Here is a 123,820-nt window from a genome sequence, read left to right as displayed (position 1 = left end):
AATAAACACTAATTGAAAGTTAATTTCCCCAAACATCCACAAAAACAATGAAGCATAGAGACCTTATATCAAAATGTCTTTATTTGTGCGTGTGTCTATTTAAGCAAGACCAGCTGTTCAATTAGAAATATGCATCACACATGTCAGTGTACATATAAGGTAATCACGTTTTCAAAACAAATGAAAATGACCCACTATAAATAAATAAATACATATTCAAGTACAGCTCTTGTATTTATGTGTACAAATCAATAACCCTTTCAAACAATACATTGCAAACTACAATTATGGATCTGAAGATTTGATTATGTACCATATTTACCATAATGTATACACAGTCATTGTTAGTGAGCAACCTTTAAACATTTAACGTAAGAGCTTGTATTGGGACAAAGAGGCATTTTCTCTCAATAGCATCTGTGTATATAATGCTGCATCTTGTTATACTCTGAATGACATTATCAGTTTGAAGGTAACCGGGTCGGTGTAGTTTAATCTAATTGTAACACTTTTTTAAAGCAGAAATGGAAACTTCAACTAAAACCATTAGCTCACTTTTGTTGAATCGTATGATACCCTCATGACAGACACTTTTAACAGACCTTGCCTACACTCACAGTCTCTTTTGACCACACTGCATTTTTTCCTCACCGTAGGCGGTTGAGATACTTGGCATGTAGTGCCTTGGGAACATACCCTTCCTGTGGGAGCCCTGGGGAAGGGACCTGTGTGATAACATGACATGTGAACCAGGACTGTATGGCCACGATAAGGAATCATCAGATACCAGAGTCTACCAAACAGACAGGGGAAGTGGTGATAAGAGGGCGGCATTGCGTTTGATCCACTTATTTGGTGATGGCGAGGTTTGGAGTAAGACTAGCAGATTCCCATTAGACTTCCCGTTGTGTCATTTCTCAGTGGCATACATTCAGCCTCGAGATCCACTTACCATGAAGGATGTCAGAATAAATGTTTGACTCACACAGGGCATTTTTGTGAGCTTTTAGAAAACCTCCCAAAATTGTGTTGTGTTTGGTTTTAGATACTTGCTTTTATACTTTTAATAAAACGTTAAAAAGTCGTTTTTTCGTGGACTGGTGGGACAATTAATGGATTTCTGGTTTTGTTGAATGTAGTTCATATGAATTATAAACGATGATCTTGATCAGCTGAAAAACTTTCCAAGAATCACTCTACTGTGCAGTGTAGAGTTTGAGAGTGAATATAATTAGCAGTATGTGCAGGGATGCTTGTGAGATTGCTGTCTCACTGGAATCATATGGGTTTCTGAGGATGAATGTGGGAGGTAATCATTGCTTGTGATTTATTTGGTCAATACTCTGCTTCAATTGCATTCTGAGGGAAGTATTAGAAGAAAACAAGACAGGGTATTTTAGAGCGTTAAGAATAGATTTCTGCATGTGTGTTAAGACCTGTAATCTAAATATGCTAAACACAGTGCTTGTCCACAGTTGAAAATAGATAACATATTTGAATGATTTTCTAATGCTTGCCACATCCGGTTAAAATGTGTTAGAAGGAATTGGTTATTTCTGAAGGCAATTTAGTGTGAGGCACTGACTCTTTGTGGAGTTGACATGCTGTGAATGACTGTATGTGTTAGCATCATAAACTAAGAGAAGATATCCTCCTTTTTTGGAACAATCCACTAGATGGCAGTAGTACACAATCTGCTTCTTTAGCATCAACTGAGTCACGTTTCAACTAAAGACTGATTTGGAGAATATATCTGTGTTGATGCATGATTAAGCTGCAGGTAAATCGTGTAGCTGGGCTCCTAATAACTTCCTGTTCAGCCCTTTCCCTGTGCACTGCAGTATATCTGTTAAACAATATTGCTTTTTGATAATTAAATTAAATTAGTTTCATCTTGTAAGTACATTTTTGTTAAATGTTAGATTTCGACAGGGCCTCAAAATCAGGTAGCAGGACACACATTAGGCCTTACGGTGGGATTCTTGTGCCAGTGAATATGAGCCCTATATTCCCTTTCCCGTTGCCACACTCAAGACAATATTCTACTGAAGGTAACCCTGCTGAATTTGCTTGTATAATAAACATGTATACAACATCCCTACAATTATGGTAACAAATGTAAATAACAACATTGCATAATTGGCCTAACTGTAGGCTACCTGGTCAAATGCAGTTCCTATTCTCTAACACTTGTCTGTGCTGATGTACTGTCACACATACACAAGCAGCCCATGGCATCATAGTGTTATGAACCTTTAATGATACACATTAAAGAGTAAATCTGTCCTAGTGGGCAACCAACAAGAGAGCGCCTTTGGACATTTTTGTCATTCTGTTTATGACACCTATTTCTCATCCATTAATATGTATAAAGAGAGATAACAACTCTAAAAGCTACAATAAATGCCTCAGTTCTGACTAAAAATGTTTTAAAACAACCATTATCTAGGCAGGATATCTTATTTGATAAGATATGCCCTGCCCTGCCGTGGTGCCCTTGAGCAAGGTACCAGAAACCCCCCACCCCCCTCACTCCCATTGCTCCCCGGGCGCTGTACAATAGCCACTGCTCTTAGACTCCTAGTACTAAGATGGGTTAAAAGCAGAGGCCAAATGTCACTGTGTGTGCTGTGTGCTCTGCATGTGTGATCATTATAGAGGGTTTCATCCCTCCCAATTCAATTCAATTCAATGAATAATGTTCACTCAGTGAGTCATCCCAAATAATCCTATTCCTTTAAGGGAAATGTAAATTCCAAGAATCAAACATCTGTATGTCTCCCTGGTGTAGATGCGTTCTTTGCACAAGTGAAAAACAATCCATTTGTCTTTTGGAACCGGAGATGTTGAAGACAAAACAACAATTTCCAATCCCTTTGGTAGAGTGCACCTATATCAGATTAGTGACTGCGATTATTACTCCGATTACATCTTACATTGCACTTCTGCTCTACACTGAAGGGGAGTAATGGTGAGAAGGATATGCTATCTAGATGTCAGACAAACACTTGATGTACCACTCACAGAAACAGTCTCTGCGTCAGAGTATTTCCTCTCTGCCTCTCACATTTCCACTCAGCATGATCCTTCAAACATTATTGGCCACAAGGTATTGATTTTTCATTCTTCTCAATATCCCATTGCCGTTAATATAATTTACACCAGACTATCAAGGAGGCCTCCCCTCCCTTTACAGTACAGCCAGTATCTTCTAACCCACACAGTGAGCCACTCGACACTTGCCCTCCATTAGCTGCAGTTCTGAGTTTCTACCTGAGAGAAAAGACGTGGAAATTGACATTACATGCATAAGGGAGATTTGTGTTAGCGGCAGTTTGGACAGAAAACAAGAGCAGCAGAGGTGAGTTTGAGGCATTTTTATGTCTTTATTTCCCACAATTTGTAACATTTTTGACATCGGAGCATTTCAATCATAAGGGGTTTGTAATATGTTAGGGCCCACACCCATCTTTGATTACATTTGAAAGGAATGTGCATATCAAATTGAATCTATAACTGCAAGTTTGAGTGTAAAATCAATTTAAGTGAAAGTTGAAAGAGATTGTGTGACATTTGAAAAGAGAGTAGTTTGTTTAGGACTGAGGTATGAAAAAGGTAACTCTAACTATGTCTACAAAAAACTGTTACAAATAAATAATCTAAGTTTCTTTTAGACTATTTTTCACAGTCCAAAAATACACAAAGTCATTATGTGAAGTGGTAGCTATGATAGTTTGCATCAGTGTTAATAGATGATGGAAATCTGCAATAATATGTCAGTCAACCGTGATAACATGCAAATAACAATTATCTTCCATATCGTTAGGCTAATAATTATCCTAATCCGTGGCATTATAAATGAAGCTTGTTCTCACTGATGCTGGCTGATAGGCTTGGAGCCCAGCCTGCAGCAACACAGTGTTTCTGATTCAAGTGACAACGTCTGCTTGGTGACCTTAGCAGCTTTCCATGGGCACATTGATTTTTGTCCCACATTACAGATAATTGCTGGATGCTGTGAAATCTATCCTCCCAGGCCAGCAGGGAGGAGCTACTGCAGTGTTGACACGAGAGTAGCTATCTGATTTGAGGAATGTGATATCCTGCAATCTCATTGACTGCCATTGACTTATGTGTACTTCCTGTCTATGGTATGACTATATTTAACAGCTTATCAGGATACTTGTTTTCATGCCTGTTAGTGTTCTATTTTCTTACAGGCCGACCAATAAATTATAATGATAAACGATATGCTAAAAAGAGTTTCATTAAATAGTGCACTTTTATGTTAATTTTGTATTTAAACAGAAAGAACACCTTCAATGAGAACAGTGGCTGTGTCCAACTCCTTTTAACGGCTTTCCAACTTGCCTAATTAATTCAGATTAATGACGCATTGGCATATATTCTGTGGCAAAAAAGATAATTACCATGATTGTCTCCAAATATTATAAATCACATTAGTGGAATGAATGAATAAAACTGTTACCTTAAGGGAGGGCTAAGTTGTAGCTCTTATTATATTGATATGACTTTTCCTGTTCTGCATGGAGCAACTCTCATCATTTTATGCAAATGACTGCATCTACTGTTTGTTTTGCTCCATAAAGTAATGAAAAAGTGGCGTCCTTCCTGTTGTTATGTGAGGCACATATTTGCTTTGATGGACTGAAAATGATCTCGTATCTTTAGCATGCGGAAGTAACTGCATCGTTTCCTTTTGGTTGTTTGCTCAGCATTTATTTAACATTTGTATTCATTATTTATTCGAGAGCTTTGGGAGGTTTTTGTTACATGTGCCCTTAAGTGTGTTTTACTAATTTATCACAAAATTCAGCAGTGCATGTTGCGATCGTATAAGGTGTCAGAGCAAATTGTTAAGAAGTAGCAAAACATTGTTCTTAGTGAAACAAATAAGCCATCCACCCATGCACAGTGCACACGGTCAATCAGGCTGAGTCTCAAAACACACACTGCCTATCATCACTAATCATCGCTGCTTTGACCCCAAGACAACATGCTAAATGTGTTTCTTATCCATGCACTGTGTAGGGCTATTGCACTGTGAGCATCCCCTGTGCCCACTAAGTGGTGCGACCTGTGTGTCACGGAAAGCAGGCCACTGATGCAGCGCTGTGGCCCAGGGGCGAATGTTAGACCACATGATTGGATGGCTCCATGTGCAGTATTTATCTCTCAGAAAGGTCTGCGTTTGTCTGCTTTAACCTCACACAGCGCTCCATTGTGACTATATGACCATGCTCATCTACGGTATTTGCATAAAGAGGAACTATGCAATTTACGTTTAAAATTACTGTAAGGAAATTACTGTGAGGAAAAACACTGTCTTTGTTGTTATATAGGAAGCTGAACTTTCAGTTGTCTGCTGTGTGTACATGGCATGGGATGCGTTATGCAAGCAGTTCTTTTTGCTTGCAGAAGCAAAGACACACGTGCCTCTGTTCATAACTAATCACGCATCAGAGATTCTGCATGGTATAATCCAGCATGAACATCATAATGTTAAAATGCCATGGCTTTATGGAAATAAAAAAAACAAAAGAATTACTTGATAAAAAATATTCAATTTACGGGGTATGTATTATGTCAAAAACGCATTGCATTATATGATAGATGTTTGCAAACTACATTAGGAAATACATGTATAACCCTAACCCATTTAGGTTAAGGTCTAATTCTGTGGTTTATATAGGATTAAGGTTTGCTTCTGTTGGGGGACAGTTGGCAGACAGATAGTGATAGAGTTGGGATTATGGTTGAAGCTTAATATTTAAGCTCTCAAGGATGATAAAACACATGGCATTCCAAATGCATCGAGCAGGGATCCGATTAATATTTCAGATACTATTTGGTTGTTTTGTAAATGTTGTAAATAATACCATCAAAATAAAACTGATGTTTTTCTCAGCTGTTGGAAAATGTGTTTTGTCTCTCCTGCCACGAAATGTAACAACGTCACAGGTGAATTTCATCCAAACCGAATATATTTTCCATGGGAGGCTCGCGCATTGAGGCAGCTTTAACCAGTACAGCACCCCATTGCAGTCCAGCTGTTCAGCATTGATCCCTCTGTGTTTTCTGATGCACTGGCCCGGAATGTGATGTTATTTCATTACTGAGGCAGAGGCGACAAGCTCGGTCTCCTCCCCCAGGGCACCGGCCACTCACTTGGACAGGGGCACTGTATGTAATCATAACTGAACGGCTTAGTCAGACGAGCTCAGTTGCCTATGGGAAGTTCAAATTAAGCGGGGAGAAAGTTTAGAGTCAGGAGAAAAGTCGGGAACACACATCAGTGAAAGAGAATTGAAAGGCCTGGACAGGAAAAACAGAACCAAGCACTGCATTAAAGACCTGTCAGCAGCAATGGACTCAGACGACAATGAACTCGGTGTCTTCACTGTCATTCAGTGAGTAGTAGCTGTGGATTGTTCTGTACTAACTTTATAATTCAGTCAGAGCTGATTAGTCACAACTGTTATTTCGCTGATGATAGTTGATGATAGTTATCACACTAAAAGTTGTGTTTGTTGACGATAATAGAGGGTAATTTGAATGAGCATTGACTTAATCAAATAATGCTTATGAATAGATTTTGTGTTTGACGAGGAATGCAGACTGACAACCGTTAAGTTATTCTTTACCACTGCATCTGACTAATCATGTATTGTATGTTTTGTGGAATTTGCAAAGTTTTTCTGTGAGATTCGCAGCCTTCTTTAAATAATCAGTGTTTAAGAACTTTCACAATAACTTTTTTTTGTATACCTGCATCTTGAGTGACGGTAGTCTAACTACTGTATGGTTAAGTTATGTTCAGAGCCACATTTGTGACATGTTAAAGTTGGAAAAGCAAAATGCATTACCTTTGATGGCTACCTTCAATTTAGATGTGTAACTTTAAGAATCTTCATCTAGGATGTCACACACTGGCTCAACTTACTTAAATGTAAAAGGCAATTAATAACCATTTTAACACCTGTGTTTCATTTGCTTTAAGAAGTCAAAAATGGTTTACATTTGATCAGATTAGTAAGACATATAGCAAGATATTAGGGTTGGATACATAGAGTCTAAGATAGGATTTTCCCGAATATATTACAGAAGCAATCCTGAGAAACGTTTACAAATCTTATTTTACTTCAACTTTTATGCAAGTTATTTAGCTACAAACACTACTTTGTTATCCTCATTAAAACATACTGAATTGTAGAGTTACCAACACCTGATGTTATTTTTGGGAAGATGTAGCCTGTATCAACTAATTAACACATCGTTGCTTCGTTGGGGTCGGCCATAACCCTCTCACTCAATAAGCTCCGCCTCTTTACATTTAGTTTGTGTAAAAGCAATACAAAAGCAGCTGTACAGATAAGACAAGTAATAGTTAGGACAGCACAGCAATTATCCTACACTTTTCCTATCTTAAGTTATGATAGGAACATAAACAAAGGAATAATTCATCTGTAATGGCTTTTTTCATAAATCCGGTCTTAACCTTAATTACCTTGGTTACTAAAAATATCTGCAAGTTAAGAAATGTCTCTTTAAAGGTCACAGGAATAATGATAAAGGGAATTTGAATAAACAAAATGAGAACAGCTTTGATAGACTGGCTAATGTCCATGGTGGTCCGGCCTCCTGCCCAATGCATGCTGGGAGAAGCATCTTTCTGTAGCTACCCTGTGAAGGATAAGCGGATGTAGGAGTCAAATAGATAGAGGAAGTTACCAAATGTGACCTGCCATTGACCCGCATGTTTGATAACGTGCATGTTCACCAGAAACACAGCACATGTACTATAGGTGTCCAGCATTTTGTCAGTAACTTTTTACCACTCAACACTAAAAAATGTATTCCTTTGAACTTTATCAGCAGGTTTAGTGAAACTGGCAAACCAAATCCATGGTCTTTTCAAAGCGTAGCATAACGGCTGGTAACAGTTCACTTCTTATCCCAATTAATCACACCACTGAATATTCATGGAAGCAGATCTTCAAATTCCCTACTAAAAGGTGTATAAATCACCCAAAAAATTAACACAATGGTCCTGCACTAACAGATCGAGAAAGATACTGAGGTGGTTCATATATGAGGCGGATGCATGTTTACAAATTCCCCAAATAAGACAAAATGCTGCTGATGACAAAATTAAGTGTGGTTGCACTCTGAGGGCAGTTGGCATGCTGTGGACGCTGACACACATCTGGTTGAGGTCCAATGCCCACTAATGCTAAGTTGGGATCAGAGGGCGGTAATAGCTAAGTCACATTACCATACTGCAGAGTGTAGTATTAAATGCTGCTCAATCTGCAACACTAAACATGAACAATCCCTGAAAAATCGACTGTTTTTATGATTCAAAGTATAGATGTCTGCCTTGCTATCCAGCATGCTAAGCAATTCAAACACTGCTTATTTGAGTTTTAAAAGGCAACAAGCAATGAGATCCAAAGGCAGGACTTGCAGAATGTGAGCCCGGTTTTAGGGGCCAAGTGTGCCAGAATGACTGAAATCAGCTGTTTTAAAAGACTCAGAGAGAGGGGAGAGTCAGGGATGAGCATGGGTTTTATCGGTCAAAGCTTCAGCCATAGTCTCCTCAGATCACCATTCTGTCTGACCCTAATATTCTCTGCCACTAATGTTGGCCTCTGTGCCGCAAGCCCAAATGGAGAAAAATAACAGACTGAAATAGGCTGCGTCTCTCCACCCCCCACAGGACACCAAGGTTGTGTTTTAAGCAAATCGTCAGACATTTGCTCCTCGCTCATTCATGCATTTTCGATCTCTTGGGTTTACTCCACCAAATAAAAACGGCCTGACCCCTCCCAGGGATGTATCATCAGCTAAACTGTTTGGTTTGAGAATGAGATAACGTGATGATTCACTCCATTTTCTCTCTTTAAAAAAAATTGATAGATTCTCTCAGGTTCAGACTTTAAGTAAAACATTCAAATCTCTCAGAGACAATAGTGAGATTCACCGTTTCCCATCTAGTTGTATCTTTTCTATGGAAGCAAACAAATGTGAGCCTGAGTGGAAATGACAACATTCTTTATTGCATGTATCACTCTCAGCAAAGGCACATTGACTCACCCTGCAGAGGCTTATAAGTTGTGGCATTTTAATATAGCATGTTTGCTACTCGGCTGTGGAAGCTGTAACAAATCGTAGCTTGACATTTATATTCTATGTATTTATATTTATTTATCCATTACTACCTGCCACTTTTATTGATTGGAGTGTTTATTTATTGTTATGTTGAGGCCACAGCAGAGATTCACTTTGAATATTCATTTCATTTCAAACCTTTATTTAACCAGATTGGTCCCATTGAGATCATAGATCTCTTTTTCAAGGGAGACCTGCAATATAAATATAAATAGTTAGGGAAATATCTCATTGTATCCCTTTTTAAGTTGTATTATTTTGACTATACTGTTTTATGAATGAACAAGAGCAATGTGTTTGTGTCCTCAGTGTATTGACATGTTGAGCATTATTTATTGATAGTAGTAAATATCTGTATTCTAACAGCTTTGTCTGTTTCCTGTAGGCGCATCACAGATCAGGATATTGTCTGAATTCCCATTGTAGAAGATTCCTTTTATCAAAACTGTCTCAGCTACGTGAAGAAGTGTGGATCAGAGACAAGGCTAATTGGGTCTTGGTGGATTTTGACAGTGGTGCCTCATCTGTGCTGTTTGATTTATGAAGGTAGATCCTTCCTCTTTGTGGATGGCAGACACGTGGTGATTCTTCATCTGGAGATGGGGCTGAAATCGGGAGTAACACTTAGCCGAATAATATGTGGTTTAAATGTTCAGGACTCTGCTCATTCATCAGTTTACCGGCATTTGTAATCTTGGCATGCTAATAGGAACTCTCAAACACATTGAAATTGCCCTTCATCTTGAACTGGATGAGAAAACGTATATTAAAATGGATGGAGATTCTATTAAAAAATATCACAGAGGAAATGAGATTAGCAGGCGAATCACAACAGCCCTTGATTTCGCCCGTCATTAATTAATCACACAAATATTATTATCTAATACATCTCCATTCTGCATACGGCGATCGCACAATCCTGATGTTCTGTTGACACCAGTGAAACAGCTCGGTGCTTGTTTGTTTTGGGTGGAATGCTAAAATGTTTGGAGGCCTCTCATGAATAGCCTCATTGAGAGAAAGCATTTAGCAGCTGAACTGTTTTTGAAAGGTCAAAACAAATGCAGTGTACAGTAGGGGCATCCTAATGTGCAGCTGTGAGGCAGAGACCCCAGCTGGGGAGGGGGGACACATTAGGACTTCCTGTCTCCCGAGCTGCTCATCTGTTGCTTTGTGCACTCTCTGTACGAGCACATCATGCCGTGTGTCTCCCGCATGTCATCTCTCATCATTTAACCTTTTCCTGCTTGCTGGAAACACACCGCATGTCTGAGGATTGATGAGGCTCGCCTTTGGGGAATTCTTGAAAGCTGTCTGTATCCTTTAGTAGTAATCCTCATGGCCCTTGCTTCCATAAACACACTCACCATCCTCTCACATTCCTCATTTTCTCTCTCTTCCACTCTCATCTCCCACGACCATCGCCCCCCCTGTCCCTCCCTCCATCTCTCTGCTCCTGACTCTCTCTGCCTCTCTCCAAAGCTGTTGTTACTGTATGGCTCCCGCACATCATTCCACCGCGATGGAAATTAAATGAAGGTGGCTTAACGCAGCTAACAGAGGCATGCTTTGAAGGATGTAACCGGGGGAAGCTGCTCTGCCAGATCCTTTTGCATGAGCTGTGGATTTGCGCTGCTGAGGCGAGGACACAGCAATCACTCAGCCATGCAGAAGCCCAGACAACAGGACTAATCTCTGCACCTGACTTGTAGAAGCTCCACTTTTTTTTCCTGAATTATTTATTCCTCGCTGCCAAAGACAGTGTCGGACAATGGAGTGAAGTACATGGTTAATGTGTAGCTTTGACTGCAGTCTGCAGCGCACATGGATGTGTTCAGCTTTGTGAAGATGCCAAAGCTGTCAGGGTGAGTCCGACGGATGCTTCTGTTCGTTCTCTAGCAGGTGGTGTTTCGTGTCTTCGTATGGGCTTGATTTATATACGACACAAGAATCACATGTGGAACGAGGGGATTCAATATGCTGAGTTATTGATTGCTCAAGGGAGCAAGTTGTGCAGTCATGTATGATGTAGTGAAGTAGACAGGAGTGGGGTGGATGCAGAGGGTGATGCAGTTCTTTTATGTAAACTGTGTGGATATAAGTTCGTAAATGTCTTGGACTGCGGATAATAGTCATGGTTTGTTGCTTCATGTGGTGTCATCAAACCATACGTTCTGAAACACTACGAGGATGATGTGTGGCTGTTTCAAATTGAAATCACTTCAGGCCAAAGATAATGATTACCAATTCATGTCATAAGTAATTTTCAACCTTTTTTTTGTTTACAATTGACTGTTCCTGGTCTTTAGACTCATACTGTACATATGTGTGGTCATTTAATATGATTGGTCAAGTTCACATTCCATTGCCCAGAGCAGGAGGATGAACACTAAGAGATGACTGACAGTGGTTAAAGGCTTGCTGTTGCACAATGCAAACAATACATAGGAGGAAACAAACCCACCACATTTAGAGTCTTATTGTAACTCTTCAATTTTTAACATGAATGTGATGGTAAATATGTGGCATGTGAATGTTGGACTAAAAGTCTGGAGGAATGTATTCGTTGTCAGGGTGACACCTCACCTCATGCACCCATGGGTCTGCTAGATTGAGTTGATGTGCCCCAGTGGACACTAATCCTCCTCTGGGATTTGGCTCCATCAGAAACACCACAGACCACTGGTGGGGGAACAGCTGATCATAAATGGGAATTATTCAATCAGATACTGTTTGTGTCACAAGAATGCTCGCTCAGAGCATTTCGCTTATGAGTCATCAACAGACTGCACTGGTATTTTTCTCATTAGTTTAAAAAAAAGAAAGACAAACAATAACAGCAACCCACTGCAGTGAGGAAGGATAGTAATGCTTGAGATGTTTTTTTCTGCGTAGAATGAACATTTCCTTTCTTTACCATTCCTAGAGGAAAGCAGGCTTCAGATTAAAGGGCCGTTGTTTTCCAGTTAGTATCCCTCGGCGGCAGCATTTCTGATGCTGCTCCCAGTGGACCACCAAGGTCACTGCACCCTGTCACTGTTAATAAGCCACACAATGCTATCCCTGATTATGAGTTACCACTGCTACACTGGCGTTTTGTGTTTGTTTTCTCTCTCTCAGCTGCCAGAAAGCATTTAGATCAGCATGACTCTATTTTGCTAAGACTACAGAGAAACCCACTGTATGTACTTATAGATGTACCAGTAAGGGAACATTCTCTCCTACTTCTGCCTTACAACGCCCCCAGATGTGACTGCCTCAGAAACAAAGGGATGCTCTTTCTTACATTTTCCTTCATTGTTTTTCGTGTTTCAATCTAACACTTTCACATGGTTGATGTTCTTTTGTTGGAGGAGTGATTGCTAGATTTCACCCCCATGTTTTAAAAAGAAAGTTGGCAGCGTTTAACTAAAGTTTTGAAAAACTCCATCATTTGATCTTTCCATGTTGAACATTGGCTTGATTTTACTTAGGGTATGTCAATTTGAGAAACCGGCTCGAGATCGCTAGAATTTGAAAATACCCATGGAAAATACACGGCCCATCCTCCAACACACACGAACGCGCACATGACCAATGAAGGCACAAGATTAGTTTGTGCACAGATGGAAGGCTGACAGGCAGGTAGGCCATCCAGTTACTTTAGCCGGGCCGGCTAAAATGATTGATCGTGCTTTTTACAGTACTACGGCTTCCACAGATGACATTTTTTATGGATTTTTTGTCAGCACTTCAGATATTTATTGCTATCGGGATGTTAAGAGTATTCCATGGAATATAACAAAAAGTGTATCTCGAGCCGGTTTCTCAAACTTACATACCCTAACTTTAAGTGTTGTTAAACTTTTAATATATATCCTGTGCTTGTTAGAAAGGCAACATTACTGTGAAGATTATGAGCCTTAACATTGCACATCTATGGACAAAGCTTTAATTATCACAGTGACTTCCTAACTCAATATTGGTGCTGACATTTGTGTGTAAGGAATTGTTTGCATTTCCGCATTGCATGGATAGAATATTTTGTTGTTGTGCAATAGTGCAAAGTCGTGTAAAAGATACATGTTTGCATGAAATGTATGAGTGGAATTTTTTTCTACATTCCATCAAGATTAATTATATGGAACATCAGTAAAAGATAATTTACTTCAATCAATCAATCAATCAATCAATCAATCAATCAATCAATGTTTATTTATATAGCCCAATATCACAAATGTTACATTTGTCTCAGTGGTCTTCACAGTGTGTACAGAATATCAGTATGACAATACGACACCCTCTGTCCTTAGACCCTCACATCGTACAAGGAAAAACTTGCGAAGAAAACCCACAGTTTAAAGGGAAAAATGGGAGAAACCTCAGGGAGAGCAACAGAGGAGGGATCCCTCTCCCAGGACGGACAGACGTGCAATAGATGCCGTGTGTAAATTGAAAAGATAATACATTTGCAACATAGGTAGTCCAAATGTTTGGAAATGCATGTGTGTATAATAGGAAGATGAATCCACGAGGATATCCATCCAGGACCGATGATCCCGGACCACAGCCACGACTCACGATCCAGGGCTCGCGATCCAGGACACAGGACCGCAGGATCATCCATGACTCCGGATCCCGGCGTATATAGCAACACATCCTCACTCCCAGGTCGGCCTATGTTGACGTTATGTCAAGTCCCCTGCCGGCTTTTTCCAACGCAAGGGGGGGGGCCTTAGCGTCCATTTTCAACGCAAGGGGGGGGGCCTTAGCGTCCATTTTCAACGCAAGGGGGGGGGGCCTTAGCGTCCATTTTCAGCTTTCCGGGATGTCCATGTGCTTCTATGGACGCTCATGGAAGCACGACATTCATTTGTGTCGACTGCCCTTAAAGGCAATGTGAGCGTCCATTCTCATTGGATAGCGGAGAATTGTACACCCGGAAGTAAATATTCCCCTTACTGACGATTGATTTTACAGTGATATCTGCACTACTCATCGACTAAAAAACACCAGATTATCCTTGTTAATTACACAACATTGATTGGTTTAAATTGTGTGCAATGCTTTTGTATTTTTCCCCTTCGATTCGGAGAAACAAATCTTTTTTCGGAGTAAATGATGGCAGAAGACACTACACTACCCAGAATCCCCAGCTATCATTTCTCCCTGCAGAAAAAGAAAACATGGCCGAACTTCGTTTTATTCTGGGTGTAAAATGCCTATTTTAAAGTTAGTTTGGCTATTAAAATGCGTTTTGATGTCATTTGATGCGAGAAATATGAGTTGTTATTTCAGATTATGTGTGCAGTGGATGTAGGCTACATGATCTTTAGTTTGCTAGTTATTACGAAGATTACTTCAGGAAATTGCGTCCAACGTTTTCATTGTTACCAAGGTGGTTGCTAGGGACGCTGCTATCGATATTATTTCTGTTATGTTGTGTAACTGTTTAATGGTGTTATCTTTATTGCTACCCCCTTCCCCGTCAATGTATAGTGTTGGTCCACAGCGCAAACATATTAGTTAACAAAATCCGCATCTAAAGATACGTTATTTCCCCCTGTGCAATTCCAGTCTCACATCTCACAGCACATCGTCATTAACAAATACCGGAAACAGACCGAAAACGTTTAAAGAAAATAAAATAATACCTTATTCCGAGTGTGCTTGCTTTTCTCTTTGAAAGTCATCACATAACGGCATTGTAATACACGGTTCGGCTGCATTAAATATTACATATCTGCCGTAGTTCTGTATTTATAGAGCCCTGATGAGAAGACAAACATGAGGAACTGAAAACGTGACGTGGATCATAAATATATCAGCCATTAAACAACATCTTACATTTCTTTTCACACAATACGTCTCTTTGCCGTATCAACACTAATTCGGCTCACTTTTATATTTGATCCAATTGGTAGATAGGCTGTATTTACACCATAAAGGTGCACAGATGATATAAAGAGACACCTGGTGGTTAAAGCATGTTATTGAATTTCATTATTTTTATTATTAGATATTAATAGGATCCCTATAAAGTATATTCATTACTCGTTATTCTCTACTAATAGTTAATTAAAGACTGTATATAATGACTATTTTGCACATCCCGTTCAAGATTTCAAGATTTTCTAAGGTTTATTGACAGATCATATAGGCCTACACAACTATGGTGTAGTTCTGCACTGAATGAAAAACTTGGGTCGCAGGTTCCTCAATAGTGCATTACAAGACATCTATCAATATTTGTGCATACCTCCAGCAATGTTAACTATGTTGAAGCACTTATTTTAACTGATATTATACATAATGTATTATGCTCTTATAAGATGTATGCAGATATTTCATCTCCGGCCTTGTCAGGTATTGAACAATCAATAAATAAAGAACACAGAATTGTTAAATATAAAACACAGAATTTGTGTGATTATACTAAATGATTTTCAAATAAACACCACTGCAGATTTAACTGTTACACATGCTGATGTAACGCAAATGTTCCAACTTGGGATCAATAAAGTATATCTTATCTTAAGCTGATCGATGGCTACTGCCATATTTGCAAAATGTGCCTATGAACCTTGACAAGTGCATGTTTCAGGCTTATCAATTAATGTAATGTAATGTAATGTTATCAATTAACAACAGGAGGGGTCACAAACATAAGTCCAGCTGTTAAATAAAACTCTTCTGACCTTAGCTGGCGTGTGGGTATATATATTAATACTGCCCATTATGGGCACCAGCAATTTTCACCCATTTATTAATTATATGTTTTAAATGTGAGTGTTTCCTGTCCCCTAAACCTCCAGGGATGTACACAGTTTAATACTGGCAAATTCTTATTATGGGAAATACGAAAACGTCTTTTAAAACTACAACTCCCAGTAGAGACGTGCCATAGAGAACATGTTGCGAAACAGAATAGCCAGCATGTGTAGTTCTGGGGACGGGGTGGGGGAGGGGGGGACGACGCGGTGGACCCGTTCAAATCCAGTTTTGAACAGTCTGCCGTGGTTCCATCCCATTTCAAGTGCTGTTCGAGGCTCGGTAACCCTCGGAGCACACTCTCCAATCACAGAGCTTGAGGACTATCACGGGGTTTGTCAAACAGAGCACATGGTGTAGTCCAAACGATAGCTGGGGATTCTGGGTAGTGTAGTGTCTTCATTGCCTTTAAGGGCAGTTGACACAAACGAATGCCGTGCTTCCATGAGCGTCCATAGAAGCACATGGACATGTGGCTGAATCTAATCAGCCCTAACTATAAGCTTTATCAAAAAGGAAGGTCACCACTTGTTTTGCATGACTTCACTCATGGCTGGGATTTTCTTAAAAAATCTATTATGTTCGACATGTTTTGACTGCAAACTTTTTGCACAGGAAATCACTGGTCTGGACACAAATTGATTAGCCTAATTGTTCATCAGAGTACACAGCGAGCAACAGATCTGTCATTGTTAGCTGTTCTCGTCAGAAGCTCTCAGGGAAGGGTATCAGAAATGGCTTTTGGTCAGAGATGGGAGCCAGCTGGCTGGTGCACGAGGTCCCAGGCAACCATTTATTTAGTTCTCTCCTTTAAAGCTTTTAGCATAAAAGCAGTGAGTCGCACAATAAGGTGAATCCACGTCTAGTTCAGTGCCCACGGGCTAAATTCACCACTATGTTTGCTTGATGTTTTACATAACGCACTGCGAAGCAAAGGAGGCTTTGGGGAAATGCAGGGTATAAATGAAATAATAATGAAAAGATAGATGTCTATGCTTCATTCAAATGAGAAAATGTGTTGTGCGTGTGCAACCATGCACATTGAAATCTGCAAGTACAGTATAGGTGCTGCAGCAGGCTCTGTTGTGTATCCAGGTTTCATAGCTGTTTAGTAAGATAATAGTGTTTGCTGTTGAACAGGTATGCAGGGGGGCTGTGAGGTTTTACTCACTGTAACAGAGCAGGAGGATCATAGCGTGTGGCCTGTTTCCCAGATGCTATTTTATTCCCACCCAGAGGAGATTAACTAACCAAAAACCTTTTCTATATGGAGGCACCACAGAGCTGCTCAGGATAGTGCAGTTGCCCATGGCAACAATATCAGGGCTTCCAAAGACAAACACAGAAATACAATATTCAGTGGGTTTAATGGGGGGGATATAGACTCATATTCTCAAGTCTGTGTTAGAAATTCCCTCATGTGATCTGATTTAGTTGGGAAAGTGGTTTCGTGTAAATGAGGGATATATAAAAAAAACACTGTTTGATTCTCTGATGTCAAATAAAAACAATAAGTAGACAAAAACAATGAGGTAAAAATCCCAGAATGATGGGCAAGAATAGTACGATGACATTAAGCAATGTTGTGGTGCTCTTGTCGGCAATATTTTTTAATACTCTAACCGTCAATTTAGAAAAATGGCATGTTCTTTTGCCGTATTCAACACAAGATTAGAATGAAGCAGAGGGCCGATGTTCCTGAAACAAAAGCAGTGCGTTTGTCTCCTCGACAGTATGGAGGTAGTCTGAAAAGGAGAAGTGGAATAAGGCCTATAATCAGTGCGGTTCCTCTCTGTCTGAACCACTTATCTGCTCCTCCCAGGAGATGGTCATCTCATCTGCTGTCTCTTCACAGATTTCATATCCAAACAAAATCACATTAGCAGTCTGTCTCTGCATAAATGTCTCTGTTTAGCACCGAGAAGCAGCGTCACAGACTCCTTAATGTGTTTCTTCCCTCACTGTCACAAAAAGTGACCAACAAATATGGATATTTTTATTTTTTCGATTAAAAAAAGCTGGGTATGTGTGCAGTGTTAAATGTAGACAGGCATTACAATTGTAATATAAATTCACGATCCAAAGAAATCCAATTCTATCTATTAGTTTAAGTCTATTGGGAATACATTTGTGATGATGTGTTTGCATTCAGTATTTAGTTATTTTCGATTGAAAAAAGTTGGGTATGTGTGATCAGTGATAATAACAATTGTCATGGATGCCTGATCCAAAGAAGTCCAATTATATCTATTAGTTTAAGTCCTTTAAAACTACTGGTAATGCATTACAGATGGTGTGTTTCCATTCAGTGTTTACCTGTGTGTGTATTTATCAAGCTGCAACTGTTCTGAATGTTGCTCTGACATAATGAAATAGTTTGTTAATAATACATAAGATCCTATTGGACAGGATCTTTAAAAATCACACACTCTACCGGCTTCACTGTAAGAAAAGTACGTGCTGTTTAAGTAATGGTGATGTAGCTAAGTAATATTGATATTAATGTGGCCCTCTAAACTCTTCCGGAATAATTCCCTGACTCCCCCCAAGTGCATGCTGGGAAAGCTCTAAGAGCCAATAAGTAAATGCAGAGATTTGCCCTTTGGCGATGAGCACGTTCATGTCAGTTAACAAGTTGCAAATGGGGACTTTGACACAAACTCTACTTCGAGAAAATACCTCTCTGAATTCCTGTTTGAAAATGAACAAATCTTTATATCCAATATGTGTAATGGCCGGCATGTGGCAACAGAGTGTGGTTTGCTATAGCCAAGCCTCATGGAGATTATCCATGTCAATTATTTAACTAACTTGAGTGTCTCTGTTGGAATGTGCTCTTCTTAGCTGCGGCTTGTCCATAATGCATAGTAACTCCCTACATTAACAGGATTGCAACCTTCATAACGCACCATAACACTCCTCGGTAAGGTGACTGGCTTGTATTTAGAATAATGAAAGGGAAAGTGAACTACTGTGATAAAGCAAGGATCACATTGTTCATGCAGTTTTTATGAAGGACTGAAAACTGATCTTTCCCATCCCAGAGGCAGTACAATTAAACTCACATGTTGAAAATGATAGTGGCCGATCATGAATGACATATTCTTGCCACATTCATCTGAACAAAGATATTAAGATATGATCAAAATGAAGCATTTGAATTTGTATGGTACAACCTTGATGCTAGTTGCTGTGGTAACAAAGGATTAGACCTTCTTGCAACTCTATTGATTTTATGAACTATGAGTCATTTTTCATTTCCCTCTTTTTGTTAATGATGGTTATAGATTATGCTTTGGTTGCTCCTGGGAGGTTAACTTTGCACAATTACAACAAGAATGAGTCACTATGTATTTTTTGCAGTTTTTGTGCAATTCGTCTTAAAATAATATACATTTGTTTGCAACCTCTTGTTGCCATTGTCCTCCCTTTGACTCTTGGGTAACTATTCATGAATTGTGCAGCATGGCTTGCCCACTTGGCGCTCAATTACTTAGTCCGATGTGACCGTGCAGCCATCATTTATTTATGCTATCGCCGAGGAAGATCAGTTTCACTGTCCACCAGTTGGTGAACCTTTTCAGCCTCTCTGTAAACTGGAGTGCTGCGACTCAATGGAATAATGCACCTCCCGCCTGTAGACGAAATAAATCAAAGATCACAGCGTCTATGACTGTGTCGTTAATACAGACAACTTGTGGCTGAGGGACAGAACATGGATTATGGCATACAATTTTTAAGTTCAGAAACATATTTTAAAGGCACAGCGTCTAAAACTGTAAGTACATTATGCTTTATTACGTAGTAGACCTTTGGAAAATGTCATTTCCAAAGGTGTAATCCTTCAGAAATACCATCGTCAAAGAATACTATTCTTATGCTGTAATTCTTTGATCTTTTATACATTACATCTCTTGACCTAAATGTGTACATTTGCGACATTGAACACTGCTAGTGTTAACGTGGCTGTTAGCTTTGTCCCGGAGGCTGAAATGGATGGTATAAGTAGGACTCATCAATGAGGTGAACTTGGCTCCAAGAGTGTCACACAGCATCTAGTTTGTCCACACACAGCATACGTGCCGCAGGAAATGTGTTCTAAATATACACCATCGAGGCCTGCTCCCAGCTAATTTACTGCGGGTCAAATAAATCCATATCCATGTGGAAACGCTATTATCACCCAAGAAAGAAAGATTGCTTCCTGTATTCAGAGCCCGACTTTAAATCTAACGCACTCAAAGACAGCATTTTCAGCACACGTCCTTTTATGAATTAGTTATAATTTAATGCATTCAGTTGCACTTAGGTGTGTTTGTTGATTTTGTTAGAATAACCCCAAAATACTTTGGCGTAGGGTGCATTATTTTTGAAGTGGCTAACTTTTGCTCGGAACAGCTTTGGAATATGTTGTACCTTTTTCTCCCAGTTTATATGTTGTGTTGATGAGTTGGCAATGTTTAATTCATACCTCATGAAGTGGGCACGTGCGCCCACACAAACAGACGTTAGCGGGCACACCCACACAAACACACACTCTCATGCAGATACAAGCACCCTGCACACACTTTATTATCATCGGTACAGTAACTGGGGAAACATTTAGAGGGGAAGAAAGAGGAGCTTTGAATAATGAATGCAAAGAGCCCTGTTACACGGCAGACATGCCTTTGAAGTGACATAACTTACTGCCATAGCTTTCATAGCATCACCAGTGTGCAGACACAAAGGCAGAGATAAAGGGAAGGCACGGAGGGGGTGCGGACAAAAACACATTCTAACCAATTCTGCTGAAAACCTGTACCCTGCCAACTTGTGGCACAGGGGAAAGGCTAAAAGGAATTGTGCCTATTCTGATGGTAGAATCAGAAAATCTTATTTCATCTCCATCTTAGAACGAGGCAGTATTTCATAGATGGCAATAATTGTTTTGTGAATGGTTGGTTCTTTTCTTTGATACACTTTATCAAATTGTCTTGGCATTGAGCAAATCAAAGACACTCCTCTGAGCTCCTTTTATAAATGATGTGCTGACATCTAGAAATATAAGCAATGTTATGCCTTTCAAAGCACAAGAGTGAGGCATGACAACTCCGCCTGTGTGTCTAGCTTACGTAATTAATTAGATTTGTATTCACTGAGTGAACCGTGGCTCTGTGGAACATTGTTTATCACGCTGGAATCATCTCTTATCACTTGGGTCGAAACGCTTCATGTCAGCCCCCGGTTATAATTGAACAAACTCTATTACAATTATTATTTAAAAATGATTTCGGATATAAACTGACTCTATCGTATAAGCCTGGAGCTTGTTATGCATGTTTAATGAAGACGCACATTATGATATGAATTTCGGCTTCGTTTCTCATCTTTTTCTTCTTCTGCAGCCACAGGACCAAATCCTCAGGCTGGCCGCCCCCTTCAGGGACCTGGAGTCATTCCCAGGGACCCCCCAATGGATGGGACATGGGCACCAATAGAGAGGGGCGTGACTGCTACATCAAGTAAGTGCCCTGTGTTTAAAGACACAGTGTGGGGGCGTTCTTTGTCCCAGATGTTTCTTACGCTTTGCCAACCTGTGATTATTGTCCGGGCCACGTCACTGCCTCCATACTGTCTCCATCTGTGCGTTCAGACTCCTGATTCTCTGTTCCCTCTGCGCACACTCTGCCCCTGCCCACTCTCACTCTCTCTCACACACCCACAACACTCCTCATGCAGTCTCCCAAATGCAGAAGAGGGCTTTTGAGAGTGTGTGTGTGTGTGTGTGCACTGCCGCTGAGGAGGACACTCACCTATGCAGGGACTTGTTTTGATCTGAGAGTCTTGAGTGTTCCCCCGAGGATGCTGGGTTACAGTGGCATCGGCGTAATCGATCCTTCCTAATTGGCACTTCTGGATATCTGTACAGGCAGGTAAAATGAAACTGCACAGTTTTTGTCATGCTTGTGTGCATATTTTAAAATGTAACTCATTAGTTTTCGCTTGTTTCATTACTAAGGCAGAGACATATCCTCAAATTTGCTAAAAGCATTCATAGATACTAGATTTGGACTGTTTTAGCTAAATATTTGCTCCTTTTCTTTTATCACGAGACTGTTACTTCTGCTCATTTAACAATTATTATAATATTATAATGCATCCACATGCACATGTTTTTTGTCCTAGATTAATCTCTGCAATGTGAATACAATCTGTGTATTTGCATGCTATAGTGAATAGGAGGTGAGCACTTGTCACACTCGGGTTAAAGCACGAGCAGCGTGATGTCAGAGGAGTTATATAAGAAGTAAGGAGCAGGGAAAATGCTGGCTGCAGAGAGGCAGATCATGGAAGCTGTTCTAGCTCCAGCTTTCTAAATTTGAGGCAGACTCATGAATTATCAAATGTCCCTTTATGTGACTGTCTGTAGTCATCGGGGTTTGTCAAGGCTCCAGGGTGTTTGTAATAAATTGTTGTTTTTCTCAGTGGAACACATGTCTGATCTGCGTGACTAGAGCCCATGAATAAAGCAGTATCTGTTTCATATTTACACTGTGACATAGGGTATTTAAAGTAGCTGTAATGGAATTTAGAGACAGCTGTGACAATAGTCGGGAGGATTGCTAAAAAGAGTAAATAAATATAATTGGGAACATGACAGAGTTTACAGAGAATTGTTCTTTGTTTAGACTCAGCTTGAGATGGCAGGATGGCCATTTCTTTTCACAGTTACACAAAGACGCCAAAGTAAAATGAACAGTGTTTCCGTCAGTACTTAAATTGACTTGAATAAGCGTCATTTTATTGACAATTTCCTCTTGGGAGGTCACATTAGCCAGTCCCTCAAAAGGAGGAGTGACACAGCAAAAAAAATATGCCAATACAAACTGGCTATGATTGCATAATTTAAGAGAAAGAAAAAAAAGGTTGTGTTCCCGGCAGGACAAATATAACCGCCTCAGCAATAACAAGTCGTGAGTCGTGTCTAAACACTAAACAGCCTTTCAGAACAAGAGTTTGGATATTGCTTTTGGTAATGAGCTAACTCCACTTTGTCCACGATATGCTTTAAGAAAACAAGTAAAAACAGTCTTTATACGCCGTCAGCCAGCATTTCTTGCCCTTTAAGTTCATCTTGTTAACTGTATGGCTCACGGGGTAGAGTGTTGTGGAGCTACGCTAGCAGCTAATGAGTATGATTAGGAACCATTAGATGCATGGCTGTCTGCACAATGGGAATGCAGCCATGTTTAGCAGGTGGCAGTGCAGGGGAGGAGACGGCACTCTTCCTGAATGCACAGGTCCATATGGTTTTGATTTGTTCGCAATCTCTTGATTTTGTTATTTCAGACATAAAAACGGCATATTAATTCCAGGTAATTTGTCTAATGAGCAACTTCAGAAATGTAAAGGGATTTAGTTCACTGTGAGGTAATTATTGTTATGACTTGTCATGTAATGACTGGCAGGCTGAGGATAAATGTGTTATTTTAATAGGCATTATAATCAACTGTGGGCTATGCTTTTTAAAGAAATGAATTGGAAACAGAGAGAAGATGAACACTTTCTGTCTCTTCTGTATGTATAGTGGCTTGGGTGTTCTCCTGAAATGCTTATTTAATGTTAATCAGATATTTACCTGACACACTTAGAAAACACAGTTCAAATCGATGTTGCATTCAAATGATGCAATGAAAAGCTATTTGTAAAAGTATTTACTACACCAAATAATAATCCATTTGTAATTCTGGCCTTGCACTTGAACGCCACACTGCTGTGTGTTGTCATGTTCATGCTACCACTAGCAGGGTGTGTAAATGCTGATGGGGGTGTGTCATGAATTTGTGCCCACTCAACACCAATATTATCTTGAAAGCCTTGGGATCCCTTTGACTGACATGGTTTGAGAGAAATATCAAATAGAGATAGGGGAAAATTAATCAGGGCCTGAAATAATGAAGTATTTGTAATTATTTATCTTTATTATTATTGAGTCTTAACATCTAAATGGTAATTTCCTTATGCTATTCTGTTCACAAATACAACACATCCCCTGAGGCTTTCATGCCAGTTATAACATATTTCAGGACCTATTGTTAAACGCATTGAAAACAAATTAATTAAAAAGCTGCAAACTTTTTGGAGCTTATTTGACACATTCTCTTTATTTTAGGATAACAGAATGAGGGTTTTTCTCCTTCGACGACCTCAGGGCCAACCCACTCAGCTCATTATTTTCAATTAGCTCCACCTTTTTAGTCTCGGTGCCGCAGGCTTTGCACCGCCGCTGCCTCTCTCTGCCTGACCGTCCTGCTGCACAACACCGCCGTGAAACCACAGGCTTCGGTGTTAATTTCAACAATTAGTCCGTTCATTTTCAAATGGATGTGCAAAATAGTTTTTTAAACGGCTTTGGAGTATAACTTTTTGTTTCTCCATGTTATTGATATGCCTCGCTTTTTACATACCTAATCGTTTCTACTCTGTATTGTCAATACATCTGGGGGTGTTGCTCTGCAATAGATTGTCAACCCTCATTTTGATTGAGGCACAATGTGTAATGAACATGTATTTAAATCAGTCAAACTGGTGTGTGAGGTCATGTGAACATTTTGTGATTTTTGAATATAGATGATGGGATTCAAACATTTGAAAGAATATAACTACAAGGTTAATGTGTTTTGCCTTTAGGTAAAAGCTCTTTAAATGATTTTACAGTGCAAAGAAGTAACAACTGCATTATTATGAACAATGTCAATTTACTACATTTCTTTGTTGGATTAATTTAATACTTTTTTTCCCTTGTTTTTTAATTCTTAACCACTTTATTTCTTTTAAAGAAAATGTGGTTCTTAAAAAAGGTTTGCCAAAAATAGTTTTATAAACAGTATAGAGTCCAATATATCTACGAAAAAAGACAGCCTTAACCACCCAACATGTGTGTGCATGAAAGAGAAGAGATGCTCTTTTATCTTTTAATTACACCTTAATGCGGATGTGTTAGAAACCAACCAATGGATAACTTCAGGCTATGTCATTTTAATTGAATCAAACAGGATTATATCTTAATTGCAAATACATGTAATGTGGCCTCTGCATAATACTGATGCAGTTCATATTGAAAAATTCAAATTAAATTATTATATTGAATTAGCTTGCATGTATTATCGTTTAAATCGAATCAGTAGCATTACTTTTGAGGCATTTGTTTAATTAACATAAAAACAAGGTCCATGTGCAGGCGGGTCGGATATTACACAATACCTGCTGGATTCTTTACTGCATAGCTTTATCGTGAATTTTAATTTTTACGTAATAAACAACCCTAAGTATAGTTCTCTTTTTTCTTCGTTCTGCTTTTTCCTTGGGTACATCATGGGACGAAAATATAGTCCTTGTGACAAGAAAGCAGAAGGACTTATGCAATTATGTCTTACATTTAAGAAACCTTCAAGGAGGCTGTGCAATAAAAGCTCCTGAAATTAAGAAAAATTGCAGCACTCAAACTATTGTTGTCTTCAGCTGGAGGAGATGGCAAATCACGTTGTTTAATATCCTATAAATGATTGCAGCTCAGTTTATCAGATCTTGTTCAGCTTCAATAGAAAGAGGAGACAATTTGTTTATTTAAGATAATTATTTTACAGTTCAACATACATTTAAAGTATTTTCTCCACTGTAGCTATGTGCTGTTTGACCTGTTAACCCCACTCCAAATAATAAATGCTGAATTTTCATAGAATTGGCTATTAAAGGCGGGGTAAGTTTGAGAAACCGGCTCGAGATACACTTTTGTTATATTCCATGGAATGCTCTTAACATCCCGATAGCAATGAATATCTTAAGTGCTTTGACAACAAATCCATAAAAAAGGTCATCTGTGGAAGCCGTACTGTAAAAAGCACGACCAATCATTTTAGCCGGCCCGGCTAAAATAACTGGATGGCCGACCTGCCTGTCAGCCTTCCATCTGTGCACAAACTTATCTCGTGTCCTCATTGGTCATGTGCGCGTTCGTGTGTGTTGGAGGAGGGGCTCTATAAGGAAGTGGCTTTTTTCCGGCTGTGTATTTTCAAATTCTAGCGCACTCGAGCTGGTTTCTCCAAAATTACCTACCCCACCTTTAAAGTCAATGTTAACAAACTGTTTGTACTATTTATCTTATTTCGTGTTCATATTATCTTTCTTGTGGATAAGGGTAACTTAAGGGTTGACGTTTTTTTAACATTAAAAGTCTATTTAATTTGAAGTCTTAGCTCTCTAAGTCATAACAGTCCTCAGGTTCACTTCAAGTTCAGGACTGATATTACGACTAGCAAATAGAAGTTGAAAACCTTGTGTCAGCATTCCTTCCTCTTCCTTTCTTTTTATGTTATCTTTAGCTGCATTATACTTCAAATAACAGATCACACATTCACCATGTTAACATGTATAGCTCTGGGAGATAATTGTTGAATCATCCTCTAAAATGTCAGTTGATAGTCACTTAGCTTTGAACATCTTGCTGAACATGTTTTTTGGTGGAATCAGGATTGTGGTTGACAGATCTCTCCGTGGCTTTGTGCTTCGGAAGATTAATTGTTAGTATTTAGTGGTGAGCAGTATACATGTGTCAGGAATAACTGTGAATTACACACTGTCTGCCCACGGCTTTAATTAACCAAGATTGTTGGCACCATAAGGAGCTGCTGCTGCTTCTTCTTCTGCAGCCAAGAGAAAGTGAAGAAACACTGTAAGAACTCTGAGAATATGTGAAAGCTACAACCAGTCTCTGCTTTAAAGCTCGAGAAGAGAATAACCGGATAGCAAGGGGCAAATAAAAATATATAGACCAGGGTACGTGAAGGAAATGGTTAAATAGATTCAGGACAGTCTTGTTTGTGAGTTCTTATCGGCAGGATTCTCCTCCACCATCATATCAGTCATAATGAGGTTTCAACATCATGACACTCCACATCATACCTGCATCTTAATCAGTGTGACAAAGTGAAAGGCCTAACAAATAACAACGTGCTACAGAGAACTCTGACTGCTCCTTGGTAAAGCACAGAGTGGATCTCTGCAATGTGACACAAACATTGGAGCTGATTACCATCGCCCACATGTTCTATTCCTGCAGCATCGGACCACTTTCTTATTCCCCGAAAAATATATTTTCTGTCTTTAAAAATGTGGGGATGGAGAGACAAGGTAACAAATATTTTTTGTACAAATAAGAAACCCACTCTCAACCCGTCTGATGTTATAAACATGGAGTGAGCGGAAGGAGGAACCTATTGCGGTGAGCACGTTGTAACTTCCGGTTGTTGTTGTTTTCATCTCCGGGTATCCCGTGTGCCTGTTCTGTTGCTGATAGCTTATTAACTTAAACTTAATCGATCGTTTTAAAACTCTTGATCACGGCAACTGCCTGACGTTGTAATCACACGTTACTACAGCTTAAGCACTCACAACTCTCCTTCTCTTAGCGACTGTAACTCCACAGTTGCCTACACTCTTTTCGGGTTTGCTAACGGTAGCTACTTTAGCTTGATAGCTAGCCATGGCTCTTTCCCCACCTTCTGGTGCTATTTCCTGCTCTTCCTGTCTCATGTTTGGTTACTTCCCGGCCTCCCTTACTGGTAAGGATACATGTGTTAAATGTAGTATAGTTGTTAGGTTGGAGGCGGGAATCATAGCCATAGAAGCCCGGCTCCGCATCTTAGAAAGTAACTCAGTTAAAGTAAAGCCCATGTTAGCATGTGCGGACCGGCAAAATGTAGCTCCTCTTAGCCGTCCCCCGGCAACTCCCGAGCAGCAGGGAGGCTGGGTGACTGTTCAGAAGGGGCATAACGCGAAACCCGCAGGTCCCCACCAACCCGTTCACGTATCTAACAGATATTCCCCACTCAGCGAGACACCCGCTGAGAAGCCAACTCTGGTTATTGGTAGCTCTATTATGAGACACGTGAATTTAGAGACCGAAGCCTCCACAGTCACATGCATTCCGGGGGCCAGAGCGGGCGACGTTGAGGCGCATCTTAAACTGCTGGCTAAAGATACACGTAAATACAGTAGGATTGTTATTCACGTCGGTGGTAATGATGTTCGTTTACGCCAATCAGAATGCACAAAACTTAATGTGGAGTCGGTGTGTAGTTATGCTAAAACAATGTCGGACACCGTAATCTTCTCTGGTCCCCTCCCCAATCTGATCAATGATGACATGTATAGCCGCATGTCATCATTTCAGCGCTGGTTGTCTTGGTGGTGCCCAGCAAACAATGTGGGCTTCGTAAATAATTGGACAGCCTTCTGGGGAAAACCTGGTCTGATTAAGAGAGACGGCATTCACCCTACTTTGAAAGGTGCAGATCTCATTTCGGCAAACATTTCAGGGCTTTGTGGACGTAATCCATGACAAACTGGAGTTGAGACCAGGAGGCAGAGTCGCAGTCTTACACGCTTCTCTGCGCTCTCTCCTAGGCAGTCACCCATAGGAATCCCGAACCCAATAAAATACCCAATATTAGCGGTGTGTGTGTCTGCCCAAGGACAATTTAATGTAAAACCTAATAGAGGTGTCATACATAATAACCTAATAAAAGTAAATGTAACAACTACTACAGTGCAACAAAACAGGAAGATTAAATGTGGTCTCTTAAACATAAGATCTCTAGCATCTAAAGCAATATTGGTAAATGATTTAATATCAGATTATAATATTGATATATGCTGTCTCACTGAAACTTGGTTGAGACATGAAGAATATGTCAGCATAAATGAGGCCACTCCACCCAGCCATGTCAACACTCATATTGCTCGAGGCACGGGCCGAGGAGGTGGAGTTGCAGCAATCTTTGACTCAAGTTTACTTATCAATACTAAACCAAAATGTAATTATACCTCTTTTGAAAGCCTCGTTTTTAGTCTTACGCATCCGACCTGGAAAACTTTGCAGCCAATCTTATTTGTTACAGTGTATCGTGCACCAGGTCCTTATTCAGAATTCTTATCAGAATTCTCTGAGTTTTTATCAACTTTGGTTCTTAAAACAGACAAAGTAATTATCGTAGGTGACTTTAATATTCATGTTGACGATGATAAAAATAGCCTTACTGTTGCATTTAACTCTATATTAGATTCTGTTGGTTTCTGTCAGAGTGTAAATAAACCAACCCACTGTTATAATCACACTCTCGACCTTGTTCTGACTTATGGTATTGAAATTGAGCAACTATTAGTCGAACCGCATAATCCTGCTTTATCCGACCATTTCTTAGTAACTTTTGAAGTACTGTTACTAGACTACAAAGCATTAGTCAAAAGCTCTTGCAGCAGAAACCTATCTGTTAGTGCTATAGCCACATTTAAGGAAGAGATTCAACCAATACTTAACTCGATAGCATGTCTGCATGTAGGGGAGGAAACTTATACAAAATGTACACCACCCCAAATTGATCATGTTGTTGATAGTGCTATAGATGCGCTGCGAATAAAATTAGATTATGTTGCTCCTTTGAAAAAGAAGAAAATAAAACAACATAGATTAGCTCCATGGCATAATGCCGAAACCCGCAAAATAAAGCAAAAGTCTAGACAACTTGAAAGGATATGGCGTTCCACTAAACTTGAAGAATCTCGTTTAATTTGGCATATTACTCTCAATGAATATAAGAAAGCACTGCGTAAAGCGAGAGCAGCCTACTACTCTTCATTAATAGATGAGAATAAGAATAATGCAAGATTTCTTTTCAGCACTGTAGCCAGGCTGACAGAGAGCCACAGCTCGATTGAGCCTTCTATTCCCTTAGCACTCAGTAGTAATGATTTTATGTGCTTTTTTAACGATAAAATTGTTACTCTTAGAAACAAAATTAATGACCTCTTGCCTTCGACCAGTATAGTGTTATCAACAGCTCCCGGAATCGTAAGTTCTAATATTACACTAGATAGTAAACTAGAATGCTTTTCAGCCATTAACCTTGAACAATTACATTCAATGATTCTCTCTTCTAAACCATCAACGTGTATGTTAGACCCAATTCCAACTAAGCTGTTGAAGGAAGTTTTTCCATTAATTAGCACTTCTTTATTAAATATTATGAATATGTCTTTATTATCAGGCTATGTTCCACAATCATTCAAAGTAGCAGTGATAAAACCGCTTCTTAAAAAGCACAACCTCGATCCAGAGGTTTTAGCCAACTATAGACCTATTTCTAATCTTCCGTTCCTCTCAAAAATTCTTGAGAAAGCGGTCGCAAAACAGTTGTGTGATTACTTAAAAAACAATGATTTATTTGAAGATTTTCAGTCTGGCTTTAGAACACATCATAGCACAGAGACAGCTCTGGTTAAAGTCACAAATGATATTCTAATAGCCTCAGACAAGGGACTTGTCTCTATTCTTGTTTTGCTCGATCTTAGTGCTGCATTTGATACTATCGACCATGATATCCTATTGCAAAGACTAGAGCACTTAGTTGGCATACAGGGAACTGCTTTAGGCTGGTTTAGGTCCTATCTATCTGAACGCTCTCAGTTTGTACGTGTTAACGATGAATCTTCCACGCAAACCAAAGTTAGCCATGGAGTGCCACAGGGCTCAGTGCTCGGACCTATTTTGTTCACATTATATATGCTTCCGTTAGGCAATATTATAAGGAATCATTCTGTAAACTTTCATTGTTATGCGGATGATACTCAACTATATTTATCAATCAAGCCTGATGAAATTAATCATCTAAATAAAATTCAAGACTGCCTTAAGGACTTAAAAACGTGGATGACCTTAAACTTTTTGATGTTAAACACGACCAAAACTGAAGTTATTGTACTTGGCCCGAAGAATCTACGAAACAAATTATCTAAAGACATACTAACTATGGATGGCATTAATTTGGCCTCCAGTGAGACTGTAAGGAATCTTGGTGTTATATTTGATCAGGATTTATCCTTTAACGCCCACATAAAATCAATTTCAAGGACCGCCTACTTCCATCTACGTAACATTGCAAAAATCAGGCATATCTTGCCTCAAAACGATGCAGAGAAACTAGTCCATGCATTTGTTACTTCTAGGCTGGATTATTGTAACTCTTTATTATCAGGGAGTACCAAGAAGTCAATCAAGTCGCTTCAGCTGATTCAAAATGCTGCGGCTCGTGTACTAACCAGAGTTAGGAAAAGGGACCACATTACTCCTGTTCTGGCTGCCTTACACTGGCTCCCTATAGAACACAGGATAGAATTTAAAATTCTTCTTCTCGCCTACAAAGCCCTTAATGGGCAGGCGCCATCTTACCTTAAAGAACTCATTATACCCTACTGTCCTACTAGGGCATTGCGTTCCAAGAATGCAGGGTTGTTGGTTGTTCCTAGAATCTTTAAAAGTACAATGGGAGCCAGAGCCTTTTCTTATCAAGCTCCACATTTGTGGAATCAGCTTCCAGTTTGTGTTCGGGCGGCAGACACCCTATCCATTTTTAAGAGTGCGCTTAAGACCTTCCTTTTTGATAAAGCTTATAGTTAGGGCTGATTAGATTCAGCCCCTAGTTTTGCTGATATAGGCTTAGTTTGTCGGGGGACATCTTACTTCTTCCTTCTCTCTGTCTATACCCGTGTACACTCATGTTCCGATTAACCCAGCTTCCCCAAATGTCTTTCTTTTTGGTGTCTATATACGCTGGGATCCGGAGTCATGGATGATCCTGCGGTCCTGTGTCCTGGATCGCGAGCGCTGGATCTTGAGTCGTGGCTGTGGTCCTGGATCATAGGTCCTGGATGGATATCCTCGTGGATTCATCTTCCTATTATACACACATGCATTTCCAAACATTTGGACTACCTATGTTGCAAATGTATTATCTTTTCAATTTACACACGGCATCTATTGCACGTCTGTCCGTCCTGGGAGAGGGATCCCTCCTCTGTTGCTCTCCCTGAGGTTTCTCCCATTTTTCCCTTTAAACTGGGTTTTCTTTGGAAGTTTTTCCTTGTACGATGTGAGGGTCTAAGGACAGAGGGTGTCGTATTGTCATACTGATATTCTGTACACACTGTGAAGACCACTGAGACAAATGTAACATTTGTGATATTGGGCTATATAAATAAACATTGATTGATTGATTGATAAACTACAGGCCTGTCTCTCTCCTCCCGTTCCTGTCTAAAACACTTGAACAGTTGAACTTCAAGGTTGTGTCTTCCAGGTTGAATGTACTTATTGTAAGTCGCTTTGGTTAAAAGCGCCAGCTACATGCAATGTAATGAAATAAGCAGTTAGATTACATTGTTAACATCTTTCTCTGTTCTGACTTTTGATTGTTTCTCTGTAGGGAATTCTCTTAAGTGTTCAGCAATCATATCTTTAAATTAGACCTTTAACTACATTAGTTTTAAGTGATTCATTTGCCCATTATTCTCTGGGATGGTTAAACCTGATGTTGCCTTACATAATGGATCACACTAACTTCCACAGTCAGGCATTTACTTGATTAATTAAAAACCCTGCATCGGTAATGAAACTGATGAAGTCAGACCGGTGTGTCCTTAGTTTGTCCAAACAACAGTCCCAAACACTTAGAAACAATATGTTATAAAGCTATGCAAATCCTTGCAGCAAAAAAGCTTTTACCAGAGAATGATTGGAGTTTTAAATTACGTTTTCGGTCAATCGATTAATTAACTAATTACTACAGCCAACCTTTGTGCCGATACAAGGCCCCAAATACTTAAAACTCAAATCCAGTTGTTCCTTGTGTATCCCAAACATGTTAACTTATTATTATCAAGATCCAAAATCAAATCGCTTTACTTTTGTGTAATGCCCAAATACATTTAAATACAGAAAACATGAAGATCATCCATTTTCATTCCTGCATTGAGGACGTCTTCAGTGTTACAGCAGCAACAAGGATAGTGTCAAGAAGATTGTTTAAATATTAGCAATGGCATTTTTGAATTCTTATATTATACACATTTATGAAAGAGTACAATTTCTGTTCTCTTTCATATACTAACATTGGCTTCACAACACTGCATACAAAGCAGTGCTTTACAAAGTGTACAACCCATAGTGATGACTAATAATGAAGCTTTATTTATAAAGCACTTTTCATACAACAGAGTGCAGCTCAAAGTGCTTTTACAAAATGACACATCACAAGTTAAAAACAAACAGCAAGAAATTCCCCTCAGATTATGTGTTACAGGTAAATGCAGCAAAATATAACATTTGATCAGGTTAATAGACACAAGGATATAAATAATGGTTTCTCTCTGACAGATAAGACACAAGACAACTGAGTCGATGCAACAATATAAAACCCCATCAAATAGGAAATATCCTTTGGCTTCTGTCCGCAGCCACCTCTCCCAGAGCTGCTCCCTGGATGAGGTCCGTCTGGACGGGGACCGGTTTGTGCCGCCAGCGCCCCGGAAGGTGGAGATGAGACGGGACCCAGTGCTGGGCTTTGGATTTGTGGCAGGCAGTGAGAAACCTGTGGTGGTCCGCTCAGTCACACCAGGTAAAGAGCCCCGACAGTCTAGTACAGCAATGACTCACCCTATCCATGGATAATATCAACACAATCCCCAAAGCAGATGAAATCCTGAAACTACAAAGTAGAGAGGAAAACCCACTCAGTCTGTAGTTCACGCGGATGATTCATTGATTTGAACAGCACTCGGTGAATAAGCATTCATTAGAGCCCTAAGCCACGAGACAGGAAACAAAGAAAAATGGCATGACTGTGCACTTTGTACCACTTAACCGTTGTGTGGTGTGTGTTGGCAGGGGGTCCATCAGAAGGCAGGCTGGTCCCAGGAGACGAGATCATCATGATCAACGATGAGCCGGTCAGCTCAGCGCCCAGGGAGAGGGTTATTGACCTTGTCAGGTATGACCACACACTGAGGTGAGATGTCATTTCACCTGTTGATGATTATACAGTATAACCAATACAAATGAGTCACTCTACTTGGAAGTTTTTAGGTTTCATTGTATTACAACGAAAAATCTAAGTATATACAGTAATGACTCAATGAAAAAGTAATATATACAAAGTGTACATGATTAATAACTTTGCATTAGTATTTAGATACAATATTTGGGGTTAAAAAGTCACATTAAATCCCTTATGAAAAAACATTGAAACTTAAAAATGTCCAAGGCACTGTTGTTCACATTTTTAAACTTTAGAAACAACCAAACTACTTTTAACAGTTTACCTTTTATGGACATATTGCCACAGGTTTTCAAAAGTAGCCCAACTTTCTATAAGACTTTTTGTAATGTAATGAAACCAAAGGACATATATGGCAGATATGGCACAGCATGAACCACCTGCTCTTCTCACCATGATGTGGCCTTTTGCTGGTGTCAATGCTCGTTCGTGCGTCTCATTAATTTAATATCACTGACACAGCTGAGTGGCTGGCTGTGAGCGCTGGTCCTCGTACGACCTGTGCAGCGGTCTGTAAACAGAACATTAGTCCAGGGAGAAGTGCCCAAGTGGCCACTCCTTCACTGCTGCTGTGGCCTTGAATGGACTCTGCAGTAAAACTGTGAATGCAGGACATGCTGCAGGACCATCACTGGGACACAGTGTTCCTTGTGATACCATCCGCCATGATGTCCAAAAAATAACAGTAACAAAAAATGAAATATTTCCAGATTTCCTTACATTTGTTTTATTTGAACCTTTATCAAAATGTCTTCTCTTTTTTGTGTGTCTTGCAGGAGCTGCAAGGAGTCCATATTGTTGAGCGTTATTCAGCCGTACCCAGTAAGTTTCTCCATCCTCTCTGAATGAAATGGAGTAGGTTCCAATAAGCTGTTTTAGCGCTTAAAGATCCCCTATTATGCTGTTTTTCATCAATATATTATAGGTCTCAGATATATACATGTCTCTGAAGTGTTTGGCTCCAAACACCAAACAGATCATTGTAGCATCCCATAATCCCCTCTGTTTCAGCCCTGTTTCAAAAGTGCTGATTCTCTGTCTGTTACTTAAAATAAGGAGCCCCTCCCCACGCCCCTCTGAGAGATATTTGGTTAAAAAGAACTCAATGGTGCTCTAGGAGGAGATTCAGGTGATAAGGGGGGGGGGGGGGGGTGTTGCCTTGGTTGGTGATTGGCTAATGGTTACACATCCAAAAAAAATCGTTATGACATCATAAAGTGGCCAAAATCTGATCAGCTCATTTTCAGACAGGTTTTTATATAAACAAAATGTGAGCGAATCTTTTTTCCTGAAAGTCTCAGAATCTCTTTACACAGAGGGGACACATGTTTATGTATAAAAGACATCAACATGTGGATTTTGCATAATAGGTGACCTTTAAAGCAGGTTTGATTTATTTTGATTTATTGATTTATTTGAATCAATAAACGCAATCCATTAATCATGCCATATGTCTGTTCTGGCACTACTAAGGCGGCGTGTAACAGTCCCACTTACTCAAAGGAGTCCAATTGCAGCAGCGTTTCCAAGTCTTCTCATGGTGTAGCGTCAGATCCTTGAAAGACCTCGACTGAACCTGCCACTTTAACATTTACCCCAGTCATGAGGCACCAGATGGTTGAGAACACTGTGCCAGAAGCGTATAGTTGACCTTTATTTATTCTGCACATAATAAGTCAGTGGAAATGTACATTATGCTTGAATAACCTCAACAAATAGACCAAATCATGTGTGAGTGCTCACAGAAAAGATATGGTGTTTCTAGAGTGGTGCCATCTTTTAATTCCCTGTACACTGTAACATAATAATGGTGTTTTATGATGTAAAATCTTTCCCCTTAACTTCAAAAATGTAATATCTACATACATACATACATGCATTCTGAATGTGTGTGTTTCAGAGGCTTATCATGATGAGTGTAGTGTCATCGCAAAACAGCCACTTAACAACCTGAAAAGGATTTGATTTTGCAAAGAAAACATGGATGTAGTATTCCAGAATAATCAGAGGAGCAAGCAGCTCTTATAATACACCCTGTAATTGCATCTGTTTACCAGCCGTTTCTTTGCAGCCAGCAGATAGCGAGGGGACCCTCCCTCTTGTGTCCTACACACAGCCTCCCGTATTGCATCAGCATCAGAGTGGAGACATGGGATGTTGTCATGTTTCCAGAAGCAAACATGTCCTTGGATTTTGTGGAGCTGAAAAAAGGAAATGACTAATCCCTTAAAAGGAACTAATTGTCCTTTCAATCTGTTTTTTCTTCTTCCCCTTCAAAAGTCACCCAAATCGGCATTCATCAGCGCAGCCAAAAAGGCCAAGTTAAAGACTAATCCTGTTAAAGTCCGCTTCGCTGAGGAGGTCATCATCAATGGCCAGGTCCCCGTAAGTCACACTGGACATGATTCACTCTGTACACATCGAGGATCTGAACAGGAGGCGACAGCGGGCAGAGTTTCACTGTGAAAGCAGGCAGGAAGGAGAGGGAAATATCAAAATCACTAATGGTAAAATACAGACCCGCATGAGAAAGGCACCTGCTCCTCATCGCTGGAACGAAATAGAGAGCATGTGGTAATGATTGGCAGAAATAGGAAGGCACTCTCACAGAGCCTCCATGATTTTTCAGAATTGTCCAACACAATGCAGACATTTCTTAGAGAGTAACGACAAAGTAAGAAGACCTACCTAAACAACAAATACCTAGTTAGTATTAGTGAGCAAAAAGAACAGCATCATTCATAAAACCAGAAATAATTTAGGAACTACAATGCATTAGTGTGTAACAAGTACTACTCTCACTACAAAACGAGTGTACATTGGAAAACATACATGTTTTCTTCTGGATGAGAAAATCGATATCACTCTCATACAGTAGGCTTATATGTATCTGTTGAATATGAAGTTACAGTCAGAAGAGTAAACCTGCAATAATCTGGCTAGCAACACCTTTTATAGCTCACTAATATGTTATATATTAGATGTTTAATCCATACAAATATGTGTTAAAAGAAAACCTTGTGGTATAACAGGTTTTAACCCTGACTATTTTTGGATGGGCTCCTGTAATAATAACTATTTAAGTATGGGAGTGTATCAACTCTGTCATTATAGCAAGAAAACACATTAGTCTAGATATATTTTTTTCATTTTCCTTTAAACCTTCAAATCACTTGCTTATTAAGTTCTTGAATGTGCAATCATTTTCTCACAGGAGGCTTTCAATAACACAATTCTCCTCATGCACTTTCACTAAAGTATATAATCTTCTTTCATTTAGAGATTTGTTGAACAAATGATTATTTTTCCATCTTTAGGAAACGGTGAAGGACAACTCCCTTCTCTTTATGCCAAATGTTCTGAAGGTGTACCTGGAGAACGGGCAGACTAAATCGTTTAAATTTGACAACAGCACATCCATCAAGGTAGGTGCAGGAAAGAACCTGGCTTTACTGTGACATGCAGTTGCATAATCTTAATTGATGTTCCGTCTAAATGTTGAATGTTATTCTGAGTTGCTCTGCACAATATAAAGTGCAATCTCCTCTTCACTGTGGCCTTCAGAACTTTATCTGAATGGAAATTATAGTTGAAACAAAGATAACTTTTGAACCCAATTAAATGTGCGGCAGCCTGGAGATCTTGGTCAGCAATTAGCATTTCCATCATTTTCCCTTTTGTCAGTTAAAAGGCTCAAAGTATGTTCAGTTGTTTTTGTGTGAGCTCAGCCATAAACTCAATTATGGTGTTGGCGATGGGCTGAGCATGCTGCTGCATCTGCACACTTCGTATATTGTATCAACGATGACTTTGTGTGTGTGAAAGGACGTCATCATGACCCTGCAAGAGAAGCTCTCCATTAGGAGCATCGAGCACTTCTCTCTGATGCTGGAGCAGAGAGCCGAGGGCTCTGCCAGCAAACTAATGCTCCTGCATGAGCAGGAGATGCTAACTCAGGTGAGACAGCTCTCTGTGGTGGTGCTGCTAAACAGGAGAGACACAGTTAAATAATAGACAACCACCCTTGACTTTAGTATGCAGTCATATGTTTGCGTATTCAGGCTGTAGAAAACCCGGAGCAAACCTGCAGTCTATCTCAGTCTGACTGCTTATATTTGAAAGATGTTAAAAGCAAAGGTTTGACATTTTGTGAAATATGCTAAATCACTCGTCTGTCAGAGAAGCTGAATGAAATATTTCCTCATGAACACCACTACTTCTTATTTTGACATTTGAATGGATCCAATAAAAGACAAAAATAAACATTGATGTGATTTGTTTAACCTTTGGGACAACGTTAGTCTTGCTGTTTCCATCTGTTTCTATTTTATAAGCTAAGCGTAGCTAAGCTAACCATTTCCTGACTCCAGCCATGAGAGAGCTACCAGTCTTCCCATCTAACGTTTGGCAAGAAAGCAAACAAGCTTATTTCCAAAACCATTCCTTGAATCCCTGTCAAAATGGTATATTAATCCTGACGGACTACAAGCATTTAGTTAAGATCTACTGTTGCCTAATGGGACCATCTTTATCTTTCGACTCATGCCATAGGTGACACAGAGGCCAGGGTCGCACAAGATGAAATGCTTTTTTCGCATCACTTTTGTCCCGAAGGATCCTGTGGACCTGCTCAGGAGAGATGCGGTAGCATTTGAGTACCTCTATGTTCAGGTGAATATCAGCAGATGTGGATAACACATACAGGCACATTTAATGGCAACGTTTAAGGACTCACAGTATGCTATTCTGACTCCTCGGATTTAGTGGAGAATTGAGTGTTTGCTAACGGCATTAGCTAACATGTGGGTGCTGTAGGTGTGTTGTCTTCTTGCATTTCATGATAATCAAGGTAATTGAAGTGTAACCTCCCCCTGTCCTCTCCCTCTACGCCTCCTCCAGAGCTGTAATGATGTGGTATTGGAGAGATTTGGGTCAGAGCTGAAATACGACACGGCCCTCCATCTGGCTGCACTGCAAATGTATATTCTAACCATCAACGCCAAGCAGTCCCAGAAAGTTTCCCTCAAGTACATTGAGTAAGTAGATTTCACACTGCAACATGTAACCATTGAGTATTGTGTTGTTTGCCTACCAAGTCTAGAAGGCTTTCTTACAACAAAACAATGATCTCACTGTCACCATCCTTCTGTAATGCATGATGATACATCACTGCTGGTTAGGTAATGATTCTGACTGTACCCTGTCAGATAATCAATGCACCACCTCGGAGGAAGTAGATCGATCAGCAGTCAAGAATAATGACTATTTGACATAGTGATTGAGTGACCTTCTCTAATCTTTATGAATTGTGCGTCCACAGGAAAGAGTGGGGTCTGGCATTGTTCCTGCCGCCTGCAGTGCTGTCGAGCATGAAAGAGAAGAACATCAAAAAAGCCCTCACCCACATCCTCAAAACCAACCAGAACCTGGTGCCGCCTGGTAAAAAGGTAGGGTACACCTTCCCCTTTTCTCTATTCCTCCCTCTTTATCTGCATCCCCATCTCTGTCTTTGGAAAGACTCTTTACTACCATCTGGTGGGGGGCTTCATTAAAACAATTAGTGCTGCGTGGTTGCTTGAATAGATATTGTTGCAACTTTTTTCTTTTGTGTTACCCATTTCAGCTTTTAACCCAACCTATATGTCTTGTGTCCTTCCCCATTCCAGCTGACTGCCTTGCAAGCAAAGGTGCATTATCTGAAGTATCTCAGCGATTTGAGGCTGTACGGAGGACGGGTTTTTAAATCCACACTAGTTGTGAGTGAGGCCATTTTATCACATTGTGTGCAGCCACACAGTGTGTCACACGCTGTTCATTTGCATGCAGAAAGTGATACTGAATCTCTCATCCCTTTCACAGCAAGGCGAGAAGCACACAGAAGTGACATTGCTGGTGGGGCCCAAATATGGCATCAGCCATGTGATCAACACCAAAACAAACCTGGTGGCTCTTCTGGCCGATTTCAGTCATGTGAACCGCATTGAGATGTATACAGAGGACGAGAACAGGGTCAGAGTGGATCTACATGTTCTGGACGTAAAGGTTAACAAATCCTCTTTTCAAAATATAGAAATGTGTGCGCTGTCTGGTTGTGTGAATATTTTCTAGGGCTTTGATCTTAACAACACCAAGTCCTTATAACAGAACTCCCACTTTCCCATTTATTTTGTGCTTATCATCATCTGCTTATCTGTCTCTTTCACAGCCCATCACTCTCATAATGGAGTCTGTTGATGCGATGAATCTGGCCTGTTTGACTGCTGGCTACTACAGATTACTGGTGGACTCTCGGCGCTCCATCTTCAATGTGGCCAAAAACACAGAAACAAGTATGTTTGAAATGCCCACAGCATGACTCATCAGAACGTTTTTAAATAGACCTGTTTTCATGCTCTGGTTCCTCTTTGCAGGCCAAGCAGCGAGAGTAAAGCAGACCTACCAGGCCATCGAGTGTACATACAGCACGCCCCATAAAGGATTTGAGGACAGAAACAACCAGAGGTGCAACCAAGATTATTCTGAGCAGGATAGTGAATACCTGGATCACGGGAGATTTGAAGGCCAGCCAGTGTACATAACGGAGATCCACCAGGCCCAGCACCCGGGGCACACTGTCGAGAGAGCCGAGTGCTGCAGAATCCCATGCTCCCAAACTTACCTCAACATCCCCAGGCCCAAACCCCAGGACTCCACCAGGAGTGCAAAGGTCTCCTTCATATTTGGAGATCCTCCCTTAGAATGTGTTAACCCCCAAAATATGGGCTACCAGAGACTGATGGATGAGGGCCCAGAGATTCTAGACAATCACAGCCACATGTACCGGCGTCTCGAGGAGGACTATAAGATGATGGATGCCATAGAGGACGGGTATCAGTACTCCACCAAAATCTTCGGTCCCACGGAATGCATCGAGGAGCCGCTGCTGCACGATATCTGCTACGCGGAGACGACCGATGACGCAGAGGACGAGGACGACATCAGTTGTGAGGAGGACATGATGATGAGTGACATAGACAAACCCATGTTGCTCTCGCTCTCGGGGTCCAGCGATGACATCATTGACTTGACCTCCCTCCCTCCCCCTCCGGAGGGTAATGACGAGGAGGACAGTGACGTTCTGCTGCACTCGCTCAACCTAGCCATCGCTGCTCCTCCCCCCGGCTTTAGGGACAGCTCTGACGAGGAGGAGCAGCAGCAGCAGGGGGCCGGGACTCGTTCCCACGGGGCCCGCAACGATATCCCAGTGTCTCTCATAGATTCAGTGCCCACCCTCGGAGCAGAGGGCCACGGGGAGCCTCTGAACGATGCAGTGGTTTCCACCTTACAGGCACTAGAGGCCCTCGCTGCGTCTGAGGAACAGAGTCCGGCTCAGTCCGAGAGTAGCACAGGTTCTCCTTACACTATTGTAACGTTCATCCATTAACATCACACGTTTTCCAGCCATTCACTTTTGATTTGTCATTGTTGATTTTGTTCAATAAAGCCCATTTTGTTCTATGTTTCCCTTTGTGCGAGCATTTTTTCATTCATTTCAGCATTTGTGTCAATTTCAGTATCATTTTCTCAACATTTTATTATTTCATGAACCATTTTATAATGTTTACATACTGCACGATAGCATGCTAATATTCAAATAGATCCGTATTTTGATTGTATCTTAAAGTAGTTATTCTTTATTGATGTACTATTTTCTGTGTTATTCCAAGGTTATCATTAACTCCTTTTCTCCCTCACATGTTGAATCACATTGTCATCACCATTAATCATGTTTTACTCGTTCCCCTTATCTGTGATATTTGTCGAGTGCCCCAGATGAATTCATTAATGAAGTGTTTGTCTTTCTGTGATACACAGGTGTAGAAATATCACGGGCATTTAGTCCCGACTCCTCCGATTCTGGCAACGAGACAAATTCCTCCGAGATGACAGAGAGCTCAGAGCTGGCCACTGCTCAAAGACACTCAGAGAACCACCTGAGGATGCACATGGCCATGGCAGAAGGATACCCAGCCGTGAACGAGGAGAAGACAGAGTCCGCTTTAGCCAGCGTTGGTGGAGCGGGAGCTTTGCAGTACCACCCACAGGAGCATCAGGATGAGGAGGCGAAATCATCTGCTGTCGCCTCCTCCCAGATTTTTCACTCAGATGGCGGTGAGATGGAGCCAGAGACAATGGAAATAAAATCAGTCAGTGAATACTTCACTAAGCTGCACATGGGCTCAGTAATGAGCAGGCAGAGAGGAAAACAGAGGGAGGCAGAGAGCAGAGTCCAAGGAGAAACCTGCGAATCCTCGGACAGAGGTCACATGACCTCTCACGACTCGGCTAGAGACGAGCCCGCACATCTTGTTGGGAAGTACAACGCCTTCACTGTGAGAGATGCCTACTACATGAATCAACTGGATCTGGGGCGAACACACTTTCAAGACAGAAATCAAAAATGGCAGCCCGGAAACAAGATGGCAGAAAATCTTTCTCCAGAAAGTGTGAATGACTCACAGGCTTCCCACGCAGACAGGTTGGCAGTAAAGGGAGACAAACGGGACTTAGATGAAAGAAGCCAACAGTCAAATGTCCACTCACCCTCGAAAGGACCCGGTCTTGCAGAAGGAGAAGCAGCCTCACAGGACAATGAGCAGCCGCACGCTTTTTCACGCGAATACCACGTGAACAAGCGCATGTCCTCCATTCAGAGTGAAGGCGTCCATTCTCTGCAGAGCTCCCAGTGTTCCTCTATAGACGCTGGCTGTAGCCCAGGCAGCAGCAGCTGTGCCACTCCCATGGACTCTCCTCTCTGTGCCACAGACAATATGCATGTACTCTCAGAGTCCTCGCTGAAGGGGCTGGGTTACACACCTGGTGATGAAAAAGCTTACGGGCCCCCAGGTCAGGGGAGGGCCGGCCATCCCATAGACCCCACCCTGCTGAGGAAGATCCACGCAGCGACCAGTGCGGAGCCGGGATTCGGGATCACACGGGAAGGCAGCCACCGAATGCCCAAGATAAAAGAAACCACAGGTAAAACTACACAGGAGGATGCTCTCTCTTATCTAGCTAAATAGAAAGACTGAAAAACAATGTTAGCAGCTCTCTGATGCCGTACAGAAGTGCTTTAAACTTAATGCCATTGCAAGCATGTGGAAATACTCCAGGTGATTTCTATTTTATTTGAGCATCTATTTTAGCATTATAATTCTGTTGCGCACAAGTCTCCTCCTTTGAATTTTCTCTTAAATTAAACATTTAAAAATACCTTCTCCACTTCAAGCCTCTCGTTTTTAATTTAAAATAATCTGTGTTTCAAGTAAGGCATTTTAAATGTTTTTCTACCTATATTTAGGTATCTGTTTGAACCTTAATTAGTTATGATATCATTTTAACAAGTTTTGCAAATTATCATATTTTCCTGAAGTTTGAAAATAGTTGATTACACAGATGAATGTGTGCGGTCAGGGAGATGCTTAACAATGCTTTTTGTTTCCCTTGTACCCCTAGTGTAGCTTGCACACAGCTGGAGAAGGTTGGGGAAGAGTCATCTTTAGCTCTCTGTATTGAGAGCAGTACCACCACCACAACCACGTCACCTTCATCTTTAAGAAGTAGCACAGAGCTCGGCGGGCTAACACAGGCCAGCCCCGAGCCCGACCCACAAGCCCTGGCTTTCTCTTCAAGCGGACCTTCATGTGACACTCAAACAAGCAGCCTCAGGAAGCCACACAGGGACCGGATGCTCAGGAGGAGCTGGAGCGCCATAATGCCAGCTTCCAGGAGCCTAGAAGCGCTGCTAGAGAAGACAAGAGCCACACTTACAAGGAAGGGTGGCAGTCAGAACTTCCAGTCTCAAGATCCCCCAAAAGTAAAGAGGATATTCTCTGCCAAAACGTTGCCCAAGAGCTGGTCCCTGGGTTCAGTCGCCTCTAATCCATCTGGTAGAAGGCAGATGTGTTCAGAGTCCACAGCTCAGAGGCTGGGCACGGGGACGTGGAGGTGCCGTGGGCCGTTCAGTCACTGCTTCCTGCGGAGAAAGAAAAACACTGACTGTGATGACGAAGACAAAAAGATGTCTCTGTTCTCCGTCAGCTCTCTTTCTTTCAATCGCGAGGAAAACGCTGTGTTGAAAGCTGACTCTAAAGCTATGAAAGACATGAGCCTTGAAGCCAGGCTGGCTCGTGTCAATTCAATGAAGGGAAAAACATACAGCCTTCACACAGGGTTCGCACTCGCACGTGAGGATGCCTTAGTGATGGTCGGCGTGTTGCGTTCCAGCGTCGGCCGTTTGTCCAGACGTGGGAACCGCGAGGTCAGCGAGGCCGACGCGGATACGTCCTCAGAGCTGCTCCTCACGCAGGCCAAAGTGCTGAGCAGCGCCTGCAGTCAGATGGCTGTGGAGTACAGCAGCCCAGAGGAGTTGCTGCTCACGCTGACTCACAGCTTCCACACACTCTGCTGTCTGACGCAGGCCTGCCTGTCACTGGTGGACGAGCTGAGCGAGAGCGAGCGGCGGGAGGTGGTGGCGAAGGTGGAGGAGGTGGTCATGAACTACGTGCGTCTGCTGAAATCTGCCGAGGCAGCGTCGGGAAGATCCCCCGGTGACCAAAGTGTGAATGCATTGACACATCACTCTGCCACCATGTCTGTTATTCTAAACGCACTAAGTCACTCACTGAAAACACTGCTCAACAAATAAACTGTCGTTATTCCGTCCTGATTATTGATTTTAAAAGCCATACATGAGAGACATGGGTTTGACAACCAATGTGAACTGCTGTGATGAAAAAAACTTGCCTTGTGTATACGATATTTTATTATCGAAAATAAATTATATAAATCATTAAAGTTTTAAATATATTACATTAAGGCCTCTATGAAGAAGAATATGACACTCCTCTCAAGTATATTATCAGATATTATATGATAGGGATTATTTTTATGATTTATTGGTTACAGTAGGGTTTTACCATTTAGATTATCTCAACCTTATAAGTACCTTGTTTATAAATTGTAAGAATATATATTATGTTAAAGAAATGCATACACAATATAAAGCTATAGACAAATAATTGCACAGGACAAGACGTGAATAATCATTTAAATGCATATTACTTCTTTTTTTGCTGGAGTCACCTTAATTTATTGAGCAGTTTACACGTTGGAAACTGAGTACTTATCTGTTATTATTTGTCAACATCATTAAAAAGATGAAAGTCTTTTCAAATGATTTTTGTCTGTTTTTATTCTAATAACTAGAGTGTGGTTTTGTTTATGACCGCCCTCTCATATAGTACCAATTGTGTTATTTAAGTGCTTCTCAATTTGCATTATTAATAAATAAAAGAAGCTTGACCCATGTTTAGTTTTACTATGTTTAAAAATTCATGATTTCACCATATTCTCAATCCTGAGTGGTGGTAATGCTTTTTGCATTAATCATGATGATGGCCCCTTTCACTCAGGCTAGAGCGTTTGCTTACTGTTGTGATCACCCTTTTAGTTCAGCTTGTTAGCATGCTAACCTTCGCTAATCAGCACAAAACACACAGTACAGATGAGGCTGATGGAACTCTCATTAGTTCTGCAGGTAATTTTTCGCTAACAAAAGTATAGACATTTTTTTCAGTGCAGTCAATTGTATGGCTGCTATAAAATTCAGTCTGGACTACAGAGGTAGATCGATAGCAGCTAGCATGGCTAAAGAGCCACTTTGGCATCAACTCTTTAAACTGAAGTACGGTCAGGTGGATGTTTTTTCAAAAATTGCAGTATCTATTCCTGCATTGGGTTTTGGGACAGACAAATACTGTCTGGATGAATCACGTTACTAAGCCATAGAACTACTAAGTAAAAGGAAAACTATTCTGCTTTGTGCTAGAATAGCATGTTTACCATGTAAGTGGTCAACCTTAACATGTGCACAGGTTTCACTTTCCCCTGCAAGCTCACCTGAAATGAAACAACTCTTTCCCATCTCACTGAATCACCCACAAATCCTCCAGCTGTTATACTGTCATACAGTATAAGAGCAAGACACAGTCAACCTTGATCTCTTTTTTTTTTTAAGAAACCCCTTCATAGTAATATTTGCATGAAGCCAGTTTACACCATTAACAGACACAATCAGTCAACTGTCTTCAAAGACATTGTAAATGATGGACTTGCATGTGTGCGGTTTATGACAAAAGGGAAGTGATGCTGGTTAATAATACACACGATGGATTAACCCAGCCACCTGTTACTTTCATCCCTTCACCTTCGAGCTCATCCTCATGTCACACTTTGTTTGGACTCCATCCAACCTGACAACAGCACTCGTAGAAGGACCTCTTTAAAAATCTCTCATGTGAACAATGTTCTTCCACCTGGTGAGTACCAGTAATATTTGTTCATATACTGTGTTGATTTATAATTGTATGCATTAGTGAAATGACAGGTTGTGTTGATAAGAAGGGCTGTAAATAACAGAGGAAAATGAACCTCTAGCTTGTGCCGGTTGTGTTTTAAAATGGCATCTCGATACCTTACTCAAAGGGTTGATTTGTATGTGCATTACATGTGTTTTATTTAATGATGTGACTGTATCAGCTTTCCACCTACACACTTTCCTCAGTGAACAAATGTGTTTTTTGTACAGATAAGTGTGGCACTGCTGAGCCTGTGGTGCTGCCCCATCATACTGAAAGCTAGCATTTCTTACCCAAAGACTCTGCCATGTGATGTGAGCGAGGCGAGCGACGGGAGCGTGGTGACGGTTGACTGCACTGAGAGGAACCTCAAAGATATCCCCCCGGGCATCCCCAGAGACACGACCAATCTGACGCTCACCATCAACCATATTCCTAAATTAAACTCCACCTCCTTTCACGGTCTGGAGAACCTGACTGAGATTGACATGAGGTGCAACTGTGTGCCCATCAAGATCGGGCCCAAGGACCGCATGTGCAACAAGAGTGTGATGATCGAGGAAAACACCTTTACCGACCTGAAGAACCTGCGAGCCCTGTATCTGGATGGGAATCAGCTCGACAGTATACCTAAAGGCCTCCCTGCAAACCTGATCCTCCTGAGTTTGGAAGTGAATCATATTTTTTATATTTCTAAAGCCAACCTCTCTGAGATTAGAAACATTGAGATTCTCTACCTCGGTCAAAACTGTTATTTCCGTAACCCATGTAACGTTTCCTATGGCATAGAGGAAGGGGCATTTTCCCAGCTTAACAATTTAACATTGTTGAGTCTTAAGTCAAACAACTTATCCGTTATTCCAAATCTACTGCCCACGAGTCTGAAGGAGTTGTACCTCTACAACAACAACATTCAAAAATTCACTGACGAAGATTTCAAAAACTTAACTAACCTTGAGATTCTAGATATTAGCGGAAACTGTCCTCGCTGTTACAACGCTCCTTTCCCATGCAACCCCTGCCCAGGTAACTCAGCCCTCAATATCAGCGAGACGGCTTTTAAAATGTTGACAAAGCTAAAGACACTGCGCCTGCACAGTAACTCTCTGAAATATGTGTCATCCGAGTGGTTTGCCAGCACAACAGAGCTGAGAGTGCTTGATCTCTCATCAAACTTTTTAGCAAGAGAGATAGGAGTCACACACTTCCCTCATCACCTTGGGAAACTTGAAGAACTGGACCTCTCTTTTAACTACGAGCTTCAGAGGTACCCTGAAACACTGACGCTGAGCTGCAGTTTCTCCTCCTTCAAATCCCTCCGGATCCTCAGGCTGAAGGGCTTTGTGTTCCAGCAGCTCAAGTCAGAGAGCATTGCTCCGTTAAAACATCTCACAAACTTGGAGGTTATAGATTTGGGAACAAACTTTATTAAAATCACTAACCTTAGTATTCTGATGGAATTAAAAAGCTTTAAAATAATCAGTCTGTCTGACAATAAAATATCTTCCCCCTCTGACGGCCAAGATTCTGTGGGGTTCTCCGGGGGGGAGCCCCAGTACTGGACCCCCATGTCCCCTGCAGCTCAGTACAAAAGTAAGGAAGTGAGAGAGATTCATTACTTCAGATATGATGAATATGCACGCAGCTGCAAATACAAAGATAAAGAACTCGGCACGGTTGCATCCTTTGTCAACACGAATTGCAGTCAGTTCGGCAAAACCCTAGATGTGAGCAGAAACAACATTTTTTTCTTGCATCCCAGATTTCTAAATCTCAGAGAGCTGAGATGCCTCAATCTGTCGGGGAATGCATTGAGCCAAAGTCTTAATGGCACTGAATTTAGCAATTTGATTAATTTACAATATTTAGACTTCTCCTCAAATCGCCTCGACCTGCTCTACCCCACAGCCTTTCAGGAGCTCAAAAATCTGGTCATCTTGGATATAAGTCGCAACAACCATTACTTTGAGTCCGAGGGCTTAACTCACATGCTTAATTTTACCAAACATTTGAAAAATCTCAAGGTATTGCTCATGAACCACAACAAGATCTCTACTTCTACTAACACAGAGCTGGAGAGTGAATCTCTAGAGAGGTTAGAGTTCATAGATAACCGGTTAGACATGTTGTGGAGGGACGGGGACAACCGGTATTTTAATTATTTTAAGAAACTAGCTAATCTGATTGTTCTCGACATCTCGCATAACAACCTCCCCTTCATTCCTCAAGAAGTGTTCAGTGGTTTTCCGGACAAACTGTCGGAGCTCTACATCAAAAATAACAGACTAAAAGACAAATCTTTTTATTGGGAGAAACTAAACCTTCTACCCTCTCTTCACGTCTTAGATCTCAGTGGAAACAGCTTCACCACTGTTCCAGCCATGCTGTCACTCTGTACCAAATCTCTAAAGAAGCTCCTTTTACATAAAAACCAAATCCTGAAACTCACGCCAGATTTCCTCAAGGGCGCCCACAACTTAAAATATCTGGACCTAAGCTTTAATTACCTACAGCACATTGAGAAATCCAGCTTCCCAGATGATGTCGTTAATAACATGGACATGCTGCTTCTGCACAAAAACAGATTTCTATGCAGCTGCAACGCCACTTGGTTCATCACGTGGCTCAACGCGACCACGGTGAAGATCCCCAGGCTGGCCACGGAGGTTACGTGCGCCAGCCCGGGGGCTCAAAGAGGTCACCCTGTGATCTCAGTGGACCTGCTAGCCTGCCAGCACAACTACCTGTCAATCATGCTGTACACCCTCATGACTTCCCTTGTCCTCAGCTTCCTCACCCTGTCAATCTCCAGCCACCTCTTCCTGTGGGACGTCTGGTACATCTACCACTTCTGCCGGGCAAAGCTCAAAGGTTACGGCCGCCTGTACTCCCAGACCTCTGCCTATGATGCCTTTGTAATATATGACAAGGAGGATACGGCCGTGACGGAGTGGGTGCTGAAGGAAATGTGCACTCATCTGGAGGAACACGGGGACCGCCGCCTGGCGCTGTGTCTGGAGGAGAGGGACTGGATGCCCGGGTGTCCTCTGATCGACAACCTCTCACAGAGCATCCACAACAGCAAGAGGACCGTGTTCGTGCTCACCAACAAATACATCAAAAGTGGCAACTTCAAGACAGCGTTCTACATGGCCCACCAGAGGCTAATGGATGAAAAAAATGACGTTATCGTACTGATCCTCTTGGAGAAAGTACCATGCAATTCAAAGTACCTGAGGCTGAGGAAGAGGCTCTTTAAGCGCTCGGTGCTGGAGTGGCCCACTAACCCTCAGGCCCAGTTGTACTTCTGGTTCAGTCTGAGAAGTGTGTTAGCCACTGAAAGTCACAAACAATACAACAACCTCTTTAAGGAGACACTGTAAGACAATGAACTTTCATTCTTAGTTCCTCCTTTTATTTCATAATTGTACTTCTGTATATAAATAATGACTTTTGAATGCCAAGCAACCCCGTTTTTAAATGCATTTCTGTTATATGAATGAACATTTGTGTGCAGTCCCTTAATAGAGAACTTTCTGCTTCTCTTTGGCATCACCACAGATAAATAAAAAAAAATGTCTTTGTCTGGGATACGAACATACTTCCACCATACAAGAAAAGAGGAAGTGAAAGAGAAGCACTTCTTCGGTCCCAGAACCAGAGTTTAGTTTTACTTCAGCAACCGGTGGATTTGATGTCTGCTGTTTATTCTTGATTAACATTAAAAAGATTAACTCGTAGTGACTTCAGGCAAGGTCACGTGTTTTTTAAGGCTGTATTTCAAGAAACATAAAGGATCAATACGCTGCATACACGATGGTGAGTTTATTTGATACACATTTCTGTATATTCTTAAGGTTTGCTCTATAGATGTATCTACTGAACTGTAGCTTACAACTTCATTCATCGGCGTGTGTTATGGATTTAGATTGAATTCTTCTTTAATGTAATCTGTTTTGATTTTGTGTTTCTGCAATTATCTTTACGGCACTATATATTCCTGTGTATACATTTACTTGACTCATTGAAAACTGTTATTTTATAATGTGTTGTTCTACATTTCATATGGAACATTAAAGTTTACTCACAACTGTGTTGAAAAAACAATTCCTGTCACCTTATTCAATCAGTATCGATCTCAATTATTAGAGTAACAGTAAACCCATTACCAAGCAGTGATCGGTGGACTAGAGATTACAAACATTATTCATTCATATTTATTATTATCAATATTTCACTAACTCAATGCTTTTGTTTAGAGTTGGAACAGGTTGATAAAGAATACAATGTGAGGCTGTCTCTGTTAAAGTCTCTCTACAACCTTAGGCAACCTACTGTTTAAGGAACTACACTTACGGTTTGTCAAAGTGAGAATGTGTAGCTTTTAGAGGAAGTGCTAAAATAATAATATGGTAGAAATCATATGCAATAATACACCAGTTCAGTGACCTCAGGAGTTTTGCTGCTAAAGCTGGGTGTGACTGGTATAGTCTGGTACGACTCATATCTTATGGGGACTAATGTTGGTTACAAATAGTTGTTTATCTGACATTTCTGAGTCAATAAACTACCTTTTGGCCTTTTTTCTACACTTGTTTTGGTACTAAATAGCCATTGTTGAGCAAAAGGTTAATTATTTATAGCTGTAAGGCAAACTATGTTTCATTGAGGGCCACATACAGAAAAACATACGAAGGTCTGGGCCACTCGCTAGAGGTGAGGTACATTGCCTCATAAGTTAAGTTATAAGTTAGCAAAATTAATGTAGGTAAATTATGCTTGATACTAAGAAAAGAAACCTACATCACAGCTTTCCATAGGGTTTCATTTATTTTGTTAGAAGCCTTAAAACAGAAGCCTCAGATTGCTTTTAATACGGGGAAATATGAAGGGTATATTTCAAGCTTGTCATGTAGATAAGTTATTGGGCTTTTTTATTAACTAAGATTTGTTAGGAAATGCTTTCAACCATAATTGCCTGCATTTTTTGGAAAAGTGGGCTTATTAACACATGAATACTGTATAATATATTTGTACATATATATTTAAGAAGTACAATATAAGACAAGCACAAGTTTCAGGTGTGGGCCATATTCCATTATACTTTTAGAATCTGCTGAGGGCCGATTAAAAATGGACCACGGGCCGCATTTGGCCCCCGGGCCTCAGTTTGGACAAGGTGTTAATATAATTAATTATTCAAAATAGTGAGAGTGCTGCCACCTGCTGGATACAAATGGTGCCATTCATAAATACCATTTGTCAAATATGACAAAGGTCCCCAATATTGATATTGAAACAGGTTTGCTTGATGAATAAACCATGTTTCATAATGTATAATGTACTTGATGATATACAATCTGTTTATACATGTTTGTGGATAACTGACTATACCTCGCTGCATTCCACTAACTCTGTTGTTCATCCACAGACGGTCGCAGTTTGGATGCACTTGCTGCTGTCCTATCTGTGTTGCCAATATAAGATCCAGCCCGCTGAAAGCAAACCTGAGTGGATGAGACTGCAGTTCCCTTGTGATGTCACAGCCGACAATAACTCTAATGTCCTATTTGACTGTGGAGGCCGTGGACTGAAAGAAGTACCTGATGGGATAACCAACAATGCAACTTATCTCAACTTATCAGACAATTTCATTTGGCATATTTTTAATGACTCATTATCCAACTTGCTGAATCTGACCCAACTTGATCTCAGCAGAGCAAACAATGACAACACGGTGAACATCACTGTGAATGCTTTCAAAGATCTGACAAAACTGCGTGAACTGAGCCTGAGTGGCACTGGTCTGGAGGAAATTCCTGCTAATCTTCCTCCCAGTTTGGAAATCATCGAGCTGAACAGTAACAACATTACGTTGTTGAACGGGAGCTTTGATTGCTTAGCAAATATTACACAGTTAGTGTTAGCCAGAAACTGCTACTACAGCAATCCTTGTAAGACATCTGTTAACATGGAAAACCGTTTGGAAGTAATGAGCAAACTGAAGCATTTGGACTTGTCCTATAACAACTTAACTGAAGTTCCCAAAGGATTCCCACAGTCATTAGGCGTGTTACATCTGGATCATAACAGAATAAATCACATCCGTGATGGTTTTCTTATGCTTCCAAATTTAACAGTCCTGAGATTAGAAGGGAACTGTCCAAGATGTGAAACACCTCCACATCCCTGTGTCACCTGTCCAAAAAAGTCTCTTGATATTGATCCTAATGCATTTCAATATCTAACCCAGCTGGAGATACTGAATATGGGAGGAAACTCACTGAAACACCTGGATCCTTCCTGGTTTAAGAGTCTGAACAAACTTAAACAATTGTTCCTGGTATTTAACCTCTTATTTAAGGCAATTACTGAGGAGGCAACATTTCTGAGACATCTTCCTAAGCTAGAGAGACTTGATATCTCTTTCAACTATGGTATCAAGTTATACCCTAAACAATTGCATCTCTCAGAAGAGTTTTCAAATCTTAAGTCCCTTCAAATTTTTCATTTGCAGGGATTGGTCTTCCAGAGTATTGGACCGGAGACGCTCAGACCTCTGTACCAACTCAAAAATCTCTCTATCATGAACTTAGGGACAAACTTTATTATCCACTCCGATTCCACTGTATTTCACAAATTCTACAACCTGAAAGTGATGTACCTCGCAGAAAACAAGCTTTTTCCCACTCCAGATAGAAATCTGCTTGATTCATCATGCGGTGGTTACAATCAGAAGTCCCAACTTTCTATTCCTCCGCTCACAATTCCCCATCCGAGTGATTTTGTTTATGAGCACGTGAATAACCTTGTCAAGGAAGAGTGTTTTAACTCTGGACGAGTGCTATCTCTCAGCTCAAATAATATGTTCTTCATTTCTCCAAAGCAGTTTGTTGGCTATGAAGACATTGCATGTCTTAACCTCTCAAAAAATGGATTTTCAGCAGCACCTAATGGTACAGAGTTTTCACTACTGCATAATCTAACATACCTGGACCTGTCATTCAATAAGATTGATTTGGCCTATAACGAAGCCTTCAAAGAACTAAAGAAACTACAAGTGCTAGACCTTAGTTACAATGGACACTACTTTGAAGCGTACGGGGTAACACTTAATTTAAATTTCACACAAAATCTTCCTGCTCTGAGGGTGCTGAATATGAGTCATAACTCCATTTCCATTTTAACCACCAAACAGATGTTCAGCCGTTCATTAACAGAACTTCAGTTTACAGATAATCTTCTGGGGACCCTTTGGAAAGAAACAGATCACTCATACGAGAGCATTTTTACTAATCTTATTAATTTGACAATTTTAGACATATCTAGCAACCACATTTTAACGCTTCCAGACTATGTTTATGATTATTTGCCACCTAACCTCACAATACTACGCATAAGTCACAACTTGCTTACTGATTTTAAATGGGACGGACTCAAGTTTTTCCATCAACTTCAGATTTTGGACCTGAGCTTCAATTCTCTACCTAATGTGACAGTTATAAACTCAAACGTAACCCGCACTTTGACTTTCCTTGACCTGAGTCATAATGACATTTTCCACTTGGACAGTGGATTTGTAAATGGTGCAAAACAGCTTACAGCTCTTAGTCTAAGCTACAACAAACTGACTATTATCAATCAATCCACCTTCCCATTGAGCCCTGAATCTCAGTTTCACACTTTGTTCTTGCAAGGCAACCCGTTCCAATGTACCTGCGATGCACTTGATTTCATTATTTGGATGGAAAAAAGTAATGTAAAGATTCCTAGACTAATCACTGATGTGACATGTGACACACCAGCACATTACAAAGATATACCTCTGATCAAATTTGACATTAGGGAGTGTATAGATGACAATCAGGCGTTCTTGATTTACATTCTCACAAGTTCATTAATTATTGTTTTTATGTTTGTGGCAACAGTTTTCCACTTTTTTTACTGGGATGCTTCCTACGTGATGCACTATATGAAAGCTAAGATAAAAGGATACAGAGCCTTTAACTCACCAGGCGCCATTTATGATGTCTTTGTGACTTACGACACCACAGATCCACATGTCACTGAATGGGTGATGAGGAATCTGCGAGTGAAACTGGAAGAGGAAGGAGAGAATCATCTTCCTCTGTGTCTTGAGGAGAGGGATTGGACCCCCGGCGCCCCCCTGGTAAATAACCTCACTCAGAGCATCCAGTACAGCCGCAAGACCCTGTTCGTCTTGACAGAGGGCTACGTTAAGACCGGGGTTTTCAAACTGGCAATGTATCTGGCCCACCAAAGACTGCTTGATGAGAACCTGGATGTGATTGTGCTGCTGATGCTGGAGCCCGTCCTGCAGCACTCTCACTTCCTGCGCCTGAGGAGGAGGCTGTGTGAGAAAAGTGTTGTGGAGTGGCCGAGAACAGCTGCTGCTGAGCCCTGGTTTTGGCAAAACCTGAGGAATGTGGTCAGAGTGGACAACAAGTTGATGTACAACAAGAACTATTCAAAATACTTCACCAGCAAGTGAGCCAATGACTGGGACAGATCTGTATAAATGTGGACAATTATATTGGGAATATGTTCAACTGTTGCTCTGATAACATGGACCTTCACAACTGTTACCACTCTCCTTGGGCCTCAAATGAAGAATACCTTTGATATTTTTAATCTGTATTTAAAATGATACTTCATGTCTTGCTATTACCCTGTGTAAATAAATAGTTGTGCCTGTCTGTTATCTGGTCTCTATCTAACTTAAACAAATATGTCTAAGATCAACCATAAAAAAGGGCAAAAATGTACTGCATTATATCCTCTTTTTAGGTTATTGGTCATTGGTCTAGCCTCCAGAGACAAAAACCTCAGAAACTCAAAACAAAAATTGCTGAATTGTGCTTAACCAAAACTCAAAATGGTATGAATTGTAAATTCACATTGGACGTTTGTCTGATACCGTTATACTATGGATGCATATTGATTTATTTAAACAATATGTAAATATAGCAGATACACATATACCTGCAGGTCCTCATATACACTTCCTGGTTTTCACTTTGTTTGTCCGCAAGGTGTCGCCGCTTGATAACTTCTCTGCATGCATGTTAGGCTGTAATAGTGCGCTTTATGCACGTTAAACCTAAACGAGTAAACCCATTGTCTCATTCATCACTTGTTTAACTACATTTTATTCGCTTTGTGGCAGAAATTAACACCTGTATGCTATGACGCCTTCTTTAATGACAGGAGAAACCCGATGGGTGATTTCATTCCCCTAATCTGATGCAGTGTTTCCTCAAATATATTCACGCACGTGACTGATTTAAAATAAAGTTTCAGCCTATGGATAGGTTTGGTACTTTTGTTTGTTAAATAAAAATCATATTAGTAAAAAGCAGGTTTAAGAGACAGTGGACGTGACGTCAGAAGATGATTTGCATACTGCGCAGTATTTATAGTGGGATTGACGCTACAGCCGTTCACTACGCTCCTGCGCCACCCAGACGAGTATCTAACTGTATCTCTGACTAAAACTAAGGTGAGTGTTCATGTTCTTATATTCACGTTTTCTTTAAAGCCTCTTTCTCTTTTAGCCTGTCTATTGAATGATTTGGTCACCGTTGTTTTGATTATATTACGTTTCTCCTTCTCCCACAATGTCCTATCTCATTATCAGACAGCGTTACACTCGCGTATGTGTTCAAAGCTCCAGGAAATAATCAGAACATTCAAAACTCTTTACCGTTTTCCACAAAAACGGCACAAAATTACATGTAATCAAGTCTATGGATCCAATCAAGTGCTACATGCTTTGTTTCAGTAACCTATGCCTTTTAACCTGAGATTCAGTGCATGCTCAGCCTTTTTGAGTGAGTTATATTGTTCACTGGGGTCTGCTATAGTTGATGCAGTCTGCTCCTCTAGATTGCATTAAAGGGTGGGGTCCCATCATCTGCCCGTGTGGACTAACTGACACAAAGCCTGTATCAAGTCTGGCGCTGATAAAACAGCACATGCAGTGTCTGCATCAGCCCTAGATGTTACTTATAGTTGAGTAATTTCAATTACCCTACACGTTGTTAATTGTGACCTTAATCTGTTCACATGCCCAGGTGCGTTCTGATTAAACTCTATTGAAGCAAAGCTGATCTAAGGTTTCTTATCTGTTTTAGAGCCTCTGCAGATATGGCTGACAAAGCGGATGTATCAGGAGTAACAACCTTCGACAAGTCCAAGCTGAAGAAGACGGAGACCGCTGAGAAAAACACCCTGCCAACCAAAGAAAGTATGTGCAGTACCTTAAGATCTACATCTACAACATGAATTGCTATGGTCAAACCCTTTGTACTAATCACACAAACTCTATTTGTATCCCTCTTGCAGCCATCGATCAGGAGAGGTCAACATAATGAAGACTAGTCCTCAGTACATTTCACAAGCCTTGCCTTTCTTCTGTAAAAAAAATGGGTAGATGTCCCTCTGTACAGCAAGGAAGCGTGGCCTGGCGTCGGCATGGGTTCCTGATCATCTGTTGTGGATAAGTGCAGAAGTGTCATGAAACAACTGAGGGACCTACACTTTCTGATTTGTAACCCTTGTCTTCCCACTTGTAAATGCTCTTGAAGCAAGCTGTGTGTTTTTTGGTAACAAAATCTGAATGCACATGTTTGTTAAATATGCAAAATAAAAAATGTTAACTGACTTTAATGTGTCCTTGTGGTTTTAATTGTGTTTTTAGTACCACGCCACTTTAGAGCAACACTTTGGTCACAAACGCAACACAAAATGAATATGGCTTTTTCCACTTAAAATCATTGGTGTAAATTGAAGGTGTTGCTTCTGTCTGTAGCTGCTAGCATAACTGGCATGCTCCATTTTCAAATCATGCTTTCAAAGCAAAGGATGTCTCAGTTAAAAGTGACACTTATCTGGGCTCTGCTTCTTTTGCATGATATTGATGAAAAACCCCAATTTGCTATACGTGAAAGGAACAGGATTCAGAATGCAAGATGTCCAACTTGTAAAGTGTACAGTTCATCCTAATGGAACTTTTTCACAATACAGTAACCTCTGTCTCACATCCTGTAATGACTGGTTGAAAAAATCTTACAATGTACTACTTTGAAACTTCAACACCTAGATTCCACTCTAGAGGAAAACCCATCCTTTGTTTATGAATTTCAAACTAACTTTAAATGGGAACAGCCTAGCAGTACTATCATTTTACCTTAGTATACTCCAACATTCCTGCCTTGCAGCTGTTCCAACCTGAGCAGGACCACACCCTCTTTCTGTTATCACAAATGACCGGTACTAACTTTAAGGCTGTGTTGCAAGATGCCCTGAGGTCATGAGTGCTTGAAAAGACAGGAGTGCTATTATAGGGTGAGCCGATTAATTTAAGTACATGATACATTTAGCCTCAGATAACAAAATACAGAAACCCAAACTATTAAATGTAAAACGAGGTACATTCTTTGACTAGATGGCAACACATTTCCCCAACTAGGACTGATCAATTCATACTGAATTCATACTTTAGCAGAAGGAGTTGATGTAACAAAACCCCTGGTGACTGCACTGTTTAGACAATCTGACCAAGACAAAATGTAGTCTATTTAAAGAAGAAAATAGGATGACAACCTGTTCTACCTCATTCTGCTACACAGGGACGACAGCTGTACCTCATGTAAGGCATGTTTATGGACCAGCTGTGCTGAAACAATAACAATAGGCTCTGCAGAGGGATTGGCACACGTTCAAATGCATCCTCTTTCCCATGAGGCTGCATTTAATCTATGGTAATTTCTAGTATGGGAAAAAGGGACAGTGTATTTGTCTATTATTCCTTTTTAGAAGCAATAAAAGGTCAAATATATACTCTTGCATATATCTTATGCCAGCCCTCCTCCTCTAAATTTTCTCCCATCCTAATATGAAGTCTTGCCACCCAACAGCTCCCCAGTGTCCTATAACAATGTGTGCCTTGGAGCAAACAGTAGCCCATATTACACATGAAAACACATTGCTTTCTCCTCCACACATTGTTAAACTGATAAATGATATATGTGTGTAGCCTCAGACAGATTTACGTCAACGCAACTCAAGGCTTTGGCGTCATGCTCAGAGATACTTTGAGGGGAAGAGATGTTGAAAAGATCAAACATATTTTCTATTCTATGTGGGGTTGCCCTGTTTTTACTGATGCTGGTTATGTGGGTCTGCCTGGTCAAGACCTGATAACTTTCCATGAAAAAGGGATACAAATGTCAGTGAAAGGACACTAAGGGCTTATTGTGGTGAACTTGGCATTAGGCCACCAAGAGGCCATCTGGCAGTGTTGTGACGGGCACCCTCTGGACCGTCTGTGGCGCTGACTGACTGCAGCCCACTCCTGAGACTGCCTCTGGCTACATACGTAATGTGCTTTGAGAATAAAACCACAGTAAGAATTTTTAAGGCTTGTACTCTATAGCAACAACCACGTTGTATAGTTATTTTAACCTCAAATTAACCTCATTTATCTATGATGAGTCAAGCTGGATGTTACAGCATTAACATTTACTCACAAAATGACCATTTGTGTATCAATAACTCACCCCGTGTTGCATGTCTTTATGTTCACCGAAAAACCTTAAAACAAGATTGTTCTTGCTCAAGAGTTGAAAAACGGTAAGGTTTAAGCTAACATTCTAATTTGGGAATTAGTGAGCAAACGCCTAAGTGATGAGCCTTGGCACTGCTGTTTTGTGAGAGTCTTTTCTCCTTCTTTGGACACCTCATTGTGGAGGCGAGAAAAACAAAGCTTTCTTCGAGAATTCAAGGTAACACAGGATGAGCCATTGTTAAAAAAATGGTCATTTTGTGGGCGAAATATTCCCTTAATGCAAATATAGTGAATACCAACCTGTGTCTCATTTTGTAAACCAAAACAATTCACATAAAAAATGATATTATAAAGCATCCCATGATAATTCCCTGACATTGTCTTCATTTAACAGGAAAGGCTACAGGGGATAAAACAATGCTCGTCCCTACAGGTTATTGTTTTTACATGCAGAGGATGTGGCAGCTGCTGAGAGCACGGTGAGACCATAGACTGTATATATAAAGGGTGAGACGCATCTTTTTGTCTCTGCTCCTTCCTCATGCTTCTTGTGCCCTGTTGCCATGGCAGCAGACCGGAGATTTTAGCTTTCCCCACGTTTTCCCATGATGAAAGAGACAGTGCAGTGTTGTTAAGAGCTGTACATCGATTCAAATAAGCAAGCAATCACTCCCTCGGAATCACATTATCAGAGTAAGTAGAAGGGATTTCAGAAATTCCACTTTTGTTACGACTTCCTCCGAAGCAATAGAATATGATATAATTGTTCCTAATTATGTGCAATGCCTTGTTTTGTTATGCTGCTGTAACAAAAAATCCCAATTTGGGATCAATAAAGTGTATATCTTATCATAAATTAAAGTTATAATGGTTTTATCTAGTTGTGCTATCATTCCAAATGTAATGTTGCTGTGGGAAACATATTGTATGTTCAACTTAGAGAAATATGTAAGCTATGCTGTATGCTTGGCACTCTTTGGGTAAATGTTAAACATGTCTACCCGCCCAAGCATGTCCATCCTGATTAGGCACATCAGTTGTTTTTAAACAAATCAGAGCTCCAGCATGTTCTTTACAGCTAGTCAGACGTGTATTGTTGCATAAGCCCCAAGGTAAAATGGCCAAACAATTGCTGAATTATTCAAGTCATTCTTTATTTTTAATTTTGTTGTTGTCATTAAACAATAATAAGTTATTGTTATTTTTGATTTAATTGCTGCTGTTTTTGTTACATTTCCGTGCAAAGGGACAGAAGACATAGTGTTAATAATTAAAAGGCTTATTTAAGATTCCATTTTAAATAATCCTAATGGTACCAATGGGTGTGGCTGTCTCTGCCATAGAATAACAGAACTGAATAGCAGCAGAAAAACAAACAAATCACAAATCATCATAGATAAATTAGCGATTAGAACATTATAAGTAAACTATAACATGTTTAACTGTCAAACTAAAATGAAATGATAATATGGTACAGGTGTAGATTGATTTATATAAGAACAGTTTACTCTATCTTTACTTTAACCATAGGTGTGATAAAAAGCTGGAGCTGGGACAGAAATGGTCATTCATCTGTGTAAGGAGTCTTTATGTTCTTAATTCAGACCAAACCAAGCAAAGGACAATTCATCTTTGTCTTCATTATCAAACCCACGGTGGGAAAAAGCAGTGCTGCTATTGTGTGATAGGTAGACACAAAAGCTGAGGGTGTGAGCCGGCCAATCCAGTGACACACCATAATGGTTGCTATGTGTGACAAAGAACCTTCCAGAAACGTGCCTTGCCCTATGCTTCAGATTTGTTGTGGCAGAGGGGGGATAATCCACCTATCTGGCTGACAAACTGATCGTTTAGCAGAGACACGCACATATTTTGTTCTGTGTGCAGAATCTCTAAAAGCTAAGGTGCTTACAGCAATTTGAAACCGCATTAGAGTAAATACAAAAGCAGAGTAAGTTGCCTGACAAGATTCTTATTCTCTGACGGCAGTAAGCTTATATATAGAGTAAACAGCAAACCACACATTAGTAGAGAATGCTGTCGTTTCTGGTGTCAAGTCTTACCGAATTACAGCAAGGGTGGCGGCCAAAAGGGCTTAGGGTCATTATGTGAAGAACAAAAAAGACTCCCTAACCGGATAGAAGCTTATAAAGCAAAAGTTGGATGCATCAAAAATGGGAATGGGAAATGTGAAAATCCCAGTTAAAAAATTAAAAGGCACTAGGAAGATGGAGTCCTATAAAAAGATGGAGCCCCATAACAAGAATAGAATCAGAAATGGCAAAAACAAAATAATGTTAATTGTCCACAAAAAAATATTAAAATTAAGAGGTATCTGCATTCCATTACAGACAATCAGCTTCTCCCAGATATGTAATGGTGAAAATTACAGACTTACTAACAGTCTTGAAAACCATGAAAATGTATGTAAAGGACCAACAGAGAGCAAAGAGGAAGGCCTTGAAATGTACACTAAGCTACAGGCAAGTAAGTAGCCTGCATTTAGAGAGAAAACACAACTCTTTCTTACTCATAAATGAAAAGCCATAAGCCATTTAAAGCGTTCACTACACTGTCACCTATGTGACTCCTGAAATAAATGGAAAACATGGCTCAATTATTACATAATAACTTCTCATTTTCAACATGTCAAGAGAAGAGCTACATCAACAACACAGCTGAAGTGGAATACAGTACAGTTAATCAAGGATGTGACAAGTGTTACACGGTCAGATTCCCCTAAGGAACCTAATTAGAGGAAGAAAGACTACTTTGGCTTGCTGGACATTTTTAAATCTGACTAGCTAGGCAGATGTGTCCTGAGTGCACTGACGGAGACGCAGTGTAGTGTGATTCAATGTGACATGTGCATGCAACCTTTCAGCTGCAAGAGTCACCCTGGTGAGCTCAGTAGCTCCCCAGCTGTGAGCCTGGCAACCTAAATGCCCCCTTTCAGCAACAATGTCCTCATGTACGCACAGTTTATGTGCAGGGAGAATTCACGTGTTACAAGTGATAGCTTCAGTAAAACAACCGACAAGAGAAAGGCGAGGTTTTAGGCTAGCATAAAAACTAAGAACATGTGTGACAAAAAAGATAGGAAGTGAGAGGCATAAGTGAATGCTTAAGTTTAATCTGTACAAAAAGTGGGAGGAATTGTAGAGCTCGGTAAAACTGTCTTAAGGACGATATATTTGATTGATCAGTTGTGTAAAAAAATGTGTGCTTCCGGATCAGATGCTGAGTAAGGCAAGGCAAGGCAAGGCAAGGCAAGGCAAGGCATGGCAAGGCAAGGCAAGGCAAGGCAAGGCAAGGCAAGGCAAGGCAAGGCAAGGCAAGGCAAGGCAAGGCAAGGCAAGGCAAGGCAAGGCAAGGCAAGGCAAGGCAAGGCAAGGCAAGGCAAGGCAAGGCAAGGCAAGGCAAGGCAAGGCAAGGCAAGGCAAGGCAAGGCAAGGCAAGGCAAGGCAAGGCAAGGCAAGGCAAGGCAAGGCAAGGCAAGGCAAGGCAAGGCAAGGCAAGGTTTCTGGGAGTTTGTTCCAGATATTTGGAGCATAATAACTGAACGCTGCTTTACCATGTTTAGTTCTGACTCTGGGGACAGAAAGTTGACCAGTCCCTGAAGACCTGAGAGATCTGGATGGTTCATAATTTAGCAGGAGGTCAGAAATGTATTTTGGGCCTAAACCATTCAGTGCTTTATAAACCAGCAGCAGTATTTTTGAAATCTATTCTTTGACACACAGGAAGCCAGTGTAAAGACTTCAGAACAGGAGTGATGTGATCCACTTTCTTAGTGTTAGTGAGGACTCGAGCAGCGGCGTTCTGAATTAGCTGCAGCTTTCTAATATATTTTTTAGTGAGACCTGTGAAGACACCATTGCAGTAGTCGAGTCTACTGAAGATAAAAGCATGGACAAGTTTTTCCAAATCCTGCTGTGACATTAGTCTTTTAATCCTAGATATATTCTTTAGGTGATAGTAGGCTGATTTAGTAACTGTTTTAATGTGACTGTTGAAACTCAGGTCAGAGTCCATGACTACACCTAGATTTCTGGCTTTATCTGTTGTTTTGAACATTGCAGACTGAAGCTCAGCGCTAACTTTTATACGTTCTGCCTTGGCTCCAAAAACCATTACCTCAGTTTTATCTTTGTTTAATTGGAGAAAGTTCTGACACATCCAGTCATTGATTTGTTCAATGCACTTACTCAGTGTTTGAATTGGAGCATAGTCTCCTGGTGAAATTGTTACGTAAATGTGTGTGTCATCCGCATAGCTATGGTAACTTATTTTGTTGTTCTTCATTATCTGAGCCAGTGGTAGCGTGTAGACGTTAAAGAGAAGAGGCCCCAAGATGGAGCCTTGAGGTACCCCACATGTCATATTTGTCAACTCAGATGTGTATTTACCTATAGAAACAAAGTTGTTTCTGTCCTTTAGGTAGGATTAAAACCAATTTAGAACTGTTTCCGAAAGTCCCACCCAGTTTTCCAGTCGGTCTAGTAATATGTTGTGGTCAACAGTGTCAAACGCAGCACTGAGATCTAATAATACTAACACTGAAGTTCTGCCACTGTCTGTGTTTAAGTGGATGTCATTAAAGACCTTTACAAGAGCAGTCTCAGTGTTGTGGTTTGGACGAAAGCCTGACTGGAACACATCAAACAGTTATTTAAATGCAAGAAATTACTCAACTGTTGAAAAACGACTTTTTCAATGATTTTACCTAGAAATGGGAGGTTTGATATGGGCCTGTAATTGTTCATTACTGAAGCATCTAGATTATTCTTTTTTTAGGAGCGGTTTAATGACTGCAGTTTTCAGGGCCTGTGGAAAAATACCTGAGTGAAGAGATTTGTTTACTATATGAAGTAGATCTGAGGCCATGCAACGAAAAACATCTTTGAAAAATCCTGTTGGAATAATATCAAGGCAGCAGGAGGAGGACTTCAGAAGTTGTATAATGTCCTCTAGGTTTTTATCATTAATCTGATGGAATTGTGTCATGGTGTTTGAATTGATATTAGTTGGACACAAAGACAACACAGAGTAAGTGGTCCTTTCATTGGCTATCTGGGACACACAGCTCAAAATAGCTTTTTTCGAAAATACTTAGTGCCTCTATTTGTCCAGGGTCAAAACTAAGAAATAAATAAATACAACTTTATTTCTATTCAGTTTTGTTTTGTTTTTATGTAATCACGTCAAACATGCCTGTGACTAATAAGAAAGGGTATATCATTGTTGTGATTGTTGTTATTGGACACAAAGAACCAAAAGCTTTACTAATAGCCGCTTTCTTTTTCAAAGTACTTTGCCGTACTTAATCCCGCCGAACTCTTTAATCCCGGAAGGCCCCAGATCTTTTTGGTGTGAAAGCAAAATCCCAAGAACTATCAGAACTATTCCTGGGAAAAGTACTCCGGTGTGAAAGCGCCTAATGATGTTGCCCTCCACTTAAGTTATGTTAGGCTTATACACCTTACACACATCTGCTGAGCTCTACAATGTGTCAACTTCTCCTCCCATTAACTTATGCATGTCCGGGCCAAGAGCAATAATGTGTCTATGACTAACAGTATAGCTTTCCTGGCTGATATTACAGTCTCTGCACAGGATTAGCATTTCTATGAGATGATTTTAAGCACCATAATGTGCAATTTCTAATTCACAAACCTTGTGTTGGTATTTACTACTTGTACTAAAATATCACTTTAGAAAGCAAAGATATTCTGATAAATATAACTCTTTCAAACAACGTTTTTTACAAGAAAGGGTTCAACGCAATGACTGATAAATCTTATTATGCTATTCACGGAGTCGCTGTATGTTACAGGAGCTTGTTTGTGAATTTTTCTGAAGCAGGCTTCAAAGGTGTGTAACAGGATGTGGTTCATTTAAAGGGCTGCAGCACCATACCGTAAAAGCACAACTCCACTTAACAGTGTTGGTGGATTTACAGCATATATAGACTATCATACTATCGTGTTGAAATAACCTCCAGATTTCTCTGAGCATTGCTGAATTTGTAAATATTATTTGTAAGCAAGTCAGTAAAACAAGAGGAACTTATTTTATTTTATCATTATAATTATTCTTCAAAACATGAAAAACAAGTATGCAAGTTTCACATGTGCTCACAGGGCTGCAACACCTCTGCATTGTGTTGATAGAAGGCGTGGGTAAATAAGAAGGTGTCTGTGAGACTTATATTTACAGAATGTCATCATGTTATTGTCAGTGCGAATACTTTACACATCTTATCCTGAGGAACATTTTTGTGAGAGCACAATGTAAAGAACAGCACGATGCTTTAATGATCTGTTAGATAGTGTACCAACAACTGAAAACGTAATTCTCTAGATGTGAAATTAAAACTGGGGATGCTATTAGTATAAGTTACAGTGAGTCAAGCAAGTGTTTAGTTTTCAAGTGTTGAATTGTACAAACATGTACAGTGCTTGCAGAAATGCGTTCAATGTTTGTTTGCTCTAGATCTTTTACAGATATTCACATCACGGTCGAGAGTATGTTTACCTGCAAGAAGATAGTCTTTTGAAAGAAGACAGCTTGTTGAGAACTGTCTGAGGAATGTGCTCCAATAACCCTGGTCAGATACATGTCTCAACAAGATGTGCAGTATATTGGCCAAAAGCAGGCATTTACAAGTTCATTCCATGTTAGAGATTTCAGCTATGTTTACGTGTGTGTGTGTGTGCGTGCATGCGTGCGTGCGTGCGTGCGTGTGTGTGTGTGTGTGTGCGTGTGTGCGTGCGTGCGTGCGTGCGTGCGTGTGTGGCTGTAAGTGGGTATGTGGAAGCCGTCAAGACAAAGATTGAGCCAAAGTTTTAAAACTGTCACTTCCGACTTCTGCTATTTGACATTTTCTCTGTTCCTTCTAGACAGGCTGTTTCCACTTCACTACTGAGAAACCTGTAGGTTTGCTGTGCCTGGGCCTTTAACAAAGCCTTATTCCAGTCTGCACAGGTCAACATTATGCAGATATAACAAACCTACAGTCCTCTTGTACCTTCCAGTTGAATCATATATTGTATACAACCCCACACAGTTCATTACAGAAGGCTAACATGCCATGCCAGCAGAGCTGTGTTTTATCTCTGTATTTCTGTGTCCCTGCAGCAATAGACTTAAAGTTCATTTTCACTAGAAACAGGAAATTAAATCTGGATGTTTTCATATGGCTGATACACCAAACAAATCTGTTATAACAGCAGAGCCATGTTAAATGTAATATCAGGAGCCTATAATCCTTTCTCTAGAACAAGCACATTAAAACTCGTGCACACATGTTCGGAGTTAGAAGTGATACAGCAGCATGTCTTATCCTGTTAGGCATGCAGTTTAAATGCTGAGGTGGATTCTCTTCTTCTGGGGCATAGTTATGTAATTATACCCAGCATGAACCTCCCAAGTGAAGAAGAATAAAGGGCAGCTTTAAACTCTGACCTTTAGGGGTCTTGCCACTTTAAAAAGGTGAAATGTCATGTTTAGCTCCTGCTGACATCAAAGCACAATTCAGTTGTAGCCACAGTATAAATCTGTATCACTGTGACAAGAGGATTCCTTATCACAGGAACATGTTCCTTTAATTCTAGCTTTGATAATAGCATCATGGAAAATAATGTTTAGCATTACAACATACACATGCTGACAATGTTCCCAGAACTACAAAAAAAGTAGCATACAGCCAACACAACAGGTAAAGCTAAAACGGGGCATTAGTGCCAAATAATGGGTGAACATATTGTAAAAGTTGGTAAGGGGAGTGTGTCAATTGTTTTCAGTAACATTTTGAAGATCACCTTCATCTGAAAAGGAGGTTCATAAAAGAGGCCGTGTGAAAGAGACGTGGGTTTAGATATAGTCATATGACAGGAAGTGCACACGGGAAGTCCCCAATTAGCTAACCACAGATTTGAAGAAATGGAAGTTAAAAATAAAACCACTGCTGCATCTGTAGATCTACCGTGTTTAATAGTGTGTGAGGTGATCCATCAAAGAGGATTAATTATAAGAAAAGATTGTGTTTAATTAAAAATCAACGTTAATCGAGCAGACAAAATCTAATATCCTTCAGTGTTCATTTTGCGAGGTTATATCATCAGCTCTGCAGCAGAGTGGCCACTAAGAGCTGAGACTGTGACAGATTTAATAGGCCACTGTAATGTGTCTGACCTGGCAAGCACATTAATAAATAATAGTGAGCCACACATCAAGCCTCTTGAGATGTCTGGTTCTTCCCCATCAAGACACGCTCACAGCATGGTACAGCTACTGCATTTTTAATGAGAAGAGAATGGGAGGCGTCCAGCTGAGGCCGAAGCCGCGTTTAGCCCGTCAAACCCGTCATGTGGAGGGACTAAAGTGTGTGTGTGTGATCTCGCAGACTGCCTGAATCCCCTAAGGTCCGTCTCGCTGGTCGCACTGGGTTCAACTTCACTTAGCAGCAGCTTGTCATTGTGTAATCTGAGGGCAACCAGATGTTCCAGAAAGAGCACCTGGACGTATATGACTGCTACTTTTTGGGAATGACAGGAGGCTTCTGGGACAAAGCCATACAATCCCAAATAAAACGTGTATCTGTGTCTGAGGTTAATTTGGAAACTAAAACATTCCTTATATGAAGGTCTTAGTTATATCCAACTGAAACATATGATGAGATGTTCTTACACGCAAGTACTTGCACAAAATCAGTTTACCTTTCCAACACATTTTGTCCTTGATGTTCTGCCCTCAAAAACGCAATAGAGTGAAAGGCATGAAGGATACTCCAATCAGAGTTGTACACACCCATGTGAAAGATTTATCGAAAGGACATCTATTACTGCAGGGGAAAATCATCCCTGCACTGCTGCACAGATTTTACCGGAGTAGTGCAAAATGATCAAGTTATAGTATTTTTAGCAGGACAACACTGCCATGTTGCATGAGAGGTCCTATGTTAGAGACTGGCGCTATAAATAAAGATTACCAATGTTTTGTTAGTCAACAACAACTTTTACATGAAACAGAAACGATGATTGTTGCATGTGGCCTTTTAAATTGGATGATACACACTTAAGTCAGCATTTACTTAAATTATCTCAAATAGTGTATAACAATATATTTGATCAGCAGTCAACAGCAGTCAGTATTTTCTGCAGAGCTTTCATTGCATCTCTCACTCAGGGCAGGATGTGGTTGTGTACACACATCACTTTCAAAATAACTACTCAACAGCCTTGTCTCTCCTTTTATAGTTAAAGTGTTGCTCATGGTACCAGGGGCCACAGTGAAGGACTCTGGATATGTGTAGGTGTTGTTAAAGAAGGGCCACTAATGTTCCTAAAAACATAAACATGCATTGTTGGATAATTATATTGGAGTCTGCCTATCCCAGTTTCAGAAGCATTAATGAAACATGTATCGACTCGTGTCTGCAAGCTTGGAGTCGATTTACACGAGTGAAGAGAATAGGCCTGAGTGAATTCCAGGAAGTAAGTAAGCACACTTCCTGTATGTTCGGATAGGCAATGTCTCAACAAAGTGCTGCACCACAACATTAGGACACAAAGAAATAAGAGCACCTAGATTTAAAGTCAATATAGGAAAAACACCAAATGTGCATCTATTTCTAACATGTAACCCCAACAATAATGAACTAATTACTGGTCAGAACTCTGTGATAAAAGCTACAGGAAACCACTGACCCATGAATAACCACCTCTCTTTATAATGGGCCACCTGAACTCTCTTTCAGGAAATGATGCAGCTTCAGTCAACAAAAACGATATGCAGACAGACAGGGGCCTCCGGTGTCAGAGAAGAGAATAGGCCCAAAACAAATCAACACATCTGGTACATTTCCACTCACAAACAGCTGAGATGTCTGATCAGATCTATTCGGTGAACATTAAATTTAAAAAAAACAATCAAGTGGTGTGTATTAACAGTAAAGAATCATCATTATCTGTCTTACAATTTAAACACATCCACAACCAAGGTGACATAATAATGGGTTAGTGAAGAAACAAATAAGTGTTTAGCTGCATGGCCTTTTGTCTGACTCTTGGCTCTGTATGTGTGCTGTCAAGTGCTGCACTTTGTCTCCCCCTACTGGAAGGAGATGTAGTTCAACAAAAGATAAGAAAAGACATGGGCATGTCTCAGGTCCATTGGAGAATATGTCCACAAAGCAGATTAATCTAAATGACTACTAGAAAATTGCATATGTCAAACTATACATACTTCCGATGTTTGAAAGGATAAACGTGCTAATTGAGTAGCCATTAAGCTGTACAGAAATACTGTTTGATGAAAGTTGGAGCCAGGGCTTTCTCCTGGACAGAAGATGGTGCTGTTGTTGTGAGCATGACTGCTTCATCAGATTCACCAGACACCAAACACAGAGCCCTCACTGCTGACATATAGAACCAATGAAACAGCTCTAATGTATGTATAGTAAGCATGACCCACATGCCCAGAGTCATGTCGCAGACAAATCAGAGACTGTGTTTGTTATGCAGCATAGGAGCTCTTCCTTTGATGTCAAGCAGTGGAAAGACTGAGGCATTAAATACAAAAAGGATTTAAAGTACCACATGTGATGCTTAAAAACTGTTGCTGTTGCCATGCATCGTACAGTATGCAAACAAATGTATTATTGTGTAATGCAATGATGCAGACTAGAGTTTGACACTACACAAACAATACAAAAAGCCATCGTTTTGTTAGAAACGTCTCTTATTTCATTCCTGATCAAAGTAAAACACATATTTGTGATGGAAGCATTCCCAGAATTCTACATCATTACCTATTAAAAAAACAAACAAAAAACAGTTGCCATGTAGAGTACGTTTTTTTTTTGTCTCCAACTAGTGCTCTTGTGAAAACGTTGTGACCAACTACACTCACCAAAGGCAGTTTGGTCTGCCCCAAGGATGTAAAACTACCACTAAACTGTAAAGTTAAGCTATAGAGAACTAAATCTGTTAAGGTTAGAGCATTTCATAGTAAATGTTACCCCATGGGGTTTGTCCAAAAATGTGCTCCCCTCTTAACAGATATTACTTCTGACGCCACAGTCTGCTTCCAAGCAACCACACTTCCTCCATCTCTCAAACGTCCTCCTGGATTATCATTTAAGAATTGTGAAATCTGCCAAACGAGTTCATGCTCATCTCCTTGAGGCTGGAGTTATGTATATCTACTCCACACTGGAGCAACACATGAGTGGAGCTGCACAAACTCAAAAGTGTATTCTTTTTACAGCAAATGTCCAAACGTTTTAGTTTTGACCTTGCGCTGTCTAACCAACATTTAACAAGCTAAAACATTTCTGCTTCATGACATGAGTACTGAATGTCTGGCAAAAATAATCACAGCCTCGTATTGTTGAGCTCAACTAGTGTTTAACTGCAGGCCTCCTTCTCATCTACAAAACTACTTTCAATGCAACTTTCAAATCCGCATTTTGGACAATCTGGTACTGGGTGGACATGCACTGTGTAAACAAACTCCTAGAATCCCCTCTGTCATGGAAATCATGGGAGTAAGTACTTCATTTATAAATATAAACAAACACAGGAACATCACCTGTCATGTTGTAAGGGTACAGCGGATCAGGAACAGATGTTGGAGCAGACTTTGAAAGAGTGAAAACTCATTAAACATTTTCATGGCTAAACTTGGAAATTAGCATGTGTCAGGCAGAAGCGCTTTATGTGCTACCTGTGAGTAAGACATCAAAGAGCGCTGCAGCTGCTAATGACAGGCCTATGCATGCCTGAGTTCCACAATTAACCGATACAGCTAATTATCCCCAAAAAGCTAAATAAGACCAATATGTTGCCTTTGATTTGCTATTTGCAGAACAGCATGCTTTTGCCTACTGGTGTTCCACAGGAAGAGTTCCATGTGTGTCTTGTAGCCTATAGGGTTTCAGTGAAGAGAGGAGCACCCCTAAACATAATCCCCACCCCCCTTACAAACCCACTCCTACCTCCAAAGTCACTCACAGTGCAGTGTCATTTCACAGAGTGTCAACCCACCTCTGGAATTTCAGAGAGGAAGAAAAGGGAGCAAATTATGGGACATAGAGTCTAGCTTCAGCGTTATAAAGAGAAAGAGATTTTTTTTCCCCTGGAGGAGACCTCAAACTTAGGCTCTGGAAATACATGAAATCCAGCGTGCCTTGTGTAAAGGCTCAACTAAGACCTGTTCCTGTCTAAGCATTTTAATGAGCGTAAGCCCTCAGGAGGAATAGTCAGAACTCACAGAAACCAAAGTCAGCCCCGTGGGAAACATAGCTCTCCGGCTGCTCACCGTACAGACATGCAGCCGTTCACTTTGGTCGGTGCTCTGGTCCTTCTGCTTCACATCTTCTCAGGCAATGCGGATGCACAGGGGTAAGTCAATACTAGAGCAACAGAGTGTTTCATGATGTTGGTGTTTCTACCCTGAGACAGGTGTAAACTTTACTTGGACATGTACTCATTCAAGAATTAAAAAAAGACTTTCCAGGATACTGGAAATGCACTGGCACCACAAATAAACCAAAAGTGCCACCAACAGTTTTAAGATAAGATAAGACGAATTGATCCCAAATTGGGAAATGTTGGGATCCATTTAACCCACTTCCGGTATCCAAAAAAGGAATTACTGCTATTTTAACTGCCAGCTCCTGCACGTGCTTTTACTTAAAGTGGAGTGAGGGAGTAACCTGATATGTGCTTTAAAGATTTCCCTGGAAAACTGTTGTTTTGATGGTATGTCCACACTGCTGCCCTGCGAGCAGAGGACTACGACAACGTTGACAGTGTGTCGGCTAAATGTGGCACAGCAACTGTTAATAACTGAAGAGCACCTGTCACTCTAAAGAGCCCCTCTTCTGTGGGTTATTCTGGTTGATTTCTATCAAGTCTCAGATTCCCACTGGAGCCCAGGCTGCTTTTAGGATGCTAACCCTGTGCAACCTAAACATCTGGACATTTAGAGTCTGGCACTGAGGTCAAAAGTAGAGATTTTGATGATGAAAGCTGTGAGGTTAGATTTGGATGTGTGATTCTGACATGAGTATACTTATGAACTAAGTCAAATGAAATCTTAACATCCTAATTTAATTAACAGGTTAAAAATACACACATGGAATATAATCTATATGAACTGCAGGTTATTTTTGAATGCAATGCTGACTCCATAGCCGCAACTGAGAATAGCTTTAATGTAGATTCTGGAGTCAGGTGAAGAGGAACGTTCAGTGAATGAAGAGGACATATGGTTGTGTGTAAAGTATCAATGTGCACCGCAGGAAGTGTCTGATTAGTGTGTTTTTCTCCATCTGTAGCCTACATCCTGTCAGCTGGCTGTTGCTCCACAGGGAGCCCCCTTTTATCACTAAGCAAGCATGTGAGGGTACGCTTTATTTAGGTTAACTACCATTGGGACCAAAATTAGAAGAACATACACACATGAGCTAGAGACTCTGGTTTTGTTTGGATCCTTGTTTTCATTCTAATATATTTGTAATCATATATCTTGAGCGTTTCATTGTTGTTGTTGTTGTTGTTGTTGTTGTTGTTGTTGTTGTGATACGATTTTATTAAAGACCAACTTTCCTATCTGATGTTCAATGCATTAACCAAGGTGGGTTTTACATTTAGCTGACACTAGGAAATTACATACCTCACCTTCCGGTTCTCTCTTGTTCTACAAAGGCACTACCGACAAGTCCTTACTGGAAGCCAACCAGGTGTTTGTCGCTACGGCAGGAGGCTGGAGTGTTGCTATGGCTGGAAGAAAAACAGTAAAGGACAGTGTGAGGGTAAGAGCAGTCCAGATTACAATATAAATATATGCTATAATAATCAATTGTATCTTAAAAATCAGTCAAATGGTTAGACATATTTTTTGAATGGACAAAATATGTTGAACTTAACTTAGTGCCTCAATAAAAGCTATCCTAACAACCGTTGTTCTATTCATAAAATATATTTTCCTGTACCAAAAGAAGTGGAGGATATGAGATTCAGTCCTTTCCTGCATAACAGAAATGTGTGGTTTGACTGTAATCCACAATTCTTCAACCACTGATATTTCTAGTGGTATTCTTTTCATTTTAAATGCTTTACCAGCTCAATGTGACCACGGCTGCAAGCATGGAGAGTGTGTTGGCCCCAACAAATGCAAGTGTTTCCCAGGATACACCGGAAAGACATGTAACCAAGGTGAGTAGTTTGGGTCTGGAAAGCCTGGGTCATTCTGGGTTTAGGGTAATCTAATTTCCAGCATATTTTAATTTAACAAACTCAATTTATGTATGTTTTACTTTACGCAAATCATTTTCTCTTGTGTTTAATGTAAAGGATGTTCTGTTAAATATACATGTTTGTAGGGTTTTATAAAAGAAGGTGTTTCAGGTGTAGAAATAAAGTTTCTTTTGTTTCTAGATCTGAATGAGTGTGGCCTGAAGCCTCGTCCCTGTCAGCATCGCTGCATGAACACCTTTGGAAGTTACAAGTGCTACTGCCTCAATGGTTACACAGTAATGTCGGACGGATCTTGTGCAAGTGAGTATGAGTGCTAATATACATAGAAACACACGGAAAAATCAAAGCTGCTCAGCTTTAATATTAACAAATGTGTGTTTTTGTGAATGCATGTAGATTCCAACACATGCTCTATTGCTCACTGTCAGTATGGCTGTGAGGAAGTTCAGGGGGAGATTCGCTGCCTCTGCCCGTCTGCAGGGCTGCAGCTGGGGCAAGATGGGAGGACATGTGTAGGTGAGCAACCACATGCACACTGAAAAACAATCATTGAATGTTATAAAGCATATACTATCATATCATATGTGAAATATGATTGACAGTAGACTATACATAAGGAAAGTGAAATTCAGATGGAGCAATAGCCCTTGTCTAAATAAGGAAACAGAAAAAACTAAAATTGACTTTGGCTTGTTTCCAGTCTCATGGATTGGGAGTTTGCATAGAGAAACAATTCTGTAGACATTCTATTATGTGGTTTTTGCGTGTTTGGCTTACAAAGCAAATGGATGCTATTAAGTTATATTTCCACAAAAATGCTTGAGCTCTGACAGAGCAAGTCTGGCATAACGATCACACAGGGGAAGTCTAATAGTTCTGGAGCATTACACTTCAGGATAAGTCTGCATTCAACAGACTTATCAAAGTTACAAAAAAAGTAAATTGTTCCCAAATGTACCATAACAAATACATAATCGACCCTTATGAAATAAACACATATCCGTTCAAGTGCAAATTCAAACCTGAGCAAAACATAGATAGAGGATTCTTTAAATTCGTAGTTAACACGATAAACACCTTTATGGCTGCAGGGCATGTTATTCATTTGCAGACTATACATTAAAACAAGTGAAAACATGCAGACTGATAAATACAGATAACAAGGACTTAATGATATGACTGAATGATCAACAAAACAAAAGTCATATAATGTCACAGGCCCTTTCATTTTCCGTCTTTTGTTTCCCTTCAGATGTAGATGAATGTGTAACTGGGAAGAACCTCTGCCCAAACAACAGACAATGTGTGAACACCTTCGGGAGCTACCTGTGCAAGTGCCAGGACGGCTACGACCTGAAATATGTTGACGCCAAATATGACTGTGTAGGTAAGGTATACACGTTCATTATGAGAAAACCTTCAAGATCATTTCTGCTCCTAAAGGTACAAATAGGCTTTTTCCATTTTCAGACATTGATGAGTGTGCAGCCGGCACCCACAAGTGCAGCCAGCACGCTTTCTGTGTGAACTCTCAAGGATCCTTCAAGTGCAGGTGCCAGCCTGGCTACAGAGGCAATGGCTTTGAATGCTCTGGTGAGACTCAAGAACAGCCACACAGCATTATGAATCAAGTAGTTTTAGGGATGCCTTTTGATCTTAAACAAACTATCCAAGTAAGGCCTTTCCCAAGTTAGAGTAGTCAGTCAGATAGGTCAGGAGCACTTTTACAGACACATATTTCATTTAAACTCTTCAAACATCAGCAGACATCAGTCGTGCCAAGGCTAGTTTCCTGTTTTCAGACCGCACTACCCTATACAGATGTCAAAGAGAGAGCCACAGATTGAAAACACACCTGTGTAAATAGGACATTTGTACGGTAGCCAGTCATCTGGAGAAGAAGGGGAAACACAGATTGAGCTGTGTGCTCTTTAAACCAGATCCAGATTATAACAGGTGAAGCTCGTGTAGCCAACTGACAAAGAGAATAGGCAAGGGTTTTCAGCGTGAATCAAAGATGCATTTATTTTTTGTAGTTAAGCCGTTTTATCAGCGGTCGTGGGATGGAGACAAAGGCAGTGCAGATGATTTCCTAAATGGTGAGATTGTGTGAAATCCAAAACTCTGCTTCTGCTGATCACTCCCTGCTCGCAACCCCATGCACTCCCTCCTCTTGCCTCCTTACTCTTCAGAGCACATTTTGCAACTGTTCATGGCTGGAAATGTTGTATGGCCTCTGCACACAGCTTGATATGAGACCTGGAATCCTCAGCATGACCCTTGAACACTTTTTGGATAAAATGCGTGTGCACTTGAAGTGCTTATCTAAGCTGTGTGCAATGAATGCTGCCCGAAGTGCTTCATCTGCATGGAGAAGGACAAGAACAGCAGCTGCAAAATACATGACGACAAACGCATCTTGAGTCCTGGTAGAATACTGTCTTTCCCACTCATGATTGAGGTTCCACATGTCTCATCTGTTTCCTCTTCCTGCCCACAGCCATCCCAGACTCCCAAGTGAGACCTGAGCTTCTGGGAGGAACACTTGACAACCAGGACATCCGAAATCTTATCCCGGAACCAGTGGCAACGCCGCCTCCAAGGATCCGCGAGCAGCCTTTCGACTATGATGGAGAGGTCTACGTTGGCCCTGAGCAGGAACAGGTGAATGTATTTCCTTTGGCAGAAGAAGAAGAGCAGGAGGAAGACGAGGAGGCTGAAGACAACCGTCTTAATCAAAGAGGAGACGTTTTCAGTAAGTGTCCTTTCGGTTTGGCTGTCTTACGGTCATTTTGGGTGGTCCATAATTAGCCATACATAGAGTAAACAAACTCAGTTTCTACAGAGACTTTGTTCTTGTGTCTACACAGCATTTGAACACTATTAACGATTGTTCAGTATGTGGCTGAATGAAGTATAAAATAAGAGGTCAGTCCAAACACCTTGACCAGAGAAGAAAGGAGCTCCTCAGACACATCTTTGGAAGGTTCAATGTTACTAAAAATTGAGAAATGTGTTGAAGTATTTGACTATTTCCAGAGAAGAACCAGACACACTGAATCTGATTCAAAGATATCATAATATCAAAGCTTTGGCTAAAACAAATACAAAATATAACAATCAAAATAAATGTACTAAATGTAAGAAATTATGTGACTATATCTAATTGAATAGATCATTTATGAGACTCAAATAAATCATATTCTCTGGCACTTTCATCAAATAATAAGAAAGGGTGGACAGTGTAGTTCTGCAGTGGTATGCACCTCAAAGAAAAACCCCACACATGAGGTTACCTTTCAACACTTCTCTTGATCTTTATGGAAACACCCGAGACTGTGTAAGAACTCAGATAGCAAGAGGAGACAGGCCCCAAACATCCATCACCTCCAGGGAGGAATTTTACTCTGTCAGCATGTGAGAGCCCAGGGACAAAACTCGTCCTGCTTCCCATCTCCTGGGAGGAGGGTGAAGAAGGGGGGAGGTTACTTAGCCTCCAAGCCTTTTATTATGTTTTTCCCAAAACAGCTGTTGTGCAAACAGATTTGACTCCTAGTTGGAAAGTCTGTCATCAGCACTCTAGACCTCTCTAGCACCAGCCCACTCTGGCTGCACAGGTTCAATCACCCCAGCTGTCACTTGTCTGAGGCCGCTAGCCATGGGGGTGGTTTTCTATGAGAGCTTTAAAACACTTGAGAGACTGTATCCTAAAGTTGTAGCTTCATCTCAAGACATGAGTGACAGCAGGGCAGGTCTACACCTGTTGGTAAAAAAAACCTTTCATTGCTGCATCATTTTGGAATGCTTTTTCTAAGATAATGTGTTTTAAGAGGAATGTATGAACCAAAAGTGATTTGTCATTTGTATGAGGCAAAGTTTTTGCATGAGATTTCTGCTTTTACTTTTAGTTGATTATCACTTTGAGCTGAAACATTATACATAAGTTGAGAATTCATTATGTACACCTTGCTAAAAAGAACACAGTCTTATTAAGTTTCCGTTGAAACACTATAGGTGTAATACGAGAAGGATTTAATGCATGACTGTTTGTATTAGACAGTTTAAGCCAGGTGTGCTTAATAAACTGGCTGAAAATGTATGAATTCACATTGATTGTTTTCCCCTTTAATTTCTAAATACAGAGGACTTTGAATCTGTGTTTGGACCAGCGACAGAAGTCAAAGAAATGTTAATAGCACCAGTTCAGGAAGGTAATGAAATACCTGTTAAGATGCCATTATTATATAAGGACAGTTTATGTGACTAATTTGCTTTTGTGCTCCTAATGTTTCCACCTCCAGAGTTCATTATGGATTGCAACTTTGATCAGGGAGCATGTGAGTGGATCCAAGACAAGACTGATGACATGGACTGGAGCGTATCCTACCATAATGGTAACAGTATGATTAGTATGTTTTTTTTAATGTCAGATTAATGTATACTTTAAGTGCATTTAGATGGAATCATTTACAGAATATGTGCTACGAACTCTTTCAGATGCTGAGTACTACATGGCCATGAGTGGGCTCCTAGGAGAGCCGGAAGATATAGCCAAGCTGAAGCTGCTCCTCAGTGACCGGGCCCAGCAGGGCAGCTTCTGCCTCACCTTCGACTTCCGTGTGGTGGGCCAGAATGTGGGAAGTCTCAAGGTGCTGCTGGATAACAATGCTTACCCTGTATGGGAGCAGAGCCGAAGCAGAGACCAGGCATGGCAGACGGAGATCCTCACTGTAACCTGGAAAGAGGAGGCACCAACATCGGTGAGTGATTTATCATTTTACAATATAATTATCAATAGATGATTGTCAAAGCTTTGCTGTAACTGCTAACAACAATAATACCAGCCAAAGGAGGTTCAACAGCACATAAGTTATCATAATGCTAAATGCTATGAATGTCTTTCAGATTTTCTTTGAAGCTCAGCATGGGAAGGAGGTTGGAGGAGAGATTGGGCTGGACAATGTTGTGCTGACCTCAGGGCCCTGTCAAGAGGATGTCAGTCCATTTATCTAGGAGTCTCCACCCCGGATTCACAATTTTACAATCCATAGGATCCCTGTTTCCTGCCTGTAATATGATCTGGAGTTTCTCATGTTTTGTGCTGGCCTAGCCACAAGACATCCACATAAAGCTACAGAACTTAGTCTCTAGGGAAGAATATGTATTATCAGTGCATGCATGTTCACAATATCAGCATGCTGCTAGATGAACACATCTGGCTCCATTCTCTATTGTGATTGTTATACATAACTCCGATCTCAGGAATAGATGGACATGTCTATTAAGTTAGATGTCACAGTATTGTGCTTAGTCTTTTTTGTGTATGTGATTGCTGAAGTTAACATTAAATAATCTATGACATGTAATGTGAACTCTTAAGTGAGGTATATCTTAGATAAATACATTTCTTGAAGGCTAGTTAGTTTAAATGATCAAATGTATCAATGAAAGACTGCTGTACATTTTGCTTTCAAATGATAGTGTACTATTACATTAAATCTGTTTTGTTTTTTTCTAAATCTACCTTCCATTCCTTCCCCGCTCAGACACATTTATGATGGTTCACGTACATCTAAATATGATCATGTCAGTTACAGCAGGTTCCTGCAAACAGAAATATATCACCTGGAGTTTTTCTGGTAATTAAAGTAAATGTATCATTAGCCAGTGTTACAGTCTGGACAAAATCCAAAGTAATATGACAAAGAATGTGGGTAATTTATGAAATGCCACCACAAATGGACTTGACATGTATGGATGCCAGCCAAGCTTATATTTTATTACAGAAAATTGATGTGGTAGTCAACTGACACCAAGTAAGAAAAGTATGGCTTATGTGAACACAATATTGGAAAGGGAAAAATGCAATTGTTTGCTAATTACACAGCTAGAGATGATGCTTTAAGTAATAGTGTAAGTAAAGTGTTTATACTAATGTATTTCATCTTCCATAATGATATCCACAGAAATAGCACAACTATAGGCTACATAAAGAAAACAAATAATGTAGCCTACATAGTCAATGTAGACATAGGCCTATGTATCAAATACATTTTGGAACGGATATACAACAAGTAGGCAAGCAAAAAAGGTACAGGACAGTTAACTACTTGGTATGTTAGGAAACACTAACTTCCTCTAGTTGCATATACTTTTGGTTGTGTTTGCATGAAGTAATCATGCTTTAGAAAACGCCTCTGTTGTGGATAATGACGTTGGTATATGTTTACATTGTGTTAGCTATGTGTTGTAAAAGGTATTTGGACATTAACACAACAACAACCACAACAACAACAACATGTACGTGAGCTTGCCATGTGGTAACCATTGATGTATAAAGGTGGTAAAGTTTGCAAACTGTCTGTCAGCATAATTACTTTTTTTAGGTGTGGCGTGGATTTTCTCCAGTGTGCAGCTGGGAGCTAACTAAGCTAAATGTCGCTCTCTGGTGGTAAAGCATGAATAATACAAAGAGGTACAATATTGTACCTGCTGTTACTGTGTAGCTGTTAGGAACAATTTGGTCACATTGTTTGACAAACGACACGAAAGATGCTCTATAAAATGTCCTTATTTCTTAAAGCTATATGATTTATTTCAATTTTAATAGGAACGGATGTGTTGTAAGGACCTGGAGGTTACCTCAGTGCTTGTTGGTTGTTTCTGTCTGACAAGATCACATGATCCGAGGCGGCCCATGTATCGTTAGCTTGTTAGCTTGTTAGCCGCTTTAGCACCAAGCCTTTGGGGTTCACCAGGAAACGGTGCGACGTGACGTTACCGCGAGCAAAGCCAAGGCGAGGAGCTGTCAGAGGAATGCATTAATATCATTTCTGTTATTTCCTGTTTTGTTTTTCGTTGACTCAGCAGCTGTCTGACACGAACTGTACGGTAGGTTATATCAATTTTGCCCGGAACTAAACCTAAGCTGGCGAATGCCTAACTCTAGCTGTGTCCCCCTGTTTTCCCTTTCTATGTTAGCTTAGCTATAGCGTAGCTAGCTGATAAACACAGTATTTGCTTGCTCTATGAGTGTGCTAGCATGTTACAGCTATTAGGTTCATTTTGAGTATGTATTATGTCAGAGGCTACATATTTGTAGTTGTTGGAGAGCTTACAAACTGTATTGATCGTTTGCTAGCAGATAATGCTTTATTGCAATGGGGCTTTCCAGCTCTAACTGCTGTCATAGGCCATCTGTTAACCAGGAAACTGCTGTGTTACAGCTGGTTGAACGCTACATACATGGCTGCTCACATCAACATTAATCAAATGAGCCTGTGACAAAGGACCAAGGTCTACAACACATGATCTTGACAAGTGGAGACCAGCAGTCAATCAGTGGTGAGTCAAAAAGGATTTTAGCATAGAATTGTGTTAAAAAAAAACAGTAATTGTGTTTCTTCAGTTTAACGTAAGGTGGTTATTGGTATTTATTGGCACCTATTGTTTAGCGTTGTACAGATAATACAAATATATTTTGCACCTCTCCAATAGGTAAACTATTTCAAAGTGATCGATCGGGAGTGAATAGCCATGACGACAAAAACATCACTGCTGAAAGTCATTCTTCTTGGTGATGGAGGTGTTGGAAAGAGCTCCATCATGAACCGCTACGTTACCAACAAGTTTGATGCACACCTTTTCCACACCATTGGCGTGGAGTTCCTCAACAAGGAACTAGAGGTAGATGCCCACCAGGTTACTCTACAGATCTGGGACACTGCTGGCCAGGAGCGCTTCCGCAGCCTGAGGACTCCTTTCTACCGTGGCTCTGACTGCTGCCTGCTCACCTTCAGTGTAGATGACAGCCAGAGTTTTCTCAACTTAGGCAACTGGAAGAAGGAGTTCATCTACTATGCAGATGTTAAGGAGCCAGAGAACTTCCCATTCGTTGTCTTGGGCAACAAAGTGGACGTGACAGAAAGGCAGGTGTCTACTGAGGAGGCTCAACAATGGTGCCAGGAGAATGGAAACTTCCCCTATTATGAGACCAGTGCCAAGGATGCCACCAATGTAGCGGTCGCCTTTGACGAGGCGGTGCGCAGAGTGTTGGCATTGGAAGAAAGAACGGACCACCTCATCCCCACAGACACAGTCAAGCTTCACAGAAAGCCTCGCTCTGCTCTATCCTGCTGTTCATAACATCCAGGAGTTATCACTAACATTTGCTGTTATGCCTTTTATGTGATGAGGCTGTAGGTTTACAATGCTGTTGTAACATCTTATTTAAACAAATTATGCTACTGGCTTTATGATTTGTTGTACTGTTGAAGGTTTGGTAATGCTATTTGGGACTTTTGCTTGAAGAGACAGAGAAGAAACACTAAACTCATCCCAGTCTGATCACAAATAAACATAACATCTCCGATCATTCATTCAGCACCTTTCAAAGACTTTGGAGGCAGAAAAATACACTTTATTTTTTGTCGGAAACTCTAAAGCTGTCGTGAAGGAACGGAGGCAATGTCTTTGATTTTTCACTTCCTTCTCAAATGTTCTATTCTGTCACATTGTAAAATGATGCAACCCTTACATCTGTACTACCTTGGGAGTACCATCATTATAGGTTTCCATAACTTCACTCTTAAATGTTATAAAACAGAGTTATGACCTATATATTTATATTCAGAACATAATTTATACAGCCTAATGACCTTATTTCTGAGAATTATGAAGTAGCTGTGGGGATATGTGTAACTAACAAATTGAGGCTTGTTGTGATTGTTGCACCTTTAGGTCTTTTTTGTATGCACATTCTGTTTAGTGAGTAGTGATGATAGGCTGTGTGCTGCAAGCACTTAACAAAAGATCAATATTAAAGCAACATTAACATGCATGGCATCAGGTGTATTTCATTTCCTGGAAACTTCTATTCTGCAAAATTGTACCTTTTAAGAAGTACTTACTATTGCCTTGAGGAAAGTGTAATGAACATTATTTAATTAAGTGTTCCTCATTGTTGGGTCCATTGTTTTCATTTCGTTTTTATCTTTAAAACACTCTATTAACATTTGTATACTTACAGTTCAGTGTTTTTCTGCACAGATTAATAGTGACTACTGGTATGCTAAGTTACCAATAAACTCCCTGAGAATTTTCCCTTAAAGCATGGTTTGTTTCCTTAAAACTGTGTTAGTCTGTTTATTATCCCAATGTTTGAATTGTGCTTTATAACCACTGCAATGATTTAATGCATAAACTGGTAGATAACACAAGTACCTAACTATGTCACGGCTCAACATTGTGTGTATACATGTTTTTTTCATGTGTTGAGCAGTCTTTAATAAGTAAAAGATTGTATGCCTTTAAGTATATTGTTAATAATCAACACACAGCGGCCAAACTCACAGCTTGTTCCATGCAAGAAGAAGAAAAAAGGATCAACCAATATTACCATAGATTTTAGACAACTTGTTATAGAAAATATGTGTTTAATACGTTATACAATTGTTAAACAGGAAAAGAAAGACAAACATCAAACGTGTGGTAGCTATATATACACAACCAATAACCAAGATGCATTATGATCCTCATTCATGTGAAGTGATTAACTCAAGAGATGTTTCTTTCCAAGAAACTGTACTTTCCTCTCAAAGGCTGTTGAGCGGATTGGAGCATTGATTTCGTAGAATGGATTCATTGCAAACTGGAAGACAAAACAAATAAATAAAAACAAGTAAAAACAATAGACCAAATGTAACGCCAAGTTATTCTCATATGGACAACTTACCTTAATGTATAAATCATATACATCATTAAAAAAGTTTTTGATTCCATCTTCTTGTCGTGCGTCATGCAGCATGATGAATCTTATATGTACGGCAAACAATTAAAGAAAACAAAGCCATTGTAATGAAAGCCTTGAATTTGACTAAAGAATGACAACAATACGGGGACTTCTGAAAATGTGATCACATTATACTGCAAATTAACAAGTTAATAATTGTTCCTATCAACCCTATAAAATGGCAGTAAAACGATAAATTCCCTTTAGAGTCCAATGTTTGCATTATGAGTATCACCAATAAAAAAAGGATATGTCCTGCAGTGACGAAGGCAGAAACAAACCACTCGTTGAACTTGTCCACAGTTTTCAAGTACATATTGTTGGAGAGCCACATGTTTTCATCCACTAAATCCAGGGCTGCATGTGCGATGAACTGGTTCAGGTGACGATGGTCATCCTGTGGTCAATGACACAAAAATGAAACAAGATGACAAAGGAACATATATTGTTAACATATCACACATTAACATATATCCTGACAGTTATGCTGAGGTCTATGCTTCTATGCTAATAAATAAAACAATTATTATTTCGTGACCACTGTTTTGTAATATGTACAGGAATAAATGATGGTGTTATTATTAATCCATGACGTTACCTTTGATTCAACTTTCCCCGATGGCAAGAACTCCATCTCAAAGACAGGGTTGTCCTGGTGGCCAACCATGACGAAATAAAAGCTTCCAGACATCGTGTTCCCTTCTTGTTAGCAAAGTCAAACTGTCCTGAAAAAAATCAAACCAAACACAACATGTAAAAGAAATGTAATATTTCCAAATATCTGTGTCAACATCACCTGATCGACGGACAGCCCTTTAACTAGCAAGCTAACGTTAGCTGCAGTGCTAAAACAACGGTTGGCGTCGTTTAAGACGTTCAGTAATGCTTTCATAACTAATATAAACCTATTACATTTAAGAGAGTATGATAACTAACATAAGCACAAAAGGAAAGGCGTATAAATGTCATACAACCGATGTGTGTGTACCTGACAATGTTGCTTCCTGGAGAGAAACAAGTGAAGTCGCACAAAAATGACAACATGGTAAAGCAGAAACATTAACAACTATCTCCGGTAAAACGGTTCAGCGGCACATATTTTAACTTAGCTTCCTAATAATAATGGTTGCATTAAATGTAAAATACATTTTCAAATAATAATAAAATAAATATAAAATGAAATTGCAGATTTTCTTCCTTACGTCATCACTGTGCGCCCGGAACCAACGTATCCGTTGACGGATTTAAATTAGTGGTACACGCCTCCTCGAAAGGACGCCGAGATGCTTTTTGGTTGTTAGGCTGGTAAGTAGAAACATAATTGTATCTTTAGAGACGCTTATTTTATTTGGGGGTTTAGGAGACATCTTTTTGAACGGTCTAACATCGGGTAGGCATACAAAAGCTGTTGAAAACTGTTATTTTTTGTTGTTTAGCTCACCATGTCAGTTTTACCGTGCTGTTGTTGTTTCTCTTCTGTCAGGACCTACAAAACAACGACAGTGTAGTTATGTCTTCGGTCAAGGAAGACACGTTATCCCCAGACGAGCTGAGGAAAAGACTCTATCAAACGTTTAAAAGTAAAGGAGTCCTTGATACACTGAAAGTAAGTCGTGCTATAAATGTTATTGTTTGCTCTGCAGCGGTTAGGTAACTCTTCTAACTGATGCGTTAGAAATAGTTTAATGTTCTTCTCTCTTTTTCTTTTTCATTTGTTTGATCTGATTCAGACACAGCTGCGGAATCAGCTCATCCAGGAGTTGAAACACCCACATTTGACTGGAGGAGAACCAGTCCCACGAACAATTCCTGGGAGATCTGAACCCCTTTTGGTGTCAGCATGCAACAGCATAGTGTATGATCACCTCTGCGCCTCGGGATATGAGTACACCCTCTCTGTATTCTGCCCTGAAAGCGGCCTATATAAAGACAAGGTTAGCAATGAGTTTGTTGTCTAATTTATTATACTGCTTGTAAAAGACATCTTTGCATATGAATATTCTGGTCTCTGATCTATTTTGGCAGGTTTTAAAAACCGGAGACCTTCTTCAGCTTCTTAAAATCAGTCCTGAATCAGCACTTTACAGATCTCTGGTAATTCATAATGTGATAGGAATATTTTTCTTTAAATTATAACTCATTCCCGTTAGTAATAATGGTGTTAATGTTTTTTTTTTACAGTCCTCAAACAAAGAAAACAATGATAAAGGTATGTACATGAAGCATAATTTGTTATAAAACTGCTCCTGCACCTATGGCTTGTCATTAATATATCTTATTTGTGTCAAGCAGGGTTCCTGATCAGCCTTCTAGCACAGCTTACACACCATTATACACACAGCATTGGTCACGATGCTGACACCCAGACAACCAGCAAAGCAAGTTATGGAGACTCTCTGGGTATGATGAGATAAAGTGTCACATTGTACTCACCACACCTGCCTTTTGAATGCAGAGTTTTTAATGATTCTGTTCTTCCATACACAGTTGAGAAGATGAAAATGATTGATAAGGAGTACGAGAGCTTAAATTACAGTGGGGAGAAATGGTTTACACTGGAATCAAAACTGTCTGCCCATAGAAAAGAAATTGAAGCACAGCTGCAAGCAGAAATGAGGACAAAAGTATGTGTATTCGTTACTAATATCACAAGAATAAATGCTATACAGTAGGGCTGCTCGATTATGGCAACAATCATAATCTCGATTATTTGGGTCAATAATTGTGATTATTAAATGCAATTATTCATTGACTTTGAAAACATCCATTTATTGAAGAGAAAAAAAATATGAACAGTATGTTTTTAACGGTTGATTACCCTGAACTTTAAGTATAATTCAACTGAAAAACCATAAAAAAAAATGAATAATTAAAAAATAATCGTTTTATTTCGATTACGTTGTTTTCGTAATCGTTGCAAGCCGTAATCGCGATTAAAATACGATTCATTGAGCAGCCCTACTATACAGTGTAACTTTATTGTATAAATGCATCATGTTTTATGACTGTCTAATATTTGATGTGCAGTTTTTCTTCTGGTCTCAACACTGTCTTTTATTTCTTAAGATGCAACATTTTAAAGATGTTGAAATTGCCACAGTGAGGATGGAAGAAAAAGCAAAGTTTCATAAAGAATTTGACAAGCTGAAGCAAGATCTGGAGAGGACTTATGAGATGAAGGCAAAAGCGTTGATGGAAAGAGAGAAAAATGCCATTGATCGATTACAAAAGCAACAAGAGGTAGATTACTGCTAATATGATGATGTGCTCTGTTAAGCAAAACCTAAGCAAAGCATTATTTCTTAAAACTCACATTAGGCAGGCTCTCAACTTTCCAATAACCATTTGCATTATTCCTAACTGCTTCAATCTAAGATGGTGTAATGCATGTTGTTATTTGTGTTTCTCTTTTCTTTAGTTTGAAGAAAAAGATATGTACATGCAGAGACAGTCGGTCCTGAAAGAAATCGATACAGTGCGAAACAGAGAGAATGAGCTGAGGATGAGAATGGAGGCTTTTGAAAAGTAAGGGCTTTCTTTTCTTTTCTTTTTTTACCATTCGTGGTGATAAATGGATGCTATGCTCTTTCACTGTGACCACTGGTGTATTGTTTGTATGGTGATAGGACTTGTCAAATGCATGATGAGAAAGTCAAGACCACTGAAGATCTGCTGAGGAGGAGAGAACTGGCTGTGAAGACCATGGAGGACACATACGACCACAGACTGAAAAATGAACTTTCCAGGTATTTGATGGTGTTATTTTTGGCTCACATTGTCAGAAGCAGTTTAACAAACATCATTTTGGTTTCACGATGCAGTCTCGTTTAATAAGTTCTCTTAACTCTATTCACTTTATCTCTCAAAATAAGGGTATGTATCCTTGTTAGGCATATTGTCATTGTGTGACCAGAGGATGTCACTGTTTCTACAGATTATGCTTTTTCTTTTTGAATGTTTTTGTTTATTATTTGTTATTACCTCAAACGATGATGACTGTAACTACAGACTGCATTTGGTTGGCCATCACAGTGGAGTAACGTACAATAACAGGACCGGATTATTTACTGAATAGCTGCTGCTTTGGTCCATTACTCTGTATCCTTCTACCTTGTAATAGGAAAAGTCCACTATGTTTTCAAAGCCGGTTTTTCTTTCATGTTGTTAAGTTTAAAATCAATTTTTGATTGTTGTTCTTATGCATTTATAACATTAGGTACCAGCTTGAACTCAAAGATGAATTCTTCAAGAGAACAGAACATTTAACCGAGAATGAGAACAGAAACAAAGGTCAGTATTTCAATCAATGCAATGTCACTAACCAGCTTTCTTTTGCCCATGTTTTTATTTGACTTTTGTGTTTACATCACTTTTATCTCTTAGTGGAAACGGTTCGCATCCAAAAGGAGTCTGCTGAAATGAATGGAAAATTAGAGGAGCACAGCAGAGCATGTTCTGAGCTGAGACGGCTGCAGGTAAGCAGCACAACTCCATTGGTCTTCAATTGGCAATAGACACATCACTAAATAATTAAACACAATTCAATCATTCAGTGTGATGTGATAATAATAACAACATATATTATTGAGTCTACAGTGTTTTTGACTGTCTCTTCTGATGTGTTTCAGGATGAGTTAGACACAGCACAGCAGCAGATGTCTCTGTTGACTCAACAGAAGGAGATTTCAAGGGAGAGACTGGAGACCATGAGTGACTACCCCAGCATGAAGAGAGAGAACGCAGAGCTGCAGGGCGAGCTGAGGCTACTGAAGAAACAGCTGGAGGAGACTCAGGAGGAGAACCGGCTGCTCCATGCAGGTGAGGAACAGCTTGGATTAGAACAAGGCTTTCTGTCTGCATTAATGTACAACTTTGTGACTGGTTACTTTAATGTTTGAGTTATCGCTGATGTAAAACTCAGTATCTCTGAATTTTACAAAAGAGAGATGAATCCAGTTCCTTATGCTGAATTCACAGTGCTTCAGTGTGGGCTTATTGTGAGCTGTGGGAGATGCAGCGTACTGTGAAGCATTCAAGTTAGTCTGTCCCACTGCTTCTGGCTCAGCTGAGACTTTCTGAATGTGTCTTGCCTGCCAATGTGGGGCCTCTGTGCTGTGAGTGCAGCTCTGTAGACGACTCTCTTAGAAAGAGCCACTACAGGAAAAAGGGATGAGAAGTGGAGTGAAGGAGAGATGTGACACAGGGCTCCCTTTACCCACGGCCGAGGATCAATAATGAGGATACAGTCTTCCTCCTCTTTGATGGTAGAGAGGCCTTTCTCCTCATCACTTACAAAAGGCAGATATGGTGTGAAGCCCCATGTGCTATACGCTCATGCTGCACAGATCTTTATAAAACATTACATGACTCCCTTAATCAGTAAACACTGGACTAGCAAACGAGATGCATTTTCAAATGATGCACTGACTTTTCTCACAGATTTGGGCAAGCCATCCAGAGAGCAGCTGACTTTGCAGACGGACCTACGGAGGCTGCAGAGCACTCACAGACTGGATGAGGAAGAGTTTGACAACCAGAAACAGGTGCTGCAGGCAGAGCTCCAGAGTGAGGTCAGTCCCATCACAGCCTCTCGCAGAGTGTGGGAAACTATGTGGTCAGCGTTTTCTTTTCTTTTGTTCGTGCATTGTCTTCTCCCCTTGGGGAATGTGTTGTGTAATCGGTGTTTCAGTCGACTTCTACTCATTTAATTGCTTTGCACAGACTTTATACTTTGTGAAAAGCTCTCGTGTTATATCCTGTTTTCTGTTGTTCTCTGCAGGTGGAGAGATGCGCTCAGCTTAAGGCTCAGTTGATTCAGAGTGAAGAGCGATCCCATTGGATGACGAACCACATCGAGGAAATTAAGATGCAGCTTCGCCAAACTCAACAAGGTATCACATGACTGGGCGTGGCTGTCTGCCACGTCTTGGGCCGTCCACACCAATAACAATAAGTATAAAGATAACTATGAATATATATATTTTGTAATCGTTCTAACTCAAGTGGCTGGCAGAGTATACACCCCAGCTACAATGGTCGGGCCATTGCTATTGTTGGTATCACTTTCAAAGGGATGGGATGTATGATAGAAACATTCTCAGCGAATTAAAATCTCTTTTCCCCTCTGGTTGTGCAGCACAACAGAGGCTACTTTGTAACAGTTTTAACTTTATTAATATTCTTGGTGTGGATGGTCCTTTAATATCATTAGTCACTGTGTAGGTTGGTGTATGCAGTTATGAATGTTAAAATCAGTATTACATAACTTGTTTTATCAATTTGACTTGACTAAACTGGCTTCCTTTCTTGGATCATGTTATTCTGTTCACATTAACATAATATAAAAGGGAAAATATTTGGAAAATGGTAAAGAACTCAAACATTCTCCCTACTTTGAATTACTTAAAAAGTAAAGGAAGCCAAGTCAACAGTAGTCGCCAATAGATCCTGCTGTAGTTGTAATTGCATGTATAGAGTTCTCAAGCATCTTTTTTGGTGGTTGGTCTTCGGTATTAGTGTTCAACTCTCCCCGTTTGCTCTTCCTTTTCTTTCCCTTTCTTGTTTGTGTCCATGCGATGACGGCAGCTCTTGAAAATGAAGTGCTGCGTAACCCCAAGCCCTCTCTTGTTGATCGCTCAGTTCTGGATCTCAGCGCTGACACGCTGGTTCCCCCCGACATCTACACGGACAGAGTTCTGCTGAGGGCCAGGGTGGGTTATGGTGATGTCTGTGAAGCAGGTGGGCCCTTCAGAGGACACAAGTCGCCCTGGAGTGACGCTCCAGACTCCGACATGGAGCTGGTGGCTGTGGCCAAGGCTCGGATCCAGGAGCTGCAGAAGGAGGCCGAGACCTTGGAGGAAGCTTATAGGAACTACCAGCAGAGGGCGGTGCGCTCCACCATATCACACATGCTTCCCCCAAGACCTCTTTCCCCTCAACGAGCACATCCTTCACATCGTCCTGACAGTCCTCTAAGAAAACAAGTCTCTCACACACACTCTGCCCACAAATCACACAGACCAGTGTCTTCACAAACTACCAGAACCCCCTCCTCGGCCCCTTATGAAACCAGAAACACCTTACCAGCCGCACAGCCACGAGTCACCTTCACAGCAGAAAAAAACCCACCCCAGTCCACAGTTTTCACTGACCACAGTCTCCATTCATTGACTGAATCTCAGTTTCTAAGAGACGGTCAGCCGCAGAATGGAAGCAGCTCTCCATCCAGACGTCTGTCCTCCACACCGCACGCTTCCTCCAGGAAACCGCTTCAGAGAGAGAGTGCAGAAGGTAACTTCAGAAAATGCTTGCCTCTGTTAAACACACTTCAAACATAAATAAACCACTATTAACTGTTAAAGGTTAAATAGTTGCAGGCATTCCGCGCCCATATACTTTAGACACTTAAATATTTCATGAATGTGCCAGAACATGACCACAGTTAAATCATTCCAAACAGTCAGTCACGCCTTTCCATGTCAGTTTTTGGCTTATAATCTATCCCCCATTAAGTAACATGAAGTCTTTGCATTTTATAGAAAGAGTCGTGTCTCCGCTGCCGTTCCCGGATTTGTCTTTTGGCAGACAGTTCCCCCCGCTCGACGAGGTGGCGACCTCAGGTGACTTTCCCTCTGAGCTCAGTCCACCTCGCAGCCCCCAGCTCAGGAGCACAGCACGAGACCAGGCCAGGTACCATCTGCCATCCTTTTGTAAAGGACATTACAGCCCTTTAACACACAATGAATACTAATGTCCTCCTGGTTCCCCTCAGCCCACCAAACCTGCAGCCCGTGTTCTCCAGCTCGGAGTCTTCCCCACAGCCCGAGAGATTGAGCCTAGAAGATCTCACAGGGATTTTGTCAGGTACCAGTGTTGTTGATTTCTTTTCATTATCATGTTCACTCTGCTGCTGCATAACTCTCGCTGTGTTTTGTTCATTTTATTATTGCACTGCAGCCTTCTTCTGGTGATACCTAATTTAAATGTGTTGCAGTTTTCAAATACAACATTGAATTGTGATTTATACTGGGACAGCTTTGGTGCTTAAACACAATGACAACGCCACATTTATTTAACAATTCAATACTGTTTTTTTTCCTGTTGAACATTCCCCTGTATATTCAGAGAAATGTTCAAATAGTCTTTTTTTTTTTTCAATCTCATTATCATTAATTTAAACGAAATCCCATGAAACAAAATGGAGTATATCCGGTGTGGAGGCTGAGGATTTGGGAATGGCTGTTTTTTAATGAGTGTGTGACTGGCTTCCAAAGTGTCCTCTCAGTGGCCCCTCACAATGGTGAAGATGAAGGGCATCTGATTATGTATTCTGTGCCAGTCCTCTGGCCCTTTTTGCATTATGGTGGGGAATAAAAGATCTCTTTGTGCATGTCTCCCTCCAGAGCCCGGCCACATTCCAGAGCTTCTCCTGGACACTGCCGTCCCTCTCTCTGAGGAGGCCCCTGACAGCCCCGCTGGCCCCCGCCCACAGGACCTCCCAGAACACCCGATAGACGTGCAGGGCCAGGCGGGTGAGTCGTTAGTCCCCCCCTGTTACTGTCCTATAATCTTGGTTGACCCAAAATGAGAAGAATGGCTACCTTCTACTGTACACCATCAGTATGAGTACATGTTATTATGGCCCTTCATTGTATCCTCGTCAAAACCGAAGTAACGTGATGACTGACAATCAAATTGACTCATGACCATGTATGTGTTTTTATAGAAGTCCTGCAGGCTTCAGGTCAGTCTGCTATGGAAGAAGATGAGGAGCAGAGGTGGGAAAGAGAGCGAAAAGAAAGACTAGAACAAAGGCAAAGGCAGCAAGAGGAGGCCAGAGAGCGGGAGCTGCAAGAACTTGAAAGACTGGAGAAACAGACGGTAAGGATTGTCTACATAATAAAAAAAGAAAACTTAATGAAATGAGTGTTGACAGTATATATGTCGAATTAGCTTTTGCTGGAGCAACAAGGACAGGAAGAAGAAGAAGAAGAAGAAACTGGGGCTACAAAAGGAGATGAAGAGCTGAAGCAAGAGGCAACCAATGACAGGGAGGAGTCTAAAGGTGAAAATCCCTTGGAGAAATACATGAAGATGGTCCTGGAAGCCAGAGGAAATCAGCAGGCCCAGGTAACACACTCGTGGAAAACGTTGCTCTTGTTGCATGACTTTTAGCTGCTGTCCAGTGTGTTTAACTGAGTGTGTGTGGGGGGGTTTCAGAGCCCGGGAAGAGAAGAAGCCGGACATACGAGCCCAGGGGCCAAGAGTTTGTCTGAAGGGAAAGATGACAGGTAACTAAAAACAGTTGCCAAGACTTATGGCTTTTCCTAAGAATACAGCAACTAATGTTTTTTTAATTTTAAAAGCTTTGCTGTGACTGTTGGAAAGTTTAATAAATATACAAGCCTACATAATCCTCTTACAAAAACATTTAATTTAGTTTTTTCATCTCCTGGTCTATCTTACTTGCTCTGGAAGTACATTCATTGAGAAATACAATTGTTGCTTTTTGTTTTCTGTCCCTCGAGGCTAATGCCAATGAACTTGAAATTGCTTTCCCAGCGTTGCAGCATATTCACACAAGGATGAAGAGGATGATTTCTGGTGAGCTGCTGCCGTCATAAACTGATGAATTATACAAACGTAATGTTTTGTTTTTAAGATGTTGCCTTTCTATGTATATACTTGTATATTTGATGTTATATTCACTCCATATGTTTTAATAAATCACATTTCATCACACTTTTTATTTCTTTTTCATTGACTAAAACACCACACAAGATATTTTTATCACACAAAAGAAAAAAAATCACCAAAGTGAAGTTTGTTTATTTTTTTTATTTTTCATAAAAACAGTCAACAGGCATTTGAGTGATGTCTTTAAAGGGTTTCTTTCCAGTCAGACAGGAAGCTAGATTGTTGTCTTCCTGGTGATTGATCGGTAGCCTTCATTTTGTTTTTTGGTTAATTTAACAGGGGCAAAGATCAGAGGAGGTGTACACAAGCTTCATGTACTTCTGTCACCTTTCTCCTTAGTCACTGTACACCTGTGGCCATTAGTTCTATAGAGAACTACGCAGGATGTATTCTCTAATAGCTCACAGATACTGTGTAAAACACTGGGCAGAGAGTCACAATAGCTTTCATACTTTGGCTAGATTTACCATTTAGATTGCTTACATGTCTTAATGACAGCTGTCCTATCAATTGTTATCTGAAAGTTGAATTAAAAGTTAAGCATCTGTAATTCACGAAGAAGCCCTTGACATTTCTAGAAAATACAGGTATCGGGCAACAAAATTATACAATACTTATATACTTCTAACTATAAGAAAAGAACCTAAAAAACTAATCGGCTACATAAAAAGGATTAATTTGTAAGCATTACAAATACAAATGAAACATGACTGTACATCACGTCTCACTGCAGAAACAGTTGTCTTCATGCAACAAAGAAACTTGTCCCTGTAAATCAACTAATAGAAACAAGATTACATGAGTAATTATATCAGCATTAGGACAATTGCACATCAAAAACTGGTGCAATATAACAAATTAAGAACATTAAGTGGTTGTATCTTCAAAAAAAACACTAAAGATCCTGACTTGTAACAAGTTTACATTTTTCACACCCTAACCTCTGTATGCTTTGTCATAGTAACAATCGACAAGGGACTTGGTTAATAAGAGTTTTCAAACTCAAGTAAAGTTTGATCGTAAATTGCAATATGATACAATATTACAGTGGAGCATCTGAGGAACCAGAGAGCTTTTTTTTCATGTGTAAATGAAAACACATGGACTAAACTTGTATATATTGAATACATTGAATATCCGGTCTAATAATTGGCAGCAGTTCACATTTAGAAAGCAAGATATTCTTAAGTTTGAATGCTAAAATACTGCGATGTGATACTCCGGTGTGATTACAATTATTATTATATTTTGAAACCATGGTTTTTCTAGGGAGACATGTTTGTTAAATTGTTTCTTAAGCTCGAGTGCACACCTGAGGTAGGGTTAATGGAGGCCTTGAGTAGCTTTACCATAAACTCTAGAACCAATTATCACAGATTATCACTATGATTACGATGCGGTTAAATATTTGAACTTTTACCACCACTTTTACTAAAGAACTGCATCCACATTATATATTTGTATCTCTCTTTGCTGTAATATCAAAGCAAAACATGGTGTGACATGCCAGTCTTTTGTCAGTGCATTGTAATGTGATTGTTCTTCCAACATGCCAGCTAGAAGCCACACACTAGCTCTGAATGTAAGGCCTTTTATGTTGTGTATAACAATCTGCATGTGTGATTGAAAAGAATAAAGCAAGAAAATATGTCACATTCCCTTGTTAAAAACTGGCCCCCACAGCTCAAGAGAAAGACAGAGCAAGACTGTAAAACAAATCATTATGCGTTGTATAAGAATAGTGCAATGTCTCAAGCTTGGCCAGCAAAAAACTGGCTGTAAAAAAGGGCCAGAGAAAATTAGACTACATAAATTCAAAATTGCTTTGTTCCTTCAGAAAATACAAAATAAAAACAGCATAAATGAAATTATAAGTAGCAGTTTTGATCCACTTTGTTGGTGAGTTAGTGCAGAAAGCAACACTGATGCATTAGTGTGTTAGGAGCCGGGTTAGTACTGCACAGTGTCACGGCAGTTATTACAGCTGAGCATTGTCTTGGTCCAAAGGGGCCACAGTGTGTTTGTGTGTCTGTACATGTGTGTTTGTGAATGTGTAATATCCTTATGTGTAGGAATTGAGGCATTCCTTTGATTGAGAGGTGATGTCCTGCAGCTCCCGCTCTTCCTTCATTTTGATGTCTTGGTAGGCATGCATTTGACTGGCATCCTTAAGGTAGGCCCAGTTTGCTGAGAGAATCATGAGGAAGTGGATCTGGAAGAGAAGGGTGAGGTGGATGGCCGGTGAGCATGTCAAAGATGCAAAGCAAGCTACAGGAGTCAGAGCTAAAGTATGTTCATCACAGACACACATAAAGTTAAGCTTTTAAAAGACTTCAACAAGGGTGACAGAAGACATTTAGGACTCATCGTAACATCACTGTTACAATCATTGCTAAGTTATGTTACTACCCTGCTAAGAACAACACTACAGAAATGACACTTTTTACGGGTGGGAATGAGTGGAAAAAGAAAGAGCAAAGGTTAGGCATGCAAGTTGTATGCGGCTGTAAAAGCTTAATGTTAGTGCGAAGCATGGGGTTTAGTGAATCTGACCCTGTTCCGTTTTATACGGCTGTCGGTTTGAAAAGAAATAGACCAAGTGAGGATACTTTTGTAAACAAAGATTGTTTATTTTATATAGAAAGTAAAAGCTACAGTTTTCAAAAACTTAGGAGAAAATTAAATATATGAAATGTGGAATATAAGTAACTATAAACAGATCAAAGAATCTGACAAATGTAAGCATGCAGGCTCAGTGTTAGGATAAAAACAAATGGCTCTTTAATGGCACTTTGAGAGAAGGAAAATGTAGTAAACAATATATCAACGTCATAGCTGAGGCAATACCAGCATCAGCACTCATAGAAAAAAACATTTGCTCTACTCTAAAATAGGAGAATTTATTTTTTATTTATAAAATACATGAAACTAGAGTGAGGCTTAGGGCCTCAGGCAGAAGTGTTCCTCTGGTACTGGCCTAACCTGTCACAGTGTGATGTGCTATTATGTGCAGTTACTTTGAAATCTACAATAAACACAACCATAATACTCATCAGCATTTGAGTTCAGTTTAGACTTGTGGCAAAATAATTAATACTGAATATTTGCTGTGTAACACTTTATGGTTTTATGGGTTGCTAAGGAAATATAAGGCAATGAAAGGCACTGTATTGCAGATGTATCACTTTAGAATTCATCTTCATTAAAACTGTGAATCTGGCAAAAACTAAAAAGCCTGAGAAAAACTTTTAATTTCACACCAGATGTATTTGTGGACTAAATTCAGAGCTGTATACTGTACATATAACCTAGATGATCTCCTTTCCAACCTACATTTTTACAATTGTATGTTGCTCAACAATCTTAAATGTATGTGTCTCAGGAGATTCTGCACAAATGTGCATTTCAGCTCTGACTGCAGTCAACTGATGCTCGTCCTGTTATGCAAGGTGAGGTACTGGAAGCAAAATACTGTTGGTTTTTTTCTTAAATCAGCTTCACGTATTTATAAATAACACTGTTGTGGATTTCTAGCTGTGCACATTTCTATAAAATCTGAGGGTGGCCATTTTCTATAAGTGAGTGCCAAGGAAAGCAGAAAAAACCAGCCAACTAAACACCCCCCCACTCTGAAGACAACTTTCATCAGGTGTCCTCAGAGAAGCTAAATCCCTGGACACCAAATGCTAAAGGAAGCATACAGTCAGCTATTTACACTTCATGTGAATACTAATGGAGAGATGTTGATTTTCTATTCTTGTTTTAGTTCATTTTTTGTCAGTTGCAACTTTCTTCTACTCAGTACAGCCTCAAATGCTGTGCCGTGCTCTTAAAACAGTTTAAAACTTAGTGCAGCAGTCTTCTCGACTCTTAAACTTCAAAACAGCAAAGTTATAAGTGGTAGCCATCATGTAGATCAGCTGGTGGAAGAGAACAGAAAAGGTTGTAAGAGAACATGCCGGGGACCTCCTCGTCACTTTTACTCTGACAAGTTAGGAAAGTTACCAATTTTCCAGCAGTAAAAGTTAAGGAAAAAATGAAAGCATCATTTTACAAATTCTACTTGATTGTGATTTTTTAGAAATTACAGTCTTTTAAGGCACAAACAGCAAGTCCAAACTGCACTCTCTGTCATTCCTCTTGACATAAAATCAAAGCTGTGTGTCTAAGCAGATGGTAAACAGCAAATGGAATTGGAGCTGAGGAAAAGACTACATGTATCTTTCTTAATGTGGTTACATAAACCATATGGGTATGAGGAGAGGACACTTGACACATGATCTGCCGATACAAACCGTGCAAAGATGGACTAAAGGGAGAGGATGGAGCGACCGGAGGGAATCTTACCAGAGCGATCACAGTGGCTCCTGCCCCGGCGCACGCCACGATGTACAGGTGATAGGACAGGTAGAACTGGAAATAGACAAAAGCAGTGTTATTCTACAGTTCAGAAATGTGATGCCAAGTTCCTCTGCAAGTGGAAAAAGAATAAACGTGTACCTCGCTGGTGTTGCAGATGTCACCTAGCGTAGATCCACAGGCTTTTCCTGGTGTGGCATTCCATGGAATAATTCCTGCAGTCAAGACATTCAAAGGCTTTAGACACTCAAATTCATTGCACCATGTAAACCATCATCAATATAAATCATTTAAATAACAAAAAAGTCTTATCAAATAACAAAAATGTCTTATCAAATAACAAAAAAAACAAAAAAAGGGACATTACAACAGTTTTAGACATGCAGATCATTTAATCCTGATGTGTATTATGCTATAGGTGATAAGGGCTCAGTAGTTGACATTGTTTGGTTTTGAGTGGTCCTACAATGCTTTAATACAGACTAATAAAGTCAGATTTTGTCTGGAAATGGTCTATTCTCTTACCGTACTGACGAACATCCACACAGATGGAGTCGATGTCGGTGAGATTGGCCATGGGAGACTTTATGGTGGCACAGGTGGACCACATGTTGTAGAAGAGGAAGACTGGCACAGCGGAGAAGCCAAACACACCCAGCCAGGCAATGCCCAGGATGTATGTGAGGAACACAAACTGAGGACACAGAGATGGAATAATGTATAAGCAACATCAGATAATAATTACAAGGCATTTTAAAATGACTTAAAAGCACTGTGTTTATAAAGCAGGTTGAACACAGCAGTGCGGTTGTACAAACATACCATTCCACTGATGCAGCGCCCACAGATGGTGGTCTTGAACTCGCTGTGCAGCTCCTTGACTGCACTTGTTGTGTAGAAGCCCTCAGCCAGCAGAATGATTCCATACAGGAAGAAAAATGAAGCAATGCCATAGATGACATACTGCATCAGCTGTATTCTGTTAAAGAGCAATGTCACACATACGCTTAGTGCCTGTAAAGCTGGGAAAGGTTAAACATGTAGTCAGCACAATTCCAGCACTTTTAGCCTCACAAGAAACACCTGGAGGGACCCACTAAAACTGTGAGGTAACCTAATAGCATCATGTCCCACTGTCTGGTGCGGAGAATAGCTGCTTACACTCATCGACAGATGGTTGTGATTAAGATAGTGATCTAAAGACGAGCTGAGAGACGCAAAGCCCAAATGTGAAGATAGCAGGTGATGCATGTCTCTGGGAATAATCTGCCAAGAGACAGACTACATCTGTACACATCTTAAATTAAACAGTGCACTCCAAATGTCTACAAGATAAGACACATGTGCAGTCCTGTTTCTTGTTCCTCATTTATCGGACTAATGGATGCACTGGAGTCCATATTAGGACTTTTCTCCAGGATAAGGTAAACGTGGGAGACACCATCAGCTAAAAATAGCCTTAATGAAGTGTTAGTGAAGAGTTAGATTATAGGCCTCTCCTTTTTAACAAGCAGCTAGTAGCACAAAGAGTATTATTTCACTTACATATCAGTCAGCATGGCATGATCACTGGTGACCTTGGAGAAGTGGGTTTCCAGGATGGCCACGGTGCCGGTGAGAGCGACATGGCCACATCCACAGAACAGGGCCACGCCGGAGAAGCAGAGGATCGTAGCGACCAGCGACGCATACGGCACCCCGCCTAAACATTTGATGCAGCACTCAAAGCAACCTGGAGAGAAAAAGAAAAAGATTGGGTCAACGACAAGTATCATTGATATCTTGAAACATTGTTCCACATCGTTTTACTTCTAAAAGGAAATAAAGGAAATGAACCAACACCCAAGTCCATATAAGGGATTGTGTTTTACTTGTAGGACAGGAAGTGATCTAAGGGGGAAGAAGTATGAGATGAATATTCATATGAGTCATCCATTCATCTGATCTCCAGTCTAACCCAGGGCCAAATGAATCATTTTGCAGCCAATAACACCAAATGGCATTCATCTTCCATCAGGACACATAAAAAAAAAAAAATTAGATCTAGATATCGAATGAACAAAGGAACTGAAACAGACAGAGCAGAACAGTCCGTTTCAAAACAATAGATTTCATAAAATCTGTCTTTGGTCACACTTAATGCGGCGTGCTTCCTTTTGAGATTACTGCAATGTGAAGCACAGAAACATGTATTGCTGTGAGGCCGAGGTTTAACCAGTCCACACTGCCTTTAATGTTTCATCTGACCATTCATCACAACACCTAAAGGGCACTAATGGCCCTCCAGCAGGTCAGAGAAATGGTGTCAGCCAAACTGTATCGGAAATCAATGGTAATTCTCAATGAGGGAATGAAGTGACCCAGATGGATCGGCCTCACCCAGTTCTTATGCCTTGTGAAACAGAGCTAGTCACCACAATGTGCCGTCTGTGGACGCATGCAAACAAACCAGTGTGCTTCCAAGGGGATCCACATGTGTCTGACAGGATGTTGTGGAGGCCAATGGCTGTTTATGCTTTAAAGCTCTCACATATGCATGATGTCACACAGCAACTAAAGTATTTAAAGATGTTATAATAATCAGTATTTTTACATTAACAATGGATCAAATGACTGTCTGTTTGTGGTCACTGAGATGTATCACCAAATCTACAGTTTATTCAGTGCTATGGATGTATTTCGGCTCATTTTCAAAAGTTCATGAGTTTTAAGCGAACAAAAACAATTATTTTAAACCTTGGTATCTACTCATGTTGGCAACTAGCCGGTGCACTGTGTATAAAATAAACAATACAACACAAAAACAAACCATTATACGACTATAGTGTAGTGTCTATAAAATGTATGCACATTCTGTTTAATATCAAAAGATACCAGTTTATGCAGATGAATACTTTGTGATGTTAAGCTGTTCTGTAAATCCTGTTATGTCTTAAGGTGAGTACATGCCAACAGGTTATAGACTGAATTTAAGTTTCTTCTTGAATTATCTGATTCACCATTTTACTTATCTCTGCCCTTTCCCGATGTAGTGTACAATATATGGGATGTCGCAGAACTCTATGAGGCAAATGTGTGTTTTTCTTGATCAAAAACAGACCTTGAAAATGTTTGACTACCCTGAGTGTTGAATCTGGAAAGTTCATCTTTGTTTGCGCTCTTTGCCGTGACAAAAGGAAATTAGAAGAGAAATACTGCTGCTGGTCCAATACTTCTGCAGCCAGACGCTTCATCCTGACTGTTTGTGTAGTACAGGGAGATAACAAAAAAAGTGTCCTGTGGTAGGTGAAAAGAAGTTGCCATGGCAGCATGCACCACAACTCAATGAGTGTGCCCACAGTGGAGTCGCTAACTCCTACCGCAGCCCACATTTCTCTGATGAACATGTGAGGGGGAGGGCGAGTGGGCTGCTGGGAGTCAGATCTCTAAGCTCCACAGGATATTGAGCCCAGCTGCAAAGTAAATACAATTCATTTAAATGAAACATTGTGAATGTCAATGTCAGGTAGTTCTGATCCAGTAGCGGACTGAATCTCTGCTATAAATCCTCTCCTTCTCACATTTCAACCTCCTGAAGAGAAGATATGTTTCAAAGTTAAAGTTTGCCTCCATTACCAAATCTCTCTTATGAAGACGCACTGGTTTATTGTATATTCATTTGATCGCAATCCACTGTGACGTGTCATGGATGAAAATTGGCTCGCCTGCCTAACTCATTAAGCATCTGTTAGTCTTCAAGCCCTGTCTATAAATGAGTCACTATTCCCATTAGATCAACTGTCTAAACGTTGATGGCATGGAGCTAGATGCCAGGATATCATCATGACAGTCATGTCTGCCTCAATATCCTGCATGTTACTGGATCTGAAATTGAGAAAAGAACACAGACGGGGATGTCTAAAGCTCAGAGAAACAGAAGTGTCTTCCAGGCAATATACAAAATGCTTTAAAATGTCAAGCTGTCTCTCCACTGAAGCCTGACATGGACAAGGTCAGGCTGACATGTGTGCATCTACCAATTCTACCATGTTTGTCTAACTTGGAGCACTGAGAGAGCGCAAATGTACATTTAGTTTGAAGCCACCAATCTGATCGATAAGTCATCTGTGTTAATTATACCGGAGTGGTTTGCTTTTGAAGCTTCCATCCATCCAGACTGGGAATATTGTCTAGACATATCCCTCTCAAAGGAGAAACATTGTGTCACTTACAGGTTGTTATCCTTAATAACACAATAAATCCAAGGTGGTATTTTCACAGCTGGTATGAACGTGTTGCAGGTTAGCATGAGTCTGGAAACACAGCAGCACGAGGACAGACCCACTGATGGGGTTCAGCGGTTAGCCTCATAGCACTCTGTTCACAAAGGGTCTCTGTGAAAGCTTAAGTCTTGGTGTTAGGCATCAGAGGAGACAGAAATCACATCAAAGCCCAACTCCACTTCAAGCAGCACCATGAGGGCAATAGTCTGCACCAAAGTCAAATCAGTCTCATTCAGTTAATGGATTAATACCAGAGGTGGGATCAGTTCTTGACACCAGAGTTTTTATTCTTTAACTGTTGGGTTAAAGGATTACTTTGACTTTTTTCAATGTAGGCATCCGCTTTCTTATTGAAATGTATGTACAACTCTTAGTTAAATACAGCACTATAGCTGGCCGGCTAGCTTAGCTTTGCTTTGCATCAATACTGTAAGCTGATGGAAACATCTGGCCTGGGTACAGTGACTTATTTGAGAGTCCAGGAGATTCCCACTGAACTCATACGGGAAATGATCTAACTCTTTGCAACACATCAATACAAATATATCTCAAATTAAGCTACCGTCTTAATTTACAGTAGATAATTTGTATGTTTATCCATCTCAATAAAAGTAAAAAAACATTCCTTCAATTCAACAAGTGTAGTTCAAAGAGAGCAATGGATTCTGCAATTAGATCGACCGTGGGTGTAAATTGAACAGAATACGTTAGTGTATTTCCGAGTTATAACATCTACCACACAGCAGAGTACAGACTGTTTTCTCTTTAGTGTGCCGTGTGGGATTTCATAGTGTACAGGATATTGCGGGTCAGACTTTAGCTGAAATCACCCACCTCCACAGGGGATAGCAGTAGGAGCCGGTGACCCTCCTTTAACAACAAGCTTGTACTAAACGGATCCTGCTGGCTTGTTCTGAGTTTAGCATACACATACATGAGAATCACATTGGGCCCTTCTCCCGTTGATGACTTTCACATGCTCCCAGTCTCTGAGTAATACACCAGGTTAGGGTCCGACCACTTCCACTCTCCACCTCATCGCTACAGAACATGAATGAGGAGAGGACAAGTTAGCGACTGTGTGTGATGACAATATCAGGCCGCACAGCAGAGGCTACATTTGCCGGCATCGAGATCACGAGGAGAGAGGGAAAAAAAAGACGATTGTAAAGTGTGTGTGTAAGACATTGTGTGAAAGAGACAGAAAGACTTGAGACAGAGAGAGAGTCCAAGAAGCCCTGATACAAAGAGCCAGTGTTAGAGCCCCAGACTGTCCATCACACTGGACTCTCAGGGGTCTTTCAGAATGGCAGTGAACCACGGCTTCGCTCTTCCGGCCCACAGGCTCGAGGCTCAGGACAAGCCCACCGCTGGGCTCCATCCGGTGTGCCCCTCCAGCACAGAGCTCAGCCACAATGGGCCGCAGCAGCCCCTTCACACTCCAGGAGGATCCTGTTTGTCAAAGCAGCTCAAATGTTTGAGTGAGATGGCTCAATAAGACCGACCTAACCCTACCCAGAAAGTAAGAAAGACAAGGGTGCATCTAACCACATACGTTTATTCATTTATCATCCAAAGTTCCCGCAGTTCATATTCGGTGCACTTGGTTACTTTCAAATTTGTTTAGATTTTAAATCAATAAAAGGACAATATCAACTGGCTTGAAAATGAATGCATTTATGCTCTTTTTTTGGTTTAATTTTTTGTCAATTGTACTCCCTTAATGCCTTATTCTTAAATAAGCTGTATTCACCAAATTAATCACCACACATAGTATTTTAGGATTGTATCGAAGCTGCATCAATTGTTTTTTTTAAATCAGTTAATTGCTTAGTTGACGGACTACATTCAACTATTTTGATAATCAATTAATTTAAAAAGCACTGTGTCAAGCAAAAATGCATTAGCGGGTTCACTGGGACCGTTATTTTGGTGCAAAATATTAAGACTCGCCATCTATAATGTTCTGAGCACTTTGCATGACAGTTACAGGGGGCAACAGAGGCCCCAACAATAACACATGTTTGTCTCCAAACAGGTTAATCCACGCATGCATCACCACTGTTTGCTTGAGCGCAATCTAAACACACGGACCTGCTGCTGGCTCTGCTTCATCACCTCCCTTTACCCTTCAACAACAACAGACATTACATGAACACTGCCTGTTAACACCATGAAGCTGAAATCTTCCAGCAGCTGGGACCATCAGTGGAAAGCGGAAACATTTCTAAAATTCTCCCCGGATTACATAGAGAAATACCAACTGCATATGATGGAGACATTCTGAAAACATTGTTTAATATGATCACTGACACACCTACTCACACAGCCAATCACATGCAAGGCAACCACATAGAAGCACCGAATAATCCAATGTGCACAGTTAAAGTATGATTATCAAATACAAATAGATCCCATTCATATGAATAAACACACTTGGGCCAACAGAGTTTAGGATAAAGGCCCATTTTGTCTTCCATCTTATCACTGAGCCCTGAAAAACATATCAGCTTCCAGCCCTGGCAAAAACCATTCATTTTTGATCTAGCATCGAGCTTCATTACTTACAGATGTGTCTGTGTACAGCTGATTTTATGTATTGTTGTTTGTTGCTTTATTGGGGCAAGCTGCCAAAACACCATTTATGAGAAACGGTCTCATTGGACACACTCTCCACTTTGAGAGGAGACTTAACAATGCCATAATGGCTATAATGGCCATTCTCAAGAGACGGGAGAGATCTGAGTGTGCCAATTTGTCCAAAAGTGGGCTCTTGTTTACTTATCTAACAAAGGAAACGTATAGTCTGTCAGCTAATAGCTGTTGACTGCAGCTCACCATGGCTGGGTGTGAAAGGAGCCGAGGAAGATGTGTGGGTGCACTGAGTGACAGTAAAAAGCCAATGATGGCCGGAATGGCCCGTAAATGGTGTGTTTGGGTAGAGTAGTAGAATTGTGGACATGAGCTGTGTGGAAGTAAATGATGGGACAGTAAAGTCATGACATCTCTTTGTATAGGCCAATATCACATAAAGTGTCTCAATGGCCTTTACAGACCCACAGGTTCCCAACCCAGCCTCAGCTTTAAGAAACAGCTCGGAGCCCAAACCTTCGTCCGCAATGTCCCTGGCAAAGGATCTTTGTTGGAGGTATATTCCTCATCTCTCTGAACCCTTTTATCCTGTCATTTCTCTACTTTTCAGGACATGAAGACATAAAAGAGAGTGGGTTGTATATATATATACTCAAATTGGATCCCTCATAACCAATGTGGTGAGTCAATGCACAGAGCCCTAGATATGTAACTGACTGTGACTTTCAACATGTTGCAAAGATGTAATGATTTGCTATCATTTCAGTATATTAAAGCTCATAGTTACTGGGCGGTTTTTAATGTTTACATTTTTAAACACCATTAAAAGAGTTTTCAAAGAGGTTTCAAAGACGCATACTTTGCAGAATATAACTTGCAGGGGGAAAATGCTTTTCTGAATGTACAATATTTTCCCTGGAATAGTAAAAGTCACTAAAGAGCAATAAAAGAAACAGCCAATCCTTGATCCCTTCAAGAAGGGGGTTAGCAAGTTAATGACTTTCTCTCTCCTTAGTGTACACACGGCTCACAGCTGTCTATGTTTGAGACTGGAAATGTCTGGTTCATTTATCTTTGTCCCTGCCTGCACCTCATCCAGCTCATTTATCATCAACTCACCCACCCCCCGCCCCCCCACCTTGAAAGGAGCCTCTCGAACGCACCCTGAGGTTTGATTGATCTGCAGTTGATTCAACAGGCTCATTGTCCTTCAAAGTGACACTAGCGATGAGGATGATGATGATGATGATGATGATGATGATGATGACCAGCGGCAACACATCATCCCTCCTGCTGCAGTCTGCTAAAAACACCACACTGACTTTAACATCATAAAAGAAACAAAATGAAGGAGAAAAAACACGCACCAGAAGCATGACTGAGATAACAATCTTACAAATGATGCAAATGTAACAACTGGAATATCAACTTACAGACACTATGACAAGGATGCTGCACTGACATTCAGGAGAATCTACCAACTATTGTGAAGAGTGAAACCGAGCAGGCTGGAGTAGGTTAAAGCAGAGCAGTGAAAATAACTGAACCGGCTCTTTGCGAGTGCTCATTGGTACCTCTTTTGTCCTGCCTCTGGTCTTGGTTTTCTTCTGATGAAGTTTCCATGGTTGTTTTTCTCCCATCCAAAAAAAATGCTTCCTGTCAGCAAATTCTCGCTTCCCTTCTCCCTCTTTACTCTCTCCTCTATCGCTCCCCCTTTCAGTCCCTCTCCTACTGCACGTTTCTCTCTCTCCATCTCTCTCTCTCTCTCCATCTCCAGCTCTCTCCTCCATATGTGGCTTCTCCTCTGCCTTATTTTCCTATTCCTCTGCTCCATTGTACATCACAGTTCCTTTCCAAGAAGCAGAGGTTTTGTCAGAAGGGATTTGGTCGAGTTGAGTGCGTGCGCCAGTCAATATGTCACTTATATGGAGTTTTACAGGCAACATGTGCATCTCTCCTGTTTGTACAAACTGTTTAGGGATTCAGTTTAACATTTATTTTCCTTCCAATGACGCATCTTCATCCATGCCCTGAACTCTCTCCCTTCTGTCCGATGTGCCTCTCAGAAAGTCAAGTAGAGCCCTGAATGGTTATTGTAGTTGTTATAGCAAAGACAGTGTAACCATGCTTTACAGAACTTGTAAAACCCTTTGTTGTATAGACTGAGGCAGTATGCATATATGCACAGAATATCTCTCCATTTCACTTCCGACCACAGTTCAAGAAAGGGGGATTGTGCATGCGTGTGGGTGGGGGGGGTTAGCGCTTCATCTTCTGATCGGCAACATATGCCCTCTGCTCTTGCTGCATACATTAGCAAACCTCTGACCGCTGTCTTCCAGCCATCTGGTGGCCTCCAACGCAAATAAAGAAGGACACAGGAAGAAAGGCAAATCTACACTTCCTAAACAAGGACACAGAGCGTCCTCTGGGCTGACACAAACAGAGGAAGCAGCATGGGAACATTGGAGATCCAGAATATCATAGGAGCAGAAACATGAAGAATTCAGCTCATAAAGGAAGGAGAAATGAGAAAATGCTTTGAGGGTGATGTAATAAAAAACAACTTGTTAAAAATAAGCATGAGATGACCAGAGAAACAGACCGCGAGGAAGACAGGGAAGATTTTGGCTGTGTTTGTTTGGCAACAGCAGGCCGAGGAGGCCCAAGGGCATGCTAATGAGAGAGAGGCCTTTCAGTGGGGGGGTGGAGAGCCCCACTGGAGCGGAGCTGGAGGAGGGTCTTCTCACGGATACCAGACTCAGAGAGGAGGGGGATCAGCAGGGGAGGGGGGCCTCAGGGGTCAGGGAAGTGAACTTAGCGGGGATCCCACAACAACAAATGCCCCGCTAATCTAGCTTTTTCACCATCAGCCCTGTTAAACACCAGGAGACTCCACATCCCTGTGATGTGGGGAAGGGAGTCTCCAGGCCATTAGTAGCAGTGATGTCCAGGGCAGTTGTGCTTGTGATTCACCCATTAATTGTAGCGAGGAGCTCAAGTGATGATTCAAAACATAAGTGGTTGATACACAAGACTAACTGTGTCATACCCTCACTGAGTCACATCAAAGCTTGTGATCTGTGTGCAGGAAGTGAAGGACAACAAAAAGTTGGAGTTTATTGCACACATGGTGACGGAAATTGAAAACATGTGATCAGGCCTAGTCAAACTGTGGTTTCAGACTAACTGTAATGCATTATATTCTGGTATAAACAAACATGTGCTTTTGATATATATATATATATATATATATATATATATATATATATATGGAAATAATGATGTATCCTGTAATCAAAAGAAGGCGATAAAGCTGGGGAAAAAGTTACAACATGCTAGAAGTCATAACTATGTTGCTTTTGAGTGCATGAAACAGCATCAGGGATTAACATTAAGAGAGTAAAAGTATAAAATAATTGACAGATGTCCAAACTATTGTAAACAGTTGTTGCAAAACTTTGAATGGCAAATGATTAAGTCAATAATATTGAATATTATTCATATTTTCCATCTTGGCATTAACCCCTGCTTTAGCTAGAGACACATTCATGTTAAGTGATCTAAAGCTGCTGGTTGCATATTTAGCTTTGGTGTAAAATAACCTCATCTTAAAAGAAGCGGTCAAAGAATCAGAGCAGCAACAAAAGTTTAGGGAGAACCAATTCCCCCTCGAGGTGGGGGCTAAAGGTGTGGCAGAAAATGGCGCTCGTGTATATGTATCAGCTGAGTACTCGTGAAGAGTCAGTCAGGTTATGATGTCCATGCTCCATGGTGCAACGTCAATGTTACATAACTACTCCGCTGTTAGCCGAGCAGCTGGTGAATCAATCCGCTAATGCAAGCGCAATTAACCTGAACAGATCCAATATTATGTTTTTTCATGTATGCTTTCTTTAGTTTTCAGGGGCTTGAAAGTTCTATATTTCTGAGATTTCAAACATAGCTTTATCAGTGGTAAATAAATGTAATCTTGCTATACCAATTAGCAAATATACTGTATATCTTGTGCAGTGAAACATACAGTTAGAATCTTTAGTAGCTTTTCTCTTAAACATTGGATTGGATTTAGCTGTATATGTTCAGCAAAAGGATTTTTGAGCAGAATCAAATCCAACATTAGAAGTCGATTGAACGGTTTTACAACTCTACGTGGGTTCATGTCTGTGAGCAACTCCTTTCACATTTCATGCAGTCATAGGATTTATCTAAATCTTACATAAGTGGTTCCAAATGAATGACGCAAGAATGGTATTGTTAAGCACATAAAGAGCAACAGATTGATCAGAGCTTTACCAAAAAATACTGTGACAGGCTGAGTGGCTGTGGGAATCATCGTGTAAATGTAGGAGGCGAAGCTCCAGCGTCGAGACAGCGCCACTCCCCTACTTGAGGACACAATCTGAATGATGATGAAGCCCATACAAATGGAGGAGGCTTCATTGTGGGTCAACCTTTCACGCTGTGAGACTGGGGGCCCTGAATGCTCCTCAGTGTTCGGTCACCCGTGAAGACCTGCACCCTGCTTGGCTCACACCGGGGAAGGAGTTCTCAGGGATGAAGGCCTGAGCCCAGAACCAAGCACTACTTACAACGGCCTGAGAAAGCAGGACAGATCAAGCCATATTAGGTTTGACCTTATTGTGAAGGCCAAGTTCCAAAAGCAGAAGGAAGCCAGAACAAAAGAGCAAAATGGTCATCAGATACCCATGAATATTTGTGCTGCTTCCATGGAAAAAGCTCTACCTTTCAGTGATAGTACAACATATACATATTGTAGACTGACAGACACCGTTTGGCCATTTGTTGAACTCAGTGAATCTGCATTCCTATATTCTGTGGTGGCATTGCTGTCCTAGATTTAAATGCAGGCCATCTTCATAGGTCAATCTGCTCTGTATGTGTGCCTCCATGTTTGGCAAGCTGAATCTAAGTCATTGATTAGTTTACAAAGGCAGTGCACTACAAACCCATTATGCTGACCCATCCACTTGTTTTTCTGACCCATTTTCTCTACAGAACAGGCATTGCAAATTCTGAATGACTTCAGCCTAATGATTCTGGGTATGGTTTGTTCTGAATATGACAGCCAATACATCAAAATGCATGCTTCAAACTTCGAGCAGCTCATTCTTCCATGTAAATCGAACCAACATGAGTCACTAAGTACGCTGTATTCATTTCCCAAAGAACATAAATCTTCCGCAATGGAAAAAATGAATATGGTAACTGTCCTTAACCATTATAGCAAACGTGTTGCCTGTTAGAGGGGAAAACCACAGTGGACTGACTTAAGTGACTGGAAACATGGAGAAGTGAAATTTATACTGAACAATGAGTGATGAAGGATCAAACATCAAACACTTGCGGCATTCTAGCGCAATTCCAACATAGGCATATTTTATGTTTTGCCATTCCTTCCATTTTACAATTTGCATATCAAATATTTCTCCCCAGAGTAATTACGAGTGTTTGACCAAACAATGCCAAGGGCAGGGGCGGCTGGTACTGTAGGCTAGGGAAGGCTAAGCCTTCCCAAATATTTGTGTCACTGCATCCTGGTAAAATAAAAATATAATGTATAATGTTTGTGTCTTTGACATTAGCGCTGCTATGCAGCCTGTGCCCTGTACTACAAAGCCAGTTCAACAGACCCTGGATATGTTTGAGTTATCTTAACTAACCCAACAAACGAGATCTCGCTATGCGGTCCTCCTGGTTATCAACTCGGTAAATCAAGCCAGGTTTTCTCTCTCCAGCTGAGAACGCGTTCATGTGAAAGGGGCGGGGTTAGGTACATTTGACCAATCACAAACAGGGACAAGTGTACTGACAGCGCAGCGTCATACTTCATTAATGAAAAAATAAACTAATATTAGACAAATATGAACTTTAAACATCCATGACTTAAACATATAATCCAGGATACAAGCCACATAGTTGCACCTGCAAGGAGAATACCGAACAAGGCGTTTGAAGTGTTTGAAGGCGTACAACAGTTTTACGATATCACTGCCCCATCTAAGACACGAGTGGATCTGACTTTAATTACTTAATGTGTTGCTTAAAATAATACGTCTGCATACAGTATATGTGACACTGTAACGGCCCGTCCACACTACAGCTTCGACAGCTTCAAAAACGGTTTCCAACGCGTCTGCCCATTCACTTTGAATGGGGTAACGTCACTTTTCGCCGAATTGCATTGTGGGAAGCAGAGCGGAGCTTTCCTGGCGTTTCAGGCTGCAAAAGTTGAGCAATGTTCAACTTTTGAAGCTTCTGAAGCTTTCGGTGGAAGCGTCAGCCAATCAAATCATATGCCAGTACAAGCTCAAGCCAATCAAACCGCTGCTTGTGTGTCAGGGGCGGGAGATTCATGTGATTGGTTGTTGGTCGAGCTTCAGACACGCCCAGCTCCAAGCTTTTTTTGAAGCTGTAGTGTGGACGGGCCTTAAGTGTTGCACGGCCAGATACGGCTCGAGAAGCTGACTCAGATAAGGAAATAGTGTGATATTATATGATCGATGATCTGATTGATGATGTGATATCAGTGTGATATGAATGATAAGTGTGACACGTCGGCATCTTCTCTGCATACTTCAGTTTAAACTGTATTTCCTTTATCCTGTAATATGACTTGATAGATTTAAACTCCGCACACTGAGCTCTGATTGGTCAGCAGGCGGTGCTTTCATTGAGTTGATCTCAGACGCCGGAGGCGGGCAGCGTCAGGTAAAAAAAAGTTATTTAGCCTTCCCAAACCTGAGCCTCACGCGCCGCCTATGGCCAAGGGTATCTGACTCAGCAGCTCTCTAATTGAATGTTTGTGATAGGCAGGCAGCCATGTTTGTCTTCTACAATTCAGAACCCTGACTCTCTGGCACCTCAACAGCCACTGTGGTGTTGGCCTAAGTGTGGTGCCATGAGAGCAAGAGACACAAATGCTTCATATTATCCAGGCTTCCCAGCTATAGCTAACTGCCACCATGGCTTGGCCGGACAGGAAACCAATGCCACGTCAAAACCTAAAGAATAAGAATTTTAGAATGGAGTCAAAAGAGCAAATCGATGCCATGAAACAGAAACATGGATCTGAAAAAGAGTGAAGAGAGGAGGCGTTTAAAGTGGTTGTAACCTACCATCTCCCATGCAGGCCATGAATTTTGCTATTGTAGAAAAGATTTGTTTTTCTTTCAGTGTCCACTAAATACTTTAATAATGCCTCTGGTCTGGAAAGAGCTTTGCTGTCTTTGTGGTTTGCATCGCTTACATTGTGGAGCCAAGGAGACAGCCAAATGCAGTGCAAGCGAACACCTCTTGATTATCCAGTTAGAATAATGTTACATAATAACCTCTTTTGCTTTCTTTCTATTCCGTGATAATTGGCCAGGAAAAGTATGGTAATGATAATACCCAGCTACCCTTGAATGTTTAGAAGAAAGATAGGTGGTTTAAAACACACTATAATTCTGCTACTCCAGCATAGACGAGCCTCAGGAGAAGTTTTTTGTGGGTAAACATGTGTAGCATGAGCGCCTATTAACCCAGTTTATTTTGTCAAATGCTACCGGTAATGCTAACTCTATATCGAGCAGAAAAGGTCTCTATTGGGTCCCCACAAACTTTAAAAAGAAATACCTGACTGTGTGGTTACTTCACGTTTTAAAAACAAGAGCAATACGCTGAGAGATGCTATAAAAATAAACTCAGTCAGTTGATAATTTTCTGTAGTCATGCTATCCATGATTGTTAATATAAAAAAGTTAATTAAAGCTGCTTTAAAGCTCCTTTGTGTTATGAAATCATAATTAATCTGTCTACTCTCTTTATATCAATTTTCTCTGCAAAATTAACTGAAACTACACTGCAGTTACTGTGACACTGAGCACCTCCCAAAGCCATTTAAAACATACGACGGTCTATCAAACTGCACTGAGAGTACAAATAAATCCCACAGGGACATCCCTTCGTGGTGGTAATCCTTTAAATACAATACCTATCACTGCAAGCATTTTTATATTTAGCTCAGGATTGGTTTAATCTTGTACTACAGATGGGCACATACTGTTATTGAGATATGACAATAACATCAAACCGGAAACGTTTCTGCTGTAAACGGACCATGAAGGCATCGCATTCTACAAGTGTTGAAAGATGCTGAAGCACATCCAATGTATGTATTATGGTTATTGACATATCAACTATTCTTACACTTCAGTTTCTGTGATGTCAAATAACACAGTCTTCCAACTTGTTGCACTGGGCAGCAGCATGAGAACACACACACACAAAATGAAGACATAATAAAGCTCAGAGAAGTGGGGACATCAGAAAAGACTCTCCAGCTAATCTTGGGGGTTGCTTCCCATGAGAAGTCCCCCCCCCTCCATTGTGTCTACCCAGCTCCTGGGATTTCTTCCACTGCGCCGTTCCCGCCAGTTCTATTGTCCTCCGCCTCATGCTGCCAACCTCTCACCCCTGACCCGAGACTTTACCCTTTTCAAACTCGTCGTCGTCTCGGTTTCCCCATCCCTCATAAGAAGGAGCAGAAACCTCCTCCTTTCAGCCTTAGCCGGAGAGAGAGACCAGCCAGTTGGACCCTGCCGTGTCAGGATTCATCGTCAGCGCTATGACAACAGAGCAAATGACACGGAGATCACTTGAATGCCATTGTTCCACAAGGCTCTCCTCCCGTGTCTCTAAGCCCTGCGTCCTGCGGGTGGATCCTGGAGGGACGGAGATTTTTCTTACCCTGAACCTGACACCTCCACCCCTGCAGAGCCGTGTTTGTCCTCAGACTCATGATGGAAGTTGTTTAAACATGGACTAAGTGCTTAACAATAAGTGGCAAATACAGCTCATCACGAGAGAAAGATGGAAGCTAATCTCTCCAGCGGTTGGTACACTCTCCCTGGCTGACCTCTGCGAGAGTGGGTTAATCCATTACTTTATTGCTTTAAGCACTGATAGGCAGTTTTCCAACAGCGCAGACTGCAATGACCTTTTGTCCATCATACCGGACATTTTAAAGTATCTACTGTGCAAACTAGAACACATTAATGGCGCCATCTGATAGGATGCACTCACTCCATCATTTTAAGTGTCCAAATATTTTCATCTATTCTGTGCACACACCATCATTTACACAATGTGGGTGTCAGTGGAGATGAAAATACACGGCAACACTGATTGGATAATACATGAAAATATGTCATGTTTCACACGCACACACCAGCTTGAGCTCTACATTCCAGAGGCTTTACTATTATTACCTTCCATTCTTCAGCTGTGGATGCTATTGTTACAGTATTGTTTTCCCATAGTGTCGAGGTCAGAAGCTAAGATTGCTTATGAGACCTCTCAGTGGTAGCTGTAACATTCATACTGCTAACACATCTCTCCTCTGGCTTGCGTGTGGTTTGCGGGCTCAAGCTGTTTTTCAGACAGAAACATCTGGGATTTCCTCTCCCCTGAAGCTGCTGTTAGTTGGCATGTTTCTCTTTTGGTAAGTGCATTTACAGTAAGAAAAAGTGTGCAAATGGTAAAAACATCACGACTTAATTTTCTCGAAATGTAAGTGTTTCAACAATTGAAGCACATTTAAATCTATATTCTCAAACATGTCTGTGAAGCAAACAGCCTCCCCAAACACTCTCCCTCAGCTATTGGGTTTCCTGCAGCTGTCGCTTTAGAAAAGCTCAGCTATTGCATATTTTCATCTGCTTGGAAGAAGTGCCTCCTCCTGCCTATCAAGCCTTTCTCCAGAGGATAATAAGCCAACAATTAAAACTCTCACTTGGAAACCTTTTCTTTGATAGGAAAGTGATTCCTGGCAGGAGACAGTGTATGTCAGTGGTGTCTAACTTGGTTTTTTACTGTGTCACATGCAGCACCACATCATGACGGCATGAGCAACAAGGGGTCATGTGATTTTCCTGCAACAGATTAGATAAACAAAAAGCTGTGAAGAAATATCTCAACAAAACGTCTGACATTTGAATATCTTGTGTAAGGTTGTACACATAATCCTGACTATTAAGGCAAAGAAGAAGTCATAAGAGGTTATTCATTTAAATTCCTGCTTAATTCATCCCAAGCGTAGCATTTGGCTGCATCCAAATGCCCTCAGGCTGTCTGGCAGGGCTCTTCATATGGTGAACATTTCTCATTGGTGTGCTAGGGTACCCCAGATGCTTTTGTCTTACGGTTGTTTAGCAGCTGCGTAAAAGCGCAGAGGACAAAGACCTATCTGTGGAGGGTTGAATACACTCAGTGGGCACACAGCCAACAGCTCAATCCTACAGGATCCCACCGCTGAAGAGCGGACAAATGCATTCTGCTCTCACTTCTCACAGATGATCTTAGGAGGAAATTAGCTGGAGGCCCTACTTTTTCTTCTCATTTCACCTAACTGCTTTCACATCTGAACTGCGGTCACATCAAGCTCCTAAATAAGGATCTACATAGACGTTTTGGAAACTTGGAAACAATACTTGCACTTATGCATTTTCTCCCAAGATGGGAAGAATGAATACATTGTGTTTAAAGGACCAACCATCTTAGCCCCCCCCCCCCCCCCCCCCCCATCTCTGCTTAACGACAGGAAAAAAAGATATGGCGTCTATGGAAACTCCAATTTAGGACTGAAGGGAGATTCAGAAGCCTAGATTTGGGTTTAATACTTGCAATTTAAATAAGCCAAAGATTTAAAATTGGATGTGGAAGTCTCACAACAAGCACTACTTGACTTTTGATGACTCACACAAGTAAAGCTGTTTCAATGCTTGTTTGTGCCCCTCATTATTGTTTTAAGCCAGACTTTAAAACTCACTAACCTATCCGGGTGTCTGACAAAATCTGATGGCAAAATTGTTTATTGCTCTTAAGAAAGTCCACAGGTGCGGCAAAAAGTAGTTTGATGCAAACATTTATGAAAAGTGGATTCAATGGCTCACACTTTTAGGCAGTCTTTCCTATTAAGTGTTCATTGCGTTGCACTCGTTTGTACATGACAGAAATCGTTGTTTTTTTTTGATGATTTGAAACCCTTAAAAACACACACCGCCAATTGCTGTATGAAGTTGACGTGCTTGTTGGATTTTCTGTTGACAAAATTGCATCCAACTGTTTTTTCTAAGTAGGGCGTGGCTTTTATAGACTGTTTGACCATCGGACAGGCAATAAACTGCAACGAAATTTGAAATGCATTTCAGGAAGTATAGGTACACCAATGAGAAATGTTCAGCTTGAAGAGGAGATCAGTGATTTTGAAAGATAGCCTGCTACTTATGCATCAGACTTTAGCCTTTAAGACTGGTGGTCCACCAATGGCTAAATGTTCTGGCCCAGATCCAGAGTATATGTTGTGTGTGTTGTGTAGCATAGCGCTATATACCACAGGCATCATTGTGTGTGGAGTAATCACAGTTGTTAGTCTCTTTACACACATTACAATCTATTTACTAGCTTAAAAGACTGTCAAAGACTGTCGAGCGAAAATAGGTCATTCTGTGAAAACATTATTGACTGTTTAATCAATGTCCCCTGCTCATGGGAATCAAAACACATGAAGTGTTGTGGGTGCTGTAGCCAATGTGGTCAAACAGAGCTGTAATAATGTGGTTCACTGTAGATGGCAGAAAATCCTGCAGTGGGGCTGAATGCCTGTTGAATGAGTGAGTGAATGTCCATCAGCCGCAGGGCTCTTTGCTTTTCCCAACCTATTATTTACCACAGGCCTTCTGGAACAATCCTCTGATTGTGAACAAAACACTGACAGATTGCAGCTCCACTAGCAAATATCACATCTGCGCTCTGTGTGCACTCAATGATGCCAACATATTGTAAAACTAAAGCAAAAGTTTAAAAAAAAAAAAGACCTTATTATGCATGTATTTGGCGCTTTAACCTTGAAAATCGTGGGTGTTTTCCTGCAGTCGTAGATAAAGGCCAGATTGTATCTTTGGCATATTTTATACACGAACAGGGCTCAGCTGCATTCTCATGTCTGAACCATCTGTGAACTTATGCATATAGGAACTATGTTCAGATATACCATCCTGGTTCTACCATGTAGCCGTTTGACCCTGACATATCTTTAACAAGGACGAACTCACACACACACACACACAAACACACACCCACTCGCATCACTTCTTTTCAACTGTGAAAGGGCTTTCAGTAAAAGTGACGAGCAATGCACACGCTTCATCAAGCATCCCCACTCAGGAACTTCTATTCCTATCATTTCATGTCACAATACTCAATGGCCCCCTTTGTTGTCGGAGGAGTTATTAAGCTCAACAAATGATCATGACTGCTCTGGCAGACTTGCAGGGCTACAGAGAAACAACTAAATATATAAAGGCAGAGAGAGGCGGTGAAGACGAGAGCGGAAAGGATACCCCCAGAGAGAGAAAGTGAGAGGAGGGAGATTTCAGAGGAAACTAAGTGGAGCAGGAAAGGAAGCAGAAGATGAATGAAGTCTTGATTGAACTACAGGATTCTCTTTTTAGAGCTGCACAGTTTCAGAAAAGTACTGCTTGGGCCTCATCTGCCGTGTAATTACCAAAGATGCTCGATCATATCCGATGCCAAATGGAAAGAAGCCCATAAATCATGTAACTATGACAGCAACTACCTCATGAATGATTGCAAAACCAAATGCAATTTAGGTAATTTGCGATGGTGACATAGAAATTAGGGGATCAGTCGTAAAACAGTGACTCAGAAGGGGGGATTCATTGAAGCCATCTTTTTGAGGTTAGGCCTTGATTCAAACAAACACAGTTGAATTTCTCTCAACACCCTGCCCCTCTCTGCAGTGACTCATTCTGGCAGCCCTGTGGTAATTTTTTCTCTGCATCTCTTGGAAACAGAAGCATGTGCGTGACCTGTACCACATGCCTCTGAGGACCATATCGCCACGAGTCAACTAAAAGCAGGGGGAAATGATCCGACTCTGTTATTGCTCTGCCATCAGATGACAAGTTGTTGATTCCGAGAGTGAAAAAAACATCTCTTTGAGCAGCGTAAGCAGTCATGGGTCTTTCCTCTCCTCAGATCAGGATGCAGGGTCACAGAACATGTGTCTGTGACAGTGATCACTGCTGATGTGTTAACTAAATAACCAGACACTTTCCAGACATCCCAGTTCAGATAGAGGAGGAATACACATCACACAGCCCCCACCACACAGACCCTTCACAGGCACACATGTACAAATCGTTATGAAGGACACTGTCCAGCTCCTGTGTTTGTGAATCAATAAAGAACAGAGAATTCTTCACTAAAACCAAAACATTTTAAACATTAGATCAGGTGTAGGCATACAGTTAAAAAAACACGTGTCAGTAACAATTGATGTTTAATTAAAGACACGTTCAAAACTGTCAGCTGTGATTTACTGTCTTTTTCTTGACATTCTCAAAAAGATCAACAACACATGACATCATCTATGGAGCTCTTTGAATCCAGCCTTCATGACCTTTTTCCACAAGACCACCTGACTGAATACAAAACACTAGAGGATCCATGAGTTTCCATAAGGAAAAACAATCTTCTTCCAGAATCTGGCTCCAAGAAGAACAGACCCAGTGTTTATAGTCGTGTCGATAACTTGCTGTATTTGATTAGTTGAAACTCCTGACATAAGATGAGCTTTAAATGTTAAGCACATAATCAAATTGTGTGTTAAAGCCACACATTGTAAAGATGGTGAATCTTTCACATTGAATACAAGCTTCCAATCTTCTTTCCAAAGAGAACAATCAAATGTGCTTATGTGGGGCTACAATCTGCAGCAAGGAAAGATTGTGAATCTTCCACTGCAGTGTCATGTCAAGCTTTTCTTGGTAATGTGATGATCTTCAAGTGAAAGACATTTTTATTTTAAGGGCAACACTTTCTCTTCAGATGTGTTGGAGCTGAGACCACATTTTTCCAAATGTTTGGTAATAAAGTAACTCTTGGCAACTAAACACTGTTGGGTGAGTAGTTGTCAAAGGACAAACACCAAGAACCTGACAAGTTATTTGTGGAAAATGGCTTGCTGTTTCTCTCTGAATCAAGTAAAGCAGACTGAAGCCAACTTATCCTCCCACATCCTTCACACAGGCCAATTCACTGTTAAATCATTTACCCCAAGGACAGAGGAGAATCTCTCAAAAAAAACATGTGGCCCTTCTGCGAGGTGAAATTCACTGTAAAATCAAATCAGACATAAGTGATATAACCTCTGAAAGACATCTTCACTTCACCGCTCAGCACACAATCGCCTTCAAGACATCCTGTTTATTTTGGGCTGAACGATTTCATGCACAACAGTTAATCCATGTTCTGTTTTCAAAGCTATTTCTCATGAAACAGAAAAGAGAGGAAAAGCCGAGCAGATTTATATATTTGACACAAGACCAATGCAACTTTTCTGCAGATAGCTAGTCTCCAAATCAGTCTACTCATGCCCACAACAGCATGCTGTACTCCTGAAAGGGCCATGGAGAATAAAAAATGGGAGCTTTAGTGGACAATGCACAACGGCTGATTGCCATGCAGAGTAATATCCTCTATGAGACAGTGAAAGAGGGTTTGTGGGGATGTAGTTCACAGGGTATGCGCTCTGAAACTTGCTTTTCTGTGAACATTAAGAGCCACTGAAGTTGCACAAAGGAGCAGTTCCAAATTAGAAGCACAAAGACGCCTCTGTGAGAGCTTCAGAGCGAATTAATGAGCATTGATACACATTCGCACACAGTGTTCCTCCCGGGCTTCAGCTGTGCTCTGACAAACAACACAAGTCAATAAATGCTCCCCCAAAAAAACAAAAAAGAGGTACCATTTTTTATTTATTCTGTGTCATTTTTACAGTCTGATTTCTAACAAAGACTATTGCTGAATGAGAACAATTGTGAGTGTTTTTATGTTTCCCCATTTAAAAAAAATTGTTTTTCACTGTTTCAAAGTCAGCAAGAAGTTATTAAACATCTCTGGCATGACATCTCACTCCTCCCACACATCCCCCAGGCTTGGAGCACAGATGGCTAACACTTGGGACTGATTTTAAAAAGGGGACAGTCTCAGCTCAGTTCTTCAGATAGCTAATACAAGTGATGGCACAACACAAAAACATCTGACTAATATCAAAATTGTGCCGGTTCCTCTTTCATTAATTTAGTCTAGCTAAATGTATGGTGTATTTAAAGTAAATAAATTCCTTTTAATGACAATCATTATCAAATACAAAAGGATCAATCTCTGCTCATAATCAATAAAGACAAGACGGGTTTGGATGAAATGGCTCACCCCAACAGCTGAGCACTGAGGCTCTATAGAAAGCAGTGGAGGCAGAGAGTTGATCTGGATTAAACACCTCCGCAGAGTTGACTGCAGGAATCCTGATAGACTTAATCTCTCTAATCGCTTTCTTCCAGTTCCTTCAGCATGCTGCTCTAATGCCGATTGGAACCAGGTCAGGTAAACAGGCTACTTCTGAAGCACTAGAAGTCTACGTTAAAACAATCGGCGCGCCCCGAAAGTTTGAGCGACGACAACAAAGTGTGAAGCGTGCTGTCATTTCGAATAAAACGGCTACAGTTGAAGTCGTCATTGGGTTTTAAAGGAGGATTTGTAGGTAGAAACGTACCCATGGTTGTAAGTTTCCAAAGCGTCCGACGTGAAGCGATCAGCTAAGCGTTGAGCCCCGGCTACACTGATGATGCACACTGGCCGCCTGGCTGCTCCAACACTCAACGCTGCGTCCCTTTGGAGACAGCCTTTGTGACGTCACCGCGGAGGGGATTACTGATGGGAGGACAGCCCCCCCTCACCTCCTTCTCAGCCCTCATTATGGAGTTTCACTGGTCACTCCACTCATCATGAGCTCTCTTTTATCTGTAAGCATTCCTGTGCTCAAAGTCTTTATAGATATGAGGGAGATAATGTTGGTATTATCATAAACATTGGAATTAAAGTGATTTATAAACTGATTTCACTCAAGCTAATGCAAAACAGCACATCAGGACTCTTCTGTGCTATTGTTCACTGCAAACACCTAGCAAGTCAATGTTGAAGATACAGTGTTGTGATAGCTTTGTCAAACCCACAAATTGGGTGTTATTGCAGGTCAGAGCCACCATTCAAACTGCAGTCAGGAATTTATCTGACACTTGTTTGTGCCTCTCAAGAATTCAAAAGGGTTGAGAATTTGTTTTATTTTCAGAACAATTATCTCGTGAATGTATGTACCAAATTCTGATAGATGCATTCAAAAATAACTGTGCAACAGATTATATATTATTCATCTGGATGGTAATGAGAGTCTTCAGGATTGTTTGTTCATACAGAATCTGTCCTCTCATGAGTCAAAAAGGCCAAATGAAAAAAGTTTGAATTGGATTTACTTGTGACTGTATTGAATAAAACACAAATGCAGATATCTGTTAACATTTATCCTACCCCATCACCAACCCCAAACATCCTGTCCCAATGTCCATTGAACTACATACTGTATATGTATGTTAGCATGCATGGTTCACCAGATTTACATTTTAAGTGGAAAGACAAAAGAAAAGTTACTTTCTTTTCTTATGATATTGCATGCACCACATATACATGGGTGCATAAGGTAACTACCTTTGAAAGATATCTGTCATGTTTGACATTACTTTATGGGCTGGGATAAAATGTAGTCTTTCACAAAGTTGAGGCCTTTTCAGAAACAATGCCAATCATCAATCCAGTGTGCTGGTATCCGGTATCCAAGGAGTTCTGAGCACCCCCTAATCCCAGCCAGTCTTTTCACTGGTGGCCAAGTGGCAACCCTCAATGGGTTTTTCATGTCCAAACAGGGCATCTGCCCAACATGGCAAACACAAAAGCCTCAGAAAGGCAAATATTTAACTGGTCAACTTCAGAGTTACAAAGACAATATCAAAAATGTTCATGAATATATTGAATATATGTAACTGCTTTTGGTCTGTGATATGGAGTAGGGTTTTTTCTTCAATATTTCCATTTTGTGTATGGATGGCCAATAATACATATCTGCACTTACTGCAAATATATACATTCATATATTTTAACCTGCAGGGAAACTAAGCCCTACATTTGATCACTTATATTTGATATATTTGTATCGGTCATCTTTCAAATCCATTTTAACATTTAATGCCAGTACTGCACGAGTCCAATATATTTTAATATGTTCGTTATTTGAAATAAAGCACATTGGTCTACCGTACAGAATATGTTTGGCTTATATATGAGAATGGTATTAGCAGTGTGTTTCTCCACTAACGTAGCACTGTGTGTGAACAGAGGACCTGCATGGGAACATTCCAGCACTGCGCTGGCTGTTACAGCAGCTGGCAGACAGCATGCAACTGTTATTAGGGTGGACCATGGCAAAACCAAATACATCAGACAAATCCTTTTAGCCAACATTACGCAGTTCATGTGTCTGTGTCACTTACTGTAGACCAATATGCCCATGGCATGGCGTTTTAATTCTTAGTAGGCTGCTGGATTATCAAGAAAAACTTTACTGTTTTTTTGGAAGTTCTTTTTTTTTTTGTGTGTCACATTTACCTATGTATGTGTTTCCTACAGTAAATATATAATGGCAATGTCTAGTTTTGAGCAGTTACTTCAAAAACACATTGTAAAACCATTCCCTCACCACTCCCATCATTTGTTGGCTGGCAGCAGTGTTTGGGCAGTGAAAACTTTACAGACAATATGTCATCCAGCAGATGAAAGTTGTGTTTTAGGCACCATTTTACATTTGGTTTGAAACTGATGAATATGGGTGTGTTTGCATTGGAAAATAATCCTTTGGTTTGATTGTTAGAGTAACTGAACTGGCAACAGTTTTGACCCTGTGACATTGTACATTTAAAACAGGCATGTTATCATGTCATTGCAGAGTTAACACAAGTGTGATTGATCATTCTATCAATTGTATTATTCCAATATGTCACAGCCATTTCAGGAAGCCATATGCACAAATCCAGTGCCCTGGCCTACATGAATGGAATAGGCCATACTTTTTACAATTTCAAAAGAAACAAATCAGTATAAAGACACAAAAATATGTGCCCCTTCCACAATCATTACCAAATAAACCAAAAAGTAAACAAGTTTAGTCAACCTCTTCTGCCCGAGCCTTTTTCCCCACTCTAAGTCAGGGGTGTCAAACTCAAGGCCCGGGGGCCAAATCCGGCCTGCGACTTCATTTTCTGTGGCCCAGCAAGAGCTCTGAAATAATATAATATGTCTATTATACGGTTACATGGCAATTTACAGAAGCACGTTGCCCATAAACTACATGTCCCACAATGCATCTCAAATTTGACTTTTTTTCTCAGAATCTGACTTTTTTTCTTGAAAATATGACTTTTTTCTTAGAATTTCCCCTTTTTTTTTTTTACTTTTTTTTCCAGAATTTCGCTTTTCTCTTTTAATCATTTTGTGACATTCTCACTGAAGAGACTTGCAATTACTTGCCTGTAATTACTGTAATTACAATTACTGTAAATCCTGCAGCGTCTAATTGCAAATAAAGAAAAGCTGTTGAAGCACCAGAGATAACAGCCTCCACCATGGTTACAAACCGGGGAGAAAATGGCAGGCTCCAATGAGAGGCGGTCTAAAGGGTTCTCAGAGTAAAGCTGGCATCAGATTGAGTGAAACACGAGTTGTTTAGATAACTATGGTCTGCAAAGTGCTCCTTTATGTTTCACTTCATATCGTGCATACCAGATTTCGAATAGCAAAGTTCTCTCTGATCGTACTGGTGATGAAAAACATGAAGGATGTTTTAAAGAAAACAAGGCATGACTAAATATCCGGGAAATAAGCAATCCATTATTAAATGTGTGCTAAAAATAGTCCGATAGATGACCTCAGTCTTTCCAGATAACTTTTCTAACGGTAAACAGATGTTAAGAAATAAGTAATCGAACCAATCCAGTTAATGCACACGTTAGCTGAGAAACTCAATGAGGTTGGTGCAAACTCCTTTCAGATAAAAATGTTGTGTTGCTGAATGTGTGTGTGCTTTTTTATGTAGACACATTTGACTTTCTTCCCAGAAAAGCCACAATTCTACCGATACAGAAGAAAACCTTCTATAAACACAATACACTCTACTTTTTATGTCTTTGGTCTTATATACAGAGGCATTGTGTCGTTCTATTGCTTTTTGGTGAAGACTGTCTGCAACTGATAATGAAATCATCCATTAAAGAATCAATTCAGTTTGATGTTTTCACTGTTGCTGAATAAAACTATTCCTGAGACTTTGACCTTGTGGTGAAGTGAACAACAGATGAGGTTTAGTGTGTAACGAACATCTGGTTTAGAAGTGGAAAATAATGTTATTGCCATATCAGGGAAAAACTGAGGAAATATAATGTTTACTAACACCCACAAAAGGCTATCAAAAGAATTGAATTCATTAAACTTGCCTATAAAATGAAATCCTAGTTGAAACCATATGCCATTTAGAGACAACGCATGTTTGTGCTTGAATCATTTGTCCAAAGTTCTGCATTAATCCAAATCCTGACTGGGGAATTCTGATTGTGTCAACCTTAATTGAATTAAATTAGTTCTTCTTTGAGTTTAACTAAATAAATGGCATGTCTCTGAAGGGTTGTGTAGGCCTGCTGGAGGTTCTACGAACACATCAGCCGTGAGTAAGAGTAAAAAGAAACTGTGGAGTGTTTGTGGACGAGGGGAATGATGAACGTGCAAGCAGTGCTGAGCTAATGTAATTTATTGCCCCAGAGGCCCCAGGCAGAGGGCAGTCACAAAACAACTCCATGCACAGCTGGGCAGGAAGTTACATCCAACTATCTCCTCAAGCACTGCAGTAAAAAGAAAGAGTTAATAAAAAATACTTGTGTTGCTTTTGGATCCCTGTAAAATCACACTAAAAAACGTGTTGAATCTCTGTGGATAGATGTGCTAAAAGTGTGAAATGAGTCCAGCTGTGGT

The 123,820-nt window shown here is 40.5% G+C and overlaps 8 protein-coding genes across 11 annotated transcripts; 6 read left to right on the top strand and 2 right to left on the bottom strand.

The window, feature by feature from the left end:
- Positions 1-6,349: 6,349 nt before the first annotated feature.
- Positions 6,350-45,080, top strand: frmpd4 (FERM and PDZ domain containing 4). Its single transcript, XM_034109794.2, has 17 exons — positions 6,350-6,431; positions 21,330-21,446; positions 33,274-33,434; positions 33,704-33,824; positions 34,649-34,694; positions 36,153-36,257; positions 37,190-37,297; positions 37,698-37,829; positions 38,424-38,543; positions 38,772-38,908; positions 39,193-39,319; positions 39,539-39,628; positions 39,732-39,914; positions 40,078-40,201; positions 40,283-41,260; positions 41,727-42,890; positions 43,373-45,080. The coding sequence occupies exons 1-17, from the start codon at positions 6,388-6,390 to the stop codon at positions 44,557-44,559; spliced, it is 4,944 nt and encodes a 1,647-aa protein (XP_033965685.1). The 5' UTR covers positions 6,350-6,387; the 3' UTR covers positions 44,560-45,080.
- Positions 45,081-46,154: 1,074 nt separating this feature from the next.
- On the top strand, positions 46,155-49,831 carry tlr7 (toll-like receptor 7). The gene is made up of 2 exons (XM_034109795.2): positions 46,155-46,231; positions 46,501-49,831. Exons 1-2 carry the CDS (start codon positions 46,217-46,219, stop codon positions 49,651-49,653), a joined length of 3,168 nt encoding a protein of 1,055 aa, XP_033965686.1. The 5' UTR covers positions 46,155-46,216; the 3' UTR covers positions 49,654-49,831.
- Positions 49,832-49,987: 156 nt separating this feature from the next.
- LOC117466509 (toll-like receptor 8) lies at positions 49,988-56,954 on the top strand. The gene is made up of 4 exons (XM_034109796.2): positions 49,988-50,089; positions 51,702-54,778; positions 56,425-56,537; positions 56,636-56,954. Exons 1-4 carry the CDS (start codon positions 50,087-50,089, stop codon positions 56,659-56,661), a joined length of 3,219 nt encoding a protein of 1,072 aa, XP_033965687.2. The 5' UTR covers positions 49,988-50,086; the 3' UTR covers positions 56,662-56,954.
- A 14,236-nt stretch (positions 56,955-71,190) lies between these two features.
- egfl6 (EGF-like-domain, multiple 6) lies at positions 71,191-78,552 on the top strand. Of its 2 annotated transcripts, XM_034109797.2 has the most exons (13): positions 71,191-71,266; positions 72,575-72,681; positions 72,992-73,084; positions 73,307-73,426; positions 73,523-73,642; positions 74,379-74,513; positions 74,597-74,719; positions 75,163-75,225; positions 75,627-75,881; positions 77,269-77,337; positions 77,428-77,520; positions 77,624-77,886; positions 78,032-78,552. In XM_034109797.2, the coding sequence occupies exons 1-13, from the start codon at positions 71,193-71,195 to the stop codon at positions 78,137-78,139; spliced, it is 1,623 nt and encodes a 540-aa protein (XP_033965688.1). In that variant the 5' UTR covers positions 71,191-71,192; the 3' UTR covers positions 78,140-78,552. The 2 variants fall into 2 exon arrangements, with proteins under 2 accessions (XP_033965688.1, XP_033965689.1); XM_034109798.2 differs by lacking the exons at positions 74,597-74,719; positions 75,163-75,225.
- Positions 78,553-79,639: 1,087 nt separating this feature from the next.
- Positions 79,640-82,225, top strand: rab9a (RAB9A, member RAS oncogene family). The gene is made up of 3 exons (XM_034109799.1): positions 79,640-80,017; positions 80,353-80,470; positions 80,624-82,225. Exon 3 carries the CDS (start codon positions 80,663-80,665, stop codon positions 81,269-81,271), a length of 609 nt encoding a protein of 202 aa, XP_033965690.1. The 5' UTR covers positions 79,640-80,017; positions 80,353-80,470; positions 80,624-80,662; the 3' UTR covers positions 81,272-82,225.
- Positions 82,226-82,540: 315 nt separating this feature from the next.
- On the bottom strand, positions 82,541-84,063 carry trappc2 (trafficking protein particle complex subunit 2). The gene is made up of 5 exons (XM_071207003.1): positions 83,905-84,063; positions 83,515-83,641; positions 83,171-83,313; positions 82,860-82,947; positions 82,541-82,775 (listed from the first exon to the last, which is right to left on the bottom strand). The coding sequence occupies exons 2-5, from the start codon at positions 83,605-83,607 to the stop codon at positions 82,677-82,679; spliced, it is 423 nt and encodes a 140-aa protein (XP_071063104.1). The 5' UTR covers positions 83,608-83,641; positions 83,905-84,063; the 3' UTR covers positions 82,541-82,676.
- An 86-nt stretch (positions 84,064-84,149) lies between these two features.
- ofd1 (OFD1 centriole and centriolar satellite protein) lies at positions 84,150-92,657 on the top strand. Of its 2 annotated transcripts, none has more exons than XM_034109344.2 (23): positions 84,150-84,221; positions 84,400-84,522; positions 84,647-84,850; positions 84,942-85,010; positions 85,098-85,125; positions 85,209-85,316; positions 85,404-85,540; positions 85,983-86,156; positions 86,335-86,441; positions 86,543-86,662; positions 87,133-87,206; positions 87,300-87,391; positions 87,545-87,734; positions 88,356-88,486; positions 88,696-88,807; positions 89,502-90,206; positions 90,455-90,605; positions 90,688-90,779; positions 91,319-91,447; positions 91,642-91,796; positions 91,869-92,045; positions 92,136-92,206; positions 92,478-92,657. In XM_034109344.2, the coding sequence occupies exons 2-23, from the start codon at positions 84,427-84,429 to the stop codon at positions 92,521-92,523; spliced, it is 3,168 nt and encodes a 1,055-aa protein (XP_033965235.1). In that variant the 5' UTR covers positions 84,150-84,221; positions 84,400-84,426; the 3' UTR covers positions 92,524-92,657. The 2 variants fall into 2 exon arrangements, with proteins under 2 accessions (XP_033965235.1, XP_033965236.1); XM_034109345.1 differs by having other exon boundaries at positions 84,221-84,306.
- Positions 92,658-92,737: 80 nt separating this feature from the next.
- On the bottom strand, positions 92,738-119,587 carry gpm6bb (glycoprotein M6Bb). 2 transcript variants are annotated; one of them, XM_034109346.2, is made up of 7 exons: positions 119,466-119,587; positions 98,517-98,703; positions 97,794-97,950; positions 97,497-97,665; positions 97,113-97,186; positions 96,960-97,025; positions 92,738-94,824 (listed from the first exon to the last, which is right to left on the bottom strand). In XM_034109346.2, the coding sequence occupies exons 1-7, from the start codon at positions 119,467-119,469 to the stop codon at positions 94,675-94,677; spliced, it is 807 nt and encodes a 268-aa protein (XP_033965237.1). In that variant the 5' UTR covers positions 119,470-119,587; the 3' UTR covers positions 92,738-94,674. The 2 variants fall into 2 exon arrangements, with proteins under 2 accessions (XP_033965237.1, XP_033965238.1); XM_034109347.2 differs by lacking the exon at positions 92,738-94,824 and adding an exon at positions 95,222-96,532 and having other exon boundaries at positions 119,466-119,583.
- Positions 119,588-123,820: the final 4,233 nt, after the last annotated feature.

The sequence above is a fragment of the Pseudochaenichthys georgianus genome, chromosome 21 (assembly GCF_902827115.2).
Source record: "Pseudochaenichthys georgianus chromosome 21, fPseGeo1.2, whole genome shotgun sequence".
In the NCBI taxonomy this organism is placed as follows: domain Eukaryota; kingdom Metazoa; phylum Chordata; class Actinopteri; order Perciformes; family Channichthyidae; genus Pseudochaenichthys; species Pseudochaenichthys georgianus.
This window is presented reverse-complemented; position numbering and strand designations above follow the sequence as displayed.

What these genes read in the sequence shown, in the direction of transcription:
- gpm6bb (XM_034109346.2), bottom strand. An exon ending in GGCGCTGCATCAGTGGAATG is followed by an intron (nt 97,666 to 97,793) that starts GTATGTTTGTAC and finishes CTGTGTCCTCAG; the next exon opens with TTTGTGTTCCTCACATACAT. An exon ending in GAGCCACTGTGATCGCTCTG is followed by an intron (nt 94,825 to 96,959) that starts GTAAGATTCCCT and finishes CTTCTCTTCCAG; the next exon opens with ATCCACTTCCTCATGATTCT.
- LOC117466509 (XM_034109796.2), top strand. An exon ending in TCAAAATACTTCACCAGCAA is followed by an intron (nt 54,779 to 56,424) that starts GTGAGCCAATGA and finishes TATCTGTTTTAG; the next exon opens with AGCCTCTGCAGATATGGCTG. An exon ending in CACCCTGCCAACCAAAGAAA is followed by an intron (nt 56,538 to 56,635) that starts GTATGTGCAGTA and finishes TCCCTCTTGCAG; the next exon opens with CCATCGATCAGGAGAGGTCA.
- egfl6 (XM_034109797.2), top strand. Translation starts at nt 71,193, where the DNA reads ATGCAGCCGTTCACTTTGGTCGGTGCTCTGGTCCTTCTGCTTCACATC. An exon ending in CGCCAAATATGACTGTGTAG is followed by an intron (nt 74,514 to 74,596) that starts GTAAGGTATACA and finishes TTCCATTTTCAG; the next exon opens with ACATTGATGAGTGTGCAGCC. An exon ending in TCAAAGAGGAGACGTTTTCA is followed by an intron (nt 75,882 to 77,268) that starts GTAAGTGTCCTT and finishes TTCTAAATACAG; the next exon opens with AGGACTTTGAATCTGTGTTT.
- frmpd4 (XM_034109794.2), top strand. Translation starts at nt 6,388, where the DNA reads ATGGACTCAGACGACAATGAACTCGGTGTCTTCACTGTCATTCA. An exon ending in AGGTATGACCACACACTGAG is followed by an intron (nt 33,825 to 34,648) that starts GTGAGATGTCAT and finishes TGTGTCTTGCAG; the next exon opens with GAGCTGCAAGGAGTCCATAT. An exon ending in TGGTGCCGCCTGGTAAAAAG is followed by an intron (nt 39,320 to 39,538) that starts GTAGGGTACACC and finishes TCCCCATTCCAG; the next exon opens with CTGACTGCCTTGCAAGCAAA.
- rab9a (XM_034109799.1), top strand. Translation starts at nt 80,663, where the DNA reads ATGACGACAAAAACATCACTGCTGAAAGTCATTCTTCTTGGTGATGGA.
- trappc2 (XM_071207003.1), bottom strand. Translation starts at nt 83,607, where the DNA reads ATGTCTGGAAGCTTTTATTTCGTCATGGTTGGCCACCAGGACAACCCT. An exon ending in CGGGGAAAGTTGAATCAAAG is followed by an intron (nt 83,314 to 83,514) that starts GTAACGTCATGG and finishes CATTGACCACAG; the next exon opens with GATGACCATCGTCACCTGAA. An exon ending in TATATGATTTATACATTAAG is followed by an intron (nt 82,776 to 82,859) that starts GTAAGTTGTCCA and finishes TTTGTCTTCCAG; the next exon opens with TTTGCAATGAATCCATTCTA.
- ofd1 (XM_034109344.2), top strand. Translation starts at nt 84,427, where the DNA reads ATGTCTTCGGTCAAGGAAGACACGTTATCCCCAGACGAGCTGAGGAAA. An exon ending in GAACCGGCTGCTCCATGCAG is followed by an intron (nt 87,735 to 88,355) that starts GTGAGGAACAGC and finishes CTTTTCTCACAG; the next exon opens with ATTTGGGCAAGCCATCCAGA. An exon ending in AAAGACTGGAGAAACAGACG is followed by an intron (nt 91,797 to 91,868) that starts GTAAGGATTGTC and finishes ATGTCGAATTAG; the next exon opens with CTTTTGCTGGAGCAACAAGG.